This window comes from Nicotiana tomentosiformis, chromosome 9 (assembly GCF_000390325.3).
Source record: "Nicotiana tomentosiformis chromosome 9, ASM39032v3, whole genome shotgun sequence".
Taxonomy (NCBI): Eukaryota; Viridiplantae; Streptophyta; class Magnoliopsida; order Solanales; family Solanaceae; genus Nicotiana; species Nicotiana tomentosiformis.
Window position 1 is genome coordinate 104,155,687 of NC_090820.1, and position 144,179 is coordinate 104,299,865.

At 38.7% G+C, this 144,179-nt stretch overlaps 8 protein-coding genes across 17 annotated transcripts; 6 read left to right on the plus strand and 2 right to left on the minus strand.

The window, feature by feature from the left end:
• The first annotated feature begins 30,024 nt into the window (after positions 1-30,024).
• On the plus strand, positions 30,025-32,390 carry LOC104110097 (senescence-specific cysteine protease SAG39-like). The gene is made up of 2 exons (XM_009619519.4): positions 30,025-30,516; positions 31,667-32,390. The coding sequence occupies exons 1-2, from the start codon at positions 30,075-30,077 to the stop codon at positions 32,245-32,247; spliced, it is 1,023 nt and encodes a 340-aa protein (XP_009617814.1). The 5' UTR covers positions 30,025-30,074; the 3' UTR covers positions 32,248-32,390.
• A 1,151-nt stretch (positions 32,391-33,541) lies between these two features.
• Positions 33,542-35,523, minus strand: LOC104110098 (senescence-specific cysteine protease SAG39-like). The gene is made up of 2 exons (XM_009619520.4): positions 34,875-35,523; positions 33,542-34,263 (listed from the first exon to the last, which is right to left on the minus strand). Exons 1-2 carry the CDS (start codon positions 35,302-35,304, stop codon positions 33,674-33,676), a joined length of 1,020 nt encoding a protein of 339 aa, XP_009617815.1. The 5' UTR covers positions 35,305-35,523; the 3' UTR covers positions 33,542-33,673.
• A 23,777-nt stretch (positions 35,524-59,300) lies between these two features.
• LOC104110099 (plant-specific TFIIB-related protein PTF2-like) lies at positions 59,301-61,174 on the plus strand. Its single transcript, XM_009619521.3, has one exon. The coding sequence runs from the start codon at positions 59,415-59,417 to the stop codon at positions 60,954-60,956; it is 1,542 nt and encodes a 513-aa protein (XP_009617816.2). The 5' UTR covers positions 59,301-59,414; the 3' UTR covers positions 60,957-61,174.
• A 3,125-nt stretch (positions 61,175-64,299) lies between these two features.
• Positions 64,300-67,504, plus strand: LOC104110100 (cytochrome P450 CYP736A12-like). Its single transcript, XM_070185830.1, has 2 exons — positions 64,300-65,193; positions 66,437-67,504. The coding sequence occupies exons 1-2, from the start codon at positions 64,501-64,503 to the stop codon at positions 67,247-67,249; spliced, it is 1,506 nt and encodes a 501-aa protein (XP_070041931.1). The 5' UTR covers positions 64,300-64,500; the 3' UTR covers positions 67,250-67,504.
• Positions 67,505-73,166: 5,662 nt separating this feature from the next.
• LOC104110101 (plant-specific TFIIB-related protein PTF2-like) lies at positions 73,167-79,684 on the plus strand. 10 transcript variants are annotated; one of them, XR_004510475.2, is made up of 4 exons: positions 73,167-74,880; positions 77,243-77,380; positions 78,764-78,814; positions 78,900-79,684. XR_004510475.2 is itself a non-coding variant. In XM_009619524.4 (2 exons), exon 1 carries the CDS (start codon positions 73,328-73,330, stop codon positions 74,867-74,869), a length of 1,542 nt encoding a protein of 513 aa, XP_009617819.1. In that variant the 5' UTR covers positions 73,167-73,327; the 3' UTR covers positions 74,870-74,880; positions 77,243-79,684. The 10 variants fall into 10 exon arrangements, 5 of the variants coding, with proteins under 5 accessions (XP_009617819.1, XP_009617818.1, XP_009617820.1 ...); XR_004510473.2 differs by having other exon boundaries at positions 77,243-78,814; XR_004510474.2 differs by having other exon boundaries at positions 78,764-79,684.
• A 2,810-nt stretch (positions 79,685-82,494) lies between these two features.
• LOC104110103 (pollen allergen Sal k 5.0101) lies at positions 82,495-84,129 on the plus strand. Its single transcript, XM_009619529.4, has 2 exons — positions 82,495-82,757; positions 83,517-84,129. The coding sequence occupies exons 1-2, from the start codon at positions 82,592-82,594 to the stop codon at positions 83,864-83,866; spliced, it is 516 nt and encodes a 171-aa protein (XP_009617824.1). The 5' UTR covers positions 82,495-82,591; the 3' UTR covers positions 83,867-84,129.
• A 902-nt stretch (positions 84,130-85,031) lies between these two features.
• Positions 85,032-85,553, minus strand: LOC104110104 (dof zinc finger protein DOF1.5-like). The gene has a single exon (XM_009619530.4). It carries the CDS (start codon positions 85,551-85,553, stop codon positions 85,032-85,034), a length of 522 nt encoding a protein of 173 aa, XP_009617825.1.
• Positions 85,554-89,858: 4,305 nt separating this feature from the next.
• LOC117280020 (uncharacterized) lies at positions 89,859-91,656 on the plus strand. Its single transcript, XM_033659678.2, has 3 exons — positions 89,859-90,858; positions 90,983-91,090; positions 91,199-91,656. The coding sequence occupies exons 1-3, from the start codon at positions 89,859-89,861 to the stop codon at positions 91,654-91,656; spliced, it is 1,566 nt and encodes a 521-aa protein (XP_033515569.2).
• The last annotated feature ends 52,523 nt before the right edge of the window (positions 91,657-144,179 follow it).

The following is a 144,179-nucleotide window of genomic DNA, read 5'->3' on the forward strand; positions in this document are numbered from 1 at the left end:
CCTGAGCTGTTGATTGTCTAGTAACAACTTTTTCAGCAAGTCATTCGTACTTTCTTCCATTTGTTGGGGTGGCTTCTGAGGTTGAGTAAAATTCCCTTGAGGCCTATACTGATTCTGTTGACTTCCGCCCCATGAGAAGTTAGGATGATTCCTCCAGTTTGGGTTGTAAGTGTTCCCATATTGCGCATGTTGATTCATAGGACCTCTGTTTTGTTGCCCCACATAGTATATAGATTCAGGATTCGTGGGGCACATGTCAATCATATGACTGTCTCCGCATAGTTCGCAACAAATAGACATCTGCTGTACATGTTGCATTTGTTGTGTTGTCATTCTATTCATCTGATTTGCCAATTTTGCTATATCGGCTCTCATGGCGGAAAAGTCATCAAGCTCAATCAAACCGGCGGCCTTCTGTTTAATTCCCCTTCGTGAATCCCCCTCTCCTTGCCAATTATGGTCATTAGCAGTGAAATTATTTAGCAAGAGTTGTATTTCACTATACGGTCTTGCCATGCAACTACCCCCACAAGCTGAGTCAAGATTCATCTTTGATGCTTCATCTAACCCATCAACAAAAGTGTGACCCAATACCTCATCAGTTTGACAATGATGCGGGCAGTCTCTGAGTAGCTTCTTGTATCTTTCCCAAGCTTGACGAAGTGTCTCGCCATCCCGTTGTTGGAACCCAAGAATTTGGCTCCTCAACGACTTTGTCTTCTTAGTTGGGAAAAACTTGATCAGGAATTTCCTTGCTAGATCATCCCAAGTGTGGATAGAGTTCGCGGGCTCCTTTTGCAACCATTCTTTAGCTTCCCCCAACAGTGAAAAAGGGAATAGTGTCAGCCTGACATAGTCCTTGGAGACGTTCGGATAATTGTAAGTGTCCGTGATTTCCAAGAAGTTCTGAATATGCCTCTGCGGGTCCTCATGAGATAGACCCACATATTGTCCTATGGACTGAATCAGCTGTACCATGTACTGTTTGAGTTCAAAATGCCCAGTGATATCAGGCTTCACAATAGCCTGAGTCATATTCGCAAGATTGGGCCTTGCGGCTTCAATTACCGGACGCTCTTCATTGCCTGCCATATCTATTGGCTGTGGTTGGACTGCGATGTCCAAATCTCTTTCTATTCTCGTTCTAGCTTCGTGTTCCCTTCTCACTCTATGTAGTGTTCGTTCGATTTCTGGATCAAGAGGAATGAGGTTGTTTGCACTTCTACTCCTCTGCATTCGAGAGAAGACCCTGCGTTGACACAAACCAGGCAAACTGAAAATTAAAACTTGAAAACAAATATCTAATAAAAGCTTAACTTAGTCACGTAGCTAATTTCTAAGTCCCCGGCAACGGCGCCAAAAACTTGTTGCGACCAAACACACTCACGCAAGTATACGCGGTCGTCGAGTAATAAAGTGACTAAAAGTCGGATGTCGAACCCACGAGGACTTATGATTAACTATTAACTAAATTAGACTATCCTAATTATCTAAACAAGAATTAAATCTAAAAATATTTTATTCCAACTAATTAAATAAGAAAAATATAAATAATAAACTTTGAACAGAGAAAGAGCAGATTTTAATGATATCAATGTAATGAAAACGATCTAGGGTTATGGTCTATCTAACAATCCTATTGTATTCTTCAATTGAATTGACCGACTAATTTATCTAGCTTATTGGTTGACAGGGTTAATATTGCTCATAAGAATCTGTCGAGTTCTTACTCGCCTATTCCAGCTAACTTAACGCCTATATGTCTATGGAGTGAGAATCAACAAGAACGCATTTATAATTCCTGTAAATCAACCAAGCAAGGCAATTAGGTATATGTCTATCCTAACCACGAATCCGTTCCCCGATGCCCGAGTTCAAGAACTTGCCCTACTCAATCCTATATGCAATATAGAATTCTCACTTTCGAGTTCAATTCTAGATTCGTAGATAATATTCAATTGGTGATCAAGAAATTAAATAATTAAGTGCAAGATTGAATAAATAAACTAATATGATAAATCAAGTAGTCAAAATCAATATCCGAATAACAATAGTCATGAAAGAACCACACCCCTAGAACGTGAAGTTTAGCTCCACATAGACATGGTAGCCAAACAACAAATCATATAAAGAAACATAAAAATTACTAAGTTTGGTGGGAGAAAGATGAAACTTGGTGAATTCCGGCCTCCACAGCTTTGTCGTGGCTTTTTCCCCCTTCCCAATATGTTAGATAACCTAAAAGAGGCGTTTTTAGCTTATATATTGCGTACAAAAGTCGTGGGCCAAAGCTCTCCTATTCCTAGTCCAATTCGGCTTCAGGGATTGATGCTAAGGTGGATGCGACGCATCCACCTTGTCCTCCATTTCAATTTTTTCCTGCGAAGGTGGATGCGACGCATCCACCTTGTCCTCTATTTCTCAGCTTTGCACGCGATGGTGGACGCGACGCATCCAGCCTTCTCTTCTACTTCCCAGTTTCGCACGCGATGGCGGACGCTATGGCCCAACTTCACTGCTAAGGTTGCATGCAGGATGATGTTTTCCTAGGTTGGATGCGACGCATCCAACCCTTCTTCCTCTGGCTAAACCACCTTTTCTTCATATTTTGCACTCCGAACACCTTAAATCGTCACACATAACTTAATTAGTCATCAAACCAATAATTACACCATGTTGGGAGTTTTAAAGATTAAATAACATCAAGAAGTGGTTAAAACATGGGTAAAGTAACATCAACACATATCGAAATATGCCAAACATCACTACCCCACACTTAAACCTTTGTTCGTCCTCGAACAAACCATCACTATAGTAAACAAAATAAAATTAAGCTCTTATCATTCAAAGCACACTACATCTATGACCATGGTTATTTGCTACAATTAGGCTCTAGACTATGCATCAACACACTTCCCTTTTCTTATGCCCTTCTTTAAACATATTCGAACAAAGACAACATGCTCACAACAATCCTAACCTCAAAAACCGACTCAATGTCACAATGCACTCATGGCTTGAACAACCAACATCATAGAGAAGTCTAATAACGTTACCTATCCCTCGTGAAACCATGTGCCCTCACAACAAAAGCAGAGAGAGTAAAATCAATCCACACATTCGAATCTCATGCTCACAAAGAAAATTGCTCACTCTCACAAAAGAAGTCACATGCATGTAATTGGTACCATAGGCTTGCCCTTAATGTAAATCTCTACTAATGTAAGCTCGCTCGATCTAAAATCAATTAGGACTTTTTCATGGTTGTAATGTGGGCTAAGGGACGGGTAGGATATATTTAAGGAATAGTGATTCACCCTCCTAAGCACTTTAACACATCATCAAATAACTTAAGCGCAAATTCTTCAACACCACTTCAATTTCACAAATAATATCACCCCAACAATATTTCCTCTTTCTTTAAGCACTACTTTAATTCATACCCACTAGCAAGAACAAGACAACAATTTATTCATTTATATTTTTCTTTCTTTCAATTTCCGCTAGTGGTGTATTATTTTACAAAATAAGTGCACCCTTCTTTCTTTCATTGGTTCCACTCAAAAGTCACACAGCTAAGATAAGATAGAAGGAGACTTCAGAACTCCGAACACTGTGCAGTTATACCTCAAGTCTCCACTGGTAGCTGTATCCGGGCAAATCTACAGTACGCCGCTGGGACCAACTCCGAAATCTGCACAAGAAGTGCAGAGTGTAGTATCAGTACAACCGACCCCATGTACTGTTAAGTGCAGAGCCTAACCTCGACGAAGTAGTTACGAGGCTAAGGCAGGTCACTTACATTAACCTATACGCAATAATAGTAATAACAACAATAATAGAAATAAATCAGGTAACTCATTTTAACAATTGAAGCCAACTCAGTAGTCATAACCAATTATTATTTCAATCAGATTCCATTGTGGCGTGCAACCCGATCCCACAATATATTCATATTCAATTCTGTTGTGGCATGCAACCCGATCCCAATATATCTTTTCAATCAATTCTGTTGCGACGTGCAACTCGCTCCTCCAATATATTCACTTCAATCAATTCTGTTGCGGCGTGCAACCCGTTCCTCCAATATATTCACTTTCATTTCCGTTGCGGCGTGCAACCCGCTCCTCCAATATATTCACTTTTATTTACCAATTCTTATAAAAGAAATTATTACAATAAATGCAACAATTAATATGAAATTATAAGACAACAAGCATACAATAATTATGATTTATTAGAAATAAGTAATGACAAGTAGCAATTAATTATGGAAATTAAGGATGTAATAGGCATTATAATAATTAATATGCTAAACGTCAAGTGGAAATTAAGTCATATAAATCAAATAAGCATGTAGCAATTATAGCATGGATTCAAGGCATGATATTGAGCAAAGAACATGAGAGAAACAATTAATATAATAATTAATGCATGATTTAAAACGATTTATGATTTTTCAAGTAATTATGCAAACAATTAATTTGACGACGTATAGACACTCGACACCTCGTCTATATGTCATTCATATGCTTTTCACATAACAAATAATTTAAGGGTTCTATTCCCTCAAGTCAAGGTTTACCACGACACTTACCTCGCTTTGCAACCAAATTCAAGAATCCAATAAACCTTTGCCTCGCGAATTCATGTCCAGAATCCTCAAATCTAGTCATAAATAATTCAATATACTCAATATAAATCGTAGGAATTAATTTCATATGAATTTACTAATTTTCCGGATTAAAATCTGAAATTTATCTCAAAAATATTAGTGGGACCCACATCTCGAATGGAAAAACTTATAAAATCCGAACACCCGTTCTGATACGAGTTTAACCATACAAAAATTATCGAATTCAGACATCGGATTGGCTTTCAAATCTTCATTTTACATTTTTGGAAGATTTTATAAAAAAATCTGATTTTTCTTCCATAAATTCACGGATTCATGATGTAAATGAGTATGAAATTACGGAATATAATCAATATAGGATAAGTAACACTTACCCCAATATTTTCCCGTAAAAATCGCCCAAAACTCGTCTTACCCGAGCTCAAAATCGAAAATGGTAGAAAATAGGACGCAATCCCATTTTTAGAACTTAAGTTCTGTTATCCAGATTTTTACTCATCGCGATCGCGAGAATTTGTTCGCGATCGCGTAGAGCTATTTTTGCCCAGGTCCATTTTATTCTTCGCGATCGCGAAACACAATTTGCACAGGCTGTTAATTTGCACTACGTAATGCGACATCCCGTATGCGAACGTGAAGCATAACCCCGTAGACCTTCGCGATCGCTGACCGCTTCATGCGAACGTGAAGAACAAATTTGAGTGCCCCAACTTGTGCCTCATTTCCTCTTCGCGAACGTGATCAACTCTACGCGTTCGTGATGCACTCGGAGCTAACCTTCCACGATCGCGTGCCTATCTTCGTGAACGCGTAGGGTAAAAATCACGGCTCCCAATTTCTTCTTCGCGATCGCGAAGCCCCATGAACCAGATGATAGCTGAACTCAAAAATCAGATTTTTTCTAAGTTCAAAAGGTCTGTAGGCTATCCGAAACTCACCCGAGCCCTCGGGGCTCTAAACCGTACATGCACACAAGTCCACAAATATCATACGAACTTGCTCGCATGATCAAAACACAAAAATAATGCCTAGAACTATAAATCGGACACCAAATCAAATGAAATTTTTAAGAAACTTTAGAATTTCTATTTTAACAACCGGACACTCGAATCACGTCAAAGCAGCTCCATTTCTCACTTAATTTGGCAGACAAGTCATAAATATAGTAATGGAGCTATAAGGGGTTCCAGAACTAAAATACGGACCCGGTATCAACAAAGTCAAATATTAGTTAAATCTCTTAAGTCATTAAACCTTTAAACTTAAAAATTTCGACAGTATGCGATAACTCAAACTAGGGACCTCCCAATTAAATTTCGGGCATACGCCCAAGTCACAATTCATGATACGGACCTACCAGAACTATCAAAATACTGATCCGAGTCCGTCTACTCAAAATGTTGACCAAAGTCAACTTGGTTGAGTTTTAAGCTCTATTTCTCATTTTAATCAATTTTTCATATAAAAACTTTCCAGAAAATCATACAGACTGTGCACGCAAGTCGAAGAATGATGAATAGTACTTTTCGAGGTCTTAGGATACAAAAATAATTATTAAATTTAAAGATGACCTTTTGGGTCATCACATTCTCCACCTCTAAAACAAACGTTCGTCCTCGAACGGAATTTAAAAAAACATACCTGAGCTAGTGAAAAGGTATGAATATTTACTCCGCATGTCTGACTCGGACTTCCAGGTAGATGCTTCTACCGGCTGGCCTCTCCATTGTACCCGAACTGAAGGATAACTCTTAGACCTCAACTGTCGGACCTGCCGGGCTAGAATAGCTACCGGTTACTCTTCATGTCAAATCTTTGTCCAATTGGACTGAGCTGAAATCTAACACATGAGACGGATCACCATGATATTTCCGGAGCATAGACACATGGAACATCGGATGAACCGCTGATAAACTAGGTGGTAATGTAAGCCTGTAGGCTACTTCAGCCAGCCTTTCAAGAATTTCAAAGGGTCCAATATACCTAGGGCTCAACTTGCCCTTATTTTCGAACCTCATTACACCTTTCATAGGTGAAACCCGGAGCAATACTCTTTCTCTAACTATGAATGCAATATCACGAACCTTACGATTGGCATAATTCTTTGCCTAGACTGAGCTGTGCGAAGTCGATCCTGAATAATTTTGTCCTTACCCAAGGCATCGTGCACCAAATCGGTACCCAACAACCGAACCTCTCCCGGTTTAAACCAGTCAACTGGCGAACGATATCGCCTCCCGTACAATGCTTCATACGGAGCCATCTGAATGCTGGACTGGTAGCTATTATTATAGGCAAACTCCGCAAGTGGCAAGAATTGATCCCAAGAACCTCCAAAGTCTATAACACAAACGCGAAGCATATCTTCCAATATCTGAATAGTGCGTTCTGACTGTCCGTCTGTCTGTGAATGAAATGTTGTACTCAACTCAATCCACGTGCCTAACTCACGCTGTACATCCCTACAGAAGTGCGAAGTGAACTGCGTATCTCGATCAGAAATGATAGACACGGGCACAACGTGAAGGCGGACAATCTCATGAATGTAAATTTCAGCTAACCACTCTGAAGAATAGGTAACTGCCACTGGAATGAAATGTGCTAACTTGGTCAACCTGTCCACAATTACCCAAACTGCATCAAATTTTCTCTGAGTCTGTGGGAGCCCAACAACAAAATCCATGGTGATACGTTCCCATTTCCACTCAGGAATTTCTAATTTCTAGAGCAAACCACCAGGTCTCTGATGCTCGTACTTGACTTGCTGATAATTTAGACACCGAGCTACATATGCAGCTATATCCTTCTTCATTCTCCTCCACAAATAATATTGCCGCAATTCTTGATACATTTTGGCGGAACCTGGATGAATAGAATATCTGGAACTGTGGGCCTCTTCCAGAATTAATTCACGAAGCCCATCCACATTAGACACACAAATACGACCCTGCATTCACAGAACTCCATCTTCCCCCATAGCAACCTGTTTGGCATCACCGTGACGCATCGTGTCCTTAAGGACAAGTAAATGAGGTTCATCATACTGCCACTCTCTGATGCGCTCATATAAAGAAGACCGAGCGACTGTGCAAGCTAGAACCTGACTAGGTTCTAAAACATCTAACCTCACGAACTGATTAGCCAAAGTCTGGACATCTACAGTTAATGGTCTCTCACCAACCAGAATATAAGCAACGCTGCCCATACTCACAGTCTTTCTACTCAAAGCATCGGCCACCACATTAGCCTTTTTGGGATGATACAAAATGGTGATATCATAGTCTTTCAACAACTCCAACCATCTTCTCTGCCTCAAATTAAGATCTTTTTGTTTGAACAGATACTGAAGGCTACGATGATCAGTAAATACCTCACACGAGACACCGTAAAGGTAATGCCTTCAAATCTTCAGCGCATGAACAATGGCTGCCAATTCTAAGTCATGAACATGATAATTCTTCTCGTGAACTTTCAATTGTCGCGACGCGTATGCAATCACCCTGACATCTTGCATTAATACTACACCAAGCCCAATGTGAGATGCATCACAATATACCGTATAAGATCCTGAACCTGTGGGTAATACTAATACTAGCGACGTAGTCAGAGCAGTCTTGAGCTTCTGAAAGCTCAACTCACACTCGTCTGAACATCTGAATGGGGCACCTTTCTAGGTCAGTCTGGTAAATGGGCTTATTATAGATGAAAATCCTTCCACGAACCGACGATAATAACCTGCCAAACCCAGGAAACTCCGGATCTCTATAATTGAAGTAGGTCTAGGCCAATTATGAACAACCTCAATCTTCTTAGGATCCACCTTTATGCCTTCTGCCGATACAACATGCCCCAAAAAGGCAAGTGAGTTTAACCAAAACTCGCATTTTGAAAATTTAGCATATAACTGATTATTCTTCAAAGTTTGTAGCACACTCTGAAGAGGCTGCTCATGCTCCTCTCGACTGCTAGAGTAAATCAAGATATCATCAATGAATACAATCACAAAAGAATCCAAATAGGGCTTGAACACCGATTCATCAAATTCGTAAATATTGTTGGGGAATTTGTCAACCCAAATGACATCACTAGGAATTTGTAATGCCCATACCGAGTCCGAAAAGGTGTCTTAGGGACATAATGTCATGACCCGGAATTCACTAGTTGTGATGGCACCTAACCCAACCCGCTAGGTAAGCCAATTAACGATTTCCCATTTTCAATTAATTTAATAACACAATTTAACAAAGGAGTTATCTAAGTCTTATACATCCTCAAGGACTGGTAGTACAAATCATGAGCTTCCAAGAATAGAATTTACAAGCTGATATGAAGTAAATACATCTTCTGTTTGAAAAATACATAAACAGAGTTTTTTTAAATCTAGGGCTACCATGAACAAGAGGTAGCTACAACAAGAACGTAGGTACATCTTCAATCCTGGCAACCATAGAACACAGCAACAACAATAACCAATATCTGCACACAATGTGTAGAAGTGTAGTATCAGTACAACCGACCCCATGTACTGAGTAAGTATCTTGTCTAACCTCGTCGAAGTAGTGACAAGGCTTTGGTTAAAAGATGCTCACTGATAAAACCTGTAATATAAACTAACAATAGAACTATACTACAATACAACAGAATAGAGCACACGAAACGAATATACAAAGCAATAACGGAGTACTAGAAGAAAACACAATTCAACAGGTATCAATATCTCACCCAATCCTTTCCTTAGAGCGAAAGCCAATAAATCACAACAGTCACCTCAAAACTTTCATAATGTGAGAAATATATTCAAGACATCAAATCCAACAGCATGGCAACACCCTTCGTGCATTTATCTTATCCTCACCAATTATGCGTAAAACAGTACCAACCAAATGACAGAAATGCCGATAATAGAAATAATAGTGTAGGAAATACGCAATTAACTATGGAGAATGAGAATGTACATTAGAACATCAGTAACAGACTGAACAGAAAACATAAAGGTAATAACAACGATTAGGAAAAAGGGATGTAACTTCGACTAACTAGCAAGGTGAAGGAATGAAAATAGATATGGCAAATAAGGAAGCGAACACATGATCTTTATAAATTAGCAAGTAGGGACATGAACGACTAGTACGGAAGAAGACCTACACTTAAGTGCAACAAAACATATGATATGGATCCAATCATAACAGTAGGAAGTAAGCATGATGTTGGCAAGTTTAAGTAAATAGAAGGCATGGTAACACGACAACAAAGGTGATAGAGGATAAGACAAAACAGTAACAACATATCACATAAGAACCATGAACACGATAACAACAACTCCAGGTAAAGACATAAAAATATCTGCAAGAAAGAGATATCACAACATAATGCATGTCTCTCGTCCTCACTTGCACGGAAACACCCTTCGTGCCATGAACTCACCATAACATGAAAGCATAATGATATCAATATAATGGCACGACATCACCCTTCATGCTTTTACTCATATAACATGGCACGGCATCACCCTTCGTGCTTTTACTCTCAATAATATAGCACGGCATCACCCTTCGTGCTTTTACTCTCAATAATATGGCACGACATCACCCTTCGTGCTTTTACACTATTCCTTACCAAGCATATGTATATCAATGACAAACAAGACGGGAATCATAAATAACATCAAGGAGAGTATTTTAACGGATGTTCCAAACAAATCCCAATCACAACTTTTCGAGCCAACTATGATTCAATAAACCCTCAAGAATCGTATATTCAAATACTTCCACAATCTCACAAATGATCTACAATACAAGTATAGAATCTAGTATCCCAAGGAGGTCGGTTGTAGCAATGTATTAACGATTAAGCATAGAAATGACCGAATTAGGCACATTAATATATTCTCAGAATTCCATCAAATTTGATCAAGTTATAATAAACTAAGTGTTGATTTCTATCATTTAATATTATGTTCTTAGTTTTTAAGAGTCAAGTAAGGCACGAAGCAGGAGATCACGAAATTCTACAACCATAAATGTAGCATAGTCCACCCCCCGAGCATGATTAACCCTGGCACATACATATACTCTCGTCACCTCATATATGTATCACCCCCGCATGTGGCAAACAATGACAAATAGGAGGAAAAATTCCCTCAACAAACTTAGGCAAAACACTTACCTCAATTCGGCTAATTCAATACTCAATTTAGCTTTTCCTTTACCAATTCACCTCCGCTCTGCTCAATCTAGTCAAAGACGACTTATACACATCACACAATGCAAGGAAAAACAACTTAAATTAATAAAGGTGTGATTTTTATTCAAATTCTAAAAAGTCAATAAAAGTCAACTCCCCGAGTCCGCACCTCGGAACCCGATAAATTTATAAAACCCAAACACCCATTCCGGTACGAATTCAACCATAGTAAAATTATCAAGTTCTGATACCAATTTGTCCTTCAAATCATCATTTTGCATTTTTGAAAGATTTTACAATTTTTCCCAAATTTTCCTTTAGATTCTCAGGAATTTGATATTAAATCATATATATAATCATGAAATGTAGTTGGGAAATGATTAAAGGTACTTACCCAATGATTTGGTATGAAAATCCCTTCACAAAATCGCCTCTTCTCGGACCTAGGGTTCAAAATATACCCAAATGAAGCTAAGTCTCGGAATTCTCAGCACTTAACAGGTTGCAGATGTCGCATTTGCGACAGAGGATTCGCAAATGCGAACAATGTATCGCAAATGCGAACTAGAGGGCCTCCTACTTTGGTCGCAATTGCGACCCTATACTTCGCAAATGTGAAGGCAGAAATTTCGCAAATGCGGCAGAGTTCTTCACAAATATGAACTCTCCCCAGCAACCCAGACTTCGCAAATGCGTTGGCTGCTTTGCAATTGCAGTTGTCGTATTTGCGACCAATACATCGCAAATGCAATGATACCAGTACCAGCAATCAAAATTTATGAAGAATCAATCTGAAACTCACCCAAGCCCTCGGTGCTGCAAACCAATCATGCACCCAGGTCTAGAAACACAACACGAACTTGCTCGCACACTCAAATCATCAAAATAACTTCTAAAAAAACGAATCGGATGCCAAAACGCATGAAGATCAACTAAACTTCAAGAACTTCTAGAATCGCAACCGAGCGTCCGAACCATATCAAATCAACTCTAGTTGACCTCAAATTTTGCACACAAGTCACATTTGACATTACGGACCTGCTCTAACTTCCAAAATCGGATTCCGATCCTGATATCAAAAAGTCCACTTCCGATCAAACTTCTCAAAAACCTTCAAATTTCTAACTTTTTCCAAACGACTCCAAAATGACTTACGGACCTCCAAATCCATTTTCGGACGCGCTCCCAATACCAAAATTACCATACGGAGCTATTCTCAGACTCAGAATCCCAAACGGACATCGATAACATTGAAATGCACTTCAGCCCAAATATCATGAATTTCTTCCAAAATGCTAACTTCCACAATAGGCACCAAAATGCTCCCGGGTTATCCAAAACCCAATCCGAACATACGCCCAGGTCCGAAATCATCATACGAACCTGCTAGAACCTTCAAATCCCGATTTCGAGATCGTTTACCCAAAAATCACCTTAATCAATTCTTCTAACTTAGAGCTTGAATCTTGAAGTTCATCCTTCAAAATCGATTTCGGATAACTTGAAAACCAACACCGACGATTTACGCATGTCATAACACATCATGTGGAGATGCTCGATCTCTCAAAACTCCAAGCGTAGTGCAGATTCTCAAAATGACATGTCGGGTCGTTACATCCTCCACCACTTAAACACACGTTCGTCCTCGAACGTGCCAGAAGTCATTCTAAAGCTATCAAATCACGGTATAATCTTACTATGCATAAACTCGGGGGTGATCCCACGTCACCCTGATCCACATAAGCCCACCAACACAACATTACTAGAGATCCTTATTTTGACCTTGGTCCTTAAACCTTAGAACCCAATCTCTATCATCCAGAATTCATTACAAGACCCGAATCCCACATCTACACATTGTATAAGTCTGAACAAGCTGTATCAAGTCATACCCATAACCCAAGATGTAATCACATGATATACCCCATCACTTCGACACTCACAGTAGGGACTGCTGCCCATAATTACTGCCCAAAAACAAATCTGATGCCGGTAGAAAACCTCGTATCGATTAAAACCTCGTTCAAAACCCTCATACCCTACCGATGATGAAAGAAATACGCATAACCGCTTAACCACTCATCTGATCAAAAAGCCAAGAAACTCACTCGTCCGACCAGGGCCATTGTCCAAATCCTTAGCAAAAATACAGTTTCATTCTTCCAAACCTTCCTCGTCCCAATACAACAGTGCCATTCTCAAGTCTAGAAACCTCATCTCAGCCAATACAGGCAGTCCCACCGACAAGTATCAACAATAATCATATGGATCCCCACACAAACCGGTTTCGTACACTAGTAAGTAATAATTCAGACATGACAGATAACAGTAAGAAAACTAAATAAGAAGACTACTAAGCAAGTTAAGCAGGTAGGGAAATTTTAGCATTTTACTATAAACTATTTTCAACTAGGTGAAAGCAAAATACACGAAATAGGAATAAGGAGTCACATTTCATCACTGTACCGTTGCGGCGTGCAACCCGATCCCATCATATCAATCCACATAGGGTACCCATCGAGCCATAATACTCGGGCTCACTGATCACATGTGTGTCAACATCAAGCACAACAGAGTGCACGAAAATATAAATGTGGGAAAATTATTAGGAACAAACAATACTGAGAAGGATAAGCACAACTATGGTGCAATAAGCAAATCAACATCACGAAGACTACCTCACCCATAGTGCCATGAGGCCTAAACTGTACCACAATATGCATATGAAGAGAATCACGTAACCTTTACAACCCGTCACAGTATAAGAGAGAAACATATAACATAAACCAAGGCGCGAATAACATCCATTTCGCCCGATGATATACATGTGGTAACAACTGCGTAAGAACAAACAAATCCGATCTGATACAGAATACACATTCTCATTAGGCTCAAAAGCAACCCCCAAACCAATTTTCGATCATCCCCGAACATGTAATTAACCTTCCAAAAATCCATAGCAACCTTTCCATAACACCTACCATCAATCGTCCAATCCTCAACATTTCTTCACGACTCACAGTCAAGGAATAGTCTGCCACGAGAGCATCCAATCTCTAAACCTCACGATTACCAGAATCTTCATATCCAATTTCAACACTGCTACTCAAATGGATTATGTGTCACCCACACTCCATCATTCTATGAAAAAATACATATAAGTCAACACACAATGCACCTGCCAACATGTGAACTCTCATGCGGTGGGAACAGATAGTGCCAGCAAAACCTTAGACACCCGAAGTCGTCCAAGTCATCAAGAACTCATATCCCTCCCTCCAAAACTAAACCGCAACCTCGTACATACAACTTTTCAACCCCATACGGCGCATCGCCCCTAACATGCTAACTCGCGACACTACGAAAATCTCATAGTCAACTCTGAACTATAAGCAAATTGAACACCTCATCAACCGAGAATCTTTCATTTAACTCAATCTAGGAGAACACCACCATACGCAATATAGCTTATATACTTGTGGTAAACACCAACTCCGTCCGTGGTCATAACCATGATAAATTCTTCGGAACTCAGTAATACCTAATCGAGTAATCAGAACCAATCGCCTCTAACTCAACCGAGTCACGCAGACTGCCAACCCGAAAGTAACTCAATCTGATATGACCGCCCTGAGGGAACTTCCTCGGAACCTGAAGCCATTTCTTGCATCACTCCAACATTGACATGTAAACCTTTCTTGATAAGGAAATACCGCAGATCCTATTACTATTCGCTACCATTTTCGAGCCCACCCGTAGACAAATTCAAAAGTCCTTAAAGGCTACATAAGACCTGGAACTTGCCAGAACCTTCTCGATAACTGCTCATCTTATTCTGATCTTCAATACACGGCTAATACGTGTCAAGCAACCCGTGCTTCACCAGCATATGCCCATTCAAAGAAATAATCAAGCAGTCTCTCGGTTAGGAAACTGATACGGCCCATGATCTTACAATCTGATCATCATTAGCAGACTCCACCACTTAGCTCGAAGCCATAGAACACCTCATCAGCAACCCAAAGTACCATATCTTCACAGCATGCCCCGATTTCGCATGACTATTTAGCTGAATACTTCAAAACTCATGCAATGCCAATCATAGAACACCCTGAAGACTTTGCCAAGCGCTTACCCATCATTGCAATAGTCAAACAACTTCCCCAAATGCTCTGAAATGATAACATATGCACTTCACCGAATGGAAACCTCATACGAGACACACGATCCAAACTCATCATGTAGGAGATGGCCCACCGGTTATACTCAAATCGACACCTTGCCATGAACCCACCTTAATCACAATAGCCTAGCCACTAGTCAATCTTCCCAAATCTGTGCTTACCAACCAGACATATGAACCCGCCTCATACCTCAAATGAATGACTAGAAGATTTAACAGTGCATCTGCTTCTGATGCTAGACAACACATCGCGATGATAATCAAGCATCCATAGCCCGTCGTAATCTATCTGCAGCATCACTGATCATCGGCGCATAGCGAATACCGAGTGCAAAACATCACATATGAGCGATTGGGAAGAGACAAAATCATAGATTTCAAGCTGAAACAAGGCTGTACGATAAGGAAAGAAGAAAGGGAAATTTTTCCTAAATGCCCTGTAGCCTTCCGAAGATAGGTATGGACGTCATCAAACCGATCCGCAGGACTCTACTAGACACTTGCTCATGACTCGTAGAACCTACGAACCTAGTGCTCTGATACCACCTGTCACGACCCGGAATTCACTAGTCGTGATGGCACCTAACCCAACCCGCTAGGTAAGCCAATTATCGATTTTCCATTTTCAATTAATTTAATAACACAATTTAACAAAGGAGTTATCTAAGTCTTATACATCCCCAAGGACTGGTAGTACAAATCATGAGCTTCTAAGAATAGAATTTACAAGCTAATATGAAATAAATACATCTTCTGTTTGAAAAATACATAAACAGAGTTTTTATAAATCTAGGGCTACCATGAATAAGAGGCAGCTACAACAGGAATGCAGGTACATCTTCAATCCCGGAAACCATAGAACACAGCAACAACAACAACCAATATTTGCACACAATGTGCAGAAGTGTAGTATCAGTATAACCGATCCCATGTACTGAGTAAGTATCTTGTCTAACATCGTCGAAGTAGTGACGAGGCTTTGGTTAAAAGATGCTCACTGATAAAATCTGTAATATAAACTAACAATAGAGCACACGAAACGAATATACAAAGCAATAACGGAGTACAAGAAGAAAACACAATTCAACAGGTATCAATATCTCACCCAATCCTTTCCTTAGAGCGAAAGCCAATAAATCACAACAGTCACCTCAAAACTTTCATAATGTGAGAAATATATTCAAGACATCAAATCCAACGGCACGACAACACCCTTCGTGCATTTATCTCATCCTCATCAATTATGCGTAAAACAGTACCAACCAAATGATAGAAATGCCGATAATAGAAATAATATGTAGGAAATACGCAATTAACTATGGAGAACGAGAATGTACATGAGAACATCAGTAACAGACTGAACAGAAAGCATAGAGGTAATAACAACGATTAGGAAAAAGGGATGTAACTTCGACTAACTAGCAAGGTGAAGGCATGAAAATAAATATGGCAAATAAGGAAGCGAACACATGATCATTATAAATTAGCAAGTAGGGACATGAACGACTAGTATGGAAGAAGACCTACACTTAAGTGCAACAAAACAGATGAAATGGATGGAATCATAACAGCAGGAAGTAAGCATGATATTGGCAAGCATAAGTAAATAGAAGGCATGGTAACACGACAACAAAGGTGATAGAGGATAAGACAGAATAGTAACAACATATCACATAAGAAACATGAACACGATAACAACAACTCCAGGTAAAGACATAAAAATATCTGCAAGAAAGAGATATCACAACATAATGCATGTCTCTCGTCCTCAATTGCACGGAAACACCCTTCGTGCCATGAACTCACCATAACATGAAAGCGTAATAATATTAATACAATGGTACGATATCACCCTTCGTGCTTTTACTCACATAACATGGCATGACATCACCCTTCGTGCTTTTACTCACAATGATATGGCACGACATCACCCTTCGTGCTTTTACTCTCAATAATATGGCACGACATCACCCTTCATGCTTTTACTCTCAATAATGTGGCACGGCATCACCCTTCATGCTTTTACACTTTTCCTTACCAAGCATATGTATATCAATGACAAACAAGGCAGGAAGCATAAATAACATCAAGGAGAGTATTTTAATGGATGTTCCAAAGAAATCCCAATCATAACTTTTTGAGCCAACAATGATTCAATAAACCCTCAAGAACCGTATTATTCAAATACTTCCACATTCTCACAAATGATCCACAACACAAGTATAGAATCTAGTATCCCAAGGAGGCCGGCTGTAGCAATGTATTAACGATTAAGCATAGAAATGACCGAATTAGACACATCAATATATTCTCAGAATTCCATCAAATTTGATCAAGTTATAATAAACTAAGTGTTAATTTCTATCATTTAATATTATGTCCTTAGTTTCTAAGAGTCAAGTAAGGCATGAAGCAGGAGATCACGAATTCTACAACCATAAATGTAACATAGTCCACCCCCCGAGCATGATTAACCCTGGCACATACATATACGCTCGTAACCTCATATATGTATCACCCCCGCATGTGGCAAACAATGACAAATAGGAGGAAAAGTTTCCTCAACAAACTTAGGCAAAACACTTACCTCAATTCGGTTAATTCAATACTCAATTTAGCTTTTCCTTTACCAATTCACCTCCGTTCGGCTCAATCTAGTCAAAGACAACTTAAACACATCACACAATGCAAGGGAAAACAACTTCAATTAATAAAGGTGTGATTTTTATTCAAATTCTAAAAAGTCAATAAAAGTCAACTCCCTGAGCCTGCACCTCGGAACCCGATAAAATTTACAAAACCCAAATACCCATTCCGGTACGAATTCAACCATACTAAAATTATCAAGTTCCGATACCAATTTGTCCTTCAAATCATCATTTTGCATTTTTGAAAGATTTTACAATTTTCCCCAAATTTTCCTTTAGAGTCTCATGAATTTGATGTTAAATCATATATATAATCATGAAATGTAGTTGGGAAATGATTAAAGGTACTTACCCAATGATTTGGTATAAAAATCCCTTCACAAAATCGCCTCTTCTCGGACCTAGGGTTAAAAATATACCCAAATGAAGCTAAGTCTCGGAATTCTCAGCACTTAACAGGTTGTAGATGTTGCATTTACGACAGAGGGTTCGCAAATGCGACCCTCGAATGGGAACAATGTATTGCAAATGCGAACTAGAGGGCCTCCTGCTTTGGTCGCAATTGCGACCCTATACTTCGCAAATGCGAAGGCAGAAATTTCGCAAATGCGGCAGAGTTCTTCGCAAATGCAAACATTCCCCAGCAACCCAGACTTCGCAAATGCGATAGCTGCTTCGCAATTGCGGCTGTCGCATTTGCGACCAATACATCTCAAATGCGATGATACCAGTACCAGCAATCAAAATTTATGAAGAATCAATCAAAAACTAATCCGAAACTAATCTGAAACTTACCCGAGCCCTCGGGGCTCCAAACCAATCATGCACCCAGGTCTAGAAACACAACACGAACTTGCTCGCGCGCTCAAATCATCAAAATAACTTCTAAAACAATGAATCGGATGCCAAAACGCTTGAAGATCAACTAAACCTCAAGAACTTCTAGAATCGCAACCGAGCGTCCGAACCATATCAAATCAACTCTGGTTGACCTTAAATTTTGCACACAAGTCACATTTGACATTACGAACCTGCTCCAACTTCTGAAATCGGATTCCGACCCCGATATCAAAAAGTCCACTTCCGGTCAAACTTCTCAAAAACCTTCAAATTTCTAACTACTCCAAAATGACCTACGGACATCCAAATCCATTTTCGGACGCGCTTCCAATACCAAAATTACCATACGGAGCTATTCTCAAACTCGGAATCCCATACGGACATCGATAACATTGAAATGCACTTCAACCCAAATATGATGAATTTTTTCCAAAATGCTAACTTCCACAATATGCGCCAAAATGCTCCCGGGGTTATCCAAAACCCAATCCGAACATACGCCCAAGTCCAAAATCATCAAACGAACCTGCTGGAACCTTCAAATCCCAATTTCGAGATCGTTTACCCAAAATTCCACCTTAGTCAATTCTTCCAACTTAGAGTTTGAATCTTGAAATTCATCCTTCCAAATCGATTCCGGATAACTTGAAAACCAACACCGACGATTTACGCAAGTCATAACACATCATGCGGAGATGCTCGAGCTCTCAAAACTCCGAGCGAAGTGCAGATTCTCAAAATGACATGTCGGGTCGTTACACATAAGATGCCCTAATCATCAACTGATGGTAACCAGACCTCAAGTCGATCTTTGAAAACATCTTGACACCCTGAAGCTGATCGAATAAGTCATCAATTCTTGGTAGTGGATACTTGTGCTTGATAATAGTCTTGTTCAACTGCCGATAATCTATACACATTCGCATTGAACCATCTTTCTTCTTTACAAATAATACTGGTGCACCCCAGGGCGAGACACTAGGTCTAATGAATCCCTGATCAAATAAGTCTTGTAATTGTTCCTTCTATTCTTTCAACTCCGGCGGGGCCATATATGGTGGGATAGAAATGGGCTGAGTGCCCGGAGCTAAATCAATACAGAAGTCAATATCTCTGTCGGGTGGCATTCCCGACAAATCTGCAAGAAATATTTCTGGAAATTCACGAACAACTGATACTGAGTCCATAGAAGGAACATCCGCACTGGGATCACAAATATAATCCAAATAGACTAGACACCCTTTCTCGACCATACGCCGAGACTTCATATAAGAAATAACCATGCTGGTAGAATGACCAGGAGTTCCTTTTCACTCTAGCCGAGGTAACCCCGGCATGGCTAGGGTCACCGTCTTGGCATGACAATTCAATATAGCATGATAAGGTGACAACCAATCCATACCCAAGATTACATCAAAATCTACCATATCAAGAAGTAGAAGGTCCACAATAGTCTCAAGACTACTAATAGGAATCATACACGAACGATAGACATGGTCTACTATAACAGAGTCTCCCACCAGTGTAGATACACACACAGAAGCACCCAGAGAATCACGAGGCACAACCAAATATGAAGCAAAATAAGAGGACACATAGGAATAAGTAGATCCTAGATCAAATAGAACTGAAGCATCTCTATGGCAAACTGAAATAATACCTGTGATCATGGCATCGAATGACTCGGCCTCAGTCCTAGCTGGAAAAGCATAAAATCAGGGCTGGGCCCCACCACTTTGAACTGCTTCTCTGGGACGGCCTCTGAATAGATGGCCTCCACCTCTAACGGCCTGACCTCCACCTCTAGCTGCCTGACCCCTACCTCTAGCTGGCTAAGCAGGCGATGATGGCATGAGAATCCTGCCGAGATCTATTACTCGACAACCTAGGGAAATACCTTCTGATGTGACCAATGTTCCCACACTCACAACACCCATCCTGATGTCGTGGATGCTGAAGCTGAAACTAAACCGAACAGGCTGGATAACCACTGTAGTGACTCTGGAGTGGTGGTGCACTGATAGGAGCTGAATGTGCACTAAATGTTGGCTGCCCAGAGTAAGGCATAATAGGACCGTGACTCCCTAAAGTACCGGGAGATGCCTGAAGTGCTGAATGAAACGATCTAGGAAGATAACCCCTACCAAAATTACCCCTGCCTCCAGACGAGGCACCACTAAAACCACTGAACTGACGAGGCCTCTTATCAGACCTCTGCCCTCTCTCTTGTGCAAGAACCATCTCGATCCTCCTACGATATTAGCAGCCGCCTGAAGGAAATCTCACCTCCGGTCTCCTTGGCCATCTGAAGCCTGATAGGGTGAGTGAGTCCCTCAATAAACCTCCTCACTCTCTCTCCCTCAGTAGGTAGTAAAAGGAGAGCATGACGGGCTAAATCTACAAAACGAGATTCATACTGCGTAACAGTCATACTGCCCTACTGTAGATGCTCAAATTACCTGCGGTAATCCTCTCTCAATGTGTTAGGGAGGAACATCTCTAGAAATAGCAGTGAAAACTGCTCCCAGTTCAATGTAGGCGATCCAACTAGTCTGGTCAATATATAATCTCTCCACCACCTCTTAGCGGAACCCGTTATCTGAAATACAACAAAATCGACCCCATTGGTCTCAACTATACCCATGTTCCACAGCACCTCATGGCAGTGGTCAAGATAATCCTGTGGGTCCTCAAAAGGTGTACCACTGAGGTGAAATGGAAATAGCTTGGTAAACTTATCCAGTCTCAATAAGGCCTCAAAAGACATGGCGGGCCTATCGCCGGCCTGTGTCACAACAACTGGCTGAATTACCCCAACTGGCGGGGCTGCTGGAGCCTGATTCTGAGGAGCCATCTGCTCCGGAGCTGGAGTAGTGAGAGTTTGTGCTCCTTCCCCAGCATGTGAGATGGTTGGTGCCACTAGAAATGTACCATTCTGGGCCACGCCATCCATAAGACTTACCAAACGGACTAGAGCATCCTGAAGTAGTGGAGTAGCTATGAATCCTTCCGGGACCTGAACTGGTCCAACTGGTACAGTCTGAACTGGAACCTCCTCCTGGAGATCCACCTGAGGTTCTACAACAGGTGCGGCTGCTCGAGCTCTAGACTGAGCTCTACATCTTCCCCGGCCTCTAGTACGACCTCGGCCTCGACCTCTACCCCTCGCCATAGTTGCCACTGGGGGCTATGGTCCCTGTCCGTCAGTAGATGTATTACGTGTTCTCGCCATCTGTGAGAGAATAAGAATAGAATGATTCAACTATCGATGATAGAATAAATCGCACGACAGGATAAAAAAGAAGTGATATTGTTTCTAAACTTCATAGCCTATGAAAGATAAATACAAACGTCTCTGTACCGATCCCTCAGACTCTACTAAGTTTGCTCGTGACTCGTGAGACCTATGTATCCTAGTGCTCTGATACCAACTCTCACGACCCGAAATTCCCACCTTCGGGAACATGATGGCGCCTAACATTTCACTTGCTAGGCAAGCCAACGTTAGAATATAATTAGCCAATGTAACACAATTTTAAATTAATTAATAACAAAGAAAACAAGTGAGAAAATAAAGTTAATAATCCATAATAGACGCGATATCTAAATACCATCCTAGAATTTGGAGTCACAAGTGCACGAGCTTCTAGAATAATACAAATAAAGGTCTGAATAAAATTCAAGTTGTTTGAAATATAATACACAGTTAAGATAAGATAGAAGGGGACTTCAGAACTGCGAACGTTGTGCAGTTATATCTCAAGTCTCTACTGGTAGCAGTATCCAGGCAAATCTACAGTACGCCACTAGGACCAACTCCGAAATCTGCACAAGAAGTGTAGAGTAAAGTATCAGTACAACCGACTCCATGTACTGTTAGGTGCAGAGCCTAACCTCGACGAAGTAGTGACGAGGCTAAGGCAGGTCACTTACATTAACTTGTACGCAATAATAATAATAACAACAATAATAAAAATAAATTAGGTAACTCATTTTAACAGTTGAAGCCAACTCAACAGTCATAACCAATTATTATTTCAATCAATTTTCGTTGCGGCGTGCAACCCGATCCCACAATATATTCATATTCAATTCAGTTGCGACGTGCAACCCGATCTCAATATATCTTTTCAATCAATTATGTTGCGGCATGCAACCCGCTCCTCCAATATATTCATTCAATCAATTCTGTTGCGGCGTGCAACCCGCTCCTCCAATATATTCATTTTAATTAATTCTGTTGCGGCATGCAACCCGCTCCTCCAATATATTCATTTCAATCAATTCTTTTGCGGCGTGCAGCCCGTTCCTCCAATATATTAACTTCAATCAATTCTGTTGCGGCGTGCAACCCGTTCCTCCAATATATTCACTTTCATTTCCATTGCGGCGTGCAACCCGCTCCTCCAATATTTTCACTTTCATTTACCAATTCTTATAAAAGAAATTACTCCAATAAATGCAATAATTAATATGAAATTATAAGACAACAAGCACACAATAATTATGATTTATTAGAAATAAGTGATGACAAGTAGCAATTAATTATGAAAATTAAGGATGTAATAGGCATTTTAATAATTTGTATGCTAAACGTCAAGTGAAAATTAAGTCATATAAATCAAATAAGCACATAGCAATTATAGCATGGATTCAAGGCATGATATTGAGCAAAGAACACGAGAGAAACAATTAATATAATAATTAATTCATGATTTAAAATAATTTATGTTTTTTCAAGTAATTATTCAAATAATTAATTTGACGACGTATAGACACTCGTCACCTCGCCTATACGTCATACACATGCATTTCACATAACAAATAATTTAAGGGTTCTATTCCCTCAAGTCAAGGTTAACCACGATACTTACCTCGCTTTGCAACCAAATTCAAGAATCCAATAAACCTTTATCTCGCGAATTCGTGTCCGAAATCCTCAAATCTAGTCATAAACAATTCAATATACTCAATATAAATCGTAGGAATTAATTTCATATGAATTTACTAATTTTTCCGGATTAAAATCCGAAATTTATCTCAAAACTCATCAGTGGTACCCACGTCTCGAATCTCGGAAAAACTTACGAAATCCGAACACCCGTTCCAATACGAGTTCAACCATACAAAAATTATCGAATTCCAATAACGGATTGGCTTTTAAATCTTCATTTTACATTTTTGAAAGATTTTATAAGAAATCTCATTTTTCTTCCATAAATTCATGGATTCATGATGTAAATGAGTATAGAATTATGGAATATAATCAATATAGGATAAGAAACACTTACCCCAATATTTTCCCGTAAAAATCGCCCAAAAAGCGTCTTACTCGAACTCAAAATCGAAAATGGTAGAAAATGGGACAAAATTCCATTTCTAGAACTTAAGTTCTGTTGTCCAGATTTTTACTCATCGTGATCGCGAGAATTCGTTCGCGATCGCGTAGAACTATTTTTGCCCAGGTCCATTTTACTCTTCGCGATCGCGGGAATAGCTTTGCGATCGCGAAACACAATTTGCACAAGTTGTCAATTTGCACTACGCGAACGCGACATCCTATACGCGAACGCGAAGCATTACCCCGTAGGCCTTCGCCATCGCGGACCGCTTCATGCGAACGCGAAGAACAAATTTGAGTGCCCCAACTTAGCCTCATTTCCTCTTCGCGGACGCGATCAACTCTACGCGTTCGTGATGCACTGGGAGCTAACCTTCTGCGATCGCGTGCCTATCTTCACGAATACGTAGGGTAAAAATCACGGCTCATAATTTCCTCTTCGCGATCGCAGGAATGGCTTCACGATCGCGAAGCACCATGCACCAAATGATAATTGAACTCAAAAACAAGATTTTTTCCAAAGTTCAAAAGGTCTGTAGGCTATCCGAAACTCACCCGAGCCCTCGGGGCTCTAAACCGTACATGCACACAAGTCCAAAAATATCATACAAACTTGCTCGCACGATCAAAACACCAAAATAATGCCTAAAACTATAAATCGGATACCAAATCAAATGAAATTTTTAAGAAACTTTAGAATTTCTATTTTAACAACCGAACACCCGAATCACGTCAAACTAGCTCCGTTTCTCACCAAATTTAGCAGACAAGTCATAAATATAGTAATGGAGCTATAAGGGATTCCGAAACTAAAATACGGATCCGGTATCAACACAGTCAAATATTAGTCAAATCTCTTAAGTAATTAAACCTTTAAACTTAAAAATTTCGACAACATGCGATAACTCGAGCTAGGGACCTCCCAATTAAATTTCGGGCATACGCCCAAGTCACAATTCACTATACGGACCTACCGGAACTGTTAAAATACTGATCCGAGTCCGTCTACTTAAAATATTGACCAAAGTCAACTCAGTTGAGTTTTAAGGCTCTATTTCTCATTTTAATCAATTTTTCATATAAAAACTTTTCAAAAAATTATACGGACTGCGCACGCCAGTCGAGGAATGATGAATAATACTTTTTGAGGTCTTAGGATACAAAAATAATTATTAAATTTAAAGATGAGTTATCACAATAACTAACCTATAATAATAGAAAAAATTAAACTACACTGATAATTAAAATATAAATCTCTTATGTTGTTAGCCGATATATCTTAAATCCCTTGTCCGTACGACTTCCCTCGTTCCCTTTTACCAGTCCTCTGTTGACTAGACATACCCCTTAAAAAAAATATTTATTAAAGATTTATTTACTATTTTACCCTTCTTAATGGTTATTAAAGTTGTGACTCTAATAAACTTGGGGAGTGTGGGTACTTAATATTAAGGGTAACATTGAAATAAAATAATAAATGTCTCTTGATTTACTAAAATAAATAAATAAAAGCGAATTTATTTTTAGTATAAGTAACTAGTAAAAGGAACAATGCCTAATTCGTATGGCTTAGTCCCATTATTGTTGAAAGACTATAAAATTCACGTTCTCTTTGAATATATCCAATCTTTTTTCCTAGCTTGTCTGTTTCATTTTTGTAAGAACGTCCATGTCATGTCATATCTTTACACCATCTGGTTATCTTTACACATGTCTTATTTTTAAATATTACAAATCCTATCATTTAAGAAGACTTACTTGTAAATATTCTTTGAGTAATATGATAATATAACAAATTTACACTGATGATATTTAACTTAAATTCATTAGGAATATTACTTTTGAAAATTTTCCAAGAAAATGGGTCCTGGATTGATATTGACATATGGAGATGCGTATTTAACAACCTTTGCAGCATGAAATAAGAAATTGATTTGTTTTAGGTTGAGATCTACTTGTTTATTGGTACTTTTAACCTTCTTTTTATTCATAAATTTTATTTTTTTAAAACTCAATACTGATTCTTCTCGAACAAAGAATTCTATTCAATTTAACTTCTCCATGATGGTAGAGGTAATGAATTCCATTCAATTTAACTTACTCCGTGATAGAGCTAAGACTTCAACTTCAATATATTATATAATATATCTATTAGTCAGACATCTCTATAACAACCATTAGTTATAATTGTACTTCACTACAGGGGCGGCCCAATGATATTTGGAGCCTAAAGCCATACTTCAAAAAGGGGCCTTAAATTTTCGGTATTACAAAAAAAAATTAGTAAAATTTTATTTAAAATTTATTTTTCTAGCTTTTTGAGATACAAAATTATTAATATTTTACTTATAATCGATCTTTTTACTAGGATCATATATGTTCTAGGATATTATTCCATTCTCTTAGAATTTTCTTATTTTCTGAAAGATTTATGATAGATTTCTCACCAACTTCTTTTTCTTCTTGGATTTCATTATCGTCTCGCTCAATTTTGTTAGTGATTTGTTCATCTACCATAAATTCTTACATATTTTCTGATTCAAAATTTTTATAGTTCGCTAAAATTTTATCAATAACTCCTTTTTGGAAAAGTATTAAAGTTTTAATTCTTCCCTTTTTTGGTGTTTTAAATATGCGAATTCATATTTTCTTGTTTATATATATATATATATATATATATATATATATATATATATATATATATATATTAAATTCTAATAAATAAACAAAAAGACAATATATAATTAAGAACAAAAGATGTAACGTGCGGAAAGTTTGAAAAAAAAGAGTGTTGGCAATTGTTTTCTGCTATCTTATTTGAAAGAATGATTTACGAGACAATGAACTTGTGAGTGTAGAGAAGCCAAAGGGAATATAAAAGATTGAAGTAAAATATGGTTTGAAGAGTGAGTAATAACGTGGTAAAATTAATGTAGGTCATGTGATAATGGTGATGTGTATAAATGAGGTAAGGACACACATAAAGTTTATGCTGGAACTTTCTATGTTGTAGCAAAATAGTGGCTATTTTTTATTGACTTTGCAAACGTTGGCTATTTTTCAATTATCAGTCCGAAAACTGGTTAGCCCGTTCTATTTTCACCCCAATATCTCTAGCGGTCCCAAATTATTTTTTTTTCATGAAAAAATATGTTTTTTCTTTGATATACTAAATCTTTTTAAAAGAAAAATTATCACATACAACTATTTAATATTAGAAATTTTGGGGGCCCTACAGAGCAATTGCTTGACTTGCTTTACCATTGGGTCGCCCCTGCTTCACTATAACAGTCAAGTTTACACTGGAATCAATTTTTTATATTGTGTTATAATACAAATTCTATATAACAACACTTTATTATAACAATCAAAAAGTATCGAAACAAGACTGTTATTGAAAGATTTGATGTATAAAGACAGAGGCCAGCCTAACCACCGGTACAACTTTTTCTTAATTAAGAAGAAGAAGAAGAAAAAAAGGCTAGGACACAAATTTTCATAATATTTGACATTATTCCCCTAATAATTAATCCCATTCTAATAACTCTCACAACTTCAATTTCATTTACAATGCAAACTTATAACTTTAATCTGACGTGTTCTCCATTAAGCTAACTTTTCAACTATTAGTTCAATATATTCTTTCACAATTCCTATTACACAAATCAAGATTCTTAAACATTGTGTTTAGTGAATTACCACCATATACAAAATCAAAAGGGATAAAATTTATCTGTCTTTTAATTGATTATGAAATTAGCCATATTAGACGATTGCCTGTCAAATGTGTATCGCGAATTGGGAAGTGTCGCAATTGTGAATTATATGATTTTAGTTGTCTAATTAGTCCAGGAAGTCAACATGAATGTGAATCTTGCTTTTGGTCAAGTTCAGAGACTTCTCTTTTTTGTGTTCCTTAGTAAAATTATATAAAACTTCAGATTATTCCCTATAACTAAAAGATAATACAACTTTAGGGCAAATGTCAAATATTGCGACAAATGAATAATCATAAATCAACTTTAAAACCATAGTATACTCAAGAGGGCAGAGTATAATTAGATATTTTGACGAAGACTTAGAGCCTGTTTGGCCATGAAAAAAGAAATTCACTTTTTTTCGAAATCAGTGTTTGACCATAAAATTTTCAATTTTCACTTGAAGATGAATTTTAGAATTTTTCAAAAATATGAAAAACTCTTGAAAATATTTTTCACTTTATTTCAAAATTTTACAATTCTTATGTCCAAACGCCCACTTAATGTTGCTTTTCGTCTAGAGCTCATAGTATGGACACTACTAAGTTCCACATGGCCTATTACTACTACTACTACTTACAGGTTAGTTTTCGAGATTTACTGTGTGTCATCCATATCTTTAGATCATTTATGACAACCGAAGTCCTCAACTAGGTTCTTCTTGTGTGCGCGCCTTCAAGCGCGTAAAGGTAAGCAAACTGAGTCCCACGCCATCACCATACTCGTCCCGCCGAACCTAGACTCTGATACCAGTTGTTAGGCTAGCCAAAAGATACTCTTAACATAATATGATATTGCCCGCTTTACGCGAAACCCATACAGTTTTTCCCAAAAAGCTACACACTATTAAGAGATTTCTACACGGCTACATCTTATATATAATCTCCCAATCTTTTCAATTACGAATGTGAAATTTTATTTGGACACCCAATAACAAATAATAATAGACCAATAAGTCTTCTTGAGTAAACTATATATGTCATTTTTCTAGATGCTTTCTTTGCGAAAATTGCGGCAAATGTGAAAGAAGAGTAAAAGACGATCCAATTTCTAAAAGCTAAAGGAACTTGTTTTGGAATTCGTGAAGCAATTTCGTTCTTATATATACCTCCCCTTTTAACCACCATTAGAGGGTGGCTAAAAGATAGACAGCTATCAGGATCTAACATTATTGGAGAAGAAATAACAATTCATAGTCTAGTTATATTAGTGGGAATTTGTGGAATTAGTATTTAATAAATAGGATAAGAATCCGACTCTCACCAAAACAAATTGCTTTACATGATAGCTGAAATAATAAGGGGAGAGTCAACCAGAAACAACTTCTATACTTTAAACGAGGTAGCGGTAAGGTTTATGTATATTCCATCCATCGTCGACCTCATTTATGAAATCATACGAATATATTATTATTGTTTTAGTTATTGATAGCTCGAATAATATAAGGCAAACGTGTATTAGAAATGGTGAAGCCACTTAGTTCTTATGCTATAGCCTTTTTAACAACCATCGGAGACCGGGGCGTATCTATGTGTAAGGGAGTGGATTTACGTGCACCCATGCTCCACATTCTAGACCATATATAACAATATTATATATCCTCAAAACTACTTCCTTCGTTCACTTTTACTTGTCCACTATCCTAAAAATATATTTTTATTTTTACTTGTCCACTATACTAAATCAAGATAAAGACAGTTCTTTTTTTTTCTTCATGTTTTACCCTTATCATTAACTACTTATTCCTCAAATAATTTATCAAGACTTTTGGAAATGCTATCATTATTATGGGTAAAACTGTAAAATATAAACTTTATTCATTTTTTTTAAAAGGAGTGCAAAGTCAAAAGTGGGCAACTAGAAGTGAACGAAGGGAGCAGTGACGGAGCCACATGCACTCAAGGGGTGTCAATCGATACCCCTTCATTGAAAAATTACACTATGTAGCTAGGTAATTTAAAAAAATATATATATATCTACTATATATTGACACCCCTTAACTTCTTGGTGAGTTTATTTCTTTATATTTTGATTCCCCTTTATGAAAATCCTCGCTCCGCCACTGACAGAGAGAACTTAATATGTGTATACGTCCAAGCTCAAAATATCTTACTATGTTACAACGGTTAGTAGGTGCACCTCTAAAGTGAGGTCGGGGGTTCAATTTACAGTAGTGACTTATAGTCAATTGGTTCAATTAATTCCAATATTTTCGATACTAAATATAAATAAACAGTAGACCAATTAGCAAGTAGCTCTCAACCTAAAGGAAATCAATTTCCTATTTCATTCTTCAAAGGTTGTTAAATACGCATCTCCATATGTCAACATCAATTAAGGACCCATTTTCTTGGAAATTTTTGAAAAGTAATATTCCTAACACCCCTATAAATACCCTACTATATACCAAAGGATAGAATTATAAGCCTATTAATCAAGATCTTATTACAACATACTTCTATTACAATATCTTTTTCTTTTTGTAATGGCTTTGATCCTTGGATGGAAAATACTATTTATCCTTCTTTTTGTGATAATTGGGATGTCTACATCTCAAGTCACTTCTCGTAATATTCAAGCTTTATCCATGTTAGAAAAGCACGAGTCATGGATGTCAAGTCATGGACGTACTTACAAAAATGAAGCAGAGAAGGAAAAGAGATTGAATATATTTAAAGAGAATGTGAAATTTATTGAGTCTTTCAACAATAATGGGACTAAAAAGCCATACAAATTAGGCATCAATGCATTTGCTGATCTTACTGCAGAGGAATTCTTGAGTTATTATACTACTGGACTTAAGTTGTCTAATTCCTACTCTCAAATTCAATCATCATTTAAGTATGAAAACTTGAGTGATGTTCCATCTGTTATGGACTGGAGAAAGAGTGGTGCTGTCACTAGAATCAAACATCAAGGTCAATGTGGTAAGGCACAGTTTCCTATTCAAGAAAAGTTTCATATTCTCTTCTTATTAAGTGCTGACGTAACTAGTAAAGTTGATGATATGTGACCAGCAGGTCACGGGTTCAAGTCATAGAAACATTCTCTTGCAGAAATGTAGGGTAAGGCTGCGTACAATAGACCCTTGTGGTCCGGCCCTTCCCCAGACCCCGTACATAGCGAGAGTTTAGTGCACTGAGCTGCCCTTTTTATTAAGTATTGAGAAAGGATTTAAGTAAAATACTACATGCTCCTTTCAAATTTGTGATCTTAAACATGTTTTATCATTGTATTATAACGGAGTATCACTAAGGTTAAAATGAGAATATTAGAAGCAAGCATACTAAATATAAAAATACATTCTTTCTGTAATAGACTAAAATGGAAAATAAGATATGCATAGAGTACTCTCTTCTTGTCCAATAATGTTGACAAGGCACTTAAATTATGAGTGTGTGAAGTCTCACATTGGTAACTGAAAAAATTAGGAGTCTACATATAAGCCTACATATAAGGTTTAGAGTTTTTTTATGGTGTGAGGTCTTTTGAAAAAAATCGTGCGGACTTAATCCAAAGTGGATAATATCACACTATTCTAAGAGTATCTTTGAGCTGTTTTAGCTCAACAACTCGTATCAGATCCCAGGTTCTGCGGACGAGCATAGCGATGGCGACCTGTGGATCGTGGTAATAGCCACATGAAACTGGTTCGACGGGGAGACCCGTGGATCATGATCATGGTAGTGAGCCACATAAAACTTAGTTCGAGAGAAGGATTATTGGGTATGCAAACAAAGTCTCACATTAATAGCTAAAAAGTTTGGGAGCCTGCATATAAGGCGTAGAGAACTTTTAATATTGTGAGTCCTTTTGGGGAAACCGTACAGTTTGGCCAAAGCGGACTATATCATACTAAGTTAAGAGTATCTTTGAGCCATTTTAGCCCAACAAATCATATATGATAATTTAAATTTGTTTTACACTACCAATAATGTATTTGACCTACTTTGCAGTATAGTTACTATTTTTGTATGTTTATCATAAAAGTTAACCTTTAAAACAATACAAGTGATATGATTTGTATAAATATGTGCATAGAACTTCCAACTCATTAATAAATTGCATGAAATATAGGATGTTGCTGGGCATTTTCAGCAGTTGCAGCCTTAGAAGGAGCAAACAAACTCTCAACGAACAACTTGATTTCACTCTCCGAACAACAACTGTTAGATTGCACCACCGAAAATAACGGTTGCAACGGCGGTTTAATGACCACAGCCTACGATTTCATCATTCAAAATGGCGGCATTGCCACAGAATCCAACTACCCTTACGAGGAATATCAAGATTCATGCAAAAGCCAAGAGATGAACTCTGCAGTGAAAATCAATCGTTACGAAACTCTGCCCTCGACTGAATCAGCATTGTTAAAAGCCGTAGCTAAACAACCGGTCTCTATCGGTATTGCAGTGAATGAAGATTTTCATCTGTACCAAAATGGTGTTTACAATGGAAATTGCGAGGGTCAAGAACTAAATCATGCAGTTACTGTAATTGGTTATGGGACAGAAAATGATGGTACAAAATATTGGTTGATCAAGAATTCTTGGGGGACAAGTTGGGGTGAAAATGGTTACATGAAAATTGCTAGAGATACTGGAATTGAAGGAGGTCTTTGTGGGATCACCACTTTAGCTTCCTATCCTGTTCTTTAGATTGTTGAATTTTCAGTGTATTTCGGCCTTTTCCCGAGCTCTGCATGACCGAGGGATGTGTTGTGCACGGAACTGCCTATTTTAATCTATTTTGGCCTATAGGATATATATAGGCATATAGCACCTTTAGTGCTAGTAGTACATGTTGTTTCCATACTATTTTTCCGCTCTGATTCTTAGTATCTTATCATTGTTACTGGTTATTGTTATTGCTCTTTCCATCTATTTTTCTAATCCTTAGGTTGCTGGTACTATCTTTCTGGCCATCTTTTTGAGTCGAGGGTCTTTCGAAAATAACCCCTCTACCCCCGATAGTAGGGGTAAGGTCTGGGTACACACTACCCTTCTCATACCCCACTTATGGGATCATATTGAGTTGTTGTGTTGTTGTTGTAGTGCTAGTTTGGTTACTGTTTCAGGTTTCTGTTGTACTAGTTCAAATTGCTTTTGTGCAATGCAAATTAAATGTCCTTGTTATAGGATGAATTACAGAATGTCATGTTCTATGTAGTTTTAAAGAGAAATGAACTTGAATCTTTATTAAGTCCTCCTTATCAAACCATGTAATTTCATAGCTAGCTAATAATACTCAATTTTGTGACATATTTTAATTATTGATTTGTTTCAAAAAGAATGATATATTTTTTATATTTGGAATTTAATTTTAAACTTTCTAATTCTAATTCATACTAATTCATACTGTCACACCCCAAAAGTCCGCCTATCGACCGGCCCCAGGTACTCAACTCCAGTGTTTCAAAAGGCAGGGGCGTGAGACAACACATTTACTTAATATGAGGTGAGACATAAGTCCTGAGATATGATGCGTAAGCGCCATAGAACTTTTAAATTTCTTAATTGGAAAGCTAGAAGAGTTTGGGCATTTATATATTTGGATAAACGTATTCACTAGGAGCAAACAACAGTATCAGAAATGTGACGAGTAGGTAATACAACAACAACAACAACAACAACAACAACAACAAAAAACCCAATGAAATTATACAAGTGGGGTCTGGGGAGGGTAATGTATATGCAAACCTTATCCTTACCTATAGAAAAACAGAGAGATTGTTTCCGATAGACCCTCGTCTCAAGAAAGATAAAAGGAAGAAGCAACAACAAGTAAACCCATCAGAAAACAGAATCGATAATACAAGACTAACACTGAATGGTGCAATGAAAAATCGAAGCGAAAGAAATAACAAGTAATAACAGAAATCTAACAAATAAGAAAACACAAGAATAACACTGAGTAATGCACTAAAGCTACTGGAACGCGCAAGGACAATAATTTCTCAGTGTTTGAATCCTCTTTACATTGAACAAATCCATCATCACATTTGCAAATGAATAATAATAATAATGAGAATCAAATAATTGTCTTAGCTTAAGGCACTACAACCCAATCAAACTTGTAATAATTTTAAGCAATTGGATAAGAAGCTTTCATAGCAATTCCACAAAGTCCTGTTTTAGCAACAATATCTCTTTTCATTCTAATGTATCCATTTTCACCCCAACTAACACCCCATGAATTCTTCACAATCCAATATTTTGTACCATCTTTAGTTGCACCATAACCAACTGCAACGACACCATGATCTAATTCAGTTCCACATTTTCCAGTAAAAATGCCACTCGAGTAGAACTGAAAGTCCGATCCACTAGCATCAATCGCGACAGATACAGGTTGATTCGCAACAGCTTTAAGCAAAGCCGATTCACTATTTTCTGGAACATCTTTGTAACCACTTATTTTCGCGATATGATTCGATTCTTTTTCAGTTTTACAAGTGCCATCAATTCCTTTATATGGATAATTAGATTCTGAAGTAAGACCATGATTTTTAATAATGTATTTAAATGCATCATCCATAAGACCTCCTTCACATCCCTGATTTGAATTTGTGTCGCAATCAACTAGTTCTTGCTCGGATAATGATATCAATTTTCCTGTTTTGATCTTGTTAATTCCTTCTGTAGCAGCCACAGCAGAAAATGCCCAGCAACATCCTGCATTTTTACCTTGTCTTAAATAATTCTCCAAGTAATAGTGTAAAACGGAAAAAATATTTACGCCAGTATATGCAGAGGCAAATCTAAAATTTTGAGAATATGGGTGCATTATTAAAAAAAGGAGAAAAATTGTATTAAGTGGGAATCAATATATGTTTTGGGGGTAAATAGCTCAGTATTCAACTAAGTGCACCGTAAATAACTCAGTATTCAACTAAGTGCACCATAAATAACTCAGCATTCAACCAAGTGTACCATTTAAATCCGCCCCTGAGTATGTCTAATAGTTTGGCTAGACTTGGTAACACAAGTATACAACAACAACAATAACAAAAAAAAGAAAACCCAGTGAAATCTCACATGTGAGGTTTGGGAAGTGTAATGTATATACAGACATTACCCCTACCCTGGGAAGATAGGGTCTAGAAAAACTGTTTCCGAATGACCCTCGGCTCGAGAGGATTGGTAACACAAGTATCCTAGATGATATTCCTATATTGGATTTCCGTAATGCGTCTATCGAGTATGTAATATAATATTAACGATTTATTACCAAAAATTTAAAAGTAAAATGCAAACAAGATTTGAAATTGAATTGTTTTACTCACCACATTGTCCTTGATCTTTAATCTTTGTAACTGCACCTTTTTTTCTCCAATCCATACTATATGGAACTGTCACATTTTCGTATTGGAAAGATGTATTTTTTATCTTCTGCTGAGACGATATTCTGTATCCATTACGAATAGCTTTGAATTCCTCATTTGTCATATCAGCAAATTGATTGATACCCAATTTATAAGTTCTTGTTACATCCTTATTGGTTGATTCAATATACTCAAGATTTTGTTTGAACGTCTCGAGCCTCTTTGCCTTTTTTGTATCATCTTTGTATACGCGTCCATACTGACTCATCCATTGCTCGTGCTTTTCAGTAATTGATGCTTCGTACAAAGTGCGAGATGTGACTAGTGAAATACACAATCCCAACACTAGTAGAGTAGCAAAATTGAGTCTCCAATTGAAAATAAAAGCCATAATTTACCACTTGAGGGTTTTACACTTAAAAAATCTAATAATTTTAATAAGGTAATTGACTTTTGGAATGAATAAGCTAATTAGAATTTCTTGACTATTTATAGACCTCAGTTTATTTGTTCTTTGAAGTGATTCTCTCACATTAACCCTTGCCTAATTAGTCGAAAAGAACGGCAAATTAAATCTTGTATGATTCACGTAAAGATAGATAATTGGATTGTTGCATGTTTTTTTTTTATAATGTTTTAAAGCATGTCCACACAATACAATAGAAACAAATCTAGCATATGGATTTTGAACGTTTCTTCAAACCGAAATGAACGCAAAACAAAGTGGAAAACAAAGAATGAATGAGTTAGTGACCACAAAACCAATTCAACATTAAAAAACTGAATGTCTCCTCAGACGAGGGAGAATGTTGCCCTCTTCATGTTTTATATGGGTATATTACCCTTATTCGCAACGAGTATTTACATCAAACTGTACCGTATAAATCAATATGGAATGCGAATGTAGTTACTTAAGAAAGATATTTTAAAAGACAAAATTAGGACTTACTATACACTCGCATACTTTTAATAATATTTTCTCTCTGAATTTAAATATTTTCCTTTTCGATGTATATGAGTTATTAGGACGTTATAGGTAACCGTCCTTGTCCTTATTGTGGAGGGCCACACTTGTGAAAAAATTGTTTAAATTTTTCCGGGGCGGTTACAATTATTTGAGAATTTTACAATTATAATAAAATTTTCAAGACTGATATATTTTTAATTTTTATAATTTTCTTAGTGTCACGGGCCCGTTTCCTTACGCTCACCAGCGGCATCGAATTGCCCGTGCGGCGCCTGCAGTTCCCCTCGCTGCAGGCCAGCCTTCATCCTTTCCTAGGTTTTCAAGCACGATCATATGCATGTGGTGGAGCTCGCCCCAACTTGTGTCGCCCGTAAGATGCCTAGGCACTTGTCCCTAGACATGTCGTGGCACATCTCGTCTTAGGATCATAATCCATGCGCGCCCTGGGGTTGGCTTAGGACATGTCTTGTCCCTCTCCTAAGACTGAGTATCACTCTCGCGTGCACAACCCAATCCTCAAGCTTGACACTCGCCTGGTACATCCGCAACCCGGCTTGCGCCTCGCCCGAGTAAGGCAACCTTTAGTCTTTGGCCATTGCCATGCGCATCTTTCGTACCATGCCCAGGCCCTTAGCAGTATCACCCCACAACTGCACGTTTAGGCCAACGGACCCTTGCTCGCATGGTATGCTTACAAGTCGACACATGCTGCCTCTAAGATAGGTGCATCAAATATCCAATCGGCACAGAGGTCTCTTCCAACATTTCGGCATCCTGCGAGGCAGACCGTTTCACACGTCGAGCCTCCAGCGCCCTTTTAGTGCCCAACGCTAGCTCGAAGGCGTCGCGCCGTACATAGAGTTCTTTAACTCGTATGGATACCTAGGATACTCCTTTGAGTCATCCAGGCAGACCCTTGAGGTTGCCCCTAAGGTAGATCTTTCAATACGGTTTGGTGGCAGCACGTATGGGGGAGGCATGTCGGAGCTTTCATCACCTATACCCCCCTTATATATGCTTAAAATTAAAAGCCCAAGGTACATGAGTAGACAGATCTACGTCAGACAATCAGAAGAGCCTTTTCTCACCAGTTCTTGGCCGAAGTCACAACCCCAAAGTGCGGGTTATGACATCCTCCCACACTCATTATGTCATCGGCCCCGATGAAACATCATGGCCTACGATATCCCAGAGTCTTCCCCCTCATGTATGTATATTTTAGCTCCCTTTGTCCTGTGGGTTGGACTTCCTCGAAATCCTGCTCAAAAGGAGTCGTACCCCATGCACTTCTCCCCCAAGTATTTTCCAAGCGTGCCTCTGCACTTCACCTCCTTTCGGTGTTCACTTGGAAAGTGCCTCCGCACTTGCACCCTCTGGTGTCTAACTTTGTGATTGGCCCATACTAGTCAATCACACCATGACCCTCACGGCCTTGATGTCAGTCTGAAGATTTTCCTTCAATGGTAATCACATCAACGTGCTCTTTGGCGCAGCTCTAGTAGCTCATTCGCTCACATAGCCTTAAAATGCCCTCTAGCATAGCTCCAATAGCTTTCCTTGCCCTCAGTACCTTTGAAGATGTGTTGGCTTCCGGACTCACAACTTCGCCCTTATGCCTCTTGCATAGGCGGGATCCTCCCACACTCAATGTGGAGGAACTTCTTAGCGTTGTCGTCCCACTTGGCATTCGGCCAGCTCTTGGGACGACTCTTGGTGAGTACTACATTCTCAAAGTCATAGCATCGCCGCATTCCCAAATAAAGCTCTTTGTTTTCCAACTGTCACTTCCTCAGCAAGTACCCAATGCTCCCGGTAATACTTCAATACTCGCCCTATAGATAGGTACTCTCTTGGTCCTGCTAGCACGGCTTCCCGGTCTGGTTGTGCCTCGCACTTGGACTCTGAACGGTCCCCGATCATTCGGCATACCTCTTTCCAAAATGATGACACCTTCTAACTTGGAAATCCGCCCAATTCTAAAGCTTCGCTATTCCCTCGAATTCATCTCCTCACCTTGACAATGCCCTCACACAGTCCAAAATCCTATCCCGTAGGAAAGCCACTCAACTGATGCGTTGCACGCATCCTTGACAAGATCGCCGCCATGATCATGCCCAAAGTTTATAGTCTATGGCTCCCACTCTTTGTAACATGGTTGCACGACTTGGCAAACATGGCCTTCTCTTGACCATCCGACTCATCGGCATATCACCTCATTCAATAGAAACCTAGACTTTCGAAAGAAAGTGGAAACACCCATTTCTTTCTTCGACCAGCAGTATCGGGTTCTCGATCCCTGGTGGCATATGAACATCAATCTCTGCTTTGACATGATTAACGCACTGACATCCAAAATGCACTCGCCATCTCCACCATTGCCTTGACATTGTGTCATGGCATAGTATGGCCTTAATCAGCTCCGATACCACGTGTCATGGGCCTGTTTTCTTACGCTCGCCAGCGGCACCGAATTGCCCGTGTGGCGCCTGCAGTTTCCCTCGTTGCAGGCCAGCCTTCATCCTTTCCCAGGTTTTCAACCACGATCATGTGCCTGTGGTGGAGCTCGCCCATGAGGCTCGCCCCAACTTGTGTCGCCCGTAAGATGTCTAGGCACTTGGCCCTAGACATGTCATGGCGCATCTCATCTTAGGATCATAATCCATGCACGCACTGGGGTTGGCTTAGGACATGTCTTGTCCCTTGCCTAAAACTGAGCATCTCTCTCGTGTGCACAGCCCAATCCTCAAGCTTGACACTCGCCTGGTGCATCCGCAACTCGGCTTGCGCCTCGCCCGAGTAAGGCAACCTTAATCCTTGGCCATTGTCATGCGCGTCTTTCATGCTATACCCATAGATAGCCCTCGCGACACACTTCCATCCCGTCTAGTGCAGTGTTGCCCCACAACTGTACGTTTAGGCCAACAGACCCTTGCTCGCATGGTTGAACCCAAGCCATGCTCACAAGTCGACACATGATGCCTCTAAGATTCACAACTCGCACTTTGGGGTTGTGACTTCAGCCAAGAACAGGTGAGAAAAGGCTCTTCTGATTGTCTGACATAGATCTGTCTACTCAGGTAACTTGGACTTTTTAATTTTAAGCATATATAAGGGGGGGTATAGGTGATGAAAGCTCCGACCTGCCTCCCCCATACGTGCTGCCACCAAGCCGTATTGAAAGAGTTACCTTGGGGAAAACCTCAAGGGCCTGCCTAGATGACTCAAAGGAGAGATGAAACTCTCTGAGCTTTGGCTCTTACGTAGCTTCTACGGCCGCACAATAATTGTGCGGTCCGCACTTTGCACTGGGGCTCTATTGATTTTCTTTCACATTCTGTGGCCGCAGATAGAAATCTGCGGTCCGCACTTAAGCTTATGTGCCTAATTTTTGTCCTTGTTCAGATCACTCCTCCTTGAGTTGGATTTCAACGTAATGGCTCATTTTCCAATACTCTTGCAGGTAAGCATATTTCATCAGTTTTCAGTAATACAAATAGACACTTTTGGACTAAAACGAAAGCTAAAAAGCGCTAATAAGTAGTTAAAATTCTCACTTATTAACATAGACACTTAAAGACAAATGCTTACAATATATAACTTACAACTTAGAGCTTAGAAGTAACAACTTACAATATTGAACTCCAATATGGCAAGTTAACTTCGAAACAATTAGATTAATATGACATCCAATTTTAGTAATTACATCACCAAAAACGTACACAAAAAAACTGTAATTATAGTAATTACATCACTGGATCATAATATGATATCCAGTGACAACATTTAGAACCAACCATTAATCACAGAATACTAAATGGACGATAACTGTCATTAAGTTTGCTGTAAATACATCCCACACACAACAAAACAATTCCAGCTTTGTCTTCATTTTGTTTCTTCTTGATTTCAACTTCCCAATTCTCTCTTGCCCTTGCTTTTCTGACTGATTTGCAGTTACAACAACCTTCCCATTCCACTGTAATATCAGTGTTGAGTATGGTAGATCTGTTGGCACACTAACACAAGTGTGATCACCATTGAAGTTGATTGACCTTGTTCCAGCTGGTATTTGTACCTGTTGTCTCATCCTGAGCCTTGTAGTTACTTCTGATATAACTCTTGGCCTAAGAACATTCATGTCTAACTCTTGGCCTAAGCATTCTTCCAAGTATAGGCATGAACCTAAGTCCATTGTCCTGACTTGGTTAAGTGGCTTGAGGTGCTGAACAATTGATATAATTTTTAACTTGAGGTGTTGAACTGTCCTGACTTGGTTCAGTTTCATGATCTATCAAACAACTTGGCCTCTTCCTCTGCTACTTTCCTTTTGATTTTGTTGCAGTAGGTGCTGAATTGGTGGCAGCCTGCTCAGTTCTTCCACTCTTACTTTGCTTATTTCCCTTTGGTTGCTGTTAAAAAGTCAAGTTAGAAAATATTCTTCATGTCTAGTATTTAATGCTTTGAAGTTCATGTAAAACAATTACGTGACCACAAGTCCTTGCATTATGAGTTGTTTCTTCACATTTGCTACAAGTCATGATTCTTCTTTTTCTGGACTGTGGCCACACTCCTTGTCTTTTAATTGCCCCATCCTTCTTCCTATCTCTCTTAACCTTAGGTCTGCCAGCCAACTTCACAAGCTCTAGAGGCTCCATTGCTTGAGATGGTTCAATCTTCCAAAACTTTTCTCACTTGACAGACTGGATCTTGTGTCTATAAGTCAGCAGAAATGCCTCCTTGCTATACCACTAGTTTCATTAGATCACCAGAGTCGGGATGGTTCAACCGACTGATTCTTGCATACTGTGTCCATATATGCTATACACTAGGCCTGATGTGGATACCTCAACAAAGCCTCTACAGTATCTTTGTTCAAGTCCCCTAATTTTTCTAGCCGATCTTTGAAATCTTCTGCATATGTACACCATGCACACCACCATAAAAGCTTCTTGTTTTCCCCAGTGTTGTACTGTTTGCATCAGTTATACTCAATATGTGTAACACAATACATGTGATGTTCTTGGGGAAGGACTGTTTTGATTGCATTAAGTAGTCCCTACAATGGTTATCCAAAACATACAAAGTTGGTCAGAAACATATAACAAGTAAAAAGTAAATAGAAGATTGAATTGAAGCAGACAGTATTGTTCAGAAACTTCACCATTTGCATATCTAACATGAAGGTGATTCCTTCCCTTTCCTTGAGGTCCAAAGAAGATTGAAGCAACTGCAGGAACTAATTCCAAGTATTTTTTGTCTCCTTATCAACAACTGCCCATGCCAAAGGATAAAAATGATTCTGTGAATCCTGTCCAACTCCCAATAACAATTGGCCTTTGGCTTTGACCTTCAAAAAAGTATCATCCAGACCAATAAAAGGTCTCAATCCTAGATTGAAACCCATCTTCAAAGCATGTAAACACACATACATCCTCAAGAACCTTCTTCTTCCTTCTTCAAGTGCACTCTTTGAAAGGGTAACAACCACATCACTACCAGGGTTACTTTCCCTCAATTCATTGGCATAAGTCTCAAGTTTATTGTACTCATCTGAAAAACTACTATCTAGTAACTCAAATACCATCCTTTTTTCCCTCTTGCACTTCCCATGACTAACATTTATCTCAAAAATTCTCTTCAAATCTAACATCATCTCCCTTACCTTGTACTTAGGATTATCTTGTAACTTCTTCTTGATATATTGTGCAATGGTACTAAAATCAACAGTTTTGTTATCAAATGTAGTGCCACAATCATGTTCATCATTTAAAGTCTTGATTTTAACCCCGCCAAACTTTCCTTTTAATATTAAACAAACAAAGGGACAACCAACAATATCACAACTACATCTAAGCCTTTCTAGGTCACTCTTCTCCAATCTCAATCTTTTCTTGTTAGCCAGAATGGCTTGGGTTCAACCATGCGAGCAAGGGTCCGTTGGCCTAAACGTGCAGTTGTGGGGCAACACTGCACTAGAAGGGATGGAAGTGTGTCGCGAGGGCTATCTATGACAATGGCCAAGGATTAAGGTTGCCTTACTCGGGCGAGGTGCAAGTCGGGTTGCGGATGCACCAGGCGAGTGTCAAGCTTGAGGATTGGGTTGTGCACGTGAGAGCGATGCTCAGAAGAAGTGTTAATATAATTATCTAAATTTGGATTAATGAAGGTGTGCCTTATGTTGATTGTTTTCTATCTCTGTTAATTGTTTTTGAGGTGTTATCTACATTGTGTGGAGCCTTCGGCAATATTTTGTGAAATTAATTGATTTAGTCGTATCTTTGGAATTTTGGTTGTGGCCATTGGGCAAATTGTGATATGAACTGATTTTGTTATGTTGTCGTGATAATTTCTCATATAAATTATTGTGTTGTGTGAGTTATTATTTTAAGAATATAAGGGTGACATTTCACCGTTGCTATTATGTAGGTATAAGGGTGGCATTTCACTGTTGTTGTGTTTCTTGGAATATTATCTGGGCGGAGCAAAAAGGGTGGCTATAGGAGAGATAATGGTGGCAATAGGAGCGATAAGGGTGGCTATTGATATTGTCACGGGAGAGGGATAAGGGAGGCTATTATAGGAGTGATAAGGGCGGCTATAGGAGAGATAAGGGTGGCTATTGTCATGGACGATATGTGATGATATGGAGTTGTGGTGTTGGTGATTTTCATGTGATGTTGTGATTTTTTTGTGTTTATTTTTATACCTTGTGCAATTTGTATTCTTGTTGATAAATAGATAACAATCTGATTTATGTTGAAATTGAGAGCCTGTGGCTATTGCCAGGCGGATTATAAAATGAAATGTGGGCACAAGGTGTCGTGAGTAAATAATGAGAATATTGGCACATGAATTGTCCGTGCAGTTGTGATATGAAATGTGGGCACGAGGTGCTGTGATTAATTGATAATGATATTTGGCACGTGAATTGTCCGTGAAGTTGTGATATGAAATGAGGGTACGAGGTGCCGGAAAAATATGATGATTTAATTATGGGCACGAGGTGCCGCGAAAATATGAAAAATAGACTGAGACCCGTATTTACGAAAAATATAAAAATGGATTGAGTCCTGTATTTTTATGATTATGAAATGAGGTGTCACATGGTGATTTTTTAATTGAAAGAATTATATTCAAAATATTTATTTGGAAGGACTTTTATTTAGAAAGTATTATATGAAAGAATTGTATTTGAAAGATATTTATTTGAGGAAATTATATTTGAAGAGATTTATTGAAAGAATTAATTTTGAAAGATAATTATTTGAGAAAATTATATTTTAAAGAGAGTTATTTGGAAGAATTATACGTGAAAGACATTTATTTGAAGGACTTGATTTAATTGGGTGTAATTGTATTTATTAATGGTATTCTTGTTGTCTTGCTGTGCATATCACGGGTTATTTTATGTTGCCCTTATTGTTATTTGTTTCCTATTATTTTGTATATTATATTACACAGGCTATTAGACTAGTGAGTGTCTTGATTGTACCTCATCTCTACTCCACTGAGGTTAGTCTTGATACTTACTGGGTACCGACCGTGGTGTACTCATACTACACTTCTACATATTTTTGTGTAGAGCCAGGTATTGGAGATATCGGACTTGAGTAGAGTTAAAGCGGGATCGTAAGGATTCAAGATAGAGCTGCTTGGTCGTCGCAGTCCCTTGGAGTCTTTTCATTTCATTGTACTGCTAATTTTTAATCAAATCGTATCGTATATTCGGTCCTTGTGATCATTCTATGTATTCAGTTAGAGTTCGTGATTCAGTACTACCCATCTTATGAGGTTTTATATTCATATTTGTTCCGCTGTTAGTTTTGATTAATTATTTAATTCAAAAAAATAGCTTCAAAATGTAATTGAAATCGGCTTACCTTGTCTTAGAGACTAGGTGCCATCACGACGCCTGTGGTGAGATTTTGGGTCGTGACATCAAAGAAAAGCAAAAATACAAAGCATGGAGAAAACAAAGAAGGAGAAAACGAATATCATGACCAAGAAATAGTGATGTTAAGTCTCTTTAGTTCCCCTAAGGAAAAAGAAAATGACTCAAAGAGTCGGCAAAGCATGAGCCAAAAAGAGAAAATTGAGTGCTTAAGGAAAGATGAACTCGTTCCTACCTTACTCCAAAAGCCTTCATTACATTTCAAAAAAGCCCTACGTGGTTTCAAGATGAGTGAACTTACATTAGTGGTGATTTACATGAGGGGCAAGCATATGGTACTTAGAGCCATACTTGTGACATTCTTTTGAGAGAGATGAGCGAACTTTTCACAAATCCTTGAAGTGAGTGCTACATTCTTAAGTAAGATATGCTAACGGATAGTAGAGGAGGAGGAGTTTGGGATCCACAATGACCTACATGAAAGAACGAACTTCCTTGATGAGTAAAGTCAACTTTTGATGCTCTTGTGTCACATTAGAATTATTTGTGCTTAAAACATCAAATCATTGCCTTGTTGATAATTCATAAGTGTTGTGGATAATTGTTGGTCCCAATTGATGTGTGTTTGATTCATCTTAGATTAGCTGGAATAGCTCTTATCTTGGGAAGGTGGGAATTACCTTATTTGCTTGAGGACAAGCAAAAGCTTAAGTTTGGGGGAGTTGATAAGTGGGAATTTTGACTACTTATTAGCGCATTTTAGCTTTCGTTTTAGTCCAAAAGTGTCTAATTGTATTCCCGAAAACTGATGAAATATGCTTACCTGCAGGAGTATTAGAAAATGAGTCATTATGATGAAATCCAACTCAAGGAGGAGTGATATGAACAAGGAAAAAAATCAGGCACAGAAGCTCAAGTGCAGACCACAGATTTCTATCTGCGACAGTAGAATGTGAAGGAAAATCAGCAGAGCCCTAGAGCAAAGTGCGGACCGCACAATTACCATAGAAGCTACGTAAGAGCCAAAGTTCATAGAGTTTCATCTCAAGCTCAAGAAGAAATGCAGACCGCACAATAATTGTTCGGCCGCACAAACAACTATGCGACCGCACTCAGGAAATGTGCGGTCCGCAGAAGAGCCCAGTGCGGCCGCACCCAGAATTGTGCGGACCGCAGAACATGAGAGATGTAGCCACAATCCATAATTGTGAACAAATTATGGAGGCCCTTCCTATGTCAAGTAGAGGCACCTCTTCATCAACGTTTTAAAAACAAAGAAGTAGAGATACCAACCTTAAAAATGAGTTTGCAATCGCCCTCATCGACATCCCACAGTCTAATCTCATCATTGCTATCACAAGAGCTGAGGAGACCAGCCTTTGTTGGATGAAAATCTGTGGACATCACATGCTCAGCGTGCCCGACAAGGCTTTTGAAAGGGTTGCTTGGCTGGATTAAGACAAAATGGTGAAATAGGTACAGTATCATGGTTGTAATAGACACAGAAGGCCGCAGAATCAACTCCTCTCAAGATCTGAAGAGAAGGGCGGACCGCACATATAATTGTGCGGCCGCAGAACCTCCGAAGGGCAATTTTGTCCGAAACTTTCAGCTTTGTATAAATAGACTACTTTCACGAAATTAGGTCAAGTTTTGAATATTGAAAGTCCTGTAGAATTTTTCTTTACCCCTTTAGGCAACTTTAGCTTACTTTGGTGATTTAACATTGGATTTATATTTTTTAATCTTGCAATATGAGTTTTATCATCTTTTCTTCTCTATTTTCCTCTATATCCATTATGAGTAGCTAGAATTTTAGCTAGGACTGTGACCTAACCCTAGTGTGTGAACCTAATGAGTGTTTGATTTATGACTTATTTATGGTTGGGTGTTTATTAATTAGCCTTGTTCTTGCCTTTAATTGTAGAATTAATGGTAACAAACATTAGTTTATGCCTATTAGACTTGGTCTTTACTTGAGAAAGAAAGACTTAGTCTAGAAAAACTTGGCTAACAAGAATTTGGGATAAAATCAAGAGATAGATAGTCCCAATTAAAGGGTTGAACCTAGATATAGTAAAATCCGACTTGGGCATTTTATCAACTGTTTTGTTCAATACCCATTTGGACTTGAGAAAGCCAAATTGGGCAAAATCACTCTCTTACCGAGAGGTATTGAGTGGGTATTTGAGTGTTTATTGCTATAATACACCCCGACCAACAAAATAAGCTTTAAAGTTTACAACTCGTTAGGCAAACACCTAAGTGAAGGTCATAAACTTAAGACTTTTTATATATTTGAAAACCATCCAAAAACAATATTCTTTAATTTTATTTCTTTAGAATTATAATCCTTAACGTAATTTTAGAAGTAAAAACAAAACCCTATTTGTAGAAGTGCAACCAAGATACTTCACGTGCTTTATCCAAATATATACCCCTATTCCCATCTAAGCTCCATGTGGATTCGATCCCGACTCCTTGTTGGGTATTATTATTGCAATCTACCATTTCACAACCCCGAATAGAGGTGTGACTTGGACGAGATCATATGTTTCGAAGTGTCTTCAAGCATTTGGAAGAAAACATATTTGATTTACAACTTTGGCGAAGGAATTAAACAACTGAAACTAGTACAAGTTAGTAGATAGGAGCATAAAAAGGGACAGTAGATAGAACATCAAAACACTAGTACTTGGAACATACATTAACAATTGATGTCATTGTTTTACGATGGCTAAGAACATCAAAAGCCAGTAGATAGGAGCATAGAAACGTCTAAGTATTACAAGAACTAGGAACAGAAATATGGAGCATGTGTCATCTTTCTTTTACATAATTTACTTCATCCACGTTGCCATAACAAATCCAACAAAATGTGCAACTGAAATCGAAATACACATCTTCATCTTAACCACTTTATCTTCGATTTCCCTTGCTTTGTTCACTTCAACATTTTTTGCAACCTCTAAATCTTCAACTTTTTTCCAACAATTTGTCCCTTTCTAACTTGCACAACTCCAACGTTTTCTTCAACATATTGATTTTAACAGTAGCAACATCCAATTTACACTGCAACTTATTGGTTTCTATCAACGCTCCATCCGGAAAGGGTTCATCTTGCCATTCCCAATATCCACACGACTCATTCTAACGATAATTAGGTTAAAAGGAATAAAAATTTAATTTTTGTACAAATAATTAACAAACTAAACACATGAAAAATTTCAACTTACTTCAGATTTAGCACATTTATAGAATAGTACAGTATTTGTATCTAGACTTCTTAACTAGAATGATATACTCTCAAGTGATGAATGGCACTTCGATGCCATAACTCAACCTTCCACTTTCAATCTTGAAAGATCTCAAATTGAACAAGTTATTCAATTTCCTGATGGATCTATAGATCTAAATTTTTTAAGATCAGGTTCTAATCTTTCAAGCAGAACCAATTCCTTTAGGAAAAGATCTACAGTCCCTTCTGTACCTTCTTCTTCAAAAACCCCGGAGGAAAGTGTAACTGAAACCACAGCTTCCGTTCCAGTTACTAGTAACAACAAAGGGAAAGTCACGGAAGTAGATTTCTCCCATACAATCCCGAAAGTCTATTACCAAAATCATCCCGCTAGTCCAACCCCTAGCGATATGTATCCTCCTTAGGAAGATGTACCCGAATTCCTTAAGATGATTAAGTCAGGAGACTCTTTTATCCCAAATCCAAAGATCATCAATCGTCTTTGGACTCATCCTGACAATTAAACAAAAAGAAAATGGTATGTTGCCACTTATTCTCTTAAACAAAGAGAAAATTTCAGAGATTGTTGGATGTCAGACATGAAGAGAATGAGATGTGAAATTGACTTCTTTAGATGGTTTGAAATATCCGGCAGAATCGAAAACCAAAAGGACTCTCCACAAGTCCTTATCAATAAGTGGTATACTGCTAACAACAAAGTTGTTGAATCTGTTACTCCTCCTCTAGAAGGAATAAAAATCCCAGTATCAAAAACTGTTATCTTAGCCTCTCCTTTCAAAACTAAAAGCGAGAAACCTAATAGTATGGTTGTCTGTTCAGATATTGATCGTATTATTGAACAAAATAACTATACCAATCAACTTCTTCATGTCGCCTCCAGGCAGATAGAAGATTCCAAAGAAAAATTCTTATTTAGTGGAAAACCTACCCTTTCACAATCCAGCACTAGTCAAAATATCAAACCAAACCCAGGTTTCAAAATGACTGAATTTTCCAAAGATAAGTACCCAAAACTCAATGAAACGTTTGACGTCTCTGGAAACATTCTTGATAAAATCAATAAACAATTGGCCAGTTTCAGTATTTCCAAAGAAATTTCCAAAGAAGGAAAAATCTCCATTATCCAAGAAAAGGAGGCCCTTCTTCACAAACTGTCTAATGATCGCTTTCATAATTACAAGAATTATCATAAGCGTCCTTCATTCCCTGATATTCAGTATGAGAAAAATCATTTTCTTGCCTCTGCGTCCCATGAAGGAAGAAACATAATAGAATGGAATATTGATGCTTTGGCATAACATCAAATATACCATAAACTCCATTAAATGGGTGTTTGCATCACTCCTTACAAAATAAGAGGCTCCTCTGACAAAGAAGTTGCCTCTATGATTGTAGCGGGATTTACCGGCATGTTGAAACATTGGTGGGATAATTATTTTACCGAAGATGTTAGACAGGCCATATACTCTGCTACAGCCATCGAAACTGTAGTTAAAATTGAAGGTACTGCCATGGAAACTACCTCTCAGATTACTAGAGAAGACGCTTGTGCTACACTTCTCTACCATATAGCAAAGCACTTCATCGGAGAACCCAAACTCTTCCAAGATAGAAGTTTACAAATTTTGAACAATCTATCTTGCCCATCTTTAGATGACTTTATCTGGTATAAAAACCAATTCATCAGTAAGGTTATGATTAGACCTGACTGTAATCTAGATTTTTGGAAAGAACGCTTTATCAGCGGACTTCCCCCATTATTCGCAAGCAAGGTCCGAACAAAAGTCCAAGATCGTTATGAAGGTAAAATTCCTTACCATCAGATGACCTATGGTGACCTTGTTACCATCATCAATGTTGTAGGTCTTGAACTCTGCACAGACATCAAGCTCAAAAATCAGCTCAAAAAAGAGCAACACTCCTCTAGAAGAGAATTAGGAAGCTTCTGTCAAGACTTCGGTTATACAAATGTTGTCGCTCCCTCTACTCACTCTTCAAAAAGAGACAAAAACTCTAAATCTTCTAGAAAGATTCACCATAGCAAATCTCGAAGAATTTTCGAAAATCCACTCAGAAAGAAATCTAAATTCCGTAGACCTTCAAAAACTTCCAAAAACAAGGATGTCTGTTGGAACTGTGGAAAAACCGGTCATAAAGCCAATGTATGTAAATCTGACAAAAAGAAGAAGAAAATCAACCTCCTAGAAATTAGTGAAGATACCAAAAGGGAACTCTTCTCTATCTTAGAAGAAGCCAATTCAGATTCTTCTCCCAATTACTCGTCAGATGAATATAGCGATGAAGATAACATCAATGTCGCTTATAATTCTGATTCAAGCCAGTCCAGTAATGAATGCCAATGCTCCGGAGCCTACTGTACCTATGACAACACCACAACCTCTATTAAGGTTTTGTCTGATATCTCTAAAGAAGCTCTTTACGATGTTATCCAACATATCAACGATGACGATTCTAGGAGACGCTATCTACTAGAACTCAAAACTCTCATCCTTACTCATCAAGAAGACAGACCCAGGTCAAGGTCAGTCGTTGAGCCATTCAGCATGAAACAAGTCATGTCTCATTTCTATAAACCTTCTGAACCATCAATCTCTGATCTAAGACGTGAAGTCTCAGAACTTAAAGGAGAAATCAGAGATATAAAATCCAGACTTGGAAAAGTCGAACTTGATGTTCTTACAGAACAGGTCCTTAAAGAAGTCAAAACCTACGACCATAAGTATGAGAATGAAGAACCTGAGTTTCAGCCTCAAGAAGATGAGTATCACTCAGATAATGACAACTCTACCAACTTTAGTCTTACTCAAGATAAGACTTCATCCTCCCAGGCTCCCGGGATTACAGTTATTACTAGTATCAAACCTCAGAGTTATCATATTCCTATTAAAATTGTTATTAGCAAACACTTTGTCATTACAAAATTGCTTTGCTTGACAGTGGTGCAGATCGTAACTGTATCATGAAAGGTATTGTTCCTATCCAGTATTTAGAAAAAAGTACTTCTAAATTATACTCCGCTACAGGAGAACAACTTCGTATTAATTACAAACTTTCTAAAGCTCATATTTGTAACAATGGTATTTGCTTGACAAATAATTTTATTATAACTGAAGATATGAATGAAGATATCATTTTAGGAATACCTTTATTACTCAAATAAAACCTTTCATTACTGGGTTAGACGGTATCTCCACACATATTTTAGGAAAAGATTTACACTTTCCTTTTGTTAAAACTCTTTCACTAGATGAAAGTAATTTTATAAGAAAAAATACTGTTTTTTGTATTAATAAACTTTCTCAGCATGTCACTTTTTTAAAGGATGAAATAAAAGTTAAGACAATCGAGCAGATTTTAAAAACCACGGAGATGGTTACTAAAATAGCCAATCTTCAAAATATCTTTGAAAAAGAAATATGCTCGGATTTTCCTAACGCTTTTTGGGAAAGAAAAAAGTATTTAGTCGAACTTCCTTACAAAGTGATGGAAACTTGCAAAACTGAGATTTCTAATCTCCTTAAGAATAACATTATTCGCCCCTCTAAATCCCCTTGGAGTTGTTCTGCCTTTTATGTTAATAATAGTGCAGAGAAAGAAAGAGGAGCACCACGATTTGTTATAAACTATAAGCCTTTGAATGCTTGCCTTAAATGGATTAGATATCCCATTCCTAACAAAAGGGATCTCTTAAAGAGAACTTACAAAGCTAATATTTATAGCAAGTTCGATATGAAATCTGATTTCTGGCAAATTCAAGTAGCCGAGAAAGACAGATACAAAACTACATTCAATGTTCCCTTCGGTCAATACGAATGGAATATAATGCCATTTGGGCTTAAGAATGCCCCTTCAGAGTTCCAGAATATTATGAACTCCATCTTTAATGACTATAGTTATATGTCTATTGTCTATATAGATGATATTCTTATCTTCTCTAAAAACAAAGATTCTCATTTTAAGCATCTCAACACTTTCCTTAAAGCTGTTAAGAGAAACGGTCTAGTGGTTAGTGCCAAGAAGATTAAACTCTTTCATACCTCCATTAGATTCTTAGGCCATGACCTATACCAAGGATCTTATAAACCAATTTATAGAGCTATAGAATTCTCTTCAAAATTTCCAAATGAGATTACTGATAAAACCCAGCTTTAAAGATTTCTAGGAAGTCTCAACTACGTAGCTGATTTTATCCCCAACATTAGACAGGTCTGTGAACCTCTTTATAAAAGACTTAGGAAGAATCATGTCCCTTGGAGCACTGAACAAACGCAATCAATCATCCAAATTAAAGGTTTAGTGCAAAACCTCTCATGCTAAGGAATCCCTAACCCAGAAGCTTTTATGATTGTTGAAACAGACGCTTCAGACATAGGTTATGGAGGAATTCTTAAACAATGGATGACCATAGAATCATCTGAACAACTTGTTCGTTTTACATCTGAAATTTGGAATTCCGCCCAGAAAAACTATTCTACACTCAAGAAAGAAGTCTTGTCTATAGTACTATGTATTACTAAGTTTCAAGACGATCTTATAAACAAAACTTTTTTAGTAAGAGTAGATTGTAAATTTGCCAAAGAGATTCTTCAAAAAGATGTCAAAAACCTTGTTTCAAAACAAATATTCGCTAGATGGCAAGCTCTACTATCTAGTTTTGATTTCAAAATAGATTTTATTAAAGGAGAAAACAACTCTTTACCGGATTTTCTAACAAGAGAATTTTTACAGGGAAAAAATGAGGCCTTTCAAGCCTAACCCATCTTCCAAAGGAAAAGAAACCAACCGTCCGCAAATGGCTAGACCATTAGTCCTTCCTCCAATCACTCCTAATAAAACAACAGCCCCTCAAAGCCCCTAACTTTCTTTCCATAACAAATATACAGCTCTAGCTGAATATCCCAAATTACCAGCCCCAATACCAGTTCCATCAGAGAAACTGACCAAACTCCAGCCACCAAAGCCTTTTGAAAAAGGAACAACTTCCAACTCCTCAGTACAAACTAAGGAGAGCTACGCCATGAAAATTTCCGAAATTTTTGCAGAAGCCGTCAGCCCTTCAGCTAAGAAAGCACAAGAAGATCTTCCTAAAGAAGAAAATTTTGAATATATTACCCTCCAGGTATTACCTCTACTAGCACTCGACAAAGAGTATGAAGGTCTCAAGATTGAAGACCTTATTAAACCATGTTTTACCGATTTTAACTATGTGGATACAGAAAATCCATATAAAATAAGAAGGTTCTACGAAGCCATCCTCATCGACACCGATTCCATAGAAGTAGAACATAATTTAAATGATAAAAGTCCAGGGTATATTAATTACTCTAGGGTTACCATTACGAAAATATTATCACCATTTGAGTGGTTCGCCAATCACCTGCACATACCGATAGCACTGTCTATGATGCACCGACCTCAGACATATAACTGGCATGACTACAAAGCTGCCTGGTTCAATTTTCTATACCATAGGCCAGGACATACTTCGTTTGTTAAATATATCCTAGAAGTCACTAAGGCTATAATTCCCAGATGGTTCTACGAATGGTGGAACATTTTCGGAGGAAACAAGGAAATTCTTCCCCAACAATTTCTCAACAGATTTGATGATTTTCAGACTAAAGAGGCCATATCTACTTTACCTGAGCACATTAAAATGTGCAAGTATTTTATTCAAAAAAGAATTTCCTTCATTATTAGTTGGAATTTTTCTAAGGGGGAATTCGAAAGAATCAAATATCTGTCTAAAGAAATCAAGATCAAGGGATGGACTCCCAAACAGCAAGTCCTAAAACCCCCAAGAAACATTCAACAAAGATTCACTAAAGCTTCATCATCCAAAGCAGCTCTCAGAGAGAAACTTAAGCAAGCCTTGCAGGACATTGACAACTATGAAGAAAGTCAAATCATGCAACTGATAGAAGACGTTGCTTCAACAGGAGAAAGCAGTAATGGAGACATGTGCGACCCAAAGGGAATAGCTTTGGCCTACATGGATCCCCACTGTGAATGAAGAGTCATTTTCTAGTCAGCATTAGAAAAGAATCTTATCCTTTGCTTTACTTTTAAAAAAGTAACCGCCTCACTTTAGTTTTCAAAAGTAACCACCCACTTTTGTTTGTCGACCACTTAACTCTGTCTGACGAAACAAAACCATACACTTGTACGCCTATGATTAAAAGGCATCTTTCCTTAGTCTATTTAAGACTCCCCATTCCCATTGTAAGAGGCACCGAAAAATTTTCCAATTTTCAAAGACCTCTCCCTCTAGTATTCTCTACTTATTTCCGTTTCTATGTTCTTAATGTTGATTGAATAAAAATCCGATGGGAGGGGGAGCGACGATGTCCATTCCATATTTCATGAAAGGCCATGGAGACAGGACCGAGTGGAGGAGTTTCCCGGGTTGATGAATCATGGGTGCATGTCTTTGACATTTGTCGCATTTTCGAATGAACTCCCTTGCTTCTTTGTCCATATCGATCCAATAATATCCTGATCTAATTATTTTGTGGACTAATGAATCAGCACCGGAATGATTCCCACAAGTGCCCTCGTGAATCTCATGTAGGATGTAGTCAGTATCTCCCAGTCCCAAATATATTACCAGTAGACCATCGAAGGTCCTTCTAAACAGTGTTCCATCATTGGATAAGGTGAATTGTGCAGCTTTTGTGCGTAAAGCTCTCGATTCTTTTGGATCTGATGGAAGTTTTCCGTTCTTGAAGTACTCTATATATTTGTTTATCCAATCCCAAGTTAGACTTGTGGATTTTATCTCGGCAAGACCTTCTTCGATTATCGATTTCATGAGTTGCACGATCCCGAGTTGAATTCGTCATCCTCGACCGACGAACCTAAGTTCACAAGAGCGTCGGCCTCACTGTTCTACTCTCGAAGTATATGTTGCAAAGTCCATTCTTTGAATCGATGTAGAGTCACTTGTAATTTATCCAAGTACCTCTGTATTCGATCTTCTCGAACTTCAAAAGTCCCATTGACTTGATTTACCACGAGAAAGGAATCATATTTAGCCTCCACGACCTCGGCTCCCAAACTTCTAGCTAGTTCGAGACCTGCAATCACGGCCTCATATTCAACCTCATTGTTAGTCAATTTTATAGTTTTGATAGATTGTCTAACTACATTACCAGTGGGTGATTTTAGTACGATGCCCAGTCCGGACCCCTTTACATTCGAGACACCGTCCGTAAGGAGGGTACAGACTCCCGAAGAGGTACCCAATTTTATTAGTAATTCTTTTTCAATCTCGGGTACGAAGGCCGGCGTAAAGTCAGCCACGAATTCCGCTAAGATTTGAGATTTTATAGCGGTTCGAGGTCGATACTCGATGTTGTACCCGCCGATCTCTATGGCCCATTTGGCCAACCGACCTGAAAGCTTAGGTTTGTGTAAAATATTTCGTAGAGGATAAGTTGTTATAACATGTATCGGATGGAACTGGAAATATGGTTTTAGTTTCCTATAGGCACTTATTAAAGCAAGCGCTAATTTTTCTAAGTGTGGATATCTAGTTTCGGCCTCACCTAAAGTTCGACTTATATAATAAATAGGGAATTGCGTACCTCGTTCTTCTCGAATTAGGACTCCACTTACCGCTATCTCTGGGACTGCTCGATACATATAAAGATGTTCGTCTGCCTTCGGGGTATGAAGCAACGGAGGGCTCGATAAATACCGATTTAGCTCTTCCAAAGCCTGCTAACATTCCGGAGTCCATGCAAAATTTCTTTTCTTTTTAAGCAGAGAGAAAAATCGGTGGCTCCTATCCGAGGATCTCGAAATGAATCGTCCCAGGGCGCTATCCGTCCTGTTAGTCTTTGCGCGGCCTTTACATTATCTACCACTGTGATGTCCTCGATTTCTTTGATTTTATCAGGGTTAATCTCGATTCCTTGATTGGACACCATGAAACCGAGAAACTTGCCTGAGCCAACCCCGAAAGCACATTTTTCGGGATTGAGCTTTATATTGTACTCCCTTAGTATGTCGAAAGTTTCTTGAAAATGCTTTAAATGGTCATCTGCTCGCAGGGATTTAACTAACATGTCATCAATATAAACCTCCATTGATTTTCCTATTTGATTTTCGAACATTCTGTTTATTAGGCGTTGGTAAGTTGCAACAACATTTTTTAGGCCGAATGGCATTACATTATAACAGTTGGTTCTGTACTTAGTGATAAATGAGGTTTTTTCCTGATCCTCCGGGTTCATCTGTATTTGGTTGTACCCGGAATAGGCATCGAGAAAACTGAGAGTCTCGTGGTCGGCCGTGGCATCGATCATACGATCGATATTAGGCAAATGAAAAGAGTCCTTAGGGCATGCTTTATTCAGGTCTTTATAATCTATACACATTCTAAGTTTGTTCCCCTTTTTAGGGACTACCACCACATTTTCTAGCCATTCGGGGTATTTTTACTACCCGAATGGACCCTATTTTAAGAAGTTTGGTTACTTCGTCTTTGATGAAGGCGTGTTTGACCTCGGACTGGGGCCTTCTTTGTTGTTTTACCGGGTGGAATTTTGGGTCCAAGCTAAGCTTATGAGTGGTGATTCCCGGTGGGATCCCTGTCATGTCTAGATGGGACCAAGCGAAACAGTCTATGTTAGCTATAAGAAATTGAATAAGCTTTCTCCTGAGCTCGGGATCTAACCCTGAGCCTAGGTATACCTTTCGTTTGGGAAGATATTCCATTAGTATGACTTGCTCTAGTTCTTCGATTGTTGATTGGGTGGCATCGGAATCATCAGGAACCACAAAAAATCGAGGGACCTATGTTCATCATCTTTATCAGTCTTCTGATTCTCTAATTGGGTCGAAGCTGACGTTTGTAATTGCTATTTGGTATTCCGTTCCTCCTTCGAATCATATCCTTTTGCTGATGATAATGATGACATCAGAATCACTTTATCGACGACAAACATTTCTTTTGCGGACGGTTGCTCCCCGTAGACCATTCTGATTCCCTCCGATGTTGGGAACTTCAAAACCTGGTGGAGGGTCGAGGGTATAGCCCTCATAGTGTGGATCCACGGCCTTTCGAACAGGGCATTGTATCTCATATCGCCTTCGATCATGTGGAACTTCATTTCTTGGATGGTTTCGGCCACGTTAACTGGCAAGATTATTTCGCCCTTAGTAGTTTCACGTACCATATTGAATCCGTTTAGTACCAAGGTTGCGGGCACGACCTGGTCCTGTAGACCGAGTTGCTCTACGACCCTCGATCGAATGATGTTGGCCGAACTACCTAGATCAATTAACACATGTTTAACTTGAGTTTTATTCATAAGTACAAATATTACCAGTGCATCGTTATGTGGTTGCATGATTCCTTCCGCGTCTTCATTATTAAAGGAAAAGCTTCCTTCATGGGTGTAATCCTGAGTTCGGGATCGCTTTTCTCTTACAACCGACATCTCAGTGCATTTAAGCATCGGCCCTTGGGGGGTATCGATCCCACCAATGATCATGTGGATGATGTGTTGTGGCTCTTCTTATTCGTTTTGTCTATTGAAATTCATGTTCTTGAAATGGTTTTTGGCCCTGTCACTTAAACATTCTCAAAGGTTCCCTTTGTTGAATAACCGAGCTACCTCCTCTTTTAGTTGTCTTCAATCTTCTGTTCTGTGGCCATGAGTGCCATGATATTCCCACATTTGATTGGGATTCCTCTGGGCAGGATCAGTCTACATAGGTTGAGGCCATTTAGTATCTTTGATGCGTCCGATAGCCGATACGATAGCAGATGCATCGATGCTAAAGTTATACTCCGATAACCGAGGTGTTTCCTTAGGTCTGTTATGCATGTCGAACCCATTCATGTTTATCAGCCCCCGATACCCTTGGCCTCGATCATTTCTCTTTTCGCCTCGTACAGGGTTGTGTGAAGGTTCACTACCCCTACGATCTCCGTTATACGGCCGGTATCGATCCTTGTTTGACCTTGGTTCTCGGTCGATATCCCTTTTAATATCGGACCCAGAACCTAACTGGTCGTCTTCGACTCTTATTTTGGATTGATATCCATTGTGCACATCGGCCCAAGTAATAGCTGGGTACTCGATCAGGTTATGCTTCAGCCACCGTGAAGCCATCGAGCTTCGTTCATTTAGACCTTGAGTGAAAGCTTGAACATCCCCATCATTGTGACTGGTGGTAGATCCATTCGCTCTATTTGGAAATGAGATACGAATTCTCTTAGCATCTCGTTATCCTTTTGTCTTACCTTGAATAGGTCCGACTTCCTGGTCTCGACCTTTATGGACCCAGCATGTGCTTTTACGAAAGAATCTGCAACCATAGCAAAAGAATCAATAGAGTTAGACGGTAAATTATGATACCATATCATTGTTCCCTTTGACAGGGTTTCACAAATATTTTCAATAATACTGATTCGATCTCATCGTCCTCTAGATCGTTCCCTTTGATGGCACATGTGTAAGAGGTGACATGTTCGTTGGGGTCGGTCGTTCCATTATATTTAGGAATCTCGGGCATGCGAAACTTCTTTGGGATCGGTTTAGGAGCCGCGCTCGGGGAGAAAGGCTTTTGTATGAATTTTTTGGAATCTAAGCCCTTTAATATCAGTGGCGCCCCCGGGATCTGATCAACCTTGGAGTTATATGTTTTCATTTTTTTGTCGTTTGCCTCGATCCTCCTTTCTCCTGACTCTATTCGTTTTGTCAGTTCTTCGAGCATCTTAACAATTTCGGGATTAGTACCCGATTCTTGCTCATTTGACCTTACTATAGTTGGGCCCATTTTGTGGGTGACTTCTTGGGGTGGACTGGGCTCGAGTATGGTCGGTGCCTTTGTTTGGCTCTGCAACTGGGCTATTGTTGTTTGTTGAGCTTGAAACATCTCGAAGATCATACGCAAACTGATTCTGTTTTCCTTAGCGTTTTGGGTATTTCGAGTTGCAGACTGAGCTCCACCATGAATGCTATTTTCAGGGTCGAAATGTTGGTTCGCCTCTATGGCCGCATGTGAATTGACGTCTATTGGCTCTTCGATCCAAGCTCCAACGGGATCGACGAATGGCCTTCCACCCCCGGGGGTTACGTTGTTGTTCTCATCTTGAAGGCCAGTTTCGCTGTCGATAGGTAGGGCCATTAATTGAGAATTCATCGTTTCAACCTGAAATTAAAGATACTTCCAAGAGCAAGTGTAAAATGGTGTGTTTCATAGAGATTCGTACCAAACAACCACTGTTATCCTTAGCCCCACGGTGGGCGCCAAACTGTTTACTCGAAAAATGGATAGAGTTGAATTTATACGTAGTTCTAAGGATACGTGATACAACTTGGCATAAATCGGAAAGTAAGTAGAAATATACTGGGTATTGACTGTATGAAGAATGAAATACCAACCAAATTGAAATAGAAAACTATTTTATGAACAAGCAAGATGAATCAATGTATATAGCTCACAAGAGGATAATCTCAATATAAATATCAGTATGTTTTTCTCTGTGAATATCAATAATATGAGAGAGTATCAATGCCTTGATGTTCGATGCTCTACAGAAATAATAACTATCCCTTTTATAGTGGAGGGATCCTACTTTAGATATAATTAAAAATACATAGTGAAGATTCCATGATAGATTAGCTTTTCCCTAATTCCCGCCGAGATTCTCTCCCTTAGTGCGGCTGTAACGGCTCTTGTCTCTTGGCTCGATCTTGATCGGACTTGGTGTTGGTCGATTTCCAGATTTAGAGCTCGATATTGGTTCGGGGCCCGGTATTGATTTTGGCTCGGTATTGGTCGGTCTCTAGCTCTTAAGCTCGATAACATCGCCTCACATCATAGTTCGATTTGGAATCGAGTTCGGTATTGACTTCGAGCTCGGTACTTAATTGGTCCCCGAAACTTGAGCTTGGTAACCTAGCTTCAGATCTCATTTCGATATTATGAAGACGACCTTCGGTCCATTACGTTCCAATCATGACTAATCATTCGAAGGTCGAAAATTGGTTTTGACTGTATACACATTTAACTGCCTAGCTCCTAAATAATAATTCTCCATAATAAATTAGAATTAGAATTAGTATTTAGCATCACTAAAAGAATGTTTATTTTGGTCCAGTCAGTAATACAATGTTGGCATCATAGAGGAAAATGGGGGGGGGGGGGGAGGGGGAGGGGGAATAAAAGGAAACAAGGAAAACAGAACACAAGATATTTGAACGACGTCGTATTATAAAACAGAAGACAACGATACCGTTTCTAATTTATCAAAAAACCCTAGGCAACAAAAAACGCTAAAATCGTCTGCTAAATCTCACGATTCAGCCACAATTTTCCGTCGTCAAACAAAGCTAAATTATTCAGATGAGTGAGAGTTCTCGTCCCTGCAAAAATTGTCACAAGAGGACTATAGCTAAAGATGAAGAAACATGGAATCTCGTCTGCAAATCATGTGGAATAATCCAAGATTTCGATAATTACGACCCTCAAATTGGTGGAATAACTGGTGCAGTTGGAACTTACGTACGTCACGGATCTGCTGGTTCAGGTTCTGTTTATAATTACAAAGAATCCAAAGATTATCATGCCAAAATTTTAATTGATGATTTAATGTCCCAATTAGGATTGTCCAATAAATCCAGTGATGTTAGAGGAATGTTGTATGAGATTACTGAAGGTGAATTTGGTCAAGGTAGATGGTTTGAAGTATGTATTGGTGCATGTGCTTATGTTTTAATGAGGAAAGATAGTAAGCCTATTAGTATTGTTAAAGTTGCTGAGATAGTGAAATGTGATATTTATGAATTAGGTCGAATGGTTTATAGGGCTGTCGATTTTCTTGATATAAAGTTGCCTGAATTTGATATTGTTAATTCTTTCGAGCATTATATTAAAGAAGCCCCGATTTTTAGTGGGGTTGAGGAGGATATTAAAGGAAGGATGTTGAAACAAGGTGTGTTTTTGGTGCAATGTTTGGTTAAGTGGTACGTGACGACGGGGAGGAGACCGTTGCCCGTAGTGGCAGCGGTTTTGGTGTTTGCTGCGCAGTTGAATCAAGTTGACTTGACGATTGAGGATGTCGCGGAGGAGTTACAAGTAGCGGTTGTTACTTGTAAGTTGAGGTATAAGGAGCTTTTGGAAAGGCTTGTGAAGGTTGCTCGAGGTTTGCCGTGGGGTGAGGATGTTACGGTTAAGAATATTATGAAGCACGCGCCGTTTGTTATTCAATACATGGAGTTGAAGTCAATGTCGAAGAATAGTGATAAAAGGAAGAGTTTTAACGATGTTGGAGTTGATCTTGATTACCTGATTGATGATTTTTTGAGCAATGGAAATGTTGTTGACATAAAAAGTGATTTGCAATATTTTCAGATGGACCCGAGTTTGAGTATTGAAATTCCGAATAGATTCCAGATTTCCCAAGAGTGTTTGGCGATGATTTATACAAAGATTAAGAATCAAGTTTCTGTACTGGAGTCTGCAAATAGCAGATATAGTAAAGAAATGGAAACGAAGAGTACCTATGACTGGTGGCAGGGCGAATCGGAAATGAGCAAAAAGCTTTTAGTGAAGCAAATACTGGAGAAGGATGTGGGATTGACTACTACGCCTCCTTCGTTTGATAGAGGTTGCTTGGCAAATGAAAGGAGAAAAGCAAAAATAAAGGCTGCAAAGCGTCGAATCCATAAGACAATGTATCCTTCGGATGCTGGTTCGATTGATAAGATTGAACAATGTCCCGTTGAGCATGTAAATGGTGGAAAGAAAAGGAGAAGGAAAATGAAAGTTGATGTTGATTGGGAAGATTTCATTATTGAAACCCTTCTCCTTCATCAGGTAGAAGAAGAGGAGATAGAGAAGGGGTATTATAAAGCGCTGTTGGACTTGCATGTTTTCAACTATTGAAGATATAACTGGTCAGTTTAGACCATAATTTTGATTTATGTAAACAATATTCACAGACAAAAAACTTGACCTTTTTTTTTGACTGATTCCGCGAGAAAATAGGAGGTATTTTTGTTAAACTTTTCGCTCTGTAAATTTGCATGAGTTCCATATTTTGATATAAAAGGGGGAAGTATAGTAGTTGAATATAAATGAACAAATTATGTTTCTTCTGTGTCTATCTTGATCTTCTGCTCTCTTAACTCCATCATGTCATATATGCCGTATATTTTCTTTGTATTCTCTGTATATGTTCTGACTTTAATAACTCTGGCTTTTCCTTTCTTTCCTGGGAAGAGAAGTTCTGTTTCTCCCAGTAAACTATTGGACATTTGTATAAAGACAATCTTGGCTTTTTAATGCTTCTATAAGAGAAAGAGCTAAGACGGGGATCTTTGATTTACTAAAGGAAGCAAATACTGAATTGTTCATCACTATATGCTGAATTTTTATACACCCCACCCTAGTTCGTGTATAGATAAGTATCTTCCGACTAACTTGTGCAGCATTGAATAAATGTGTCAATACTTGAATTATCTAAAGCTTGAGCTAGTTCTGATTGATGGTTGAAACCATCTTTCCTACTTTGATTTGGGAAATTGTCAAATAATTGACTGGCACTTTTGATAACTAAGAAATAAGTTTACTCCTGATATCTAAATATGTTACTGTTATAAAAACTACAGTAACATTTCTGTACTTGAATGACACCGGGTTTTGGGAGTGTATTTGTATCCGTATTTGTGGGATTTTCTATTAAATCTAAATATTATGTTTTCAAACTTAAAAGATTATAGTGTTTTATTGAGGTTATCGGCTTGCCTAGTATTGAGATAGACGCCATCACGACTTGCGAATTTTGGATCGTGACAAAAATATTTACATAACATAGAAGGTAAGAGTCTTATAACTCAAACTAGTACCTTCTCACTTACTGGAATTTATACAAATGTGCGTGTCAACTCTTCAAATCCTACTTAGTCTAGTTAGATGTATGCGTCAATAAACATAAATAAACATTGGTGGTAACACTTAATTATTAAAATAATACGTAACATGGAGGAGTTGCTAAAGTATTCTTTTCTTGTCCTTTTCTTCTTTTTAAAAAAGAAAAAGTCAATTGTGTTAGATTATAGAATAATTGATTAGTCTTGTAAGCTGCCAGCTATTTATTGATGTAATGGTTCACGAATTGCTGGAATTCGAGAAAGTAGAATATTTTTTGTTACGAATATCTAACCAAAATGCCGCCACTTAATTCGGCTAACATACAACTAAATCCTTGCCAAGGAGAGAGAGTGCAAGATCAACGTCAACAACAACAACCCAGTATAATCTCATAAGTGGGGTCTGGGGAGGGTAGTGTGTACGCAGACCTTACCCCTACCCTGGGTAGAGAGGCTGTTTCCGATAGACCCTCGGCTCCCTCCCTCCAAGAACTCTCCACCTTGTTCTTGGGGTGACTCGAACAAAAGATTGAAAGTGGAGGGTGCTTACGACTAGAGCAACCCACTCTTATTTAGAGAGTGCAAAGATCGAGATCTCTAAATTATTTAGAAATCTTTTTTCAAGTCTAGCTAGCTCATTCATTAGTGACTTGCAATTAAATTATTTTTGTTTTACTTTCATTCCTGAAGATATATACTCATAATGAGTTAAGAAAATATATCGATGGATCTATCATGTCTAATTCACTAATTTGTGGGAAGATACTGAATTTTTATATCTAAAAAAAAATTTCGAAGGATCTCGGAATTGTTATTTTTTAAAAGATAGAGAATTACTAATACATCAGAATCGATAGAGATTTTCCAACGGAGCATTTCAAGCTTTTTAGGAAATTTCAATCCATGGACAACTCTGCTCGAGTTGCTAAAGAATTTTGAAGCATTTTTGCAAAACCAAATAGCCATTCTTTGTAGTGGAATTGAAAGCACCATTGTTATTAAGAATTCAGAGTACAATTAAGTTGTCTTTAACCAAAAGTGCCAAAAGACAAACAGAGAACAAAATAATAATAGGTACAAGAATATTGCGACTATAATAACTTATCTTCACAAGTTAGACTAGTTGTTTTTCGTATACACTAAGGGATCGTTTGGTTGCCGGTTAGAGTTATGCAGGTATTAATTATATATATATTAGTTATGCAGGTATTAGTTATGTATGTATTAGTTATGCAGGAATAAGTAGTGCATGAATTAGTTATGCATGTATTAATTATGTAGGGATAAGTTATGTAAGGTTAATTTATGTTGGGATTAGTTATGCAATAGTTATGCAATAGTTATATAAGGATTAGTAATATAAATGTAATGTGAGTGTTATTTATTATTACTTTACTTTATTTTATTAAAATTGTTAGTATAGTTTAGATATATATATTTTAAACAAAAAAAATACAAGTTTGAATAAAGGGTATTCTTGTCATTTTGTGTTTTAATACTAATACATGTATAAGTTATTCCACTTTCTACCTTGCATAAATAATACATAAAATCCCTCATAACTTATACATGTATTAGTTATGCGGAAAAGAAAAATATGAATCAAACATTGTATTAGCAATGCTACATTTTATGTGGAAAAGAGAAAATAACTTATGGTAGCTTCTATGAGGAGATTATTTTTTCCTCTTCTTTTAACCAAAGAATGTATAAAGTTATCCTAATTTTAATACATGGATAACACCTCTCAAACCGACTACCAAACGACCCCTAAACTGTTAATGTTCAATTAATTAGTACTCTTATAGCCAGTAATTCAAGCAAGTAATTTGCATATAACTCAAGATGTTATGGATAGACTAATAGTCAAACACTAATTACTGTTCAAAAGTGCTTTTCAAATTAATTAGCCAAACACAAATTGATTCTCACCAAAAGTACTTTTTTGAAAAACACTTCTAAAAATAATCAAATTTTAGAAGTTTGGCCAAACAGATTAGAACTCAAGCAAGTAATTTGCATGGCCAAGTAATTTATCAAAAAAAATCTAAAAATTAATTCGATACGAACGGTTCGGTCGATTTTAAATATCCATTTACAACTTACTAACAATGAGCATAATGTTTAATTTTTGTCTTTAAACTGTAAAGAGAGGAGTCCTTTTATTCACGTGTGAAAATGTCATTGTCTATTCCTTATGATAATTTAGAGCAATGACACTCATATTTTTCAGAATTGGGATCCAAGTCAAACTCTCACCACATCAAGGCGAATTTATTTAAATTTAAAAAAAACTCAAGTAACTCACTCCCAAATAATTCATACATATAGTTTAAAGATAGTATTTTTTTAGTCCCACAACTTTTTTAATGAATTTTATTTTTTTAAAAGATATTTCTTCTGTAGCAATGGCAACTTTACATATACTCTGTACATGGACGTTTGCGATATTATCCCATTTTGACTAGCAATAGCAATAGCAACAGCAACAGCAAGTTGTTTGATATTTCTATTCCATTTTGATTAAACTTATCCCAGTTCCAAAATCAAAACTCCTAATGTTCTCTATATACATAGCCTTTTTTTCAATTTTCATCGGTTTTCTCCTTTACTTCATCCACCTCCGAAGGAAGGCGGTGCCGGAAAATGTTCACCGGAAACTTCCACCGGGACCACGAAGTCTTCCGATAATCGGCAATCTCCACATTCTAGGTACCCTACCTCATCGTACCCTATACGATCTATCCAAAAAATACGGTCCAATAATGTTCCTAAAGCTCGGAAATGTTCCAACGGTGGTGGTTTCATCGCCGGAAACCGCCGAGCTAATACTCAAGACACACGACGCCGTTTTCGCCAGCCGCCCAAAGCTTAAGGCGGTGGAGTACGTAAGCGACGGTGCTAAGGGTTTGGCTTTTGCTCCGTACGGTCCACAATGGTGTAATGCTCGTAAATTCTGCACACAAGAGCTGCTCACGGCGGAGAAAATTGAGTCTTTTGCTGGGATGAGGAAAGAGGAAATTGGGGTTTTGGTGCGGCGACTGAAGGTGGCAGCTGTTGGCGGTGAGGTGGTGGAACTTGGAGAGAAGGTTGGGGAATTGATTGCGAATATAACGTATAGAATGTTATTTGGGGATTTTCGCAATAGCGATAGATTTGATTTGAAGAACATTGTACAGGAAATGGTGCGATTGGCTGGAGCATTTAATATTGCTGATTATGTGCCTTTTCTTGAGCCATTTGATATTCAGGTATTGTTCTTATCTAGTACTAATACTGTTATTGGGCTTAATTTGCTTGTCTCAGTTGGATTTGATACCATTAAAAGGACAGAATTTGAACATATGATTGTTCGTATTGTTCAAACATGTAGAAACAAACAGCAACAACAACGAACCCGGTGTATTCCCATAAATGGGGTTTGGGGAGGGTAGTGTGTAGGCAGACATTACCCCTACCTTATAAAGATAGAGAGTTTGTTTTCGATAGACCATCGGCTCAAGGAACAGTGGAGATAAGGCAATAAGTAGCAAATAATAATAACAACAATATATTAAGGTAACGGGCAAGAATAACACAACATGTAATAGTAAAGAAACATGAATAAGATAACACAAAAATAGTCCTAGTACTACCAGTAAGCCTAGGAAGAACGCACTACTATCTGTCAACTTACAATCCTAATATTCGACCTCTACGCCTTTCTATCGTGGGTCATATACTCGGTACATGTCCTGTCTAACTACTTCTCCTCAATACTTCTTAGGCCTACCCCTTCCCTTCCTTAGACCCGCAATGTTCAAACATATAGAAAATATATCCAAAATGTATATGGTTCAAAAGGTAAAGTACAAAGTCGATTAACTATGAGCATAACAATAGATTTTCCGAATAACATTTATGTTATCAAAGTTTTTAAGTAGAGAAAAATACAGACGCTATAATTATATGTTTAAAAGAAAACTTAAATATACTATGTTCTAGCGTATAAAATCCCAGACCCAAAAGAACGCAATGCATTTTTACTTTTTTTTAAGGTGTAGGGGGCATGATTAGTCAAGGGTACGTGTGAGGAACGTCTCAGCATATTCTTTTTCATTCTTTTTTTTGCGTCAGATTGGATTTAAGTAGTAGTCAATATAACATGCTATTTACATTCTACCAATGCTATGTGGTATCAAATTTGATATTCAACATTTACTTACACACAATTTATGCTTTTGATTATTCGACAAATTACAGTGAAGTTTGTGCTTTTCCTATTGACGTAATGCTTAGATATACTTGTGAAGTAGTACTGTATGATTGTATGGTACATAGTAGCTAGTTCCGTTTTTAGAAAAAAAATCGTCATGGTTAAACTGACGTGTGATTAATACTCAACATGCGATAAATAAGATTTACCTTTTGATATCCAAGAGATGAATTGGTGGATTCTATTTTGGACTAAAAAATTGTTCGTGATATATGATTTCTGAAACAATGAATGTTCAGGGCTTGAATAAGCAGTTGAAGGAAACTGGAAAGGCTGTTCAGAAAGTACTTGATACCATAATCAATGAGCATGAACAAGATGCAAGGGATGGTACTCGCAAAGGTAGCAAAGATCTTGTTGATGTCATGTTATCACATCAAAATTGTCCGAAATCCTACTCGATTGATCGTGCAACCATGAAAGCCATCCTTTCTGATATGATCGTTGGAGCTATTGATACTTCACACACTTGGATTGAATGGGTGTTTGCAGAAATAGTTAAGCATTCAAGAGTAATGAACAAACTCCAGGAAGAGTTGATATCTGTAGTAGGTCTGGACAGAATGGTTGAGGAGCAAGATTTGCCTAAGTTGGAATACTTAGAACTGGTGCTCAAGGAAACCTTCCGACTACATCCTGTGGCGACTCTTTTAGTTCCCCGAGAGTCAATGGAAGACGTTGTCATAAACGGGTATTATATACCTAAAAGATCACGAGTTATGACAAATTGTTGGGCGTTAGGACATGATCCTAAGATATGGTCGGACAACGTTGAGGAATTTGTTCCTGAGAGGTTTATTGGCAAGAACATTGATCTTCGCGGACATGCTTTTCATTTGCTGCCATTTGGATATGGAAGAAGAAGTTGTCCAGGAATGAATCTGGGGTTGATCACTGTGAAGTTGATAGTCGCACAATTAGTGCATTGCTTCAATTGGGATTTGCCTGAAGGCATGTTACCTGGTGATTTGGATATGACTGAAAAGTTTGGTTTGGCTGCTCCAAGAGCTCAAAATTTGCTTGTTATTCCCACTTACCGTCTCCACTCTTAACCAGCTTAAGAGGTGATTAACTTGAGCTTATTACTAGAGGGTTAATTAAATCGGAATAACTATGCATCCTCTAGGTTTGAAAAATCTTAGATTATTATGTAATGATAAATTAGTATGTTTACAATAAGCAAGAAGACATTGTTTTGTGCTGCATTAAGCGTAAAATTGTACATGTTGATCATAAGGAATTAAGAAATATGATCCCTATGGAAATAATAGCCACTGGAAACAACGTAGTTCCTATTATTAATGCCATGTTTTCGACAGCTCAAATACATGATTTGATTATGTTACAAGTGTGGTGCAAAGACACAAAAATCTCTGAGAGGAATGGTTCATACATTTGGATTCTGAATAAATTATTTGTATATATTAAGTGTATTTTAACATAATACATAATTGGGACCACGGCTACTAGGCTCCGCGGAACGCATAAGTCGTACTGTAGTTCCTCCCTTGTCCGTGTGTTACTGTGATTCTTCAAGTACTATAAGGATTTGAGTCTTGTTGCACATTCTTCTGTTTATTACCGCATCTGTTACCGTTTACGTGCTTATTGGTCTGTTTCAAAAAGAATGACATATTTTTATATTTGAAAATACTTTAATTTAATCTTCTCATGTTACTCTTAATAAGAAACTTTTATAGCCACACAAATATTATGACATATTTAAGATCACATGTTTCAAAAGTTTTATATTCACTCATTTGTTAGGACATATATATGACCACAAGTTTCAATTTCTTTTTTTTACTGAATCAAATTATGTCACAGTATTTGCCTTGGCGATGGACGTTTTGACGCGTCACATTCAAGGGGAAGTATCGTGGTACATGTTATTTGCTGATGACATAGTACTGATTGGCAAAATGCGAGGTGGTATTAATGCGAGACTGGAGGTTTGGAGACATGTCCTGGAGGTGGGAGTGACTCAAAATTTTCAGGACAAAAATGTCTCCAGTTGTCCCGAATTTAAGATTTTTAATTTAAAATTTCAGGACATAACAAGTATTGGCTAATCTTTAAATAAAATCCGGATGAATGCTACGCACTTCCCCAAAAATTTGCCACTTAGACTCTCTACCGGTTGACCCACTGATGGTCTAATGACAGTGTCCACAATTGATCCCAATGTATGGCCTATTTTTCAGTTTCATCTAGTATACACAGAAAAGACAGATGTCTCTCCCACCCCAGATTAACGAGAATATAATAAATATTTTATCCGTTTAAATTTATGTAAATTTATTTCTTTATTAGTTTGTGTGAAAACGAATGATCTATTTCCCTATTTGAAAATAATTTAGCTTTATGCAATGATTTATAGTCACATAAAATATATGTGACTTATTTTATACAAGTTAAATTTTTTTTTCTTTTTTTAAACTCTGTATCCAATCAAATGAGTTGATAACGGAGGGAGTACAAAAATTTCTTGATACTTTTTGCTTCTGGACAATAAGCAACCATACTTACAATATTTATCTTCAGAATAATTCCCCAGCTGACACGTAAAGCTAAACTCTTAAAGTATTTTAAATGTTTTTGGAAAGCAAATCTTGTTAGCATGATCTTCAGTTCTCCACTATAGCTGCCATATCTATAAGTACAGCATCCTTTAATTAAATATGAAGAAAGTGATGTTCTACTTTTTGATAAGTATCACAAAAATAGTTAAAAATCATTCCTCTGTTATGGTGGTGCCAAATTCATCTTGCGGGCACTTTGTTTTATTTCTTGGCATCTGTTGTTACCTGCACAAATATTAGACTATATTGTATGCAACCCTTTAATATAAACTATACGTAAATTAGAACGTCGAAATTTCTTTGTCCATAATTATATTAAAGCTTAGCTATTATCGAGCATTCACAGCTTAATCTGCTGATGCATAAGAGCAGGGCGGTGCTAAAGTATTCAGTACAAGTTCATATGAACTTAACTAATAAATTTTGTTTAGACTCTGTATTCGTATTAAAAAATTCAAACAAATATGTGTAAATCAAGAACCCAGTAACTAAGACGAGTTATAATTTTGAGTGCAAGTTCTGAACGCATAATTAAATTATGGCTCCGTCCCTATATAAGAGCGGTTGCTAATTTACTAACTCTACGCAGATTTGTAAAAAGGGTAGTCCGGTGCACAAAGTATTCCGTAATCACGTAGTGTCCGGAGTAGCGGCAACACCCCAAGGGGTGTGATGTAGACAACCTAACATAATGCAAGCATTAATTGTTGTTTACATGGTTCGAACCCATGGCCGGTAGGTCACACAAAATAACTTTAATTACGGTTGCTCCAATGCTGTATGTGATCAAATCAAATTCTATGCAACTTCTCAACTGTCTGAGTAAACTTAATTACTATATACAGACATGGACCATATATATGTTAGCTGCTGCACGGCAATGCCTCAGTACAGTTATTTTTGGTAGTGGAACTTGTCATACATTATGAGTTTCTACTTTCCAATTAATACTGCCATCTAATATGCTACTATTATCGTCCCCAATTAATCCCACACTTCTCTTCTGCCCACAGTTTCTAACAACGAACAACCACACGCCGTAAATGTTTTTAAATTACTTATAATTTTTCCCATTCTTTTTAATCTTCTTCTTCATTTGTTCTCTACTAACTCCGTTTCAGTTTAGTCTTTTTAGCAAATTAAATTTGTTTCAAATATTTGATATTTTAAAAATATAAGAAGTCATTTATTGATTTTTTTTCCTTCAGATATAGTATTTTTACTTCTTCAATTAATAGGGTGATCAGTCGTAGAGATGGACCCAGGATTTGAAAGTGTCAGGAAAACCGAGCGAACTGCTCAATCAATGTTCCCATCTGACTTTTGATCTTAATAGTTTTAAGCAAAATATATGGCCATTTTTCCTATTTATGTATATGTATATATTTAGAATTTGTATCAAAGTTAACGGGTCCGACCCCTCTTTTACAAGCATATATATATCCCCCTCCGGTTAGATGTACTCTTAATTAAGGTTATTACAGTATTTTTTAAAGGGAGTGGAAGAATCTTAAAAGGCAAATAATATGGATCAAAGATAATAATAAAAATAAGACCAAAAACACAAGCACAAAGAGGGATTTATGCTATACCATGGCATGTACTTTCACTAGATTTCCTGGATGAAACAAGTAAAGTTAAACATAATCCCAACAACCATGGCATATGTATACTTGCTAGATTTTCTTGGATGGAACAAGTAGTACTAAAATCCATAAACATAATCCTAAAATTATTTATTTACAACCCAATAAATTATCATTTTTAGAATTTAGAATTCATAAAGTCAAAATTCTGAATCCGCTTATGTTATAAGAGTTGTAAAAGATTTGGGAAATAGTTATAGAGAGAAGACAGGTCGACCAAGGGCATAATGGTCATTTTAAATATATGAGTGCATTGTTTCATTGTTTCCTTGTATACTAGGCTCAAAAGTTTGGTTGTGGATTCTTAATAACAACAAAAACCAAAATTAACATGGCCACATGCTATTAAATTCTTCAGGTGGACCCCACTTTCCACTCAACCTTCCCTATCTTCATTAAATGCATTACTTAATTGTTATTATTATTTTTTCAATAAATACTTTTAACTAGAAAAATTATCTTTTTGATAATTTTTTAATTCAAATGTTCGCCTAATTAAAAATACTATGGTAACATACATTTATATATGACAATTCTATTATTTCCTTAAGAAACATTATTTTATTTATTAACTATTTCATGTAAAGAAGATTTTATTTAAAAAAAAATAGTGATAGTTTATGTAGATTTACATTCAGATGTTCTTATATTATTATCAATTGATATCATTTTATACAAAGTTCTCATTAAATTGCAATTTCAATTGGAATACTTTATAAAATTAGGAAAAAATTATTTAAGAATAAAATATAATTTCAAGTCCCCTTTTTTGTTATACAATATTGAAATTTGTTCAAATTGTATAATAAGTATCCCCTCTCTAAAATATGATTTGAGAATATCTGAAGTAAAACTTAAGACAATTAATTTGTGGAATTTTTTTCTTTTAAAAATTATTAGATATTAGGAAGTATGAGAAGTATCGTCATACAAGATTATGAGGGTGTTTGGCTAAGCTTATAAGCTGGTCAAACTAGCTTATAAGCACTTTTCGGCTTATCTACGCGTTTGGTAAAGTTAAAAGTGCTTATAAGTCAAAAATAAGCCAAAAGCCATAAGCTGGTCACCCCCAACTTATAAATTTTTAGCTTATAAGCACTTTAAGTTTGACCAAATTTTTTATTATTTTATCCTTAAAATATTCTTTTTTAGAACAAAACTATTACATCGATATTCACTACTTCAAGTACTATTTCAACCTAACCTCCCCTCTCTTCAAGTCTGCAATGTCCATTGACTATTTAAGATAAGCAAATTCTTTATTCCTTTGCATATTTATATCTATGTGATTGTGTATTAATCTTTGAACTGTATGTAATAAATGAGGACATATCAAATTTTTGGTGTGTTGCTTCTAAATGTTGTGGTGATAAAGACAGTGTTTGTTTCTCTTCAAATATTTTGTCCTATTTAGGTTTATTTTTTACTGAGAAACTTTTATCAATTTATTAATTATTATAACTTATGATTATATGCTTATCATAAAATAAATAATATTTATCATAAAAATTATCTTATCTAAGCACAATTGTATTTAAAATAAAATGACAAATAGAATATTTTGTATTTGGATCGATTTGGAATCTAAAATTTTGAATAAATTACGCCCTTATAAGTATAAACACTTCTAAGGTTATTTAAGTCATTTTAACAGAAAAAGAGCTTATCAGCACTTTTTTTTTATCAAATACAGCAACAGTTTATTATCAATTTCAGCACTTGTATCCAAACATGTAACTGCTTATTTATTAAATCAGTTTCAGCACTTAAAAGTGCTTTTCAATACCTAATGCTTATCAGCTACTTCATATCAGCTAATCCAAACGGCCTCTATACTTCTCCCTATATGATCGAAGTTAGTTGGGTACTTCCTCTGTTCAATAAGAATTCAACATTATATAAATTTCAAAATACAGAAATATACAATTAATTATTTTAAAAATCTCAACAAATAACTATTGTGATGAAAATTGTATTATACCCTAAATAGTATCTCATTCATATCAAATGGAACTAAAATAAACTACAATATTTCAATTTAAGGTCAATTTGATTAGTATTTAGAGTGATCGAAAGATTAATTTATTTTTAATATTATGTCATTAAACTAGAACAAAATACAAATATTTTTGTTAAAAATTCTTAATAACTAAAATCACGATTATTATTTCAAAGAACCAAAAAAAAAAATACCTTTTCATCAACTATTTGGGAATAAAATTAATATGTTTAATTATTCTATTTTTGATTAGTATAAAAAGAAAAAAGTAATACATGAACACAACTGAAAATACTAAAAGAAACAAACTATATATTTTTCAATTTAAACAATGAGAAAAATACATCACGACTTATTTTTCAACTGGCTTTTTATTCATTATTTTATAGTAATTAATTTTAAGTTTGATGGTGCAAAAATATTTTAAAATAAAAAAGTGTAGATCCTACGTAGAGTTAATTTAAACTGTACTTGAATTATTATCTAATCATTGTATAATAAAGTATCAAACTTCGACAAGTATTACAAAGTGATTGGTATAGTAATATGGTTTCATAAAAATTAAAATGTATATAATGTAAAAGATAAATAATAATAGAGGTAATCGTGGTTCTATTAGTTATTACACAAAAGCCTATTCTCTTTGTTCTTTCCCTAAAGGCGCAGAAAGTGTGTAATTAGTAATAGACCAAGAAATATTAAAAGGAAGAAAACAAGAAGAATGATAAAAAATAATTGGGCCCGTGCATCACACGGGTACATCATCTAGTTGTAAAACAGAAGACAACGAATTCGTTTATTATTTATCAAAAAACCCTAGGCAACAAAAAACGCTAAAATCGTCTTCTAAATCTCACGATTCAGCCACAATTTTCCATCCTCAAACAAAGCTAAATTATTCAGATGAGTGAGAGTTCTCGTCCCTGCAAAAATTGTCACAAGAGGACTATAGCTAAAGATGAAGAAACATGGAATCTCGTCTGCAAATCATGTGGAATAGTCCAAGATTTCGATAATTACGACCCTCAAATTGGTGGAATAACTGGTGCAGTTGGAACTTACGTACGTCACGGATCTGCTGGTTCAGGTTCTGTTTATAATTACAAAGAATCCAAAGATTATCATGCCAAAATTTTAATTGATGATTTAATGTCCCAATTAGGATTGTCCAATAAATCCAGTGATGTTAGAGGAATGTTGTATGAGATTACTGAAGGTGAATTCGGTCAAGGTAGATGGTTTGAAGTATGTATTGGTGCATGTGCTTATGTTTTAATGAGGAAAGATAGTAAGCCTATTAGTATTGTTAAAGTTGCTGAGATAGTGAAATGTGATATTTATGAATTAGGTCGAATGGTTTATAGGGCTGTCGATTTTCTTGATATAAAGTTGCCTGAATTTGATATTGTTAATTCTTTCGAGCATTATATTAAAGAAGCCCCGATTTTTAGTGGGGTTGAGGAGGATATTAAAGGAAGGATGTTGAAACAAGGTGTGTTTTTGGTGCAATGTTTGGTTAAGTGGTACGTGACGACGGGGAGGAGACCGTTGCCCGTAGTGGCAGCGGTTTTGGTGTTTGCTGCGCAGTTGAATCAAGTTGACTTGACGATTGAGGATGTCGCGGAGGAGTTACAAGTAGCGGTTGTTACTTGTAAGTTGAGGTATAAGGAGCTTTTGGAAAGGCTTGTGAAGGTTGCTCGAGGTTTGCCGTGGGGTGAGGATGTTACGGTTAAGAATATTATGAAGCACGCGCCGTTTGTTATTCAATACATGGAGTTGAAGTCAATGTCGAAGAATAGTGATAAAAGGAAGAGTTTTAACGATGTTGGAGTTGATCTTGATTACCTGATTGATGATTTTTTGAGCAATGGAAATGTTGTTGACATAAAAAGTGATTTGCAATATTTTCAGATGGACCCGAGTTTGAGTATTGAAATTCCGAATAGATTCCAGATTTCCCAAGAGTGTTTGGCGATGATTTATACAAAGATTAAGAATCAAGTTTCTGTACTGGAGTCTGCAAATAGCAGATATAGTAAAGAAAGGGAAACGAAGAGTACCTATGACTGGTGGCAGGGCGAATCGGAAATGAGCAAAAAGCTTTTAGTGAAGCAAATACTGGAGAAGGATGTGGGATTGAGTACTACGCCTCCTTCGTTTGATAGAGGTTGCTCGGCAAATGAAAGGAGAAAAGCAAAAATAAAGGCTGCAAAGTGTCGAATCCATAAGACAATGTATCCTTCGGATGCTGGTTCGATTGATAAGATTGAACAATGTCCCGTTGAACATGTAAATGGTGGAAAGAAAAGGAGAAGGAAAATGAAAGTTGATGTTGATTGGGAAGATTTCATTATTGAAACCCTTCTCCTTCATCAGGTAGAAGAAGAGGAGATAGAGAAGGGGTATTATAAAGCGCTGTTGGACTTGCATGTTTTCAACTATTGAAGATATAACTGGTCAGTTTAGACCATAATTTTGATTTATGTAAACAACATTCACAGACAAAAAACTTGACCTTTCTTTTTGACTGATTCCGCGAGAGAATAGGAGCTATTTTTGTTAAACTTTTCGCTCTGTAAATTTGCATGAATTCCATAATTTGATATAAAAGGGGGAAGTATAGTAGTTGAATATAAATGAACAAATTATGTTTCTTCTGTGTCTATCTTGATTTTCTGCTCTCTTAACTCCATCATGTCATCTATGCCGTATATTTTCTTTGTATTCTCTGTATATGTTCTGACTTTAATAACTCTGGCTTTTCCTTTCTTTTCTGGGAAGAGAAGTTCTGTTTCTCCCAGTAAACCATTGGACATTTGTATAAAGACAGTCTTGGCTTTTTAATGCTTCTATAAGAGAAAGAGCTAAGAAGGGGATCTTTGATTTACTAAAGGAAGCAAATGCTGAATTGTTCATCACTATATGCTGAGTTTTTATACACCCCACCCTAGTTCGTGTATATATAAGTATCTTCCGACTAACTTGTGCAGCATTGAATAAATGTGTCAATACTTGAATTATCTAAAGCTTGAGCTAGTTCTGATTGATGGTTGAAACCATCTTTCCTACTTTGATTTGGGAAATTGTCAAATAATTGACTGGCACTTTTGATAACTAATAAATAAGTTTACTCCAGTTATTCTTTTTGTTAAGATTTTAAATTAAAAAAAAATAAAACTTGATATAGTTGGAAATATTAAAACCAGGAAGGGTTTGAGGAGGAGGTAGTTTAAAATTTCATTATTAAGTGTATAGATTTTGAGTCATTTTCTTTTGTTTTCTTGTCACAACCTTGACATGAATAGCAACTTTGCTCAAATTATATTTAAAGTTAGTTTTAAGCAAGTATATTTTCTTAAACAACCTCAATACATTTTCTTCTCTTGAATCAGCTTACTTCCTAATAGTCAATTAATTAAAAATATGAAAAGATTGAATACTCATTGTGTGTTTGAAATGAGTATCTGTTACATCAAAACATTGCTATGTATTCTCCTTGCCTCAGAATATGTGATATGTCATGTATACTTGCGCTGATTCATGGTCATCCTGATTAAATTCTCAAGGTATATCAAATTCGTATTACTTCCTGAGTGCTGAGATGTAGAGCAAGGGGATACCAGGCATCAGGATGATGCAACGTGTAAGGAATTGCGATAAAGTAGTTCTAAACTGGAGGTAGAATTCCCTGCATAACAGAGTCTGGTATCACATAGAATTGAAATGTGACTCCACTCACATAAATCGTTGTGTATACTGGTTGTTTAACACCAGCTTTTAGCAGACCTGACTCGCTCTATGCTGGGACATGACATCTTCATACCATGTAACCTTAGCAGCATGAGTTGACTCCTCCATTATTCTAAACTGTGAATGTAAATACATCATCAGTCCAAGTCTTTACTCTGATAATGAGCTTGGCTTGCCAGTTGTGATTTGGTTTATTCCTTCCATAGTCCCACAGTTGAACATGCCCAACAAGATGCTACTGTTTTTGAAAGAGTTAGTTATGGAGTTAGAGAATATACACATTTAGTTAGATTTTGGTAAAGGTAAAAGTAGCTAAGTTAAATGAGAGATTCTTTTCTTGCTAAAATACAGCATATCTGTCTTAAATTGCATTACTGTTCTGTTTCTCCTCCAACCGGTGTTATAAAAACTACAGTACCATTTCTGTACTTGAATGATGTTGATGTTTATGAATTTTAATAAGGCGGGGCTGTATTTCCGTCATGACAAGCTTAAAACTCATTCGTTTGATCAGCAACTTTATCGATACCACGATTGTGAAGCTAGAGTCCCATCATTGTGAAAAAATAAACAGATTTTACATTCTCTTTTGTTTTGTTTTGTTTTGCGTTTTCTAGTGTTAGCTTTGTCGACACACCCATAATAAGCTATGAGCACCGCTCATGTTTCTCAGACATCAATGCCCTCATTCAAGATAGGTAATGCAGCTAGCTAGAGAAGCCCACATCAAGAACTTTACAATGAAAATTCAAAGCCACTGTTTGGAAGGGATGGTAATATATATGTTTTATTCTTATTTGAAAAGTTGTGGATGATAAATCTCTTGATATCTTCAAAGTGACTGAGGTACTTATTGTTATAGACTCACTCACTTCCCGAAAGTACTTCCTAGGACCTGTTAGGGTATGAACTGTAGCTGTGCCTGTTGCACTATTAAACTTCATATATATTAGTGTTGCTTTTGTAATTTCTGTTGAGCTTGCTGTTTTCCACTGTTTTTTACATGAGTAAAGATAATTAGGTTTTATCATATCTCAAAATGATTTGGTCTATTTTATTTGTCTGTAGCAGCCATTCTCCTGCCTTATTCGGAGCAGTTTTTTCCATAAGCTTATGCCTCTACTAAATAGAAGCCACTATTTGATCGTGAAAAAGATCTCTTACTATAACTGGTTGCTTCAAGCACCTGCAATAACCAGTGCATAGGTATTGATTTTCATGCAAAATTTCTTAGTGTCAAAATCTGTTTAAAGCTCCCACTGCCATGAATTTGTATTTAGTCGATCCTTAATCTGTTGCTAGCTCTGAACTAACCTTCCACTTGCCAGTATGTCTTAACCTGAGTATCGGCAAGATAAGTATCTCACAGTCAACAGGTTATCAAAAAAAAGAAAAGAAAAGAAAAGAAAGAAAAGTATCGCGTAGTCAACATGCCCTTAGGGCTTTGGTCTAGTGGTAAGAGCGCATCATGTGATGTATGGGTTAGGCGCATATCATGGGTTCCAACCCTGCCGTAGATAGCCTGGTATTTAAGTGGAGAAGGGTAGAGGGGCGAGTTCATTGTCTGCCTGGTTTTGAACCGGTGCGCCACTAGCTCCCGGTGATTTCTCAATTATCCAAAAAACAAAAAATAAAGAAAAGGAAGAAGTATCTCACTTTCAATATACAGTCATGTCCTTCAAATTTCTGAGTTTTGTCATAGGATTTGGAAGCATGCATAAGAATAGATTTTTGTTGTCGAGTTGCAATTATTCATTTTAATCTTTATTTTTATTATCAATAGAAGGTTAACCTAAGCGTTCGGAGCCTGGGTGGAAATCGGGAAAAAAGAGAGTAAATTCTTGTTAGTCCTAAGTTTCTGGAGTAAATATCTTATGTATGCTCTCATCTTTCGTTGTTCATTTCAGGAGAGATTGACTGTTCCATACGCTATGTTGCATATAATATGTTGATTTTTAAGCCTCTGTGCTGCCATTATGTTCGTTTTGAGACCCTGTATTTTTATTTCTCTCGAGTCTCATTATAGTTTCTCTAGATAAGCTAGTCAAAGCCAGTTTTGGTTCTAGTGTTTCACTTTTCATTTGAAGTTCTCTTGCTGATTGATATGAAATTTTTTCCGCTGAGTTGGTGACACATACTTTGGCATAGCAGAGAACTAGTATCTATTTGTTTCTGTAATTTGCTTTATTAGATTTAAAATGGGCGGCATTTGCTTTTTATCCCCAAAAAAAAAAAATGGGCGGCATTTGCTAGAATACGACAGTTTCTGTGGAGATAATGACAAAGTAAGTGTTTTCTTACTGATCACTTTTCTGTAGGCTGTAGCATGAGATATTTTGGTTTTTCTTGATTTCGATAAGATGAGAGATCATTATCAAATAGATTTTTATAGGATAACAGATTTTGGTTTCTTGTTTTAATTCATAGCTGTAGTATGATTAATTATGCTGATTTAATCCTTAGCTGTAGTATGATTATTTCTGTTATCAAGTGTTTGAAGCATCTGCAATGATCAACACCAGTTATTTTTTTAGCTTTAGTTATTCAGCAAGCACGATTTTAGTTTGACAAATTGTTTGTCAACGGCAGGATGCATGACGAGAATGAACGATAAGAATATCTCTTCCTCCTTTTAGCAAGGTTACCTTATGCTGAAATAATTCGTTACTTTCTGTTTATATCTAGAATTCTTCTTTCACTTTGTGTAACTTTATGTGATTTTCAGCTCAAAGACTGGACAGAAATGAATGTTGCATGGTAATACAGGATGTCTCTTTCATCATTCCTTTCTTGAAAAAGCATCTAAAGACAAATTCTTATTTGGCTCAACGTGGAGCTGACCGACAAACAGGTTCAGGCGTAGGAAGGAAGCAAACATTACAGAAAAACATATAAATCTAAAGATATGCCAGGTTGTTGGTGGATCAGAAGATAGGCTTTCTCCCCTTACTGTCCAGCGGCAAAAGCCTCAACTGGGAAAGTTTTCGTGATTCCAGCGAGACTCTTGAAGTGAATCTTGCCAGTAGGAGTATCCACTGTGATGTCACCGACTGGCGGCCATAGCATCAGCTCCTTAGCCTTAACTCCCTTGAGTTTCTTGATCCGCTTCTTCTCAACGTATCCTGTTATTTCGGTACCATAACTCACCAGTTTACTTATCATCTTGAAGTTATGCTCAACTTTTTTCTGCTGCAGGATCCACATGTATCCGGTGGTTTTAGCGAATCCGACTTCGATTACTTCAGCTAGAGGGAGAAGCCCTGCTGGAAGTTCATATTCTTCAAGAAGGGAAAGCGCCATTTTCAAACCTTCCTCATGACCCTTCTTCACAATTGCTCCTTCCTTTTCTGCCATGGATTTCCTCACTTTTAAGTTCTTTAGGAATTGATTTTTCTTGCTGTTTTTGGTTATCTGTTTGAGGGAAAACTGAATTTATAAAATGGTGATTGTATGTAAGAGACAAAACTTAATGGAGAAATCAAAGATATGAACATTGTATTAGCCACCAAAGCTGCTGGTTTTTACTTCTTGCCGGTGCATTGTTCCAAGAATAAGATGCCAATTCCAGTTCAATTTATATAGGTTTGTTCATGGATTTGTGACATAGTTAAACCATGAAAATTAAGGGTCCCTTGGATTATAAAAGTAGACCCCCCACTTAAGGGTGGGGCCCATTGGTCAATAAAGTAGGAGCAGTATCATGAGGTCTCGGGTTTAAATTTTAGAGGAAGAAAAAAATGTTAGGTGATTTTTTCTCATTTGCCTAAACCTTGGTAAGCAGAGTTACTTGCTATATATGCTGGTGGGAGGTAGTAGATACCGGGTGGAATAATTGAGGTGTATGCAAGATGGTCCAGACATTATTGTCATTAAGGAGAAAAATAGTATACCCAACTTAAATATTAATGTCATGTTGGTTAGTTAGAATTAGTTAATTTGAGGGGGGAAGAGGGGGAGGGAATTTAAAAAGGGTGATACGACTCAAGTTTGTAATAGCAATATTACCAAAAACATTTGCAGCCTATGAGACGTAATTTAGAATCACATCTTGAATTTATCTCTGATAACCAATATAATGACTTATTAAGAATTATGGTCTTTCATTAGCATTAATTTTGAGCAAATATCATTTGTAGCCGGTCGGTGCAAACTATTATCATCTCCTAGTCATGAGTTGATCTATACAATTTATAACCCCAAACAAATTATAATGACTAGCCTAAATATGAGATTAGAGGAACTCTCCCGGTACCTATCCTCCATTTTTCTATAATATTGATTCAGAATCAATCAAATCTCCCGAATATAACTTAAACCCACAGATCAATCCGTTTATAGCCAACAACAATAAATTAGTTAAAAGCTTGAATTTGCTTCAGTAACATTCTAGGGCTGCACTTTCAGTTAGTAGAAAAAGGTCCACTAATTCATACATCTTATATGATGATATATATTCAGGTCTTGGTTGAGATCCAAAAAAATGGAAGTCAAACCAATCTGGAATTTTCTAAAATGGACCACAAGCTTACACCAAGAATGCAAGTTTCATATGTGGTCACACTCTCACCTCTCTAGCTGGAAACCAGACATTTTATTTCAGCTGGCAATGATTTTCATGTTCATGGTCTATATTGTTTTTTTTAAACCCCTCCCAAATTAGGAGAATCTATAGTGTTTCCACACTTCCCCTCTACTGTGACTCGAACCCAAGACCTAACGGTCGTAGGTAGAGGTACTTTTACCAATTGAGCAAGCCTCACTTATCTATGTTCATGGTCTATATATTTGAAACTTTTACTACTTTAAGTCTTACCTCGGCAACATATATAGTTGTTTGTTGGTCTGAGACTTTAATGGCCTTTTAATTTCTACATTTTGTGGTCACTGGTCATGGAAATCATTTAACTTCTACATGTAGAATTTAGAAAAATCAAAATTAAAAGAGAACAACCGGTAGAGAGTTCAATACTTCAATATATTTCAGCATTTTGGGAAGTGAACAATTATGCGCGAGCTTGTTGTATGAGTTGTTTTCATATCTGCATCTGTTTTAATGCAGAAATAACAACAAATCCGTCAGCCAGGTTCACTTTATATATACAAAATTTGTACATTGTAGAACGGTCTATACACTTTGGATATACAAAAGCGTTCGGGATACATTAATGATATATTATGGATACATTGCAAGAATACACTCTATATATAAATGTTATGCAATGTATATACGAAATAGACTGCCACTATACAAAAAATATACTAAAATAGACTGTCACTATACAATTTATATACAATAGACTGTCACTATACAAAAATATACTAAATAGACTGCTACTATCCAATTTATATACACTAGATTGTCATTATACAAAATATATACAAAATAGACTGTCACCATACAAAATATATACTAAATAGACTGTCATTATACAAAATAGACTGTCACTATACAAAAAATATATAAAATAGACATTTCGTGCTATTAGATGTAATATGTTTGGGCCGAAGGGCCATTTCGTGTAAGTAAGAAAAAACATGGGTTATTAAAATTTTGAGGGGCTATAGAGGGTAGTTATTTTAGTAGCTGAAGCGAATAAGCTCATGTTAAGTTTTACGCAATATTTTACTCAATTTTCTAACTAAAATAAAAATGAAATAGACAGATAAAAAAAACTTTTCATTGATCCAATTGTAACCACCCCCAAAAAAAAAGTTTTAAGAAGTCTTGAATTGATTGTGATTTTCCATTTAACATATTTAACCAATCACATTTGACCAAAATAAAGTTTGGACGACGTGGGACAAGACTATAGTCAATCTTGACCAAATTATCCATTTTGACACCTTTCGACCTTTTAAACAACTTATATAACGTATGTGGAAAAATAGAGAATAAAGACTTAGGTTATTAGATGTTGAATCTTCTTGGTTTCTTCAGGTCTTTAATTTTTTTATTTTTAATCTCTTTGATGAATTTTCTGTTTCCGTAAATGCTGATACGATTATTGGTGACCCTTAATTGTGCTATTGTTTCATCAAAATTTATTTTTGTTGTTGAATTTATTTGGAAAAGAAATTGAGCGTCCGAGCTAAACTTTAGTAAGATTCCACTAATATACCCTTGATTTTTCTATAGATGAGTGAAAATAGGAGGAACTTCTATTTCTTTTCCATTAAACAAAAAGAAAATAAAAGGATTAATTTTATCAATTAAGTAAAAATTAAAAAAAAGAAAAATGTAACCACAGAAATACCAAAAGAACATGATAACCTCACAATAATAACTGAAAATGCAAAATATAAACCATCCTCTCAATTACAAATTTCATCACTTTCCTCTAAATAAAAATACAGGAACTCTCCTTGTAGATTTTATTAACTTTTATCATTTGCAATCTAGAGCAAGAAAAAAGAAAAATGACAAAATCAGGTGCAATTATTCTAATTGCCAGTGCTATTTGTTTGTTTTCCCTAATCGGGATAACTCAGGCTCAAGCTCAGGCTCAGTTTCATGTGGAAGGAAAAGTTTATTGTGATTTTTGCCGTGCTCTCTTCGAAAACCGGCTCAGTAAGCCAATGCCAGGTATTTATTATTTTTCTTTTTTCTATTTTATATGTAAACAGTTTTTTAAAAGTTATGAAAACTGAAAATAATAAAATAAAAAAAGAATGATGTTTTATTCTTTGTTTTTTTTTGTTTTTAATTTTATAGTGCAACTTAGATAGGAGGATTTTTTTAGAATCAAGCTTATTATTATGCATCTAAAAGGAAAAAATAAAATAAAATTTCGAACCTGGAGACAGAACAACAATAAAAGTAATACTCCCTCCGCTCCACAATAAGTGATTTTTTGGCTCTTTTTTTGTGGTCCAAAATAAATGATTTTTTCAGATTTCAAGAATGAATTAATTATTTTTTTCCCACATTGTCCTTGGAGTAAATAGTGAAAAGAGCTAATTAATGTTAAAAAGTGAATTTCTTAATCTGTGTGAAAAGAGCCAAAAAATCACTTATTGTGGACATGAGGAAGTAATAGATACAGAAGTTGCCATTAATAAGGTAGGGTCATCGATCAAATCATCTCATAATTTGTGACGTTAATTAGTAAGTGGCTAAAAGAGGCGGATGGAGCATGAATTTAATGAGCTCAGCTAAATTCAACATATATTTTAAACGCAGACTATAGATATATATATATGTAAAAATTTACTAATATTCAGCAACACTAATTTATTTCAAAATTTTAAAAGTATAACGAGTTCAATAATAAAAACTTAAAAAATTAAATCCATAAAGATTAAATCTTGAATCTTGTAAAAGTATTTACATGCATGTATGCAGGCGCAGAGGTGCGGTTGCAATGCAGAAACAGCACAGACGACAGTGTCACCTTGACGGTTGAGGGTCAAACCGACAAGAACGGCGTTTACAGCCTCCTCGTGGAACGCGACCACGAGGATGAGATCTGCGAGATGATACTAATGAAGAGCAGCAAGGAAGATTGCTCTGAGATCCCAAATGAAGGCCATGCAAAAGAATCTGCAAGAATTACTATCACTAGCAATAATGGCATGGCTGAGACGATTCGTCACGCTAACCCTTTATTTTTTGTGAAGAAAGAAGCTGCCCCTGAGTGTGCTGAAGTCTTTAAAGAACTTGAATTGTTGCCTGAAGAAATTGATCAAGCTTAAGTTTACTGAATTAATTAACAATTTCCCCATGTTAATTTTTTTTTAATGTAATTGTTAATATAACATATAAATTATTTCTAGGACTTGCACATATGCACGTTCTAAGAGAAGATTTTAGTATATGTTGTTTTAATGTCAATTTGGATCCGGAGTTATATGCCTTAACATTGTAGATTGAGAGCTTTAATGTGTAGAGATCTCAATTTATGTAATACAAAAGCAAACGAAATAATAAAATTTTGTATGTTAACTTCCCTTTTAAATGTTGTAATATTAGTTTTTTTTAAAACACAAAATACATTGGATTGGTTTATGTTCGATCTACTACATCTATCATTTTGACTGATACAATTATTTCTACTACATCTTAAGCTTGCGATCCACATGATTGATTAGGATATAATCATGGGACATTATGAATAATTTATAAGTAGATTAATTATTTCCTATTCCATGTCAAATAATAATGATTTTGACAAAATAAATGTGTTAACAAAAAGATTAAAGTTTATGAAAAACAAGAAACATTTTTTTTTTCAAATTCTCTTTAACTTCAATTAACAACAACAACAACATACCCAGTCTTATCCCACACCGTGGAGTCTGGGAAGGGTAGTGTGTACGCAGACCTTACCCCTACCTTGTAAGGATAGAGAGGCTATTTCCAATAGACCCTCGGCTCAGGAAAGCATAAGCACTACACTAATAGAAATTAATTAAGTGAATATTAATTAAGTGAGATGTCTACAGGAGATAAAAAGATTGTCTAGATAAATATTCTCATGATTGACACTATTAAATATCTTTCTTAAATTTTCTTTCTTTCAATTCTCCTCATGACCGGCAGTCTTCTCGGTTAGAACTCGTTGCACAGGGTTTGCCTAGCACGATTTACATCTTTTATGTAGTCTGTGAGATATTGCACAGTGAACAAGTTATCCAGTTCGCAACCGAAGAATCCTAGGGATTTTTCAGAAAAAAATAAATATCTTTCTTAAGAGACGGGGAAAATTGAAATATGGATAACAAGACAGTCTATAGATACATACGTACAATCTACAAAGAGAAGTCAGCATGCAAATATTTCTTCTTTCAACTAAATTTTTTTAATTTCCAAATAAATTAATTAATTCGCATGCACTACAGTCTACATGACAAATAGTAATCAAGAAGATTGACTATCGGAGGTGACGTTCCTCCTCCTCTTGGCCGGAAAAAGATGCCGGAATTCATCTTGCTCCGCCGCATGCCACTCCTTCACGGCCAACATCCGGCTATCATCAAAGTCAAGCTCATGAATCCCATAATTATTAGAATTAGTTTCAAAGAAGCAACTACCCGATAACCCTAATATCCCGGCCGCACCACCGCTAGGCGGCGGCGGCAGCTTATTTTTCCGGCGGCCAGCACCGACGTCGACGTTCCGGAGGGCACCACCGGCCGTCCAATATCTTTGACAACCTTTGCAAAACTGTCTTGGTTGGTTAACATTATAGTTATTGAAATAACAAAACTTGGTTTCTATACTTTTACATCTAGGGCAAGGAATAATCTTGTCTGGCCTTTTATTCTCAAGTTGATCATAATCATCATCATTTTTGCTTGATATTTGATCATTTTCTTCTTCTTTTTCTTTCACTTCTATTGTTGTTCCAAACAACTTGATGCCCGGCGTCCTTATTACCATAAGAGAAAACAGGACAAACTTTCCGTAAAGACTTAACGAGAGGCTGAATTCAAATACACTCAAAATCCACAAAAAAAGAAGTGAACGCTTTGCTGAGGAACAAAGTTTGCGCTTAGAAAAGAAATATAGGTGTGGGTTAGGACTTTCTTGAACTTCAGCCAGTTTCCCTAAATTAATTTCTTGGTTGTTTTTATATATATAATATATATATATATATATATATATATATATATATATATATATGGGAAGAGAGATGTATGTGCATTCACTTGAAAAGGAAAAAAAATTGCAAAAGAAGTTTGAGCAATTATTATAAATCTATATATAGTATTTATTATAATTTTGATAAAATTTTATATGTAAATTTATATTATACATAAAAAATACTAGTAATTCAGATAAACAGTAATTGGCATAAAATGTTGAAGCTGAACTTTTTGTCCACATCATTACTCCACGTCATCTTGTTGCACTAAAGTCTCTCCTTGTAGTGGGCCCAGAAAGAGGTAGGTTGCCTACTCAATAGTATATTTTTCCAAAAGTGGCTAATAAGCTATCATAAAGATAAGGGATGAAGGAAATATTTTGTTTTAATATCAAATCAAATTAATTAGCTTTAATCTAAAGATTTCACGAGGACTGAGATTATGTTGATAAACTTTACACATCATAGTTTTAATATCTTAATCCTCAAGAGGGAAGCTCCAAAATTAGTACTCCCTCCATTTCAATTTAGATGAAATAGTTTGACTCGATACGGAATTTAAGAAAAAATAAGAAGATTTTTGAAACTTGTGGTCTTAAAAGTTTAAGGGGTAAAAATTTTGTGGGGTCATGATATTTGTGTGGTTATAAAAGATTCTTATTAAGGATAAAATTGGTAAAATGAAGAGTTTAAAATTGAATTATTTAAATGTGTCATTTATTGTGGAACAGATTAAAAAGAAAAGTACCTCATCTAATTTGAAACGGAGGGAGTATTAACTAATTTAAGTTTTACGCACCGATGCTTTAAATTATTACAATAACAACAATAACAAATCCAATATAGTCTCACAAGTAGGGTTTAGGAAAGGAAGATAGTACGCAAACCTTACTCCTATAGTAAATGTAGAGAGTTTGTTTCCAGTAGACCCTCGACACGAAGAAAAATAAGAAAAAATACTTTTAAAAAATGGCATAATTAATTTAATTTAACCAGTTTATTATGTTAGCCATCTTCTTTGTAGGTGATGCAGAAATTTACTTGCAATATAAAAATACACATTTACATAAAATTTGAACTCCTTATTACTATATGTACGTGAGATTTATTGTATACTGACAATATAAAAATGCATTTAAACTATTCAGTGTTTTTACCCAATTATACTATATTAGAAACTTAATTACCTATCTTCTCTATATTTTGTAGTTTTTAATAAGTATTTAGGTTTTTCTTACAAATTATGTAGATTGCTCCTTAAAATGCTCCCACCCCATTATTAGTGTCTTCAATTAAGATATTCAATTACATCATTTTCTTTTTTTCCCCTCTCCTCTTCTCTCTCCTTTTCCTTTTTACATCAAAATCCCTTAATTTATGCTTAGAATCTCCATCTTCATTTTTCCACCATTGCCGATAACTTTATATTATTAAAAAAATCATCAATTGTATCGTTCTTTTGCTAGGAGATTGGATAACACTGAAAATGAAGAAATATTCAGGAATTGTATAATAATTGTATGATAACTGTATCATAATTGTATTTGAATTATATCAGATACATCAATGCCTAAAACATAATTGTATCATATTTGTCTCACAATTGTATCTGACTTGTATATGACACATTAATACCCAAAATAATACCCGATACAATACTAATAAATTAATATATATTTGTGTTACAAATTGTGAAATTCGTCACGAACTCATAACTGCTCGTAACAATATACAATGAATATACAAATATCATACATTTATAATACAATTCATTCAACAATTATGATACATATACAATTATAATATATTCGTGATACATTTCTGAAAAATTGTGATACAATTATGTTCTTTATATTCTTCAAGTTTCAATCACAACTCTACACTAAAAATCTAATAGAATCATACTATAATTATATTAGTATTATATCAAGTATTATTTTGGGTATTGATGTATCATATACAAGTCACATACAATAAAGATTTTCGAAAGAAAGAAAACAAGATTCAAAACTTACCCACAACTTGATTCTAGAGAAGTATTCTGAATTTCGTCTGCAATGTATCAATAAGAAAGAGAAATTTTGGGTGATTAGTAAGAAAGAGAAAAATTGGGTTTGAAAAGCTTTGGAAAGGGGAAAAGGGAAAGAATCGATAATTTTGGGGGATAACAGTGGATATAAGAAATTAAGAGAGATTTTGGGTGATTATTAAGAGAGAAAATATTTTTTAAATCCTTTGGAAAAGGAACATAATCTTAAATGTAGGGATTATCGGAAATGGGGGCGGGTGTCATGTAAATGATAGGCTAAATTTAAGGGATCTTGATTTTTTTTTCTTTTTTATGATTTTGTATATAACTTGTAAATATAGATATATAAAGTAATTAACAAGGAACCTAAATAAAGGTGATAAATAAGTTTCTATTATAGTATAGCTAGGTAAAAATCCCTTTAATTAGTTGTATAACAGGCTTCTTATTGTCTTTTTCAAGTTATCAACGCACTCAATTCTTACTACAAACAATTACGCGCAATTAGCTTTTAAATGAATTAAAAGTGTAAAAAATATTTACATGCATACTTTAATAAAACCAGTCCTATTTTTTTTGTTCCTTAAAAGAAAATAAAATAAATCTTGAGTTTACCTTCACCTGTGAAAATCAATAAGATAACTGGAGTTAGAGAAAACCATATAGAGAAAGGTTTTTCTCTCTTAATAAAGAGAAAGGTTCTTTTTCTCGAGAAAAGTTAGTAAGTAGTCGAACATGTTAAGTTATATTCTAAAGTTTCAATGATGACAATGTTCACTTACCTTAGTTTACAGGAATCGAAATCATCAAAAGGAAAGAATACTAATGAGAAGCTGTCAAAAGATGTGATTGCTGAATTAATGGACAAGAAGAAGGAATCAAATTTTAGCACATCCATTCGGCCTCAATCAAAGGAAATCAGATTACAAATCAAGGAGCTATTGCCAACAAATATTCAATATCCTTAATTAAGCTCAATCGTAGGCTTGAATGTCTCCTCAATGTAAGCATGTGACAAGGAAAGTCACGATCGAATCTGGTCCCTCCCAAGAGCAGGATTCGAAAAGGCACCCCTTGGGTCAAATCCCTTTGAAGATTTCGTGCCCCTATTTTCAGTCAAGGCTCAATGGCTCTCTTCTCTCCTATAAGAAGTCTGCTAAGATCAAATGGAAGATTTGCGCAACTACACACATTATTTTCTAAATCTCTCTACTTCTTCGCCCAAACACTGTAATCCTCAATTTATCAATGTCTCAAAAGATAGGAAAAATTAGAATACAAAAGAGAGTTGTGTCATTATTCAAAATTTATTGTTGCTATACTTCGTTGGTGGTGAACGAATCAAAACCATCTGTATTGTAATACTTTCAAGATCTAAAGGGAACCCTTGTGATCCAAGAAAAATTGGATGTAAGTACCACACCGATACCGAACCAGTATAAAATCGCTGTGTGTTATTCTCTCTACATTTACTATTATCTTATATTCTGCTCTTAATTTAGTCAACTAAAATCATCGTTAGTCGACTATTTTTTTAATAGACCACAATCCACCCCTCTCTTGTACCTTCAATTGGTATCGGAGTAAGGCTCACAATCTCTGCGTAACAGCTGGTGAGAGAAAGATCATGGGATTTAACACTGTTATTGGTGCACTATTTTAAGAAGGAACCTCTCAGGTTCGACCTCCTTATTTCAACGGACAATATTTTTCTCATTGGAAAGTGCGTATGGAAACATACACGATGTCATATGACATTAAAGTTTGGCGTGTGATAAAAAAGAAAAATCTTTCAATCCTACCAAAGAAGGATGCAAATGGTCAAGTCATCATATCAACTGATCCTCTTGACTTAGATGACTACACTGATGGACAAGCTGCTGTCATAACTGTAAATGCCAAAGTAAAAAATCTACTGTACAATGCTATCAGTGGAGAAGAGTATAAAAATATATCAAGTTGTGAAACAACCAAAGAAATATGAGACAAACTGGAGGTCACGTACGAAGGAACCAACAAAGTAAAAGAAAAAAGGATCAATCTTTTCGTTCGAGACTACGAGCTATTTCAAATGAAGGATGGAGAATCAGTGGAAGAGATGTTCTCCAAGTTCAGTAAAATTCTTGGAGATCTAAAGTCTTTTGGCAGACCTGTCAAAAGTGGTGAACAGGTTAGAAAAATTCTCAGGAGTTTACCTACTATTTGGCAGCCAAAAGTCATCGCTTTAGAATATCAGGATCTTGACAAAATTTTCTATGATGAACTCAGAGGTGATCTAATTGTTTTTGAGAAAACTCACTTGGATAGACAAATTCAAGAAAAGAAGAAAACTGTTGCCTTTAAGGCAACTGTGGCTGAACTAGAAAATGAAGAAGAAGAAGGAGGAAAACAAGATGAAAACATTGCCATGCTCTCTCAAATTGTAACAAGCATGATGAGGAAAAACAGAAATAGCAGAAGAGGGAAGCCTGACTTTAGGAAAGGAAGGATAAACAATGAAACTGATAAAAATGATGGAAGGTGCTACGAATGTGGAAAGTTTGGTCATATTCAAGCTGATTGTCCTGAACCAAAGAAGAAACTCAGCAGAAACATGCAAAAGAAGAAATCCTTCGGAGCATGGAGTAATGAAAAAGAGTCTAATTATGAGGAAGTTTCTAATATATGTTTCACGGCTATAAATGAAAATGAAGATTCAGGGGAGCTTGGACTAATGGCAGATGGAGATGATGAGGAAGACAACTCAAGAGAACTTGGCCTTATGGCAGACGAAGGAACTAGTGAGGTACGTCTTCCCACATGCCCTAATTGTTATGAACTTCAAGAATTTGTTGATATTGCTCTTGCAGATATCGAAAAAATTGTGAATGAACTTAGAAAGATCAAGAGAGAAAAGAAAGACTGGGCCTTGAAACTGGAAGTATGTGAAATTGAGCGTGATATGCTACAGGATGAAGTTAATGAGCTTCAACTTCAATTGAATGGATTGCAAAAATCCACCAGTCACAGCTCAGTCAAATCAAATCAGACTACTCATCACAAACAAAAATTTCTTGCTTGTTCCTTTTTTGGTAAAAATTACCATAATACTAACCAATGCAGGAACATAATTAGAGCAAAAAAAGGTTCTGGAAACTCTACTAGTCCACCATATTTTTATTGTGGTAAAAGGGGTCATACCTCTAATCGTTGCAGGTTCAAGGATAGCAGGAGATGGGTCTGGAGACCTAAATCTTCAAATCAAGCTAACACTCAGCATTCTAACCATTCAGGACCCAAGCAGGCTTGGGTACCTAAAAACAAGTAACTTTGTTTTGCAGGAACACCGCAAGAAGAATCGAAAAAGAAAATGGTATCTTGACAGCGCGTGTTCCAGACATATGATTGGTGACAAATAATTTTTCAAATCAGTCACCAAACTAGATGGAGGAACAATTACATTTGGAGACAAATCCAAAGGAAATGTAATTGGTGTTGGAAAAGTTCCTCTGAGCTCAACATGTGATGTAGATGAAGTCTACCTGGTTGATGAACTCGGCTATAATCTTCTCAGCATTAGTCAATTATGTGACAATGACTATGAGGTCCATTTTAAGAAACATGGCTGGTTTATAGAAGATGAATCAGGTAAAATCATTCTTTCTGGCAATAGAGACAAAAATGTCTACATTATTAGCAATTTAGATAATCTTGGAGATCAAATTTGTCTTACTTCCATGATTGATGATCCCTGGGTCTGGCATAGAAAACTTGGTCATGCCAGAATGCATACTATTCAAAAGCTTTCTAAACATGATGTTGTAATCGGTCTTCCAAAACTAGATTTTTCAAAGGATCATATCTGTGATGCATGTCAACTAGGAAAATAAACTCGCTCTTCTTTCAAAATTAAAAACATTGTTTCCACCTCCAAACCTCTTTAATTATTGCATATGGATTTATTTGGTCCAACTAGAACTGCTAGCATAGGTGGTAGGAAATATGCTTTTATCATTGTAGATGATTTCTCTAGATTTACCTGGGTTATGTTTCTAAGTCACAAAGATGATGCTCTAAAGATTTTTGAAGTTTTCTGTAAGAAAGTTCAATGAGAAAAGAGATACTACATATCTACTATCAGGAGTGATCATGGAGGAGAATTTGAAAGCAGAGCTTTTGAAAATTTTTGCAACGATTAAGGAATCTATCACAACTTCTCTTCACCAAGATCACCGCAGCAAAATGGAGTAGTATAGCGTAAAAATAGAACTTTACAAGACATGGCAAGAACTATGATTGTGGAAAATTCCTTACCTCATCACTTCTGGGAAGAAGCTGTGAGTACAAAATGCCACATCATCAACAGGTATTTGATTCGACCAATCCTCAAAAAGACTCCTTATGAACTATGGAACGGTAATAAATCCAATATCAGCTACTTTCACCCTTTTGGATGCAAATGCTTTATCCACAATAATAGAAAGGACAATTTAGGTAAGTTTGATCCTAAGAGTGATGAAGGTATATTTCTTGGATACTCTCCTTTAAGTAGAGCATATAGAGTTTACAATAAAAGAACTTTATGCATCGAAGAATCAATTCATGTTGTTTTTGTTGATACTAACCCTCGCCCAAGGAATGAAAATATTTCTGAAGATGAGGAAATCTCTTTTGTCCCTAAATCTGTTATTGTAGGAAAGGATCATCAAAGTGAGCCAGCTGTTCAACAGACTCAACCAGCTAAAGAGCCCGTAGAAAATCTCGAACTATCTCCAACAGATCAATCGACTAATGTAGAAAGAGAACCTTCCTCAAACACTCCAAATGAATAGAAAAGTGAACCTGGCTATCCTCACAAATTCATTATAAGAGATCCACATGAAGGAATCACTACAAGAAGGTCACAGAAGAACAAATCTCATGTGGCTCTTATTTCTCAACTTGAGCCAAAGAAAGTGGATGAAGCTCTCAAAGATACTCACTGGATAAGTGCTATGAAAGAGGAACTAGATCAATTTGAAAGAAATAAAGTATGGGAATTAGTTCCAAGACCTTCAAACTCATCCATCATTGGAACTAAGTGGGTATTCAGAAATAAATTGAATAAATCAGGTCAAGTAGTTCGAAATAAAGCAAGATTGGTTGCTCAAGGATACTCTCAGCAAGAAGGAATCGACTATGATAAAACCTTTGCACCTGTAGCAAGATTCGAATCCATATGAATATTACTTGCTTTCGCTGCTCACAAAGGATTCAATCTATTTCAAATGGATGTTAAAAGTGCGTTCCTAAATGGCCACATCTCTGAAGAAGTATATGTGAAGAAACCACCAGGATTTGCAAACGTCACCTTTCCTGATCATGTATACAAGCTGACTAAAGCTTTGTATGGTCTCAAACAAGCTCCTCATGCCTGGTATGAAAGGTTAAGCTCTTTTCTTCTAAATCAAGGGTTCAAAAGAGGTAATATCGATACAACCCTTTTTATTAAGCATTCTAGTTCAGGTAATCATATTACTCAAATTTATGTTGATGATATTATTTTTGGTAGTCCTAACTCTGTTCTAAGAATTTGCTCTTTCCATGAAAGGAGAATTTGAAATAAGCATGATGGGAGAACTGGCATTCTTTCTCGGACTTCAAATCAAACAGTCGCCTAAAGGGATTTTCATTAGCCAAACCAAGTACACTAAGGAGCTTATCAAAAAGTTTGGCATAAAAAATGCTAAGTCAATCAGCACTCCAATGAGTCCAACAACAATGCTCGATGAAGACAACAATGGAAAAAAGGTTGATGAAACCATGTATAGAGCAATGATTGGATCCTTATTATATCTCACTGCTAGTCGATCAGATATTATGTTCAGTGCATGAAAGTGTGCAAGATATCAGTCGGCTCCTAAGGAATCCTATCTCACTGCTGTTAAAAAAATTATCAGATATCTAATTGGTACCTCTAAGCTAGGATTATGGTATGATCGTTCTAACAATTTTGCTCTAAGAGTCTTTTTAGATGCAGATTTTGCAGGTGACAATATTGATAGAAAAAGCACAAGTGGCACGTGTCAACTCTTGGGAAATGCATTAGTATCTTGGCATAGCAAGAAACAAAATTGTGTTGCCCTATCAACGACTGAAGCAGGATATTTAGCTGTTGGAAGCTGCTGTACACAAGTTCTATGGATTATGCATCAACTTCTCAATTATGATTTATCTCTTACCTCTACTCCTATATTTTGTGATAATACCAGTGCTATTTGTTTATCAAAAAATTCTGTGCATCATTCTAGAGCAAAGCATATAGAAATTAAGCATCATTTTATCCATGATCATGTTGCTAAAGGTGATATTGTTTCAGCATTTATTAGTACTGATTCTCAACTTGCTGATATTTTTACAAAACCACTTTTGGAAGACAGATTTTGTTTTCTTCGAAAAACGATTGTCATTGTGCCAAATTTGTAAAATAAATCTTTTACCGTGTTCTAAAATATGTTATTTTCTTAAGTATGTGTGGTTTAATTAATTTTCCTGTAAGTGTAATAATTGCTTCTTCTTCAGTACCACCAATCAGTCTCTTCAGAAGCATCACTTCCTTTTGAACCCGCATTTTCTTTAACCAAAGCGACCCTTCGTTTCTCCCAAAAAGTACCGATAAAAACCCTTCCTTCCCTGTTACTCTCTCCATTCTCATCAAAGCAAACACTCTCACCATGGCCCAAAAAAATCCCTCTTATTCCATTGCAACCAGACGCAGTCGAAGATTTCAAAACCCCCTCAACCCTGAAGAACCTGTAGACTTGGAGTCATCTATTGACTCAGATTTCCTCAAAACGGACAATGAGAGTAGTGAATCTTCCTAAAATTCTCCTATTAGCCAGAAAAAAGCAGGCAAAAGACCTATGGAGAAAACCCCCAAAAAGGCTGCATGCAAGAAAGGAAAAGTGGAGAACACGGAATTTGGTCCTGAGGACAAATTAATCTTTTATGGCCCCAGTGAAAAAGTAAGGTTTGAGTCCTACAAGTCAAAATCTATGGCTTATGGATGCTCTGTAAGTCTCTCAATCATGAAGAATATACACTGTGATGTGACTGCTATATTTGATTTTCAGCATCTTTCTTCTCTGTTTGATACCATTGGAAACTCTATTTATGAGGAACCAGTAAGGATGTTTTATGCAAACCTTTTTGTGAATGACAAAGATGATTTGGAATCTATGGTGTTAGGAACTAGAATTGTTTTGGATTCTTATCAATTTGAAAAGATTTTCTGTGCTAAATTTAGTGGGTTTGATGTGTTTGTGCAAAATACGTGGCCAAATGTAACGACCTGGTCGGTCGTTCCGAGAATTGTAGCCCCGTTTTTCCCATTTCTGCTTATTTATGAGGTGTTCAGCTACGTTGAGTTGTATCGAGTTGGTAGGTTTGGGTTCGGAATAGTTTTGGAATGAAATAAACACTTAGTCTCTTAGTTAGGAAGCTAAGTTGGAAAAGTCAACCGAACATTGACTTATGTGTAAACGACCTCGGGTTTGAATTTTAATGGTTCCATTAGCTCCGTTAGGTGATTTTGGACTTAGGAGTTCATCCGGAATATGATTTGGAGGTCCGTGGTGGAATTAGGCTTGAATTGGCGAAAGTTAGAATTTTGGCAATTTTGGTCGGCAGTGGAAAATTAGGTATCGGGGTCGGAATAGAATTTCGAAAGTTGGAGTAGGTTTGTAGTGTCATTTTTTACGTGTGTGCAAAGTTTGAGGTCATTCAAACGTGGTTTGATAGGTTTCGCCGGCATTGGCGAATTTTGGAAGCTTAGAAGTTCTTAGGCTTGAATCCGAGGTTGAATTGGTGTTTTGGTATTGTTTTGGGCATTCCGAAGGTTTGACTAAGTTCGGGTAGTGGTATATGACTTGTTTGAATTATTGGTTGAGGTCCTAAGGGGAATGGGATGATTTCGGATGGGTATCGAGGAGTTTGGAAGTTGGAAAATGCAGCTGGAGCTGCTGTTCTGGTGTGTCCACACCTGCAGATTAGGAACCGCAGGTGCGAGCTTCGCAGGTGCGGGCTTGAGGCGCAGGTGCGCATAGGAACCGCAGGTTCGGCTTGGTCTACGCATCTGCGATGATCGCAGGTACGTGGGAGGCTCGCAGATCCGGAGATGGAGGCTTGGGACTTGGTCGCAGATGCGAAGAGAGGACCGTACCTGCGAGCCCGCAGGTGCGAACGAGGTTGTGTAGGCGCAAAGCTTGGCATTTAAGTGACGTCCGTAGGTGCGCACCTGGGACCGCAGGTGCGGCCGCGCAGGTGCGAAGAAGAGGGTCGCAGGTGCGGAACACCTGTGGCAGAACATATAAAAGTAACCCTTCGCGAATGTTTTCCCCTTTCCACTATTGTTGAACAGTTTTGAGCTTTGGGGCAGTGTTTTTCAAGGGAGAATCATGAGACATCAGTAAGGTAAGTCGCATGGGTTTATTTACACACGTTTATGATGTTTTTCCACTGATTAGCCATGAAATTAGTAGGGGTTTAGGGTGAAATTGAGGGAGTTAGGGTTTGAGTTTTGGAGAGTTTTAAATGAGGATTTGAGAGACCAAACAGAGTCCGATTTTTGACGAATTTTATATGGTTAGACTTGGGTGAGGACGAGGTTTGTTATTCTGCCATTTTTGACTGTTTGATACGTGGGCCCGGGGGCCGGGTTTTGGCCGATTTCGGATTTCTGGCATATTTATGTAGGTTTTATTGTGGAATTCGATTTTTTAGACTATGTTGATAGTAGTATTCTGATTTTGGTTAGATTCAGAGCTTTTGGAGACCGAGTCCAGAGACGAGGGCATCCCGGAGTAGGATTTTACTCTGTTAAGGTAAGTAACAGTTTTAACTCTGGCTTTGAGGGTATAAACTCGGAGATTTGACATCACGTGATTGTTTGGAAGTGATACCCACACTAGGTGACGGGCGTGTGGGTGTGCACCGCAAGAGATTGAGACTTGGTTCGTCCCATGAGGCTGTGAGGCCTAATGGCTATTATCTGTGGTTATGTGTTTATTTGTTGTTGAACTTGTTTGCCTTCATGTTAGAGATTATGCTTAGGCTTTATTCATGCTCACACTATTTGCACTCAGTCATAGATATTATTGTACTTGTTTACTTCAGTCCCTATTACTTTGCTGATATACTGTGATACTTGACATGGGCTGTGTTTCCCTTATTTTGTTGATAATGGTGAGGCTAGAGAGGTACATGACTGAGTAAGGCCGAGGTCCTGTTGTGAGGTATTTGATTGAGGCACATGAGTTGTCCGTGCAGATCTAGATATTGATACCATAGCGCGTGAGTTGTCCGCGTAGCACGTGAGTTGACTGTGCGGATCCAGGGATTGATATTATGGAACATGAGTTGTCCTTGCAACATGTGAGTTTTCCGTGCTTAGCGCTTGGGCTTTGGTAGCCCCTCCTGAGTCTGTACACACCCCCAGTGAGCGCGGGTACCTATTGAGTGTTGAGTGTATTGAGTGCTGAGTTCCGAGTGCTGAGTGATGGAGTGACATTGCTGTGAGGTTGCTTTTACTTTTGTTGTTGCTGCATTTACCTGTTTATTTCTTTGTGGCATTTGTTGGTTTTTATGGAATTTACCTATTTATTCATGTTTATTGTAAATTGTGAAAATAAACAATTGGACTGTTTTTCTTAGCTCGTCACTACTACTCAGTTCCTTAGTTATTTCTATTACTACTGAGTCGGTTGTACTCATGCTACACCCTGCACTTTATGTGCAGATCCAGGTGAGTTAGAGCGTGACGATCGTTGAGTTCAGGCCGACTATCGTTGGAGACTGCAAGGTAGCTGCTAGCGTCCGCAAGACCTTGTTACTCCTTTTATCATTTCTTCTTTTGGACTGTATTGACAGTTAGAGAGTTTTATTTCTTAGTTCATAGATTTAGACGCTCATGACTTAGTGACACCCCGATGTTTGGGGCTCGTTTCCCTATTTTCTATAATTGTATTTAGGGTTGATTTAGTTTATGAAAAATTCAAATGTTGGAAATATTTTATTAAATTCTTATAATTGATTTAGCAGTAATATTTTGGAAAATAGGCTTGCCTTGTAACACGATAGGCGCCATCACGACCATGGTTAGATTTTGGGTCGTGACAAGTTGGTATCAGAGCCTAGGTTACATAGGTCTCACGAGTCATGAGCGAGTTTAGTAGAGTCTTGCAGATCGGTATGGAGATGTCTGTACTTATCTTCGAGAGGCTGCAGAACCTTTAGGAAAATTTCACATTCTTGGATTCTTGTCGCGCATCCTGTGTATTCTAGTAACTAAACATTTGTTATTCATTCTCTCACAGATGGTGAGGACTCGTACTACCGGTCAAGAGGGACAACCACCAGTCCGGGCCATAAGAGGCCGAGGCCGCGGTAGAGGCCGTGGTAGGGGCGGAGTCACCACTAGCGCAATAGATGAGGCAGTACCTACAGATCCCCCAGTTGTCCCCGCTCAGGACCAGGTCCGGGATGTAGAGGTTCCGGCGGGACTAGCTCAGGCACCACCTGTGCCTATTGTTATTCCAAGCCTTCAGGAGGCCTTGGCTCAGATTCTGACAGTGTATACCGGCCTTGCTCTGGCAGTCTCTATGTCGACAGCCGCATCCACTTCTCAGGCCAGGGGATGCACTCAAACTCGCGTCGCTCGCACACCCGAGCAGGTTGTTCAGGGACTTCAGACACCGTAGGCACCACCAGCCCAGCCGGTTACAGCTGCTCAGGACTATGTAGCTCCTGTGATGCCAGAGGATGAGCAGCGCAGATTAGAGAGGTTTGGAAGACTCCAGCCTCCATTATTTAGTGGTGCTGAGGGTGAGGATGCACAGGGTTTCTTGGATAAGTGTCAGAGGATGCTTCGGACCACGGGTATTCTGGAGACTAGGGGATCTCTTTCACTACTTTTCAGTTTTCTAGGGCTGCACTTAATTGGTGGGAGGCTTACGAGAGGCGTAGGCTGGTTGGCGTAGTGCCCCGTTCTTGTCAGCAGTTCTCCGTTCTCTTTCTGGAGAAGTTTTTACCTGAGTCCCGCAGAGAGGAGCTGTGCAGGCAGTTTGAGCAGCTTCACCAGGGTGAGATGTCTGTTACACAATATGAGATGCGGTTCTCCGAGTTAGCTCGTCATGCGGTTTGGTTGGTTCCCACAGACCAAGAGAGGATCAGGAGGTTTATAGATGGCCTCGATTTTCAGCTTCGATTACTTATGACTAGGGAGAGAGTATCTGGGGCTACCTTTGATGAGGTTGTCGACATTGCTCGACAGATTGAAATAGTTCGAGGTCAGGAGAGGGATGAGAGGGAGGCTAAGAGGCCTCGTGGTCAGGGTGGCTTTAGTGGTGCTCCTCAGGGAGGTCAGTTTCAGTAGGGCTAGTTTCAGCAGAGTCAATCATCATTCAGTGCATTGCCAGCGCAGGGTTCTCATTATGACTCGCCCGCTCAGGTATCATCGGGTAATTCGTTTGGGCATCAGGAGCAGCAGTTTCATCAGAGGAGGGGTTGTTTCGAGTGCGAGGATTTTAATCACATTGCGAGATATTGACCTAGGCTGTTGGGCGAGACTCCACAACAGAGTACTCGGCCGACGACACCAGTACCAGTTCCTCCACCACCCGCCTAGCTAGCTAGGGGTAGAGTTCAGCCAGCTAGGGGCGGAGCCCAGTCAGCTATGGGTCACCCGAGAGGGGGAGGCAGATCAGGGGGTGGTCAGACCCATTTCTATGCCCTCCCATCCACGCAAGATGCTATAGCTTCAGATGCTGTGATTTCAGGTATGTTCTTCTGTTAGACTCGTTCGAGGACGAACGTTTGTTTAAGCGGGGGAGGATGTAACGACCAGTCGGTCTTTCCGAGAGTTGTAGCCCCATTTTTCCCATTTTTGCTTATTTATGTGTTGTTCAGCTGCGTTGAGTTGTATCGAGTTGGTAGGTTTGGGTTCGGAATAGTTTTGGAATGAAATGAACACTTAGTCTCTTAGTTAGGAAGCTAAGTTGGAAAAGTCAATCGGACGTTGACTTATGTGTAAACGACCTCGAATTTGAATTTTGATGGTTCGATTAGCTCCTTTAGGTGATTTTGGACTTAGGAGTGCGTCCAGAATGTGATTTGGAGGTCCGTGGTAGAATTAGGCTTGAATTGGCGAAAGTTAAAAATTTGACGATTTTGGTCGGCAGTGGAAAATTAGGTATCGGGGTCGGAATGAAATTTTGGAAGTTGGAGTAGGTTCGTAGTGTCATTTGTGACGTGTTTGCAAAATTTGAGGTAATTCGGATATGGTTTGATAGGTTTCGGCATCGTTGGCGAATTTTGGAAGTTTAGAAGTTCTTAGGTTTGAATCCGAGGTTGAATTGGTGTTTTGGTATTGTTTTGGGCATTCCGAAGGTTCGACTAAGTTTGGGTAGTGGTATATGACTTGTTTTAATTATTGGTTGAGGTCCCGAGGGGCTCGAGATGATTTCGGATGGGTATCAGGGAGTTTGGAAGTTGGAAAATGCAGCTGGAGCTGATGTTCTGGTGTGTCCGCACCTGCGAATTGGGAACTGCAGGTGCGAGCTTCGCAGGTGCGGGCTTGAGGCGCAGGTGCATAGAGAAACCATAGGTGTGGCTTGGTCTCCGCATCTGCGATGATCGCAGGTGCGTGGGAGGCTCGCAGATGCGGAGATGGAGGCCTGAGGCTTGGTCGCAGATGCGAAGAGAGGATCGCACCTGCGAGCCCGCAGGTGCGAAAGCGGTTGCGCATGCGCGAAGCTTGGCATTTAAGTGACGTCCGCAAGTGCGCACCTGGGACCGCAGGTGCGGCCGCGTAGGTGCGAAGAAGAGGGTCGCAGGTGAGGAACACCGGGGGCAGAACCTATAAAAGTAACCCTTCGTGAATTGTTTCCCTTTTCCCACCATTGTTGAACGGTTTTGAGCTTTGGGGGAGTGTTTTTCAAGGGAGAATCATGAGACATCAGTGAGGTAAGTCACCTGGGTTTATTTACACGCGTTTATGATGTTTTTTCACTGATTAGCCATGAAATTAGTAGGGGTTTAGGGTGAAATTGAGGGAGTTAGGGTTTGAGTTTTGGAGAGTTTTAAGTGAGGATTTGAGGGACCAAACGGAGTCCGATTTTGACGAATTTTATATGGTTAGACTCAGGTGAGGACAAGGTTTGTTATTCTGCCATTTTGACTAGTTTCGATACGTGGGCCCAGGGGCCGAGTTTTGGCCGATTTCGGATTTCTGGCATATTTATGTAGGTTTTATTGTGGAATTCGTTTTTTTAGACTATGTTGATAGTAGTATTCTAATTTTGGTTAGATTCAGAGCTTTTGGAGACCGAGTCCAGAGACGAGGGCATCCCGGAGTAGGATTTTACTCTATTAAGGTAAATAACAGTTTTAACTTTGGCTTTGAGGGTATAAACCCGGAGATTTGACATCACGTGATTGTTTGGAAGTGATACCCACGCTAGGTGACGGGCGTGTGGGTGTGCACTACAAGGGATTGAGACTTGGTCCGTCTCATGAGGCTGTGAGGCCTAATAGCTATTATCTGTGGTTATGTGTTTATTTGTTGTTGAACTTGTTTGCTTTCGTGTTAGAGATCATGCTTAGGCTTTATTCATGCTCACATTATTTGCACTCAGTCATCGATATTATTGTACATGTTTACCTCAGTCCCTATTAATTTGCTGATATGCTGTGATACTTGACATGGGCTGTATTTCCCTTATTTTGTTGATGATGGTGAGGCTAGAGAGGTACATGACTGTGTGAGGCCGAGGTCCTGTTGTGAGGTATTTGATTGAGGCACGTGAGTTGTCCGTGCGGATCCAGGTATTGATACCATAGCACGTGAGTTGTCCGCGTAGCACATGAGGTGACCGTGCGGATCCAGGGATTGATATTATGGCACGTGAGTTGTCCGTGCAGCACATGAGTTTTCCGTGCTTAGCGCTTGGGCTTTGGGAGCCCCTCCAGAGTCTGTACACACCCCCAGTGAGCGCGGGTACCTATTAAGTGTTGAGTGTATTGAGTGCTGAGTGATGGAGTGACATTGCCGTGAGGTTGCATTTACTTTTGCTGTTGCTGTATTTACCTGTTAATTTCTTTGTGGCATTTGTTGGTTTTTATGGAATTTACCTGTTTATTCATGTTTATTATAAATTGTGAAAATAAATAATTGGTCTATTTTGCTTAGTTCGTCACTACTACTCAGTTCCTTAGTTATTTCTGTTACTACTGAGTCAGTTATACTCATGCTACACCCTGCACTTTATGCGCAGATCCAGGTGAGTTAGAGCGTGACGATCATTGAGTTCAGGCCGACTATCGTTGGAGACTGCAAGGTAGGTGCTAGCGTCCGCAGGACCTTGTTACTCCTTTTATCATTTCTTCTTTTGGACTGTATTGACAGTTAGATAATTTTATTTCTTAGCTATTAGATTTAGACGCTAATGACTTAGTGACACCCCGATATTTGGGGCTCGTTTCCGTATTTTTTATAATTATATTTAGAGTTAATTTAGTTTATGAAAAATTCATATGTTGGAAATATTTTATTAAATTCTTATAATCGATTTAGCAGTAATATTTTGGAAAATAGGCTTGCCTTGTAACACGATAGGCACCATCACGACCATGGTTAGATTTTGGGTCATGACACCAAAAGATTTTGAAGTTTCCTTTGAAGAAGCAAAAACCTTATTGTCTAATAATCCTCCTAATATCGGACCTAAGAACCTTAAATTTGAATATCGTGTCTTGGCCCACATGATTGCTACTACACTTCTCCCCAGAACTGGGTCCCTTAGCACTTTATCCACTAAAGATGTTTTTGTACTTTATTGTCTTGTTAACAATAAAAGACTAGATTGGTTTGTGTGGATTCACCAATACATGCTTGAAAGTATCAGGGACATATCTTCGTCTGCTGCCTGTTTACCATATGGTCTTCTCATCTTACATATTATCGAAGTCATGAAGGTAGATTTGGCACCCTTTACACCCAAGTGTATTACCAGTACTTATGATAAGACAACGTTTTCAATGATGTGGTACACCTTGGGTGATGATGGATGGGTTAAGCGCGCCAAAGTTGAAAGCATTCTAGTGACAACTGAAGTTCAAACTGAACAACCAGCATCTCAGTCGACTGCCTCTTAAAATCTTCAGCAAATTCAGCATTATCTAGATGGAGTGAAACTACTACTGGTTGAGATGAAGGAATAGGTAGACAAAATCAGGGAAGTTACTAAGGAGATAGGTACATATGTGGCTAAGCTCAGAATGGATATAGGAGCCACGCGAAGGCAAGAAACCAAGGCATTCAATTCCATGAGTGAAAAGATGGATAAGCTTGTAAAAGATGTTGAAAACTCCTATGACTCCTTCTACACCAAAGTGATAAACAATCTCAAGTACTTTCTAGGAAGAAGTTAATACGATTCTGTGCGATGGCGTTACAAAAAAATATTGTTTTATGCTCTTGCTTGCTTGCTGCTGGTTTTAAATAAACTTTCTTTTGCTTGGGTCTGTACAACTTATGCCTCTGTTGAAGGCACTACTTTTTCTGCACTACCTCACTAGTTATTATGTATATTACTTCCATTGTGTGCTTTTCTTTCCTTTTTGATTGATGTCAAAGGGGGAGAACAGTGTAGAGAAGTAAACCACTCAGGAGGAGACATCACTCATTTAGGGGGAGATGGCATCAACTCAGGGGGAGCAACTTAGAGGGTGAAATAAAAGAGGAAGTCTCTTAATTAATGTTTACTCTCTCTTGATTGTCATCATCAAAAATGGAAAGATTATTAAGTTATATTCCAAAGTTTCAATGATGATAATGTTCACTTATCTTGGTTTACAAGAATCAAAATCATCAAAAGGAAAGAATACTAATGAGAAGTTGTCCAAAGATGTGATTGCTGAATTAATGGACAAGAAGAAGGAATCAAATTTTAGCACATCTATTCGGCCTCAATCAAAGGAAATCATATTACAAATCAAGGAGCTATTGCCAGCAAATATTCAGTATCCTTAATTAAGCTCAATCATAGGCTTGAACGTCTCCTCAATGTAAGCCTGTGACAAGGAAAGTCACGATCGAATCCGGTCCTTTCCAAGAGCAGGATTCGAAAAGGCACCCCTTGGGTCAAATCCCTTTGAAGATCCCGTGCCTCTATTTTCGGTCAAGGCTCAACAACTTTCTTCTCTCCTATAAGAAGTCTGCTAAGATCAAATGAAAGATTTGATCAACTACACACATTGTTTTCTAAATTTCTCTACTTCTTAGCCTAAACACTGTAATCCTCAGTTTATCAGTGTCTCAAAAGATAGAAAGAATTAGAAAACAAAAGAGAGTTGTGTCATTATTCAAAATTCATTGTTGCTATACTTCGTTGGTGGTGAACGAATCAAAACCATCTGTATTGTAATACTTTCAAGATCTAAAGGGAACCCTTGTGATCCAAGAAAAACTGGATGTAAGTACCACACCGGTACCAAACCAGTATAAAATTACTGTGTGTTATTCTCTCTACATTTATTGTTATCTTACATTCTGCTCTTAATCTAGTCAAATAAAATCATCGTTAGTCGACTATTTTTTTAATAGATCACAATTCACCCCCCCTCTTATACCTTCAGAACATATTTCTTTTTCAAATTTGTATTTCATTTCATACTTGTAGTACTAGCGTTGTCCTCGTATTTCCTATTTTTTAGATTTCTATCACTACCTGTTGTTTCTTTTGCTTCGGTTATATTATTTTTTGGCTGTTGTTACTGTTTCTCTTTCCGTAGTTCTGTCATAACCGCTATAATTATGCTTTATTTGAGGGTCCATCGGAAATAGCCTATTTATATTCACAAGATAGAGATAAGGTCTGGATATATACTATACTCCTAAACTCAATTTGTGAGAACATACTGGGTATGTTATTGTAATAAAGAGAAATGATTGATTAGATATTTTGTGACAAAAAGGGGTGAATATTATACTTTAAAGATGAATGCTATCATACTAAATGCTATTCCTTTTGGCTTTCGTAAAGTCTTTGCTTTTCAAGCATCTTTTTCTATGGGGATTTTTTTTATGACCATTCATGTCAACTTTTAGATCACTTAGAATCTAAAATATGTTGTGGTGGTAGCTTTTAAGTTCCAAAATTACTAATTATCACAAATTAACATGGTCATTTTTTGCAAAAATTTCAAGATTTCGGATTGCTTTATTAAAGGTAGTTTTTCTTTTCTTTGATCAACATTAGTTACTAGAAAAGTAGAGATTTCTTCATTACCAACACCAACCTTTTTCCAACTAAACAAGCATTTCTTTAGTTGGAAAAGATTCATGTAATTTTTCTTAAGGGTTGCCTTTAGGGGCCTCTTTAAAATTTTAAAAGTGACATGGATAGAATATTCTGCTACCCTCTGGTTGAGTTTAATTATGGAAATTTTTCGTATATACACAACATTTTAAACTTATTTATGTGTTTATTTAAGTTTTTCTATTTACAGAAAGTAATTAAAGTTTTTTACAAAATATATACAATTTCTGTCAAAGTCTACAATTTATTTACAATTTAAATATAATTTTTTTATATAGAATCCTGTTAAAAAATATAATTTATATACAATTTATGTATAATTATGTTAGTTGTATATATTTTGTACGCCGTTTCTATACCTGACATACAAAATATATACAATTTGCTTATGTCTTCTTCTTCGAGTTTCAATAAAATATTCCAACCAAAATTACCTCGAATCTTCATAATTTGGGAAATATTAGGCGATCCGGGTACGGTAGCCCGGGCATATGCAGAAGGCGTGGGTTATAAAATCAGGCGAAATTCTAATTTTATGGCCCTAAAATGCTAAAAAAGAGTAACAGTCATGTCGAGGCGGTGATTATTGTTCCTTAGGTCGTTTTAGATGGTTCGGCAAAATTTAGTCGATCAGGGTCCGGTGGCCCGAGCCCATGCAGAAGGCTTAGGCTATAGCACACAGAAATCTGGGAATTGAGCGGAATTTCAGTTTACGGCCCTAAAATATCAAAAAATGAGTAACGGTCATGGAGAGGCGATGACTAATGTTTCTTAGGTAAATTTTGATGGTCCGACAAAACTTTAAGCGATCCGGGTCCGGTAGTCCGGGTCGTGAAGAAGGCGTGGGCTAGAGCATACGAAAATTTGGGAATCAAGTGAAATTCCAGTTTTATGGCCCTAAAATGCCAAAATGAGTAATGGTCATGGCGAGGAAGGTGACTATTGTTCCTTAGATCGTTTTTGATGGTCCGGCAAAATTTTAGGCGATTCGAATCCGGTGGTCCGGGCCCATGCAAAAGGCGTGGGCTATGTATGACACACGAAAATCTAGAAATCGGACGAAAATCCAGTTTTATGGACCTAAAATGCTAAAAAAGAGTGACGGTCATGGCGATATGGTGCCTATTGTTCCTTAGGTCAATTATGAAGGTACGACAAAATTTTAGGCGATCCAGGTACGCTGGCTCGAGCCCATGTAGAAGGCTTGGGCTATAACACACGAAAAGTTAGGAATTGGGTGTAATTATAGTTTTATGGCCCTAAAATGCTAAACAATGAGTAATGGTCATGGAGAGGTAGTGACTATTGTTCTTTAGGTAGTTTTTGACGGTCTGACAAACTTTTAGGCGATTCGGGTACGGTGGCCCGGGCCCTTGCAGAAGGCGTGGGCTATATAGCACACGAAAATCTAGGAATGAAGCAAAATTCAAGTTTTATCAGCCTAAAATGCCAAAAGACGAGTAACGGTCATGTCGAGGCGGTGACTATTGTTCCTTAGGTCGTTTTTGATGGTCCGGCAAAATTTTAGGCGATTAGGCTATGGTGGCCCGGGCCCATTCTGATGGCGCAGGCAATAGCACACGAAAATCTTGAAATATGGCAGAATTCCAATTTTATGGCCTTAAAACGCTAAAAAAATAAGTAACGGTCGTGGAGAGGCGATGACTGTTGTTCCGTAGGTCGTTTTTTATGGTCCGACAAAATTTTAGGCCATCCGGTTCAGGTGGCTCGGTCCCATGCGGAAGGCGTGGGCGATAGCACATAAAAATCTAGGAATCGGGCAAATTTCCAGTTTTATGGCCCTAAAACACTAAAAGACGATAACGGTCATGTCGAGGCAGTGACTATTGTTCCTTAGGTCATTTTTGACGGTCCGCCAAAACTTTTGGCGATTAGGGTCTGATGGCCCGGACGCAATGCAAAAGGCGTGGGTTACACACAAAAATCGAGGAATTAAGAAATTCTAGTCTATGCCCCTAAAACGCCATAAAATGAGTAACGGTCATGATGAGGCGGTGACTGTTGATACCTAATTTTGCCATCATATTTTTTAAAATAGTATATATACTTTCAAAATATCATTTTGCATCATTACTCAATTTACAATAGTTATACAAGTATTTTTATAACTTTTTGTAATATTTAAAGCTTTAAAACTGATTTTCTTGCAGTTAAATTACTTGAATAAGTATTAATTACCCCCTTTAATTATTTTGTGATAATTTAATCATCCAACTCTATTATGTGCATTCACATATCTATTTTATAATATTTTACTTTATTTTATATAATTACATTTGCACTTTTTATGCCAAATACGTAATTTTACAATAATAGCCTATATTTTTTAATAAATTGCATTTGTCATTTTATTTAAGGTTAAAATAATTTTTTTTACATTTTTATAATCTTCAACTATTGTTTTAAAGTATTAAGTTACATAAATAACAATTTTATATTTTATTTAACTATTTTATTAAAATTATTTCCCCTCAATCCCCTACTTCAAAATTTGGCCCAAATTATGCCTTATTTCCGAACCAATTAAAGTCCAAATAAATGAGCCCAACCCCCAATCTGCCCTGGCCCAAACGAAATGACCCCTTTGTTCCGACCCGGTCGAGACCCGTTTACTTGACCCGCCCACTTCCCTTTAATTACGGCCGTTGATCTCAGATGATCAACGACCCATAATAATCCCTACCCTTTCCTTATATCCCCTCACCCTAAACCCTAATCCCATTCTCACACTCCAGCTGCCCCTAAATCCTCTACTCTCCTCTTCTCTGAGAAACCCTAGCCACCACCCAAAATCATCTCTGAATCCAAATCATCCATGGATTCTTACCATGATTTACTTACCTTTTCTGAATTATACCGCTATTACTTGTGTATATATGGTGTTACTTAGTACTTGCCCATTTTTGGCAAGTACCAGTCTCTTAATCAAAGGAGATCGGCTTTACTCTCCAAGATTTGAATGATATTTCGTCCGAATACGTTCATAGCAAGGCTATGAGGTTCTGTGATTCTCCAAGATCTCCGACCAATTTCTGATCCTAGTCAAACTAGGGTTTACCTGGTTTCTTCTCCTAATCCGATTCTAAATTGATTTTTGCATGTTCTTCTTTCCTTGTTTATGTTCGATTGACTGTACTTCCTTATTTATGTGTTGATTTTTATTACTATATAAACCCCTCCCTAATTTCCCCTTGGGATAGACTCTATTCGCTTAAGAACTACAGTTATTCTCTCTCTTTTCACCTTATATATTATTTCTGCTCTCTTGATTGTGGCCGTCTGAAAGCCAAGGCCACTAGAATCTTCTCTATTAACCTCCCTAGTACGAGCACTGCTCGGGGCTCACTGAAGCTCCTGTGAACTCTGACGCACTAGGATCTGGGATTCTCATTGTTATCTTTCTTTGCTGTCATCGCTGAGATTCTAAGTTACTCACTCTTTTTCTCGTTTATCTTCGCAACTGATTAGCATTCTCTACACTTTACAACCTTAATTATTACTCCTCTACTTATTCATGTATGTGTATTCTGCATGCCAACACTGTTTGAACTTTTATAGACACGCATGACCTAAGTTTCTTTATTATTTGTGAACTCCCAGTGTTGTATTGTTATATGCTTTCTGTAGTTCTATTGTCTCAATGATGTTTTGCAGTTCCATGTTCTCTAATATCATACTTGATACGCTTCAACACATGTAGTATACTTTCACTCTATGTATTTGACTCAAATGGTTTCTGGCCTTCTTAGATTTTGTCTGATTGGTCATGCTCATGTTAGCCTCAATGTCGTGTCCTTTGCCTGTTATGGGTTCATATTCATGCCTTGGATTTCTGGGACCTTTTGTAGAAACTGCTTGCTCAAAGTCTGCTTTAATGAATCTCTTCCTACTAGATCCTTTATATATAATCTATTATTTCATGCAAACTGATCCTCGACTCTCCCATGTTATAGCATTGTCTTAATCTCTAGCCAAGCATGTTTGTGTGCAATTTGTAACTCTGATAATTGTGTTCCCTAACTGGGAAACCATGCACTCTTTAGCATTGCTTCTAGGATAAATACCAATGTGTAGTTCTCTCTCATGTGTGGTCGACTGGCACAAATCCTAATGTCTGCCTGTACTGTTAGCCTATAGTTGACATGTTTGTTTTGCCTACTATGAGTTCTTTAGAATCTTTGTGCTATATTTAATGTCCATCAGGTTAGGTTTCATGATCAACCAAGTATGTTTGCCAAATTGTGCCCACTAGCATGTTGTTATGCTATTTGCAACCACATTCTCATTAGGTTTTCATATTAAAACCTTCATATCGAGACTGTACTCTACCTACTTCTTGTTCATGATTCTGTTAGACTATCATCTAAGAGTCCTTAGGTTGTTTCTGGATCATGCTTTACTAAAATGGTTTACTGTCCTATGATGGTCAATCTTGTCACTATCAAACTCTGTTTCTGGAATTACAAAGCATAAGCTTGCCTCATATATGTCTTGTGTGCCTTTCCATTAGCATGATCCGCTTTAGAGCTGTTAATGGCTACAACTCTAAGAACTAAGGGATTAAGTTGTTCTATGAGTATTGTGTCACCTGCATAGCTAAATTTAGTGTCCATGTGGGTAAGTAAGTTATTCATTGGGCCTGGATATGGGCCATGGGTGTTGTTGGACCTGGGCACTGGATTCAGGTGCACTCTAGATATCTTGTGAGCCTGTGGTTTGGGTATGCTGTTTGTCCGAAGAGTAAGACTATTGAAGGCCTGGGATATTCCTAGGTTACTTTTACATTGGTCATGTAATTGCTTTGGTGGGCTTGTATTTGTTTCAGCATGTGTTCTGTCATCTTCAAGTCTGTATTATTTCATTCTTGGGCCTGTAATAACTTGTAATAACGAACAATTGGGGATTAGTGAAAAGGGGAAACTGGGATACTTTATCTTTTGCATGAATGGGTAGAGATCATGCCTATAGGATATTAATAGCTTGTTTACTCATCACGCCTCATTCTCTGGAATTATATGCACACAATGTTATGACTTGAATGGCTAGAGAGCACGCCTGTAGGATCCAAACTGGACTTCTTGCACTTAGATATCATGCCTATAGGAACTCAAACACTTCACCTATTCAACCTGTCTAATGCCCGCACACTATCAAAAACATATTTGTAAGAACCTAAGTGTTTCACTTGTTCGCATGTTTACTTCTATGCACTATTAGATAACATGCCTATAGGATATAACAATACAATACCTTTACTTATCTAGATACCATGACTATATGGTCTTAACTAATTAATCAATTGCTTCATGCTGCTTTTGTACTGCTTCATTTAGATAACATGCCTATAGGGATAAAGTGTTTAAAATCAAGTCCAATTGTCAATTGTTAGAAATCCTGCCCATAAGATATTTATTGATGCTACTAATCTTGTGTTTTCAAATGAATTCACTGCCTAATTAAGCGACCATTAGAGATCATGCCTATAGTGTACTATCACCTGCCTAAGATGCATATCTATAAAATCAACATTATTAATTCAGAATTGTGGGATTGTTTTCACAACCTTATTATGCAAACGATTAGATATCATGTCTATAGTACTTGCAACACTTTAATTTTCCTATACGTTAGTCCAGAAATTACAGCATTGCCTATATAATATTGGAATCCAGAATCACATAGAAATCATGTCTATAGGACTTAACGATTCCAACACGTCTTAATGCCGCCTACTGCCTAACCAGAAATATGTTTGCGTGTTTTGCTGCTTATGTGTGGAGGTTACTTGAGCCTTTTATTGCAATTATATGCATTCCTATCTGTTTTGAATGTCGTATAGTTTTATCATTTTGAGCAACCTAAGTAAAGTCTAGAACCACCCTATAGTAGGTTCAAAGCCTCCTGGACCATAGGCATGGGACGGGTAGTACACGCATAGGGTATGACTTAGAATTGAATTAGTTTGCTTTTAAGTAAACAACTTCAACATAGTAATCGGGTAGCAAGAGATGATAGTCTGTGCCCGCTGAATAATAAGAGAAACCCCTACTTTAAGGGAGTTGCGAAGTATTATTTATGCTGCACAGGGTGATCCTTTAGGCTAAAAAACTTACGACCCCCCTCCCCCTTTTCATTTATGTACTTGTTATCTATATTTAGTCGTTTAATATAGACCAATGTAGTTGTATCCTTGTAGTCATTAAGACTTGTATCGATTCTCATATGTTTTAATAAGACTCTACAACCTCTAAACTTTCCTTCTATTTATTTGATCGCCTAGCCTAATTGTATAATCCACATAGTCTAAAGTTCGGCCGAGACCCACCTTCTCTTTGAGGTAATTTAAGCCCTTACCCGATATTCAGTGACATAGACTAATAAAACAGAGTTATTTACAAATAGGTGCCCTAACACACCTTAACAATCATTAGGTGGCGACTCTTCTCTTTTAATACCTCCTTTTAAAAGAGTTGTCACACGTCGAAACCTGCTTTTGCGAGAAAATGGGGCGCGACAGTGACTATTGTTTCTTAAATCATTTTGGATGGTCTGGAAAAATATAAGGAGATCCGGGTCCGGTGGCCCGGGCCCATGCAGAAGATGTGAGCTATAGCACATGAAAATCTGGAAATCGAGCGAAATTCTATTTTTATAGCCCTCAAATGCCAAAAATGAGTAACGGTCATGGCTATGAAGGTGACTATTGTTCCTTAGGTAATTTTTGATGGTCCAGAAAAATTTTAGACGTTCAAGGTTTGGTGGCCGGCCCATGCAGAAGTCGTGGGCAATAGTACACGAAAATCTGGAAATCGTGACTATCGCCCTAAAACGCCAAAAATATATAACGGTCATAGCGAAACGGTGACTATTGATCCATAGGTCGTATTTGATGGTCCGGAAAAACCTTTAGGTGATCTAGGTACGGTGGCCCCGGGCCCATGCAAAATGCGTGGGCTATATGTCACAGAAATCTTGGAATAGGGAAGAATTCCAGTGTTATGGCCCTAAACCGCGAACAAATGAGTAACGGTCGTGGCGAGGCAGTGACTATTATTCCTTAGGTTATTTTTGATGGTCCAGCAAAATTTTAGGTGATCCAGGTCCGGTGGCACGGGCCCATGCAGAAGGCGTGGGTTATAGCACACGAAGATTTGAGAATCGGGTGGAATTTCTTTATAGCCCAAAAACGACAAAAAACGAGTAACGGTCATGGCGAGGTGGTGACTATTGTTCCTTAGGTCATTTTTTATGGTCCGACAAAATTTCAGGCGATCCGGGTCTAGTGGCCCGGGCCCATCTAGAAGGCATGGGCTATATAGCACACAAAAATTTGGGAATGAGACGGAATTCCAGTTTTATTGCCCTAAAATGCCAAAAAATGAGTAACAGCCATGGTAAGGTGGTGACTATTGTTCCTTAGATCATTTTGTATAGTACAACAAATTTTAAGGCGATTCGGGTCTGGGAGCCTGGGCCCATGCAGAAGGCATGGGCTATAATAGCACACAAAAGTTTGGGAATCGGGAGGAATTATAGTTTTATGGCCCTAAAAGAATGAGTAATGGTCATGGCAAGGCGGTGACTATTGTTCCTTAGGTTGTAATTGATGGTCCGTCAATATTTTAGGCGATCCGGGTCTAGTGGCCCGGGCCCATGCAGAAGGCGTGGGCTATAGCACATGGAAATTTGTGAATCGAGCGGAATTCCAGTTTTATGGCCCTAAAACACTAAAAAATGAGTAATGGCCATGGTGAGGGAGTGACTATTGTTTCTTAGGTCATTTTTGATAGTTTGGCAAAATTTCAGGCGATCCAGGTCCGGTGGCCCAGGCCCATGGAAAAGTCATGGGTTATAGCACACGAAAATCTAGGAATTGGGATGAATTCCACTTTTATGGCCTTAAAACGCCAAAAAAGAGTAACGGTCATGGCGAGGCAGTGTCTATTGTTCCTTAGATCATTTTTGATGGTATAACAAAATTTTAATAGATCCGTGTCCGGTAGTCCGGGCCTATGCAAAAGGCGTGGGCTATAGCATAGGAAATATGAAAATTGGACGGAATTCTAGTTTTATGGTGGTGACTATTGTTTCTTATGCCGGTTTTATGGTCCGACAAAATTTTAGGCAATCTGGGTAAGGTGGCCCGGGCCCATGTAGAAGGCATGGGCTATAGTACAAGAAAATCTTGGAATCGGGTGGAATTCCAGTTTAATGGCCCTAAAAGGCCAAAAAATGAGTAATGATCATGGCGAGGTGGTGACTATTGTTCCTTCGGTCTTTTTTATGGTCCATTAAAATTTAGGAGATACAGGTCCGTGGCCGGGGACCATGCAGAAGACGTGGGCAATAACACGCAAAAATCCGAGAATCACGCGCAAAGACGCCATAACGGTCATGACGAGGCAGTAAAGACATCGTAACGGTCATGGCGAGGCAGTAAAGACGCCGTAACGGTCATGGCGAGGCGATGACTATTGTTCAAAGACGTAAAAATACGAGTAGCGGTCATGGATAGGCGGTGACTATTTTTTCTTAGGTCGTTTTTGATGGTCCGGCAAAATTTTAGGCGATCCGGGTCCGGTGGCCTGGGCCTATGCATAATGCGTGTCTATAACACACGTAAATCAAGAAATCTAGCAGAATTCCATTTTTATGGCCCCAAAACATCAAAAAACGAGTAACGATCATGGCGTGGCAGTGATAATTGTTCCTTAGGTCATTTTTTATGGTCAATTAAAATTTTAGGCGATCCTGGTACGCTGGCCCGAGCCCATGCAGAAGGCATGGGCTATAACACACGAAAACTTGGGAATTAGGCGGAATTCCAGTTTTACCAGTTTTATGGCCCTAAGCGCCGAAAAATGAGTAACGGTCATGACGAGGTGGTGACTATTGTTCCTTAGGTCATTTTTAATGGCCCGACAAAACTTTAGGCAATCAGGGTCCGGTAGCCCAGGCCCATGCAGAAGGCGTTGGCTATAGCACCCGAAAAATAAAGAATCGGGCGGAATTTTAGTTTTATGGTTCTAAACCACTAAAGAATGAGTAGCGGTCATGGCGAGGTGGTGACTATTGTTCCTTAGGTCATTGTTGATGGTCTCATAAAATTTTAGGCAATCCGGGTCTGGTAGCCCGGGCCCATGCAGAAGGCGTGGGTATAGCACACGAAAATCTGGAAATCGGGCGAAATCCTAGTTTTATGGCCATAAAACGCAAATCAATGAGTAACGGTATGGCGAGATGGCTTGTATTGTTACTTAGATCATTTTTGATAGTCCAAAAACATTTTAGGTGATCCGCACTCGGTGGCTCGAGCCCATGCAGAAGGCGTGGACTATAGCACACGAAAATCTAGGAATCAGGCATAATTCTTGTTTTATGGCCCTATAACGCCAAAAATAAATAACGGTCAAGGCGAGGCAGTGAATATTATTTTTTATTTCGTTTCTTACGGTCTGGCAAAATTTTAGGCGATCTGGGTACGGTGCCCCAAGCCCATGCAGAAGGCGTGAGCTATAGCACACGAAAGAATCGGGCAAAAAAATGAGTAACAGATATGGCGAGGCAGTGACTATTTTTCCTTTAGACAATTTTTATGGTCCGCTAAAATTTTAGGAGATCCAGGTCCGGTAGCCTGGGACCATGCAGAAGGCGTGGATAATAGTACACGAAAATCTAAAAATCGGGCGAAATTCTTGTTTTATGGTCCTAAAATGCCAAAAAAGAGAAATGGTCATGGCGAGGTAGTCTATCATTCCTTAGGTCATTTTTGATGGTCCGAAAACTTTTAGGAGATTAGGTACCGGTGGCCTGGGCCTAGGCCGAAGGCATGGGCTTTAGTACACAGAAATCTGGAAATCGGGTGAAATTCCAATTTTATGACCATAAAGTGCCAAAGAATGAGTAACGGTCATGGCGAGGCAGTGAATATTATTCCTTCGAATGTTTTTTATGGTCCGAAAATTTTTTAGGCGATCCTGGTATGGTGGCCTGGGCCCATGCATAAGGTGTGGGCTATACATAAGAAAATCTGAGAATTAGGTGGAATTCTAGTTTTTTGGCCCTAAAATGCCAAAAACGTGTAACAGTCATGGCGAGGCGGTGACTATTGTTCCTTAAGTCATTTTTATGGTGCATAAAAATTTTAAGCAATCAGGGTCCGGTAGTCCGGGCCCATGCAGAAGGCGTGGGCCATAGCATACGAAAATCTGGGAATCATGCGAAATTCTAGTTTTATGGACCTATAACGCCAAAACCGAATTAACGGTCATGTCAAGGTGGTGACTATTGTTCCTTAGGTCATTTTTGATGGTCTGGAAAAATTTTAGGCGATCCAGGTCCTGGTGCCCGGGCCCATGTAGAAGGCGTGTCTGTAGCACACGTAAATTTGGGAATCTGGCGAAATTCTAGTTTTATGGTCCAAAACATGAGTAACCAACATGGCGAGGAAGCGACAATTGTTCCTTAGGTCGTTATTTATGGTCAGGCAAAAATTTAAGCGATCCTGGTACACTGGCCCGGGCCCATGCAGAAGGCGTGGGCTATAGCATACAAAATCTGAAAATCGATCGAAATTCCAATTTTATGACCCTAAAATGCCAAAAGATAAGTAACGGTCATGGAGAGGTAGTGGCAATATTTTCTTAGGTCATTTTTGATGGTCAGTCAAAATTTTAGGCGATCCTGGTACGCTGGCCCAGACCTATGTAGAAGGCATAGCACACGAAAATTTAGGAATTGGGCGGAATTCCAGTTTTATGGCCCTAAAATGTCAAAATGTGAGTAACAGTCATGGCGAGGTGGTGACATTGTTCCTTAGTCGTATTTATGGTCCTATAATATTTTAGGCGATCTAGGTACGGTGGCCCAATCCCATGCAGAAGGCGTGATCTATAACAACCGAAAATCTGGGAATCTGGTGGAATTGCTTTTTTTTTATGGCACTAAAACACTAAAAAATGAGTAACGGTCATGGAGAGAAGGATACTATTGTTCCTTAGGTCATTTTTGATGGTCTGACAAAATTTTAGGCGATCAGGGCCCAGTGGCTTGGGCCCATACAGAAGGCGAGGCAACAACACATGAAAATCCGGGAATTGACAGAATTCCAGTTTTATGGTCCTAAAATTTCAAAATATGAGTTACGGTCCTGGCGAGACAGTGACTACTATTCCATAGGTCGCTTTTGTTGGTCCAGCAGAATGTAAAGTGATCTGAGTCCGGTTGCCCGTGCCTATGCAGACAGTGACGGATCCAGAATTTTCATCAAGGGGTATCAAAATATAAATAATTAGATACATCGAAAAGTAAAGATGAGTCAACGTATAATAAATATACATAAAATAAAAAAATATTATCTTGAAAAATAGTCTAATTTTCCGGCGAAGGGGTGTCGCACCCCTTGCTTCAATGTGGGCTAAAAATATGGGAACCGGGAGAAATTCCAGTTCATGGCCTGAAAACGACAAAAAACAAGTAATGGTTTTGGCGAGGTAGTAACTATTGTTCCTTAGGTAGTTTTGGATGATATGGAAAAATTTTCAGGCGATCCGGGTCTGGTGGCCCGGGCCTATGCAATACGCGTGGGCTATAGCACACGAAAATCTGAAAATTGGGCAGAAATTCAGTTTTATGTCTCTAAAAAGCCAAAATACGAGTAGCGGTCATGGAAATGCGGTAATTGTTGTTCCTTAGATCATTTTTGAAGGTCCGATAAAATTTTAAGAGATTCGGGCCCGTTAGCCCGGGCCCATGCAGAAGGCGTAGGTTATAGCACACAAAATTTAGGAATCGGGCGGAATTCTAATTTTGTGGCCCTAAAATACCAAAAAAGAGTAGCGGTCATGGAGAGGCGGTGATATTGTTCCTTAGGTCATTTTTGATGGTCTGACAAACATTTATGCGATCCGGGTCTGGTGGCCCGGGCCCATGCAGATGGCGTGGGCTATGGAGCACGAAAATCCAGGAATTGGGCAAAATTCCTATTTTATGGCCCTAAAATGCCAAAAAAGAGTAACGGTCATAGAGAGGCAGTGACTATTGTTTCTTAGGTCATTTTTAATGGTTCGGCAAGATTTTAGGCGATCCGTGTATGGTAGCCTAGGCTCATATAGAAGGCATGGGCTATAGGAGACAAAATTCTAGAAATCGGGCGAAATTTCAGTTTATGGCCCAAAAACATAAAGAAACGAGTAGCGGTCATTGCTAGGCGGTGACTATTATTACTTAGATCATTTTTAATGGTCCAACAAAATTTTAGGCGATCCGGGTATGGTGGCCCGGGCCCATGCAGAAGGCATGGGCTATAGCTCATGAAAATCTAGGAATCATGCTGAATCCATATTTTATGGCCCTAAAATGTCAACAACGAGTAACGATCTGGCAAGATAGCTTCTATTGTTCCTTAGGTCATTTTTAATAGTCCGACAAAATTTAGGCGATCCGAGCACGGTGGCATGAGCCCATCCAGAAGGCGTGGGCTATAGCACACGAAAATCTACGAATCAGGCGAAATTCTAGTTTTATGGCCCTATAATGCCAAAAATGAGTAACGGTCAAGGCGAGGCGGTGAATATTATTTCTTAGTTCATTTTTTACGGTCTGACAAAATTTTATTTGATCTGGGTACGGTGTCTCAGACCCATGCAGAAGGCGTGGCTTTAGCACATGAAAGAATCGAGCGAAATTCTAGTTTCATGGCCCTAAAACGCTAAAAAATGAGTAACGGTCATATTGAGGCAGTGATTATTGTTCCTTAGGTCATTTTTGATGGTCCTACAAATTTTTAGGCGATCTACGTCTATTGGCTTAGGCCCATGTAGAAGGCGTGGACTATAACACACGAAAATCTGGGAATCAGCTAGAATTATAGTTTTATGGCCCTTAAATGCTAAAATATGAGTAACGGTCATGGCGAGGTGGTGACTATTGTTCCTTAGGACAATCTTATGGCCCGAAAATTTTTAGGCGATCCGGGCACGGTGGCTCGAGCCCATGCAGAAGGCGTGGGCTATATTATACGAAAATCTGGGAATCGGGAGAAATTCTAGTTTTATGGCCCTAAAATGCCAAAAATGAGTAACGGTCAAGGCGAGGCGGTGAATATTATTTCTTAGTTCGTTTTTTACGGCCTGGCAAAATTTTAAGCGATATGGGTATGGTGTCCCGGACCCATACAGAAGGCGTGGGCTATAGCATATGAAAGAATCAAGCGAAGTTCTAGTTTCAAGGCCCTAAAACGCTAAAACATGAGTAATAGTCATATCGAGGCGGTGATTATTGTTCCTTAGATCGTTTTTGATGGTCCAAAAATATTTTAGGCGATCCGCATCCTTTGGCTTAGGCCCATGTAGGAGGCGTGGACTATAGCACACGAAAATCTAGGAATCAATCAGAATTATAGTTTTATGGCCCTAAATTGCTAAAAGATGAGTAGCGGTCATGGCGAGGTGGTGACTATAGTTTCTTAGATCATTTGTATGGTCCGAAAAGTTTTTAGGCGATCCGGGTATGATGGCCCAGGCCCATGCAGAAGGCGTGGGCTATAGCATATGAAAAATTGGGAATAGGGCGAAATTCTAGTTTTATGAAAACCCTAAAATGCCAAAAACTTGTAATGGTCATGGCAAGGCGGTGACTATTTTTCCTTTAGACATTTTTGATGGTCCGACAAAATTTTAGGAGATCCGGGTCCGGTAGCCTGGGACCATGTAGAAGGCTTGGACAATAGCACATGAAAATCTGAGAATCGGTCGAAATTCCTATTTTATGGTCCTAAAAAGCCAAAAAAAGAGAAACGGTCATGGTGACGCAGTCTATCGTTCCTTAGGTCATTTTTTATGGTTCAAAAAGTTTTAGGAGATCCGGGACCGGTGACCTGGGTCCAGGCCGAAGGCATAGTCTATAGTACATGAAAATCTGGTAATCGGATTCCAGTTTTATGGACATAAAGTGCCAAACAATGAGTAACGGTCATAGCGAGGTTGTGACTATTGTTCCTTAAAATGTTTTTTATGGTCCGGCAAAATTTTAGGTGATCCTGGTATGGTGGCCTAGGCTCATGCATAAGGCGTGGGCTATAACACACGAAAATATGAGAATCGGGTGGAATTCTAGTTCTTTGGCCCTAAAATGCCAAAAACGTGGAACGGTCATGGCGAGGCGGTGACTATAGTTCCTTAGGTCATTTTTATGGTGCGGAAAAATTTTAGGCGATCCGGGTCTATTAGTTCGTGTCCATGCAGAAGGTATGGGCCATAGCACATGAAAATCTGAGAATCGAGCGAAATTCTAGTTTTATGGCCCTATAATGCCAAAAACAGATTAACGATCATGTCAAGGTCGTGACTATTATTCTTTAGGTCATTTTTGATGGTCTGGAAAATTTTTAGGCGATCCAGGTCCAGGCGCTTAGGCCCATACAGAAGGCATGTCTGTAGCACACGTAAATCTGGGAATCTGGCGGAATTCCACTTTTATGGCCCCAAATTGCCAAAAACCTAGTAACGGTCATGGCGAGGCAGCGACAATTGTTCCTTAGGTCATTTTTTATGGTTAGACAAAAATTTAAGCGATCTTGGTATGCTGGTCCGGGCCCATGCAGAAGGCGTGGGCTATAGTACACAAAATCTGGAAATCAATCAAAATTCCAGTTTTATGACCCTAAAATGCCAAAAAACGAGTAACGGTTATGGCGAGGCAGTGATAATATTTCCTTAAGTTATTTTTGATGGTCAGTCAAAATTTTAGGTGATCCTAGTACGCTGGCCCAGACCCATGCAGAAGGCGCAGGCTATAGCATACAAATATTTAGAAATCGGGCGAAATTTCAATTTTATAGCCCTAAAATGCCAAAATGTGAGTAACAGTCATGGCGAGGCGGTGAATATTGTTCCTTCTTCATTTTATATGGTACAACAATATTTTAGGAGATCCAGGTACGGTGGCCCGATCCCATGCAGAAGGCGCGGGTTATAGCAGCCGAAAATCTAGGAATCTGGCGGAATTGTCATTTTATGGCACTAAAACGCCAAACGAGTAATAGTCATGGAGAGAAGGATACTATTGTTCCTTAGGCCATTTTTGATGGACTGGAAAATTTTTAGGCGATTAGGGTCTAGTGGCTTGGGCCCATGCAGAAGGCAATGCAATAGCACACGAAAATCTGGGAATGGGTAGAATTCCAATTTTATGGTCCTAAAATGCCAAAAAATAAGTTACGGTCATGGCGGGACGGTTACAATTGTTTCTTAGGTCATTTTTGTTGGTCTAGCAGAATTTAAGGCGATTTGAGTCCAGTGACCCGTATCCATGCAGAAGACGTGGGCTACATCACAAGAAAATATGGGAACCGAGTGAAATTCCAGATTATGGCCTTAAAACGACAAAAAAATAAGTAATGGTCTTGGCGAGGCAGTGACTATTGTTCTTTAGGTCATTTTGATGGTATGGAAAATTTTCAGGCGATCCGGGTCTGCTGGCCCGGGCCCATGCAGAATGCGTGGCTATAACACATGAAAATCTAGGAATTGGGCGGAATTTCTGTTTTATGGCTCTAAAAAGACAAAATACGAGTAGCGGTCATGGCGAGGTAGTGATTATTGCTATTTAGATCATGTTTTATGGTCCAAAAATTTTTTAAGAGATCCGGGCCCGTTAGCCCGGGCGAATGAGAAGGCATGGGCTATAACACACGAAATCTGGGAATCTAGCGGAATTCCAGTTTTATGGCCCCAAAATGCCAAAATATAAGTAACGGTCATGGAGAGGCAGCGACAATTGTGCCTTAGGTCATTTTTTATGGTCAGGCAAAAACTTAAGCGATCCTGGTACGCTGGTTCGGGCCCATGCAGAAGGCGCGGGCTATAACACACAAAATCTAGAAATCGGTCAAAATTTCAGTTTTATGACCCTAAAATACCAAAAATTGAGTAACGGTCATAGCGAGGCAGTGACAATATTTTCTTAGGTCATTTTTGATGGTCAGTTAGAATTTTAGGCGATCCTGGTACGCTGGCCCAGACCCATGAAGAAGGCGCAGGCTATAGCATACGAAAATCTAGGAATCAGACGGAATTCTAGTTTTATGGCCCTAAAATGCCAAAAATGTGAGTAACAGTCATAGCGAGGCGGTGACTATTGTGTCTTAGTCGTTTTATATGGTCCAACAATATTTTAGGTGATCCAGGTACAGTGGCCCGATCCCATGCAGAATGTGTGGGCTATAGCAACCAAAAATTTGGGAATCTGGCGAAATTGCCATTTTATGGCACTAATACACCAAAAATTGAGTAACGGTCATAGAGAGAAGGATACTATTGTTCCTTAGGTCATTTTTGACGGTTTGGTAAAATTTTAGGTGATCAGGGTCTAGTGGCTTGGGCCCATGCAGAAGGCGAGGCAATAGCGCACGAAAATCTGGGAATCGGCGGAATTCCAGTTTTATGGTCCTAAAATGTCAAAAAATGATTTACGGTCATGGCGAGACGTTGAATATTTTTCTTTAGGTAGTTTTTATTGGTTCAACAGAATTTAAGGCGATCTGAGTCTGGTGGACCGTGCCCATGCAGAAGGCGTGGGCTACTACAACACACGAAAATATGGGAACCAGGCGAAACTCCAATTTATGGCCTTACAACGACAAAAAATAAGTAACGGTCTTGGCGAGACAGTGACTATTATTTCTTAGGTCATTTTTGATTGTCTGGCAAAATTTCAGGCAATCCTGGTCCTGTGGTCCGGGCCCATGCAGAACGCGTGGGCTATAAAATACGAAAATCTGGGAATTGGGCGGAATTACAGTTTTATGGCTTTAAATATCCAAAAAATGAGTAGCGGTCATGGCAAGGCAGTGATTATTGTTTCTTAGATATTTTTTTATGGTCCAACAAATTTTTAAGAGATCCGGGACCTTTAGCCCTGGCCCATGCAGAAGGCGTGGGCTATAGCACACGAAATTTAGGAATCGGGCGGAATTCCAATTTTATGGCCCTAAAATGCCAAAAAAGAGTAGCGGTCATGGCAAGGCGGTGATATTGTTCCTTAGGTCATTTTTGATGGTCTGACAAATCTTTAGGCGATCCGGGTCTGTTGGCCAGGGCCCATGCAGATGGCATGGATTATGGAACACGAAAATCCGGGAATTGGGCAAAATTCCAGTTTTATGGCCTAAAATGCCAAAAAAGAGTAACAGTCATAGCGAGGCAGTGACTATTGTTCCTTAGGTTATTTTAAATGGTTCTGCAAAATTTTAGGCGATCTGGGAATGGTTGCCTGGGCTCATACAGAAGGCATGGGATATAGCACACGAAATTCTAGAAATCAGGCGAAATTTCAGTTTTTTGGCCCAAAAACATAAAATAACGTGTAGCGGTCATTGCTAGGCGGTGACTATTGTTATTTAGGTTATTTTTAATGGTCCAGCAAAATTTTAGGCGATCCAATTACGGTGGCCCGGGCCCATGCAGAAGGCGTGGGCTATAGCATATGAAAATCTAGGAATCGTATAGAATTCAAGTTTTATGACCCTAAAATGCCAAGAACCGAGTAACGGTCTGGCGAGACGACTTCTATTGTTCCTTAGATCGTTTTTTATTGTCCGACAAATTTTTAGGCGATCCGGGCACGGTGTCTTGAGCCCATGCAGAAGGCGTGGGCTATGCATACGAAAATATGAGAATCGGGCGAAATTCTAATTTTATGGCCTTATAATGCCAAACATGAGTAACGGTCAAAGCGAGGCGGTGAATATTGTTTCTTAGTTAGTTTTTTACGGTTTGGAAAAATTTTAGGTGATCTGGGTACGGTGTCCCGAGCCCATGCAGAAGGCGTGGGCTATAGCACACGAAAGAATCGGGCGAAATTCTAGTTTCATGGCCCTAAAACGCTAAAAAATAAGTAACGGTCATATCTAGGCGGTGATTATTATTCCTTAGGTCGTTTTTGATGGTCCAATAAAGTTTTAGGTGATCCACGTCCGTTGGCTTAGGCCCATGTAGGAGGCGCGGACTATAACACACGAAAATCTAGGAATGAGTTAGAGTTATAGTTTTATGTCCCTAAAATGCTAAAAATGAGTAACGGTCATGGCGAGGTGGTGACTATTGTTTCTTAGGTCATTTTTATGGCCCGAAAAAATTTTAGGTGATCCGGGTATGGTGGCCCGGGCTCATGCAGAAGGCGTGGGCTATAGCACATGAAAATTTGGGAATAAGGCGAAATTCCAATTTTATGGCCCTAAAACGCCAAAAAACGTGTAATGGTCTTGGCGAGGCAATGACTATTATTCATTAGGTCATTTTTGATGGTCTGGAAAAATTTCAAACGATCCGGGTCTGGTGGCCCGGGCCCATGCATAACGTATGGGCTATAGCACACGAAAATCTAGGAATCGGGCGGAATTCATGTTTTATAATCCTAAAATGCCAAAAATAAAAGAGAATCGGTCATGGAGAGACAGTCTATTATTCCTTAGGTCATTTTTGATGGTCTGGAAACTTTTAAGAGACCTGGGATCGGTGGCCTGGGACCAGGCCAAAGCATGGTCTATAGCATACGAAAATCTCGGAATCAGGCGGAATTCCAGTTTTATGGCCATAAAATGGCAAAAAATGAGTAACGGTTACGGCGAGGCGGTAACTATTGTTCCTTCAAATGTTTTTGATGGTCCGACAGAATTTTAGGCGATCCTGGTATGGTGGCTCGGGCCCATGAATAAGGCGTGGGCTATAGCACACGAAAATCTAAGAATCGGGTGGAATTCTAATATTTTGGCCTTAAAATGTAACAAATGTGTAACGGTCATAGCGAGGCTGTGACTATTGTTCCTAAAGTCATTTTTATGGTGTGGAAAAATTTTAGGCCATCCGGGTACGGTAGCCCGGGCCCATTCAAAAGGCATGGGCCATAACACACAAAAATCTGGGAATCGGGCGGAATTCCAGTTTTATAACCCTAAGACGCCAAAACTTGATTAACGGTCATGGAAAGGTAGTGACTACTGTTCCTTAGGTTGTTTTTGATGGTCTGGAAAAGTTTTAGGCGATCCGGGTCTGTGCGTCCCGGCCCATGTAGAAGAAGTGTATGTAGCACACGTAAATCTAGGAATCTGGCGGAATTTCAGTTTTATGGCCCCAAAACGCCAAAAAACGAGTAAAGATCATGGCGAGGCAACAAAAATTATTCCTTAGGTAATTTTTATGGTATGGCTAAAATTTAAGTGTTCCTGGTACGCTGGCCCGGGCCCATGCAGAAGGCGTGGGCTATAGCACAAGAAAAAATAGGAATAGGGCGGAATTCCACTTTTATGGCCCTAGAACGCCAAAAACTGAGTAACGGTCATGGAGATGGTGAGGAAGTGACTAGTGTTCCTTAGGTCAATTTTTATGGTTAGGAAAAATTTTATGCAATCAGGGTCCGGTAGCCTGGGCCCATGGGGAAGGCGTTGGGTATAGCACCCAAAAATCTAGGAATCAAGCGGAATTCAAGTTTTATTGCTCTAAAACGCCAAAAAAAGAGTAGCGATCATGGCGAGGCAGTGATTATTGTTCCTTAGGTCATTTTTGATGGTCCGGAAAAAATTTAGGTTGTCCGGGTCTGGTAAGCAGGGCCCATATAGAAAGCGTGGGCTATGGCACACGAAAATCTAGGAATCGGGCAGAATTCTAGTGTATGGCCATAAACACCAAAAAATGAGTAACGGTTTAGGCGAGGCGATAACTATTATTTCTTAGGTCATTATTGATGGTCCGAAAAAATTTTAAGCGATCTGGGTCCGGTGTCCTGGGCCCATGCAAAAGGCGTGGGCTACAAAAAGAATGAGTAACGGACATGGCGAGACGGTGAGAATTATTCCTTAGGTCATTTTTTAAGGTCAAATATTTTTAGGGGATCCTCGTACGCTGGCCCAGACCCATACAGAAGGCGTGGGCTATAACACACGTAAATCTAGGAATCGGGCAGAATTTTAGTTTTATGGCCCTAAAATTCAAACAATGAGTAACAGTCATGGCAAGGCGGTAACTATTGTTCCTTAGTTATTTTATATGGTCTAGAAAAATTTTAGGCGGTCCAGGTACGGTGGCCTGATCCCATGCAGAAGGCGTAGGCTATAGCAACCGAAAATCTAGGAATCTTGCGGAATTGCCATTTTATGGAACTAAAATGCCAAAAAATGAGAAACGGTCATGGCGAGGAGGATACTATTGTTCCTTAGGTCGTTTTTTGATGGTATGACAAAATATTAGGCGATTCGGGTCCGGTGCCCTGGGCCCACGCAGAAGGTGAGGCAATAACGCATGAAAATCTGGGAAATATGCGTAATTCAAGTTTTATGGCCCTAAAATTCCAAAAAATGAGTAACGGTCATGGAGAGACGGTGACTATTGTTCCTTAGGTCATTTTCGTTAGTCCAGCAAAATTTAAGGCGATCTAGGTCTGGTAGCCTGTGCCCATGCAGAAGGCGTGGACTATAACACACGAAAATCTTGGAACCGGACGAAATTCCAGTTTATGACCTTAATACGAAAATAACGAGTAACGCTCATGGTGAGGCGGTGACTATTGTTTCTTAGGTTGTTTTTGATGGTTCGGCAAAAATTTCAGGAAATCCGTTTCCAGAGGCCCGGGCCCACGCAGAAGGCATGGGCGCACACAAAAATTTGGGAATCGGGTGAAATTCCAGTTTTATGGCCCTAAAACCCCCCAAAACGAGTAACGGTCATGGCGATGCGGTGACTATTGTTCCTTAGGTCGTTTTTGATTGTCAAAACCTTTTTTAGGCGATCCAGGTACGGTGACCCGGGCCCATATAGAAGGCGTGGACTATAGCACACGAAAATTTAGGAGTCGGGCGAAATTCCAGTTTCATGTCCCTAAAATGCCAAAAAATGAGTAACGGTCATGGCAAGGCACTGACTATTGTTCCTTAGTCGTTTTATATAGTCTAGCAAAATTTTAGGTTGTCCAGGTACGGTGTCCTAATCCCATGCAGAAGGCGTAGGCTATAACAACCGAAAATCAAGGAATCTTGCGGAATTGCCGTTTTATGAAATGAGAAATGGTCATGGCGAGGAGGATACTATTGTTCCTTAGGTCTTTTTAGATGGTATGAAAAAATATTAGGCCATTCGAGTCTAGTAACCTGGGCCAACGTTGAAGGCAAGGCAACAACGCATGAAAATCTAGGAATTAGGCAGAATTCCAGTTTTATGGCCCTTAAATTCTAAAAAATGAGTAATGGTTATGGAGAGATGGTGACTATTGTTCCTTAGGTCAGTTTTGTTGGTCCAACAAAATTTAAGGCGATCTGGGTCCGATGGCCTGTGCCCATGCAGAAGGCGAGGGCTATAACATAGACAAATCTTAGAATCGGACGTAATTCCAGTTTATGGCCTTAAAAAAGAAATATAACGAGTAACAGTCATGGCGAGGCGGTGACTATTGTTCCTTAGGTAATTTTTGATGGTCCGGCAAAATTTTAGGAAATCCGGGTCCGGTTGTTCGGGCCCATGCAGAAGGCGTGGGCTGTACCACACAGAAATTTGGAAATCAGGCGAAATTCCGGTTTTATGGTCCTAAAACCCCAAAAATGAGTAACGGTCATGGCGAGGCGGTGACTATTGTTCCTTAGGTCATTTTTAATGGTCTAACAAAATTTTAGGAGATCCGGGTATGATGGCCCGGGCCCATACAGAAGGTGTGGTTATAGCACACAAAAGCCTGGGAATCGGGCGGAATTCCAGTTTCATGTCCCTAAAATGCCAAAAAATGAGTAACGGTCATGGCAAGGAGGTGACTATTGTTGCTTATGTCATTTTTGATGGTCTGCCAAAATATTAGGCGATCCGGGTCTGGTAGCTCGGGCCCATGCAGAAGGAGTGGGCTATAGCACACGACAATCTAGAAATTGAGCAGAATTCCAGTTTTATGGCTCTAAAATGCCATAAATGAGTAACAGTCATGGTGAGGCATTGAATATTGTTCCTTAGTCATGTTTTATTGTCTAGAAAATTTTTAGGCGATCCAGGTCCGATGGCCCGAGCCTATACAGGAGGCGTGGGCTATAGGACACAAAAATCTGGGAATCTGGCGGAATTTCAATTTTATGGTCCTTAAACTCCAAAAAATGAGTTACAATCATGGCGAGGCAGTGACTATTGTTCCTTAGGTCATTGTTGATGGTTCAAAAAAGTTTTAGGCAATCCGGTTCCGGTGGCCTGGGCCCATGCAGAAGGCGTGGGCTATAGCACAAGAAAATTTGGAACTCGGGCGGAATTCCAGTTTATGGCCCTAAAACGCCAAAATACGAGTAACAGTCATGGTGAGGCGGTGACTATAGTTCCTTAGGTCATTTTTATGGTCCAACAATATTTTATGCGATCCAGGTACGGTTGCCCGGGCCCATGCAGAAGGCATGGAATATAGCACACGAAACATCTAGGAATCCGGCGAAATTCTAGTTTTATGGCACAAAAATGCCAAAAAATGAGTAACGATCATGGCAAGGTGGTGACCATTGTTCCATAGGTCGTTCTAGAATGGTTAGACTAAATTTTAAGCAATCCATGTCCAGTGACCTGGGCTCATGAAGAAAGCGTGGGCTAAGCACCAAAAAATCAAGGAATTGGGCGAAATTCCAATTTTATGGCCCTAAAATGAGTAATAGTCATGGCGAGATGGTGACTATTGTTCCTTAGTCATTTTTTATGATTCAGCAAAATTTTAGGCGATCCGGTTACGATGACTATTGTTCCTTGGTCCCTTTTATGGTCCGACAAAATTTCATGCGATCCGGCTCCGGTGGCCCTGTCCTATGCAGAAGGCATGGACTATAACACATGAAAATCTAAGAATCGGGAAGAATTCCAGTTTTATTGAGCTAAAACGCCAAAACATGAGTAACGGTCATGGAAAGGCGGTGACTATTGTTCCTTAGGTCGTTTTTGATGGTCTAGAAAAATACTAGGCAATCCGGGTCCGGTGGCCAGGGCCCATGCAGAACGGGTATGCATAGCACAAGAAAATCTAGGAATCGGGCGGAATTTTAATTTTATGGCTCTAAAATGCCAAAACATGAGTAACAGTCATGGTGAAGTGGTGACTATTGTTCCTTAGTCATTTTTTATGGTCCAGCAAAATTTTAGGCAATCCATGTCCGGTGGTCCGAGCCCATGCAGAAGGTGTGGGCTATAGCAACCAAAAATCTGGGAATCGGGCGAAACTGCCAGTTTATGGAACTAAAACGCCAAAAAAAAGTAATGGTCAAGGAGAGGTTTCTACTATTGTTCCTTAGGTCGTTTGTGATATTTTGGAAAATTTTAAGGCGATCCGGGTCCGGTGGCCCGTCCTATGCAGAAGGCGAGGTTATAGGGCACATAAATTTGGGAATTAGGCGGAATTCTAGTTTTATGGCCCTGAAATACCAAAAAATGAGTAACGGTCATAGAGAGACGGTGACTATTGTTCCTTAGGCCGTTTTTGTTGGTCCAGCAAAATTTAGGGCGATTTGGATACGGTGGCCCGTGCCCATGCAAAAAGCGTGGGCTATAGCGCACGAAAATCTAGGAATCGGGCGCAATTCTTGTTTATGGCCTTAAAACGCCAACGAGTAAAGGTCATGGAGAGATGGTGACTATTGTTCCTTAGGATATTTTTGCTAGTCTGGAAAAATTTTAGGCGATCCGAGTCATGTAGAAGGCGTGGGATATAGAACACGAAAATCTGGGAATAAGGTGAAATTCTAGTTTTGTGTCCCTAAAACGCCAAAAAATAAGTAACAGTCATGGGGAGGCAGTGACTATTGTTTCTTAGGTCATTTTGTATTGTCCGGCAAAAGTTTTAGGCGATCTACGTCTGGTGGCATAGGCCCAAGCAGAAGGAATGACCTATAACACACGAAAATCTAGAAATCAGGCGGAATTCCAGCTTTATAGCCCTAAAACGCCAAAAAACGTAACGGCCATGGCAAGGCGGTGACTATTGTTCCTTAGGTAATTTTTTACGGTCTAGCATAATATTAGGCGATCCGTATCCGGTGGCCTGGGCCCATGCAAAAGGCGTGGGCTATAACACACGAAAATCTAGGAATAGGGCGGAATTCCAGTTTTATTGCCCTAAAATGCCAAAATATGAGTAACGGTCATGGAAAGGCGATGACTATTGTTACTTAGGTTATTTTTGATGGTCTAGAAAAATATTAGGCGATCTAGGTTCGGTGTCCTGGGTCCATTCAGAATGCATGGGCCATAGCACACAAACATCTGGGAATCATGTAGAATTCTAATTTTAAGGTCCTAAAACACCAAACAATGGGTATCGGTCATGACAAGGCGGTGAATAATATTCCTTAGGTCATTATTGATGGTCTAGCAAAACATTAGGCAATCCGGATCCGGTGGCCTGGACCCATGCAGAAGGCATGGGCTATAGCAAACGAAATCTGGGAATCAGGCAGATTTCCAATTTTATGGCCCTATAATGCCAAACAAGTGAGTAGCGCTCATGGAGAGGCGGTGACTATTGTTCCATAGGTCATTTTTATGGTCTAGTAAAATTTCAGGCGATCCGGACCCGGTGGCTTGGGCCCTTGCAGAAGGCTTGAGCTATAGCACACGAAAATCAGGGAATCGGGCGAAATTCTAGTTTTATGGCCATATAACGCCAAAAAACGAGTAACATTCATGGTGAGGCGGTGACTATTGTTCCTTAGGTCATTTTGGATGGGCCAAAAAAATTTTAGGCGATCCGGGTATGGTGGCCCCGGCCCATGCAGAAGTCGTAGGCTATATAGCACATAAAAATCTGGGAATTAGGCGGAATTCCAGTTTTATGGCCCTAAATCGCCAAAAACGAGTAACGGACATGGCGAGGCGGTGACTATTGTTCCTTAGGTTGTTTTGGATGGTTCGACAAACTTTTAGGGCCCATGCAGAAGTCGTAGGCTATAGCACACGAAAATTAGGAATAGGCGGAATTCTAGTTTTATGGCGAGGTGGTGACTATTGTTCCGTAGTCATTTTTATGGTCTAGCAAAATTTTAGCCAATCCAGTTCCGGTGGCCCATTCCCATGCAGAAGGCGTGGGCTATAGCAACCGAAAATTTGTGAATCAGGCAGAATTCCCATTTTATGGCCCTAAAACGCCAAAAAACTAGTAACAGTTATGGTGAGGCAGTGACTATTATTCCTAAGGTCATTTTTGATGGTCCGTAAAAATTTTAGGTGATCCGGATACAGTGGCCCGGGCCCATGCAGAAGGTGTGGGCTATAGCACATAAAAATCTCGGAATCGGGAAAAATTCTAGTTTTATGTCCCTAAAACGATAAAAAAGGAGTAACGATCATGGCGAGGCGGTGACAATTGTTCCTTAGATCGTTTTTGATGGTCATGCAAAATTTTAGGCGATCCTGGTATGCTGGCCCCGACCCATGCATATGGCGTGGGCTATAGCACACGAAAATCTAGGAATCGGTCGAAATTCTAATTTTATGACCCTAAAATGCCATAAAATGAGTAACAGTCATGGCGAGACAGTGACTATTGTTACTTAGTCATTTTTTATGGTTTAGCAAAATTTTAGGCGATCCAGGTACGGTGGTCCCGACCCATGTAGAAGGCGTAGACTACTATAGCACACGAAAATCTGGGAATAAGGCATAATTCCAGTTTTATGGCTTTATAATGCCAAAAAATGAGTAACGATCATGGCGAGGCCGTGACTATTGTTCCTTAGGTCATTTGTGATAGTCTAGAAAATTTTTAGGCAATCCGGGTCTTGTGGGCCGAGCCCATGGAGAAGGCTTGGGCTATAAGTACACGAAAATCTTGAAATTGGGCGGAATTCTAGTTTTATGGCTCTAAAACGCCAATAAATGAGTGATAGTCATGGCGAGGGGTGAATATTGTTTCATAGGTCATTCTTTATGGTCTGACAAAATTTCAACCTATCCGAGTCTGGTGGCCCGGGCCCATGTAAATGGCATAGGCTATATCACACGAAAATCTGGGAATCAGACGGAATTCAAGTTTTTATGAACCTAAAACGCCAAAAATGAGTAAATGTCATGGCAAGGTAGTGACTATTGTTCCTTAGTTCGTTTTTATGGTCCAGCAAAATTTTAGGTGATCCGGGTCCGATGGCCTCGGTCCATGCAGAAGGCGTGGGCTATCGCTCATGAAAGTCTGCGAATCGGGAAGCATTCCAGTTTTATGGCCCTAAAATGCCAAAAAACGAGTGTCGTCCATGGCGAGGTGGTGGCTATTGTTCCTTAGGTCGCTTTTTATTGTACGGTAAAATTTTAGGCGATTCATATCCAGTGGCCCGTGCCCATGCAGAAGGCGTGGTTTATAGCACACGAAAATCTAGGAATTGAGCAGAATTCTAGTATATGGCCTTAAAATCCAAAAACAAAACGAGTAACGGCCATGGGGAGGCGGTGATTATTGTTTCCTAGGTCATTTTTGATGGTCCGGCAAAATTTTAAGCGATCTGGCTGTAGCACACAAAATCGGGAAATCGACGGAATTCTAGTTTTATCGCCCTAAAATGCCAAACAATGAGTAACGGTCAAGGAGAATCGGATACTATTGATCCTTTGGTCATTTTTGATAAACTTTAGGCGATCCGGGTCTAGTGGCCCGAGCCCATGCAGAAGACGTGGGTTATAGTATACGAAAATCTAGAAATCAGGCCAAATTCCAGTTTTATGGCCCTTAAATGCCAAAAGACGTGTAACGGTCATGGAGAGGCGGTGACTATTGTTCCTTAGGTCATTTTTGATGGTCCGGTAAAATTTTAGGCGATCTGAATCCGGTAGCCCGGGCCCATGCAGAAGGCGTGGGCTATAGCACACGAAAATCTGGGAATTATGTAGAATTCATGTTTAATGGCCCTAATATGCCAAAAGAACGAGTAACGGTCATGGCAAGGCAATGACTATTGTTCCTAAGGTCATTTTTTATGGTCCAGTTTTATGGCCCTAAAATGCCAAAAAATGAGTAATAGTTATGGCGAGGCAGAGACTATTATTTCTTAGTCATTTTTTATGGTCTAGAAAAATGATAGGCGATCTAGGTCCGATGGCCCAAGCCTATGCAGAAGGTATGGGTTATAGTAACTGAAAATCTAGGAATCGGGCGGAATTGCCGTTTTATGGCACTAAGACGCCAAAAAATGAGTAATGGTCATGGCGAAGTGGCTACGATTGTTCCTTAGGTAACTATTATTCCTTAGGTCATTTTTGATGGTCCAGCAAAATTTTAGGTGATCCTGGTCCGGTGGCCTGGGCCCATGCAGAAGGCACGAAAATCTGCGAATCGAGAAGAATTCCAGTTTTATTGCCCTAAAACGCCAAAAAGCGAGTACTGTTCATGGCGAGGTAGTGACTATTATTCCTTGGGTCGCTTTTATGGTAAAGTAAAATTTTAGGCGATCCATATTCGGTGGCCCGTGCCCATGTAGAAGGCGTGGTTATAGTACACGAAAATCTAGAAATTGAGCGAAATTCTAGTTTATTACCTTAAAACGCGACTATTGTTCCTTAGGTTGTTTATGGTGAGACAGTGACTATTGTTCCTTAGGTTGTTTTTGATGGTCCGGCAAAAGTTTAAGCGATATGGGCGTGTGGCCTAGACCCATGCTTAAGGCGTGGGCTATAGCGTACAAAATCTGAAAATCGGGAGGAATTGCAGCTTTATGGCCCTAAAATGCCAAAACACGAGTAACGGTCAAGGTGAATCGGATACTGTTGTTCCTTAGGCCATTTTTAATAAATTTTAGGCGATCCGGGTCCGATGGCCCGGGCCTATACAAAAGGCGTGGGCTATAGCATACGAAAATTTAGGAATTAGGCCGAATTCTAATTTTATGGCCCTTGAATGCCAAAAGACGAGTAACAATCATGGAGAGACGGTGACTATTATTCCTTAGGTCATTTTTGATTTTTCGGCAAAATTTTGGGAGATCCGGGTCCGGTAGCCTGGGCCCATGTAAAAGGCATGGGCTATAGCACACGAAAATCTAGGAATCGTGCGTAATTCATGTTTAATGGCCTTAATATGCCAAATAAGGAGTAACAGTCATGGCGAGGCGGCGACTATTAATACTAAGGTCATTCTTGATCGTCCGTCAATATTTTAGGTGATTCGGATACGGTGGCCTAGGCCCATGCAGAAGGTGTGGGCTATAACACACGCAAATCGTGGTATCGGGCAGCATTCTAGTTTTATGGCCCTAGATTGCCAAAAATTGAGTAACAGTCATGGTGAGGCGTAGACTATTGTTCCTTAGTCATTTTCTATGGTCCAGCAAAATTGTAGGCGATCCAAATCCGATGGCCCGAGCCCATGCAGAAGGCGAGGCTATAGCACACGAAAAGCTGGGAATTAGGAGGAATTCCAGAATTATGGCCCTAAAATGCCATAAAATAAGTAACAGTCATGGCGATATGGTGACTATTGTTCCTTAGTCATTTTTTATGGTCCAGCAAAATTTTAGGCGATACGGGTACGGAGGCTTGGGCCCATGTAGAAGGCATGGACTATAGCACACGAAAATTTGGGAATAAGGCGTAATTCCAGTTTTATGGCCTTAAAATGCCAAAAAATGAGTAACGGTCGTGGCGAGGCGGTAACTATTGTCCCTAAGGTTGTTTTTGATGGTCCAAAAAATGTTTAGGCAATACGGGTCTGGTGGCAAGGGCACATGCAGAAGGCGTGGGCTATAACACACTAAAATCTGTGAATCAGGCGGAATTCCAGTTTTATGGTTGTAAAACGCCAAAAAATGAGTAACGGCCATGGCGAGGGGCTGAATATTGTTTCATAGGTCATTCTTTATGGTACGACAAAATTTGAGTCGGTCCGAGTCTGGTGTCCCGGGCCCATGTAGATGACATGGGCTATAACACACGAAAATATGGGAATCAGGCGGAATTCCAGTTTTATGACCGTTAAACGCCAAAATATGAGTAACGGTCATGGAAAGGTGGTGAATATTGTTCCTTAGGTCAGTATTGATAGTCTAACAAAATTTTAGGCGATCCAGGTCCGGTTACCTGGGCCCATGAAAAAGGCGTGGGCTATAGCACACGAAAATCTGCGAATCAAGCACAATTCCAATTTTATGGCCCTAAAATGCCACAAATCTAGTAACGGTCATGACAAGGTGGTGACTATTGTTCCTTAGGTCACTTTTTATGGTACAGTAAACTTTTAAGCAATCCAGATCCGGTGGCCTGTGCCCATGCAGAAGGCGTGGGTTATAGCACACGAAAATCTAGGAATTGAGCAGAATTCCAGTTTATGGCCTTAAAACGCCAAAAAACAAGTAACGGTCCTAGCGAGGCGGTGAATATTGTTCCTTAGGTCATTTTTGATGGTCCGACAAATTTTAAGCGATCTGGGTCCGGTGGCCTGGGTCCATGCCTAAGGCGTGGGCTAAAGCACATAAAATCTGGAAATCGAGTGGAATTCCAGTTTTATGGCCCTAAAATGCAAAAAATGAGTAACAGTCAGGGAGAATCGGCTACTAATGTTCCTTAGGTCGTTTTTGATAAATTTTAGGCGATCCTTGTCCGATGGCCCGGGCCCCTGCAGAAAGCATTGGCTATAGCACACGAAAATCTAGGAATCAGGCTGAATTTGAGTTTTATGGCCCTGAAACCCCAAACAACAAGTAACGGTCATGGAAAGGCAATGACTATTGTTCCTTAGGTCATTTTTGATGGTCCGGCAAAATTTTAACCGATCCGAGTCTGGTGGACCGGTCCCATATAGATGGCATGGGCTATAACACACGAAAATTTGGAAATCAGGAAGAACTTCAGTTTTATGAGGCCAAAATATGAGTAACGGTCATGGAAAGGCGGTGAATATTGTTCCATAGGTCATTCTTTATGGTGCAACAAAATTTCAGCCGATCCGAGTATAGTGGGCCAGGCCCATGTAGATGGCATTGGCTATAGCACACGAAAATATAGGAATTGGGCAGAATTTCAGTTTTATGGCCTTAAAATACAAAACAATGAGTAACAGTCATGGAGATGCGGTGAGTATTGTTCCTTAGTCATTTTTTATGGTCCAGCAAAATTGTAGGCGATACACGTCCGGTGGCCCAAGCCCATGTAGAAGGCGTGAGCTATAGTAATTGAAAATCTGGGAATCAGGTGGAATTGTCGTTTTATGGCACTAAGACGCCAAAAATGAGTAATGGTCATGGCGAGGTGGCTACGATTGTTTCTTTGGTCGTTTTTGATAGTTAAGGAAAACTTTTAGGCGATCCAAGTTTGGTGGCTCGGGCCCATGCAGAAGGCGAGGCTATAGCGCAAGAAGAAGCTGGGAATTAAGCGGAATTCAAGTTTTATGGCCCTAAATTACCAAGAAAGGAGTAACGGTCATGGCGAGACAGTGACTATTGTCTCTTAGGTCATTGTTATTGGTCCGACAAAAGTTAAGGCGATATAGGTCCGGTTGTTTGTGCCCATACAGAAGGCGTGGGCTATAGCATCCAAAAATCTTGGAAACGGGCAAAATTCCAATTTATGGCCTTAAAATGCCATAAAAAGTAACGGTCATGTCGAGGCGGTGACTATTGTTCCTTAGGTGATTTTTGCTGGTCTGGCACAAACTGGCCCGTGCCCATGCAAAAGGCGTGGGCTATAGCACATGAAAATCTAGGAATTAGGCGAAATTCCAGTTTATGACCTTAAAATGCGAAAAACCAAGTACGGTCATGGAGAGGTGGTGACTATTGTTCTTTAGGTCATATTTGATGGTCCAAAAAAATTTAAGGCAATCCGGGTTTGGCGGCTCGGGCCCATGCAGAAGGCGTGGGCTATAGCACACGAAAAACTGGGAATGAGGCGGAATTCCAGTTTTATGGCCCTAAAATGCCAATAAATGACTAACGTCGTGGTGAGGCAGTGACTATTGTTTTTTAAGTCATTTTTTATCGTTCGGAAAAACTTAGTTGATCCAGGTACGGTGGACCGGGCCCATGTATTAGACGTGGACTATATCACATGAAAATCTGGAATAAGGCGTAATTCCAATTTTATGGCCTTAAAACGCCAAATACGAGTAACGGTCATGGCGAGGCGGTGACTATTGTTCCTTAGGTAATTTTTGATGGTCCGGCAAAATTTTAGCCGATCCGAGTCTGGTGGCCCGGGCCCATATAGATGGCATGGGCTATAACACACGAAAATCTGGGAATCGGGCGGAATTCCATTTTTATGACCCTGAAACGCCAAAACATGAGTAACGGTCATGGAAAGGTGGTGACTATTATTCCATAGGTCATTCTTTATGGTGCAATAAAATTTCAGCCGATCCGAGTTTGGTGTCCCGGGCCTATGTAGATGGCAGGCATGGGCATAACACACGAAAATCTAGGAATCGGGTAGAATTCTAGTTTTATGGCCCTAAAATACCAAACAATGAGTAACAGTCATGGAGAGGTGGTGAGTATTGTTCCTTAGTCATTTTTTATGGTCCAGCAAAATTGTAGGCGATACACGTCCGGTGGCCTAAGCCCATGTAGAAGGCGCGAGCTATAGTAATTGGAAATCTGGGAATCAGGCGGAATTACCATTTTATGGCACTAAGACGCCAAAAAATGAGTAATGGTCATGGCTAGGTGGCTACGATTGTTCCTTAGGTCATTTTTGATAGTTAAGGAAAACCTTTAGGCGATCCAGGTTCGGTGGCTCGGGCCCATGCAGAAGGCGAGGCTATAGCGCACGAAAAGCTGGGAATTAAGTGGAATTCAAGTTTTATGGCCCTAAATTATCAAGAAAGGAGTAACGGTCATGGAGAGACAGTGACTATTGTCTCTTAGGTCATTGTTATTGGTCCAACAAAAGTTAAGGCGATATAGGTCCGGTTGTTTGTGCCCATACAGAAGTCGTGGGCTATAGCACCCAAAAATTTTGGAAACGAGCGAAATTCCAATTTATGGCCTTAAAATGCCAAATAAAAAGTAACGGTCACGGCTAGGCGGTGACTATTGTTTCTTAGGTGATTTTCACTGGTCTGGCACAAACTTTAGGCGATCCGGATCCGGTGGCATGTGCCCATGCAGAAGGCGTGGGATATAGCACATGAAAATCTAGGAATATGGCCTTAAAACGCGAAACAATAAGTACAGTTATGGAGAGGCGGCGACTATTGTTCTTTAGGTCATATTTGATGGTCCGAAAAAATTTAAGGCAATCCGAGTCTCGCGGCTCGGGCCCATGCAGAAGGCGTGGGCTGTAGCACACGAAGAATTGGAAATCAGGCGGAATTCCAGTTTTATGGCCCTAAAACGCCAATAAATGAGTAACAGTCATGGTGAGGTGGTGCCAATTATTTCTTAAGTCATTTTTGATCGTCCGACAAAATTTTAGGTGATCCAGGTAGGGTGGCCCGGGCCCATGTAGTAGACGTGGACTATAGCACACAAAAAGTTGGGAATAAGGCGTAATTCCAATTTTATGGCCTTAAAACGCCAAAAACGAGTAACAGCCATGGCGAGGTGGTAACTATTGTTCCTTAGGTCATTTTTGATGGTCTAGAAAATTTTTAGGCAATTTGGGTTTGGTGGCCCGGGTCCATGCACAAGGCGTTGGCTATAGCACACGAAAATCTGGGAATCGGGTGAAATTCCAGTTTTATGGGCACTAAAACGTTAAAAAACGAGTAATAGTCATGGCGAGGGGGTGAATATTGTTCCATAGGTCATTCTTTATGGTCCAACAAAATTTCAGCCAATCCGAGTCTGGTGTCCCGGGCCCATGTAAATCTAGGAATCGGGCAGAATTCCAGTTTTATGGCCCTAAAGTACCAAAAAATGAGCAACAGTCATGGCGAGGCGGTGGGTATTGTTCCTTAGTCAATTTTTTATAGTCCATCAAAATTGTAGGCGATACAGGTCCGGTGGCACGACCCCATGCAGAAGGCATAGGCTATAGTAATTGAAAATCTCCGAATCGGGCGAAATTGCCGTTTTATGGCACTAAGATGCCAAAAAAATGAGTAATGGTCATGGCGAGGTGGCTATGATTGTTCCATAGGTCATTTTTGATAGTGAGGCAAAATTTTAGGCGATCCAGGTTTGGTGGCTCGGGCCCATGCAGAAGGCGAGGTTATAGCGCACGAAAAGCTGGGAATTAGGCGGAATTCCAGTGTATGGACTTAAAATGCGAAAAAATAAGTAACGGTCATGGAGAGACAGTGACTATAAGTTTTAGGTCGTTTTGTTGGTCCGACAAAAGTTAAGGCGATTTAGGTCCGGTTGTTTGTGTCCATACAGAAGGCGTGGGCTATAGCACGCAAAAATCTTGGAAATGGGTGAAATTCCGGTTTATGGCGTTAAAATGCCAAATAAAAAGTAACGGTCATGGCAATGCGGTAACTATTGTTCCTTAGGTCATTTTTTTTAGTCTGGCAAAGACTTTAGGCGATCCGTATCCGGTGGCCTCTGCCCATGATGAAGGCGTGGGCTATAGCACATGAAAATCTAGGAATTGGGCAGAATTCTAATTTATGGCCTTAAAACGGGAAAAAAATAAGTAACGGTCATGGAGAGGGGGTGACTATTATTATTTAGGTCATATTTGATAGTCTGGCAAAATTTAAGGCGATCCGGGTCCGGCGGCTCGGACCCATAAAAAAGAAATGGGTTGTAGCATACGAAAAGCTGGGAATCAGCCATAATTTAGTTTTATGGCACTAAAACGCCATTAAATGAGTAACGGTCATGGTGAGACTGTGACTATTGTTTCTTAGGTCATTTATGATCGTCCGACAAAATTTTAGGCGATCCAAATACGGTTGCCTGGGCCCATGCAGAAGGTGTGGGCTATAACATACGAAAATCTGGGAATCGAGCGGAATTCTAGTTTTATGGCCCTAAAACGACAAATAACGAGTAACGATCATCGATAGGCGGTGAAAATTGTTCCTTAGATCGTTTTCGATGTTCAGGCAAAATTTTAGGCAATCCTGGTATGCTGGCCCGAACCCATGTAGAAGGCGTGGGCTATATAGCACATGAAAATCTAGGAATCGGTCGGAATTCCAGTTTTATGGCCCTAAAATTCCATAAAAAATGAGTAACAGTCATGGCGAGAAAGTGACTATTGTTCCGTAGTCATTTTTGATGGTCCAACACAAATTTAGGTGATCCAGGTATGGTTGACCGGGCCCATGTAGTAGACGTAGACTATAGCACATGAAAATCTGGGAATAAGGCGTAATTCAGTTTTATGGCCTTAAAATACCAAAAATGAGTAACGGTCATGGGAGGCAGTGACTATTATTCCTTAGGTCATTTTTTATGGTCCAGGAAATTTTTAGGCAATCCGGGTATGGTGGCAAGGGCCTATGGAGAAGGCGTGGGCTGTAGCACATGAAAATCTGGAAATCAGGCAAAATTAGTTTTATGGCCCTAAAACGCCAAAAATAAGTAATAGTCATGGCGAGGGGGTGAATACTGTTCCATAGGTCATTCTTTATGGTCCGACAAAATTTCAGCCTATCCGAGTCTGGTGGCCACACAAAATCTGGGAATCGAGCAGAAGTCTAGTGTTATGGCTCTAAAATGTCAAAAAATGAGTAACAGTCGTGGCGAGACGGTCACTAATGTTCCTTAGCCACTTTTTATGGTCTAGAAAAATTATAGGCGATCCAGGTCTGTGGTCCAAGCCCATGTAGAAGGCGTGGGCTATAGTAATTGAAAATCTGGGAATCGCGCGGAATTGCCGTTTTATGGCACTAAGACGCCACAAAATGAGTAATGGTCATGGCGAGGTGGCTATGGTTGTTCCTTAGGTCATTTTTGATAGTCTGAAAAATTTTTAGGCGATCCAAGTTTGGTGGCCCGAGCCCATACAGAAGGCGAGGCTATAGCGCACGAAAAGTTGGAAATTAGGCAGAATTCGAGTTTTATGGCCTTAAATTGCCAAAAAACAAGTAACAGACATGGAGAGACAATGACTATTGTTCCTTAGGTCTTTTTTGTTGGTCTGGAAAAATTTAAAGCGATCTAGGTCCGATTGTCTGTGACAATATAGAAGGTGTGGGCTATAGCACACGAAAATCTTGAAAACTGGCGAAATTCAAATTTATGGCCTTAAAATGCCAAATAAAACGTAAAGTTCATGGAGAGGTGGTGACTATTGTTCCTTAGGTCATTTTTGCTAGTCTGAAAAAAGCTTTAGGCGATCCGAATCTGGTGGCCCGTGCCCATGCAAAAGGCGTGGCACATGAAAATCTAGGAATTAGGCGAAATTCCAATGTATGGACTTAAAACGCGAAACAATAAGTAACGGTCATGGCGAGGCGGTGACTATTGTTCTTTAGGTCATATTTGATGGTTCGGCAAAATTTAAGGCGATCCGGGTTCGGCGGCCTAAGCCCATGCTGAAGGCGTGGGCTGTAGTACACGAAAAATTGGGAATCAGGCAGAATTCTAGTTTTATGGCCCTAAAACGGCAAAAAATGAGTAACGGTCATGGCGAGGCAATGACTATTGTTCCTTAGGTCATTTTTGATGGTCCGGCAAAATGTTAGGCGATCCGTATCTGGTTACCCGGGCCCATGCAGAAGTCGTAGACTATAGCATACGAAAATTTAGGAATAGGCGGAATTCTAATTTTATGGCCCTAAAACGCCAAAAAATGAGTAACCGTCATGGCGAGGTGGTGACTATTGTTCCGTAGTCATTTTTTATGGTCCAGCAAAATTTTAGGTAATCCATGCCCGGTGGCCCATGCCCATGCAGAAGGCGTGGGCTATTGCAATCAAAAATTTGTGAATCAGATAGAATTACCGTTTTATGGTCCTAAAACACCAAAACTAAGAGTAACCGTCATGGAGAGGCAGTGAATATTATTCCAAAGGTCATTTTTATCGTACATCAAAATTTTAGGCTATCCGGATATGGTGTCCTGGGCCCATGCAAAAGGCATGGATTATAGCACGTGAAAATCTAGGAATTAGGCGGAATTTTAATTTATGGACTTAAAACGCAAAAACAAAAAGTAATGGTCATGGCGTGGTGGTGGCTATTGTTCCTTAGGTCATTTTTTATCGTCCGACAAAATATTAAGCGATCCGGATACGGTGGCCATGGGCAGAATTCCAGTTTTATGGCCCTAAAACGATAAATATCGAGTAACGATCATGGCGAGACGGTGACAATTGTTACTTAGATCCTTTTTCATGGTCAGGCAAAATTTTAGGCGATCCTGGTATGCTGGCCTGGACCCATGCAGAAGGCGGGGCTATAGCACATGAAAATCTAGAAATAAGGCGAAATTCTAGTTTTATGGCCCTAAAATTCCATAAAATGAGTAACAATCATGGAGAGACAGTGACTATTGTTCCTTAGTCATTTTTATGGTCTAGCAAAATGTTAGGTAATCCATGAACGGTGGCCCTGGCCTATGTTGTAGACGTGGAGCACACAAAAATTTGGGAATAAGGCGTAATTCCAGTTGTATGGACTTAAAATGCCCACAACGAGTAATGGTCATGGCGAGGCGGTGACTATTATTCCTTAGGTCATTTGTTATAGTCCAAAAATGTTTTACGCAATACGGGTCTGGTGGTCAGGGCCCATGCAGAAGGCATGGGTTATATCACACGAAAATTTAGGAATCAGGCGAAATTCCAGTTTTATGGCCCTAAAACGCCAAAAGACAAGTAACAGTCATGGCGAGGGGATGAATACTGTTCCATAGGTCATTCTTTATGGTCCGACAAAATTTTAGCCGATCCGAGGCTGGTGGCCCATGTAGGTGGCATGGGCTATAACACACGAAATTTGGGAATCGAGCGGAATTCCAGTTTTATGGACCTAAAATGTCAAAAAATGAGTAACAGTCATGGCTAGGCGGTCACTATTGTTCCTTACTCATTGTTTATGGTCCAGCAAAATTGTAGGCGATCCAGGTCTGGTGTCCCAAGCCCATGCAGAAGGCGTGGGCTATAGTAATTGAAAATTTAGGAATCGGGCGGAGTTACCGTTTTATGGCAGTAAGACGCCAAAAAATAAGTAATGTTCATGGAGAGGTGGCTACGGTAATTCCTTAGGTCATTTTTGATAGTTTGGCAAAATTTTAGGCGATCCAGATTCGGTGGCCCGGGCCCATGCAGAAGGCGAGGCTATAGCGCACGAAAAGATAGGAATTAGGCAGAATTCTAGTTTTATGGCTCTAAATTGCCAAATAATAAGTAAGGATCATGGCGAGACAATGACTATTGTTCTTTAGGTATTTTTGTTGGTCCGAAAAAATTTAAGGCGATCTAGGTCCGGTGGTCTGTGACAATACAGAAGGCGTGGGCTATAGCACACGAAAATCTTGAAAATAGACGAAATTCCAATTTATGGCCTTAAAATGCCAAATAAAAAGTAACGGTCATGGCGAGGCAGTGACTATTATTTCTTAGGTCATTTTTGCTAGTCTGAAAAAAACTTTAGGCGATCTGGATACGGTGGCCTGTGCCCATGGAGAAGACGTGGGGCTATAGTACATGAAAATCTTGGAAATGGGCGAAATTCAAGTTTATGGCCTTAAAACGCGAAAAAATAAGTAACGGTCATGGCGAGACGGTGACTATTGTTCTTTAGGTCATATTTGATGGTCCAGCAAAATTTAAGGCGATCCGGGTCCGGCGGCCCGGGCCCATGCAGAAGGCGTGAGCTGTAGCATACGAAAAATTGGGAATCAGGCGAAATTCCAATTTTATGGCCCTAAAACGCCAAAAATGAGTAACAGTCACGGCGAGGCAATGACTATTGGTTCTTAGGTCATATTTGATCGTCCGAAAAAATGTTAGGTGATCCGTATACGGTGGCCGAGCCCATGTAGAAGGTATGGGCTATAGCACACGAAAATCTGGGAATCAAGCGAAATTCCAATTTTATGGCCCTAAAACGACAAATAACGAGTAACAATCATGGAGAGGCGGTGACTATTATTCATTAGGTCGTTTTCTAATGGTCCGACAAAATTTTAGACGATCCGGATCCGGTAGCGCGCACCCATGCAGAAGACGTGGGTTATATAACACACGAAAATCTAGGAATCGGGCGATATTCTAGTTATATGATCCTAAAACACAAAAAAAATGAGTAACGGTCATAGAGATGCGATGACTATTGTTCCTTAGGCTGTTTTTGATGGTCCGGCAAAATTTTAGGCTATCCGGGTTCGGTGACCAGAGTTCATTTAGATGGCGTGGGTTATAGCAAACGAAAATATGGGAATCGGGTGGAATTCCAGTTTTATGCCCCTAAAATGCCAAATAACGAGAAATGGTCATAGTGAAGCGGGAACTATTGTTCCTTAGGTCATTTTTGGTGGTCTGAAAAAATTTTAGGCGATCCGAGTCCGGTGACACGGGCCCATACAGAAGGCGTGGGCTATACACATGAAAATCATGGAATCAGGCGGAATTATAATTTTATAGCCGTACCAAAAAATGAGTAACGGTCATGGCGAGACGTTTTGCATTCTATTTTGCACTAGTCAAGACATGATTCAACTTGTGGTTTCTCTGTTGTTGATGAAAGAGAGTCGCCACCTAATATTTAAAGGTATACTAGGGTACCTATTTAATTACTAAGCTATGTTCATTACAGGTCTGCAAACCGGTGAGATTATGGGTAAGGGTTTTTGTTCTTCTAAGGGGAAGGTGTTAGGCACCCCTTAAAATCTACATCAGGTAGCTCCATAGGACTTAGTCTAATCTTAAGGGCTCAATTATTTATACTATGATTGATTATTACTAAGTCATGATTTACTACATGTTAAAAGGAGTACATATAAGATTTAGAAGGGGCATAGGATTATAAAAGAGTTATTGAAAGTTAAGAGAGTTTTGAAAGTGGTCTAGATTTTAAGGCTTGTAATTATTAAGTCAAGAAAGTGATTATCTTTGAAGAAAACAAATGATTGTATAATTTTCAGAAAATGTACATAAGAACAATGATTCCAAATGTACCTTGATTTTTTTTAGAATTCTGAAGAAGGCGAGTCTTTGAAAATTTGTTT

Coding starts and splice junctions, on each gene's coding strand:
- LOC104110097 (XM_009619519.4), top strand. CDS start 30,075: ATGGCTTTGATCCTTGGATGGAAAATACTATTTATCCTTCTTTTTGTG. Junction 30,517..31,666: donor CAAACATCAAGGTCAATGTG/GTAAGGCACAGT, acceptor CATGAAATATAG/GATGTTGCTGGGCATTTTCA.
- LOC104110103 (XM_009619529.4), top strand. CDS start 82,592: ATGACAAAATCAGGTGCAATTATTCTAATTGCCAGTGCTATTTGTTTG. Junction 82,758..83,516: donor GCTCAGTAAGCCAATGCCAG/GTATTTATTATT, acceptor GCATGTATGCAG/GCGCAGAGGTGCGGTTGCAA.
- LOC104110099 (XM_009619521.3), top strand. CDS start 59,415: ATGAGTGAGAGTTCTCGTCCCTGCAAAAATTGTCACAAGAGGACTATA.
- LOC104110098 (XM_009619520.4), bottom strand. CDS start 35,304: ATGGCTTTTATTTTCAATTGGAGACTCAATTTTGCTACTCTACTAGTG. Junction 34,264..34,874: donor TAAAGATCAAGGACAATGTG/GTGAGTAAAACA, acceptor GTAAAAATGCAG/GATGTTGCTGGGCATTTTCT.
- LOC117280020 (XM_033659678.2), top strand. CDS start 89,859: ATGAAGGATGGAGAATCAGTGGAAGAGATGTTCTCCAAGTTCAGTAAA. Junction 90,859..90,982: donor TCTTGCTTGTTCCTTTTTTG/GTAAAAATTACC, acceptor TAATCGTTGCAG/GTTCAAGGATAGCAGGAGAT. Junction 91,091..91,198: donor GCTTGGGTACCTAAAAACAA/GTAACTTTGTTT, acceptor TTTTCAAATCAG/TCACCAAACTAGATGGAGGA.
- LOC104110101 (XM_009619524.4), top strand. CDS start 73,328: ATGAGTGAGAGTTCTCGTCCCTGCAAAAATTGTCACAAGAGGACTATA.
- LOC104110100 (XM_070185830.1), top strand. CDS start 64,501: ATGTTCTCTATATACATAGCCTTTTTTTCAATTTTCATCGGTTTTCTC. Junction 65,194..66,436: donor TTGAGCCATTTGATATTCAG/GTATTGTTCTTA, acceptor ATGAATGTTCAG/GGCTTGAATAAGCAGTTGAA.
- LOC104110104 (XM_009619530.4), bottom strand. CDS start 85,553: ATGGTAATAAGGACGCCGGGCATCAAGTTGTTTGGAACAACAATAGAA.